The 132,012-nt window shown below is 30.1% G+C and overlaps 2 protein-coding genes and 1 long non-coding RNA gene across 14 annotated transcripts; 2 read left to right on the top strand and 1 right to left on the bottom strand.

The window, feature by feature from the left end:
* The first annotated feature begins 641 nt into the window (after nt 1-641).
* On the top strand, nt 642-76,434 carry LOC142330560 (alpha-tocopherol transfer protein-like). Of its 5 annotated transcripts, none has more exons than XM_075375920.1 (8): nt 642-846; nt 44,163-44,381; nt 59,673-59,816; nt 62,211-62,367; nt 63,932-64,184; nt 65,254-65,364; nt 70,537-70,639; nt 76,223-76,434. In XM_075375920.1, the coding sequence occupies exons 3-8, from the start codon at nt 59,678-59,680 to the stop codon at nt 76,321-76,323; spliced, it is 864 nt and encodes a 287-aa protein (XP_075232035.1). In that variant the 5' UTR covers nt 642-846; nt 44,163-44,381; nt 59,673-59,677; the 3' UTR covers nt 76,324-76,434. The 5 variants fall into 5 exon arrangements, with proteins under 5 accessions (XP_075232035.1, XP_075232034.1, XP_075232032.1 ...); XM_075375919.1 differs by having other exon boundaries at nt 643-846; nt 44,163-44,348; XM_075375917.1 differs by lacking the exon at nt 44,163-44,381 and having other exon boundaries at nt 644-846.
* On the bottom strand, nt 64,540-110,275 carry LOC142330559 (uncharacterized). 8 transcript variants are annotated; one of them, XR_012757807.1, is made up of 6 exons: nt 109,878-110,275; nt 105,778-105,985; nt 105,021-105,258; nt 98,903-99,070; nt 96,496-96,610; nt 78,407-78,917 (listed from the first exon to the last, which is right to left on the bottom strand). XR_012757807.1 is itself a non-coding variant. In XM_075375910.1 (6 exons), the coding sequence occupies exons 1-5, from the start codon at nt 110,089-110,091 to the stop codon at nt 78,876-78,878; spliced, it is 870 nt and encodes a 289-aa protein (XP_075232025.1). In that variant the 5' UTR covers nt 110,092-110,275; the 3' UTR covers nt 78,792-78,827; nt 78,858-78,875. The 8 variants fall into 8 exon arrangements, 6 of the variants coding, with proteins under 6 accessions (XP_075232030.1, XP_075232026.1, XP_075232029.1 ...); XR_012757806.1 differs by having other exon boundaries at nt 78,407-80,684; XM_075375910.1 differs by lacking the exon at nt 96,496-96,610 and having other exon boundaries at nt 78,792-78,827; nt 78,858-78,917.
* LOC142330561 (uncharacterized) lies at nt 89,056-94,369 on the top strand. Its single transcript, XR_012757808.1, has 2 exons — nt 89,056-89,628; nt 94,207-94,369. It is a non-coding gene; the product is annotated as an uncharacterized LOC142330561 (long non-coding RNA).
* Nucleotides 110,276-132,012: the final 21,737 nt, after the last annotated feature.

Genomic DNA, 132,012 nt, shown 5'->3' on the forward strand with positions numbered 1-132,012 from the left:
AACTACTTACTAATTGCATGACGCTTTTGAAATAAAAAAAAAATTACTATTTTTTAATTATTATTTACAGTTCCATATTTTGACACTTTTCAAACATACTTTAAGCATTCTTCATGCATATTTCAAGCGTTTTATGTTGCATATAATCCGATTTCTAATAATAATAAATTACTATTGGATTGTTAAGTCTTCATGATATATAGTCTAAAGTTATTCTAATATTCAAAACGTTTCCTCCCGAAAATTCAAGAAAATCTATTAGGAAGCTAGTACTTCTTGCTCTATTCAATTAAATTTAATTTATAACAGTATGACAACAGGTTTAATTGGGAGAACCGGTCTTATTTATTTTTTCTAATAATCAAGAACGAGTTTATTTATTTGTTACTAAGTCAACTATTTTTAAAGTAATATTATTCATAGATGAATATTAACACTATTACAAACAATTACCGGTGTAGTTTGTTTTTTTTTAAGCAATGCGAAAATTTAATTTCACTCCCACCTCTTCAAAACATACTAACCCCCTCCATTAAGAGAATTTTATTCTATACGACTACTCGTACTCGAAGGAAAAAAAAATGAATATTAAAAAAGTAACCTAACTTGACACTTGTATTTTGACGTCACGCTAATAAAGCCTATCTTGGTTACCTGGTTTTCTGCACATCATTAAAAAAGAAATAATACTGGACTGTTAAGCTGCCTTAACAATTACTATTTGTTAGATGTTAGTTTAAGTTACAAGTAACCTGTTCATTTCAATTCACGCAGTGATATTGTTAAAACTCAATAATAAAAGTTATAAGTTATTTTCACCTTATTTTATCTATCAAAGGCCTTTCAGTAAGTAAAATATAAATAAATAAATACTCGCATTAAAATATTCGTATTTTTAATACTTTCGTTATATATATATATCTATATATATATAGATATATATATTATTATTATTATTATTATTATTATTATTATTATTATACTTATTTTACATTTTAAAATAAGTAAACATTAAGAAAAATTTTTAATTCTATAATGATTCTTCATATTTTCTATTTTCCTTGTGTAATTTTTATTCTTTATATGTTAATAAATAGACATAAAGCACATAATTACAGTATATTTTGTATACATAAATTAATTTAAAAACATTGACGGAATGTAGTACCAAAGTATGCAGCATTGCAGCCGTGAACTTACAGAATTGAACACTACCTCGTAGTGTTCAAAACAGCCATTCTTAAATGAAATAAAATAGGAGTTAATTAAAAATGGGAGAAAATTAAAAAGTTATTCGACTAAATACACCTAAATTATTCATGAAAAATTATATAATTATACTGCCAGTTTTTTGAAAACAAATAACGATTTTTTATCATATTATTAGGCAAGTATTCAACCCACCGGGTTGGTCTAGTGGTGAACGCGTCTTCCCAAATCAGCTGATTTGGAAATCGAGAGTTTCAGCGTTCAAGTCCTAGTAAAGGCAGTTACTTTTATACGGATTTGAATACTAGAACGTGGATACCGGTATTCTTTGGTGGTTGGGTTTCAATTAACCACATATCTCAGGAATAGTCGAACTGAGACTGAACAAGACTGCATTTTACTTACATTCATATATCATTCTCTGAAGTAATAATATCTTACGGTTTGTCCAGAGGCTAAATAGAAAAAGAAAGAAAAAGAACCATTCTCGAGTATAAATAAAATGATGCAAATTAATAAAATCTGTTGCTTGTATTTATCTGTTTGTATTACGTGTTTTCAATGATACCATGAAATGATCTTAATTTTTAGGTACATAATACAATTTTTTTTTTTTTTGAGACGAGTTCGAGTCCCGGGCAGTTAGGCACAGAATTTTGGCACATAGTACATATTTCTACACCACAATCCCTCTTGCTGATTGTCATTAAGGACACTGGGTTTAAAAAATTCCATCTAATCTCACATGCCTTACTACAGGAAAAAATAAAAGCAAAATGGGTCTTATAGATAATTTTTTTTCTGCCGGTTTTCTTTTTTTTGGAATCAATTCAACGGGAAAAAATCTTAATCAATTAGGTTAATTATTGATGCTAATCTTCTAGAGGATTGGTAATAGCATATCGTTCAATTCGTATGCACTGAAATGTTTTCGTTTTTTTTTTTAGATATATATAAAATAATAGTATTTAATTGAGAGTATTAACATTGTTATCTTCATCACATAGACTTAATTAATAAACTTAAAATTTGAAAAAGTAAAATCTAAAAATTATTATTAAAATATCTCTTAGATTGGTAATTAATCATTACCGATATATATCATTAATAATTACAAACCGAATCGATTGCAAAAAAAATTGTATAACCTTAAGTTAACAGGAACGGAAATGTAACCTATTTAAATATTGATTTGCATGCGTAAATACAACCGGTTATTAATTACCATTGAATTAGTGGGTTATCGTTAATTCCTGGCATTATTATTTTTAGCATTTTTATAAAATTTTGAAAAAAAGGAAAAAGGTAATATTACCTTAAAATATGTTCATAAAGAACGAAAAATATTTTTTAAAGTAATAAAAACAAAAAAACGAATTGGCATTAATATATATACAGTACTTATAGGAGTTCCTTTTCACTGTAATGGTACAAATTTGTCCGTTTATGTACATGATTCGTTGTGTTCTTACAGGGAAACAAGTTGACCCTGTCAAATTTGTATGTAAAATTTATTTTTGTATCGGTTAATTAATGTTTTAAAAGTAATTTAGATGGTAGATACACTAATTACAATGTAATTACACTGAAGGTTATTGTTTTAAGAATCTTGTTTATTTGTTTTCTTTTTTTTATTAAAAAGGAAAGTTCAAAAGAATCATATATTTTTAAAAACATTATTTTTTTAATTGTGTTCTTTAATATTTAAACAATAAGTTTACTAATTAAATATATATGCAACGTACATTTTAGAAAAAGAAAAATAATATTAAAACTTCTACCACAGTGTTAAATTATTCTATTAAAAAAACCTTTCGTAAAAATTTTAAAGTTAATTTTTTCTTAAAATTGGAGGGAATGATTGGTAGAACATTTCTTTTTAATGTAAAAATAAAAATCAACATTACAATTTATCTTTACCAAATTATATTGTAGCATCTTCGTTCTTCATTCGGAAAGTGAATAAATCAGGCCATTTGGATCCCGGTTAGGCCTAAAATCTCATATAATGTGCTATAAATTTTCATATTTCATTTCTTTCCTATCAGGAAGATAATTCTCCCATAATAATCACGCCAAATGTATTCCGCTTAACCACACAAAAAAAAATAAGAAAAATGAGCACCAAAGGAAAAACTATTGAAAGAATTTAAAAACATTTAATATGAAGGTGATAGAAGTTATATGATCTCTGATAACGTGAGCTTTTAATCTGGGAACGGCTTTAGGTGTGTGACTTAAGAAATAATTGATTACATTCGTAAGCCGATCTCCTGAGCGGAGTGGTAGGATGCCTGCTTTTTATACGGTGTTATGGGTTCCAGTCAGGCATTTTACCTGGGACGTTTTTTTTACCTGCTACAAAAAAATATATTATCGTTCATTGGCAGCTATTATATAGAATGCCAGCCAGAAAAAACGGAATATAGAGGAATTATTAGGAGCTTTCTGTCCTTGAAGTCAATCATAAATATTCAACACATCTATTTTCATAGTTATGAAGTAATGAATTGTAGATATTAATTTGTGTAAAAAAAAAACTGTTAAGGTTTTTTAACTACTGTTTTAATCGTATACATCATTGTCATTCATAGGATGCAGCCGAAGAGTACGTAAATTTATTTTTGAAAATTTGAATTTTGATATGGAAATATGACTTTTTACTATTACATGCTTTTCTGTAACTTAGAATAGTTTAACCGTGTCCTCAAATCTTGCAACCTTAATTAAACTCATTTCCGACGTCATGCAATGGTGAAATGTTTTCACAGTGACAATATTCCATTGTTAATTTCATATATTTCTATATTTTATATATATATACGGAAATATACTAGCATTTAATGACGTTAAAGAATAATTTAGATCCGGAGTAACAGTGCAAGGAGAAAAGATAAAGATAGTACGATTTGCTGATGTTATAGAATTCTAGCTGAGAGTAAAAAAGATTTAGAAGAAACAATGAATGGCATGGATGAAGTCTTACGTAAGAACTACCGCATGAGAATAAACAAGAATAAAACGAAAGTAATGAAATGTAATAGAAATAATGTTGATGGACCACTGAATATGAAAATAGGAAGGGAAAAGATCACGGAGGTAGAAGAATCTTGTTATTTGGGAAGTAGAATTGCTAAAGATGGACGAATCAGGAGCGATATATAGTTTCGAATAGCAGTGGCGAAACGAGGTTTCAGTCAAAAATATCATTTTCTTACATCAAAAATTAATTTAAACGTCAGGAAAACAATTTTGAAAGTATATGTTTGGAACGTAGATTTATATGGAAGTGAAACTTGGACGATCGGAATACCTATGAACAAAAGATTAGAAGTTTTTGAAATGGAGTGCTATAGGAGAATGTTAAAAATCAGGTGGGTGGATAAAGTGACAAATGAAGAAATGTTGGGGCAAATAGATGAAGAAAGAAGCATTTGGAAAAATATAGTTAAAAGAAAATACAGACTTGCAGGCCACATATTAAGACATCCTAGAATAGTGGCTTTGTTTTTAGAGGAACAGATAGATGGGACAAATTGTGTGCAGGCAGACACAGTTTGGAATATGTAAAAAAAATTGTTACGGATGTACGGGGTGTACAGAAATGAAGTGACTGGCGCTAGATAGGGAATCTTTGAGAGCTGCATCAAACCCGTCAAATGACTGAAGACAAAAAAAAATATATATATATATATTTATATATAATACAAGGGGAACATCATATTGCTAGCTGCCCGGTGTGTGAAGTAGATGAGACGGAATTCCATGTGTTTTTTAAGTGTCCTCGCTTTGATGAAGCGAGGAGAAATATCATGCATTCTATAGGCCGTAAGGAAATATTTCTTCCTGAGGACCTGCAGCAAATTATGTTGGAAAGTCAGGAGAACTGGGTGGCTGTAGCCGGGTTGCCAAGGAGCATAATGGAAGATTTGTGCGCCTGGGAAGAGACCCACTTGAGTATGAGGCGTCGGAGGATAAGGGGGCGGACAGGCCCCCGGCGGAGCGCCTAGGGAATTCCCCGTGCGTGTGAGGATCGCTTGGGTGCGATGAGGCTGGATGCACTAAGCCCGTGTACTCGATGGCAGCCTCGGGTAAATAGTGTGTATGATTTGTGTGATTGAAGTGCATGATGTGTGTGTGTGTGTGTGTGTGTGTGTGTGTGTGTGTGTGTGTGTGTGTGTGTGACGATTGATCGTATGTGATGTGCAATATTGTATGTGATGAGAGTTGTATGATGTACTGTGTTCCTGTTCTCGTGCATGGCTGGTGCATGATTGTGTGTGAGAGCGTATTACCCCTCTCCGGATGAAATACTTCATTAGCAATAACAGGACGGGGTAGCCAGGGTGGAGGTTTAGTCGGTAGTGTGCAGGTATACATAAGCACCTAATAACACCTTGCGGAACCTGTTAGCGAGCCCGACACTGCCTAGAAGCCCGTAAATGGGGTTCCTCCACCTCGTAAAAAAGAGGGGGGAAACATCTTGAAGAAGGGAGCTGAATCTATAAAGTGCAACTATAGATCTGATTGATTTTGACTATCGATTTAGTATGAGTAGATCAGGTGGCTGTTACTTTACTTTTTTTGTTTATTCCTAATGTGTTCGTTGCAATCTCTTCATATAGTGAACGATAAGGCAATGAGATGCAGGTAATATGTGACGACATGTAAATGAGGTGTAGTCTTTTACAGACTCAGGCCGATCGTTATTAAGATGTTTGGTTAATTGAACCCCAACCACCAAAGTATACCGGTTCCCACAGTCTAGTATTCAAATTCGTATAAAAGCAGCTAACTTTTACAGGGATTTGAACCTCAAAATCTTCGATTTCAAAGATAAGTTTTAAACTGACTTGCTACGACGATTTAACCACTAGACCAGCCTGGTGGGTTAGGTAACTGTTGAAGCGGATTTTAATATAACTAGTAGGAAATTTACCTTTTCAAATTTATGTACACTAATCATCTGATTTAGCTGTAAATAACTTCTATTATATCATTTATAATGATGGAAACTAATTCTCCGTTATAGTATAGAATAAAACTGCATATAAATATTTTTTATAGCCTGAGGGTTACCTATATCGGAACTGATGAACAAACGTATACTTCCAATCAACTAGGAAAATAGCTGACCGCAGACTAAAATTGTATACCCGATGTAGAATAAGAGTAATTAAACAGGTAGATACTCCCTTAAAAATAAATGGTGGGACTCTGTCAATACCGGCTGCAGTGTGAGAACGCAGTGTCTGAATACAAGATTCAACATCTTCAGTCGTTATAATCGGAATATCAGCATTAGTGTCATCGAAAAACACCCAAAATCCATTCTCAAAATATCTTCTAGACAGGGCTTGTAAATCGACTGAAAATGCCTCCCGAATACTTAACGTAGATCTTCTGCGTCAACAATATCCAATTATCGACTTTAAGCGGACGAATTCCACCAGAGTACTTCAGTGCAGATTTTACGAATAAGTTTTTCGGCCTTCTCATGAGGTCACCCTCAGCCAACCTGGACCTTTTTAAGACATCATTTCTATAAAGAATTTTAGCATTTTCCTACAATTCCGAAAATTTATGATAATAGACCAGACGACCTGTTTTTTTTGGTTCAGTAAATAAACTGCTTTTTCTTCAGACAATTAATTAGGCTAAACGAAAACCATATAGGTAACTTTTTAGGTTCGGATCTACGTAAAGAAATATGCTTTCGTATACAAAAAGAAAGAATATTATTAAAAGCAGAAGCAGCTTCATTTGTATCAAATTACTGATAAACATTACTCCTTGATTTGAGTGTAGAACAAGATCATCGCCCTTACTATAGTTTAATGAATTAACAACACTATTACAAAGCGCAATTTCACTAAAGTAGAAATAAATTTCATATAATCTAACTGAATATCGACATTATTATTAGATAAAACGATATCTAGGTTGGATAACCTCCAACAGGTTAATTATACTGATCTACTTTAAGATCATCCATAAAATTAAACAATATCCCTTCTTCTTAGAGTAAAAGTGGACCCCACTACTTAAATGTTTACTATACCGTTTTATATTTTAGATATTAAAATCACTAATAACAACAACGTTATAAAAATTAATGTCTAACATATCGACTATCAGGCCCATCAGGATTTAAATAGTGGTTGATAAAAATATTACAACCTATCAAACTGTAATCCTCAATAGACATGTAATTACGATGCAAAAAAATTACAGCGAAGTTATATTATTTATCTATCCTGTAAACAACTTATTTTATAAAAAACTAGCCGGCCCGTCTACCCAGAACCTGAACCTAGGAGCTCAAGTTATCCCAGGCGAATCCCGAGCCAATTCAGTGGCTCCTCGGGGCCTCCCGTGGCCTAGGGGCTTACCCCATGCCAGCAGAACTACCCGTGGCGGGTAGAACTAGTATATTTATATTTTTAGAGATTTTTCAAGATGAAATTTATCTAAAAACCTTCTCAGTTATGTCAAGAAACATGGGTAAAAATTTGATTGCAATTGATCGACTAGTTTTTTTGTATATCCCGAACAAACAAAAACCCTCATCCTCTTTATTTAAAAGTATAGATTAATTGTTCTTACAACAGAGTGATTTTTACAACAGAGTCCTGTTACCCAATTTTAAATGTAATTTAAGAAAGAGAAATTTAGGTGGAATAAAAAAATGTATTTTTTACTAACAAAAGAGATTTAATAAAAAGCTATTACTTACATAATTATTAAAGAATATGCTCAAAATGCCTACCCCTTGCGGTTATACACGCACTGACTCTTTTCAGCATATTAGCAGAAACCTTTTTAAGAGTTGTATTGGAAATATTCGTGATTAAGTGTGTAATATTGACTTTAAGTTCATCAAGAGTGTGAGGATTGTTTGAGGATTGAAGGCCGCAATATAGCCTCACAAAAAGTTGTCAGGAGATGTGAGGTCTAGGGACCGTTATCGTTTACGAGAGACCTAAACCGACGGCAATATTGCAATCGCTTGTTTAAATCTGGAGGCTGAAGCTCTTGGACTAATCGTACGCGATACGGATACAATTTCAATTTTTTAGCGGCTTTCTGAACCCTTGAATATGACAAACCGACTTGCGTAGAAAGTTTTCGTAAACTTTTGCGTGGAGAATGGAGCAATCTTGTTTTCACTTTCTCTAAAACGTCATCTGTCAAGCGAGTTGGTCGATCGCTACGTTTTCTTTTGCAAACACTACCTGTCTCTCGAAATCGGTTTGCTAGCCTAGAAATTGACATTTTTTCTGACGGAGGAACACCAACAAATTTAATTTGAAATGATTCTTTTACACTCGCGTACGATTTCGTAGCAAAATATTGTTCAAGAGTGAAAAAACTCGTTGTTTTATGGCAAAAGACATTCTGTTCGTAACACGACCGGAAACGGCACAAAAGTTTACACAGCTCAAGGAGAATCAACTCACACTGCCGTATCTATACCGGTTGAGTAGCGCTACCAACTTCGTATCACAAAACAAAATTTCCCTTTCTTAGAAAAAAATTACCAGAAATTAATAATTGTGTAACAGGACTAAAAAACCACCCTACCTTTATTTATTATCTTCATTAAATACCTCCGTGGAAATTTCAGCTGTTTCAGACTGTTGTTTATAAAATGTTATTGTAAGCATAATTTTAAAAATTTAAATTATGTAGCTAGTATATTTACTCTATAAGCCATTGAAATAAATTTACGAGATTGATGGACTGAGAATCTGATACTGTTTTATTTATTAAAAGCTCCAAAGTACTTCGAAAAATATATAACATGTATTAAAGACTTCAAAAAGAAAGAAAGACAGAAGCATTAAAGTAAGCTATGTATAAATTTTTTACGAACTTGCAACGATGAGCTGCAAAGCTTTGAATTCCTGTTTTCTTTTGTTATAAGCAATACTTTATATATGTAATCAACCAGTTTTAATGACGTAAGTCAATCCATTAATTTGCTTCACCAGAATTTAAACGACCTATAATTAGTCAACCTTGTTTTTTTTTTGTTTCGTTTATTTAAAATTTCCCTTGCACTTTGCTTTTCAATAGTGGATTTTTAAACCTTTTTTTATTAACAAAATTACCATCTAAACGAAAAATGCGCCTAATTACTAATTAAAGCCAAGTAATCCTTCTAACTCCTGTTTAAGTAAAAAATGTTAAAAATAATTATCAGATGCCTTATTAATTAGATCTAATCAATGTCACTGTTACAAAAACTAGATCTATGTACAAAAACAAGTAAAATTCTTATCTCAGTTTTAGTACTTAAAATAACTACGCAGGGTTTCATAGTTTAAAATAACCAGGATTTGATTATATATAAACTTGTCTTTTTTTTATTTTTAATATTATAAATACTAATAAAATAAAAGTATGGAACAGATATTTTGATGAAGTTTTGCTAATGTATTACAAACAAATCCATTTAGAACACGATATACTGCTTTAAAATAAAATATTTATAATAAAAATATCGTATACACTTCAGATGTAAATTTGATTTTTTTTTTGTAAGTGGAACCGACGATATCAAGACCATGTAATGTGATGCACGTATATAGAATTATAAGATTCTCACTGTCCCTACCGATGCAGTATATTATATGTAATGTATATTGGGTTTGAAAGGTTTAAGACGAGATAGCTCAATGTTTGTTGATTTTATTAACGGTCCTTACATATCTTATGCAGAAACTCACATTACCTGCGCTATAGAAGACCATATAACGCGACGCATACATATCAGGATTTACTCTGTTCCTGCTTACCCGCCGAAAATTTTTTTTTAATTTTCAAACCGATGTATTCTGTCTAAAAAAATTTTTACCACTGCGAAAAGCAGCTGCGCCGATTGCAACAATGTTTATTTTAATCGGATTAATAGGAAAAAAGTTATGCGCGAACAAAAATTTTAAAAAATATACCGGTGGAATATATAACCTCCTTTTTTGAAGTCGGTTAAAGAAAAAACATAATAAAGACATATATGTAAAAATGTTGGAGATTGGAATGCAAGCATTGGAAAAGGCAGGGAAGGAAATATAGTGGGTGAATACGGGCTGGGCAAAAGGAATGAAAGAGGGGACCGACTTATAGAGTTTTGCACGATGTATAATTTAGTAATTGCCAACACCCAATTTAAAAATCATAATAGAAGAATATACACTTGGAAAAAGCCAGGCGATACTGCAAGGTATCAGATAGATTATATCATGGTTAAGCAAAGATTTAGAAATCAACTCGTGGACTGCAAAACTTACCCTGGAGCAGACATTGATAGCGACCATAATTTGGTGATAATGAAATGTAGATTGGGGTTTAAAAACCTGAAGAAAAGGTGTCAGATGAATCGGTGGAATTTAGAGAAGCTTGAGGAAGAGGAGGTAAAGAAGATTTTTGAGGAGGACATCGCAAGAGGTCTGAGTAAAAAAGATAAGATAGAAAATGTAGAAGAAGAATGGGAGAATGTTAAAAAGGAAATTCTTAAATCAGCAGAAGCAAACTTAGGCGGAATAAAGAGAACTGGTAGAAAACCTTGGGTTTCAGACGATATATTGCAGCTGATGGATGAACGTAGAAAATATAAGAATGCTAGTGATGAAGAAAGTAAAAGGAACTATCGGCAATTAAGAAATGCTATAAACAGGAAGTGTAAACTGGCGAAAGAGTGGATTAAAGAAAAGTGTTCAGAAGTGGAAAGAGAAATGAACATTGGTAAAATAGACGGAGCATACAGGAAAGTTAAGGAAAATTTTGGGGTACATAAATTAAAATCTAATAATGTGTTAAACAAAGATGGTACACCTATATATAATACAAAAGGTAAAGTCGATAGATGGGTGGAATATATTGAAGAGTTATACGGAGGAAATGAATTAGAAAATGGTTTTATAATGGAAGAAGAGGAAGTTGAGGAGGATGAAATGGGAGAAACAATACTGAGATCTGAATTTAAGAGAGCATTAAAAGATTTAAATGGCAGAAAGGCTCCTGGAATAGACGGAATACCTGTAGAATTACTGCGCAGTGCAGGGGAGGAGGCGATTGATAGATTATACAAACTGGTGTGTAATATTTATGAAAAAGGGGAATTTCCGTCAGACTTCAAAAAAAGTGTTATAGTAATGATACCAAAGAAATCAGGGGCAGATAAGTGTGAAGAATACAGAACAATTAGTTTAACTAGTCATGCATCAAAAATCTTAACTAGAATTCTATACAGAAGAATTGAGAGGAGAGTGGAGGAAGTGTTAGGAGAAGACCAATTTGGTTTCAGGAAAAGTATAGGGACAAGGGAAGCAATTTTAGGCCTCAGATTAATAGTAGAAGGAAGATTAAAGAAAAACAAACCAACATACTTGGCGTTTATAGACCTAGAAAAGGCATTCGATAACGTAGACTGGAATAAAATGTTCAGCATTTTTAAAAAATTAGGGTTCAAATACAGAGATAGAAGAACAATTGCTAACATGTACAGGAACCAAACAGCAACAGTAGCAATTGAAGAACATAAGAAAGAAGCCATAATAAGAAAGGGAGTCCGACAAGGATGTTCTCTATCTCCGTTACTTTTTAATCTTTACATGGAACTAGCAGTTAATGATGTTAAAGAACAATTTAGATTCGGAGTAACAGTACAAGGTGAAAAGATAAAGATGCTACGATTTGCTGATGATATAGTAATTCTAGCCGAGAATAAAAAGGATTTAGAAGAAACAATGAACGGCATAGATGAAGTCCTACGCAAGAACTATCGCATGAAAATAAACAAGAACAAAACAAAAGTAATGAAATGTAGTAGAAATAACAAAGATGGACCACTGAATGTGAAAATAGGAGGAGAAAAGATTATGGAGGTAGAAGAATTTTGTTATTTGGGAAGTAGAATTACTAAAGATGGACGAAGCAGGAGCGATATAAAATGCCGAATAGCACAAGCTAAACGAGCCTTCAGTAAGAAATATAAGTTGTTTACATCAAAAATTAATTTAAATGTCAGGAAAAGATTTTTGAAAGTGTATGTTTGGAGTGTCACTTTATATGGAAGTGAAACTTGGACAATCAGAGTATCTGAGAAGAAAAGGTTAGAAGCTTTTGAAATGTGGTGCTATAGGAGAATGTTAAAAATCAGATGGGTGGATAAAGTGACAAATGAGGAGGTATTGCGGCAAATAGATGAAGAAAGAAGCATTTGGAAAAATATAGTTAAAAGAAGAGACAGACTTATAGGCCACATACTAAGGCATCCTGGAATAGTCGCTTTAATATTGGAAGGACACGTAGAAGGGAAAAACTGTGTAGGCAGGCCACGTTTGGAATATGTAAAACAAATTGTTAGGGATGTAGGATGTAGAGGGTATACTGAAATGAAACGACTAGCACTAGATAGGGAATCTTGGAGAGCTGCATCAAACCAGTCAAATGACTGAAGACAAAAAAAAAAATGTAAAAAAACATAATAAATTCAACTTTTTTAATATCAACATAAAAAAGCTGGCAAAATATTGCATTATAATAGACTGGAAAGTCAATTATAACTTGATAAAAGTATAACATTTTTATAATAAAGGACAACTTTTATGAAAGTAATGAAAAAATTGCTTCTCATTTTGTGTCCGAATAAAATATATAGCTGCCAAAGCTACTTTAATTTTAGTAGCCCTTTAAGTAATAAAGAAACAACGAAAAACGTTTTAATAATAAAAATTAAAAGAGTTGGCGCCAAAAAACCAAATATATATATATTTAGTAGAGGAGAATAAATTTTAAGAAACTTTTTTTTTAATATTTATATATAGTTTAATAATTTTCCGTAAGTAGAATTTTTTCTAAATATAACATCGCCTTCAATAAAAACTAAAACACAAAAAAGAAAACTTTCAAAAACCTTTTTCTGCAGTTTAAGTACGGGGTCTATAATTTAAAAATTTGTAGAAATTTCTTGATAGATCTACGTATGAAATATAACTTCAAAATAATTTTTAAAAAATATTTAAGGGAGCTAGAACAAAAGAACAAAAACATATACTTAAATTTTAAGATTTGTGATGAATTTTTTGAAATTCTTTTTTTTTTTGTATTATTTATACATGCATTGTAGGTAATAAATTTGCTTTAATAAAATTGTCTCTAAAATAGCTCTGTCTTGAAAATAGCTCTTGTCTAAAATAGCTCTTCGAAATTGATTTTTTCACTCCTTTAATGAATTTCTAAAAAAGTAATATGATCAATGCTCATATACAGAAATATTTGAGCCAAATTTGAAGAAAATCGGTGTAGTCAATCCTGAAGTATAAAACTAGCAGTGCGACACACATACTTTTTTTTTTGCATTTACGGACGCCTAAGCAATGTCGGGCCCGCTCCAACAGGTGCCGCAAGATGTTATTAATATGCGTATGTAAACCTGCGCACTACCGACTAAACCGCCACCCTTCCTGGAACCGCTAACGAAGTATTCCTTCTAGAAGGGGGGTTACACGCCCACTCACACACTCATACGCCATAGTGCAATCGCAACATAATAGGAAAATCAATTGAAACACATCAGTTACAGCAAACAGGATACGTCACCGTACATCAAGATACAGAAAACAGATTATGAAACTATATACAAAGAAAAAAGTCACACAATATATACAAATACAAAACAAGAAAAACTCAAGAAAACAAGTCTCACAACAATATAAAAATAGAAAAATCATAAAAAAAAAACAGCTAGAACATAAAAAAAAAGCCTGAAAAGAGACATTCATTAATATTACACGATCAGTGCAACAGAACAATACTAAAAATGCATAGATCGGACAGAAAAAAAAACTCTGCAGCTGAACAGCAAAACCTCACAGAATGCAGAAGATACAAAATACTACATACTACAATAAGGCCCCAAGAAAAAGGGAATTAGCCCGAGATCAGAAAGACAGTATACATCAAAAGCAAAATACTCAAATATATACGTAAAAAAAAAATTACAGCAAACTTTCATCATAAACTAACTAGGGATATATACGTACCCCTGCGGACACGCCATCAGATACGGGAGCGGAGTGTCCGGGGCCTTTTCACGTCAAGGCGACCCCCACATGTACGGGGGACCCCCTAGTCGCTCATTCGCGAACCTGTCCGCCCCCGTATTCTCCGACACCGCCTATTGTTTTATGATTCCTCCCATGCTTGGAGGTCTCTCATCATGATTTTCAAATACGTAGTGATCGCCTTCCAGTTTCTTTCTTTTCTATCATTATGTCCATCAGCTCTTCAAGCTGGAACATCACTTCCCTGCCTAGTATGTCAAGTAGTTCTGTCCTAGGTCCTTCGTATCTCGGACAGTGGAAGAACACGTGGTATGGCGTTTCCTCCTCCTCGCATACCGGGAAGTTCTGTTCATCGTCGAGGCCGTACTTATGAAGGTATGCTCTGTATCCCCCATAGCCCGCCATAAATTGGGTAATCCAGGGAACCATGAGCTCTCCCTCGCCAGCATCTTACATCTCTCACCAGGCGCTGTGTCCGTCTGCCTTTTGTGCTGCCGTCCCACCGTTCCTGCCACTTGTTCTCCATCTCCGCCGTCAGTGTGCGTGTCCATCTTCTTCTGTCTGCGGGAGAGAGGGCCCCAAGCTCACGTAATCTTATACGTATTTCGATTACCAGATCTATCGGAAGGATTCCCGCAAATACTTTTATCACATCCTTCGACACGGTCCTGTATGCTGCCGTGATTGTTAGGCAGCGCCTCCTGTGTAAGGACTCCATCATGCCTTTGTACTTTTGGTACTTCTTTACTGCCCCCCCCCCATACTACTGCTCCGTAGAGTAGCGTTAAATAAACTACGCTTACAAGTAGTTTCCTCGTTTGCTGCCTCGGGCCATGGCAGTTCGGGAGAAGGGTAGCAACTAACTTCCTTGTTCTTTCTGCTTTTTCACATGCCTCCTTTACAGTGACACGCATACCTACATACTTCTATACGTATCCACGCACACACATACAAGTTTTTTTTTTTGTCTAAATGAACTAGTTAAGACCTTAAAACGTAAAAATATGCAAAAATTCCGATATCCCATTTTTGACACTATCACTGTAGTTTCCCCTTTAATAGCTATTTTGACTACATTCACCTTGAAAGTAAATAGTAATTTGCTGTATTAATCCATAAGATTATAGCTTAAAGAGTGATTAAATGAATAATTTAACAAAATAACTTCAAAAAATGTTATAATATATAAGCTTTACTTATTAAAGATACAAATAGATAATTTAAATACAAAAATAAAATTAATAAATTCGCAACATTAAAAAAGACAAAAATAATTTCCATATTCCTTTAAATTAAAATTTTTACCAACAATTCTCTAACCAATAGACCGGGTTAGTGTAGCGGTTAAACTCGCCATCACAAAATCAGCTGATTTTTTAAGTCGAGAGTTCTAAGGTTCAAGTCCTTGTAAAGGAAGATGCTTTTATATGGATTTGAATACAAGACTGTGGATATCGGTGTTCTTTGGTGGTTGGGTTTCAATTAACCACACTTCTTAGCAGTGGTCGACCTGAGTCTGTTCAGGACTACATGTTTAGCGTTATATTTAGACTTATATTTACAGCTGAAGGCCTAGCAAACCGATAGCAGTAATTGCATTTGCCTATACATCACACCCAGATCTAGCAGCAAGCTGGAAAAACTGGTTGAAATATATATCAACAATTTTCTTTGAATTTATGTCGAAAAATAGATAAAAAGAAAAAAATAAATCTTTTTATAATAAAGCGGTTTTTATAAAATAAAATTCAAGGGAAAAAATATAAAAAGTTTTACTTAGATAAAAACGTTTTCATAAAACATTTACCATTATATAAACGTGAGAAAAATATCTTATTCTACTGTATAATATTACAAAAGAATGAACACATGTATTACATTTAAATATAAAAAATGTGTCAATATTATAAATCAATAGCAACAAATCTTTTACGCTTGGAAAGAAGTCCATGAATAAAAATCAATGAAAATATTATAAATTAACAAATAAAATTTGAATATGGTAATTAGCCAAGGGAAATAATATTGTATATGTAATTAAAATGATTAGAAAGTGTATATTTTTTATTTTTAAATTCAAATTATGTTGCCAAAAATAACTCATCTGCAATACTAGCAGAACGGTTCATTTATTTCAGTGGCTTCGTAAGTAAATATACGTACTACTTACGTAATTCTATTTTTTTTAAATTATGCATTTAATAACATTTTATAAACAATCTGAAAAAGTTGTAACTTCCACGGAAGTACTTAATAAATAAAATGTGATAAATATTAATTTTTAATAAAATATGTTGTTTACAGGAAAGATAAATAATGTAATTTTAATTGATGTAGTTTTTTTGCATTGTAATTAATTACATATACACCAAGGATTCAGTTGGTTATGTAATGTTTTCTGCTTTATTTTTTATTTATCAATATTTACTTTTTTTCTTCAGCTCTGAATTTAATATTTTTTTCAGACATTAAATTATCCTTATCTAAACTCTGCTGTCAAATGTTACGCGTGATCAAACCAGTTTTCCTTGTATGTTTTTACCTATAAAAAGAGTATTAAATATTCATATCATTAGTAAACATTTTTTTTATTATATTGAAGATAATTTGATCACGTGTCATAATTATATGGATCTGTTTTTTTTATGAATCGAACAAAATACAACCCACCAAAAAAAAAGCATATTATTCGTTGTTCTAATTAAAATAGAAAGAAAGTAACGAAGATAATTTAATAAATACGAAAAGTTTTATCATAAACTGAAATTTATAACATAGTAAATCAATTTTTTTCTTTTCTTTTTTTTGGCACTGAAAATATACCTTAAACTATTTTTCACCTTTCAATGACCTTTAAATCTAAGCATTTCTGAGAACGGGACACAAGTTTGACGATTTCTTCGTTGAAGAACGGTTCCTTGAACCAGTCGGTTTGATCGACGTCTACATCGTTTGCATACGTTCCGTTAATAAATTCCTTTAATTTATACAAATGATCGCGGAATGTGCAGAGGATGGTCGTAAATCTCTCATCAAAACTTTTTAAAATTATTTTCAGTGTTTTGAGGATACGCGTTATCGTGGAGCCCAGGTATAATGAGCAGATTAAAAGTTCAAACCTTGTTTGAACTTTTTTGGTTCGGTCAGGGATTGCGATATAATTTCCGCACATTTTCCTCGTCACCCCAATTTCTTCGATACGTTTCAACTAGCTGTCGATGAAATTAAGCCAAGTGAATGTTTTTTTTTTTATTTTTTGCATTTAAAAAACGAATCAACGATTGTATCTCGGATTGACGGTTGGAATGGTTAATGAAATTCTACACAAAAATAACATTAAACGGCTTAAAATTGATTGCGACGTGAGACAAGTTAAGACATGTTTCCGACCAGAATACATTCCAAAGCGTCAATATTAATACAAGTAAAAACTTTTCCTCGTATAAACTAATTATTAACCCGCTGGGCCATTTTCAATTATACAGGAATGTAAAAAGAGGAGAAAAATCCCCTTCCGCATGCCGGAAGGCGGATGTAAATTTCACCGGTTCTAAGTAAGGGATAAAAAAGATTTCCACTTAAAAGTTAAGAAAAACTTCAAATTTACTCAGTACGACAATGGTTGCATGTTAAAAAAGTTTTATATGTTTAGCATATGACAACCCCCATCTTCTTACAATTCCTTCAACATTTTGGTCATCCTTTGCCGTAAGGGTTGGTCATATTAAAAATTGTTTCAGACAAAAGTTTTAGGTAATGTTTAGAGGACTAACGACCACTTTAAACCGACTCATACTGTGCCTGTTAAGGGAGGTATGAGTTTTTTTTGTCTTTAAAATCCAATTTTATCCACCCCCTGGGCCAATGGTTGGTGATATCAAAACACATTAGTTGTATAAGTTTTAGGCCCTTATCCAAAGAATAGTAGGAACTTTAAACGAATTCGATATTTTACTTACTAAGAAATTTATAGCCATATTTCGTTTTTTCAAAAAATCCCCCCCCCCCATTCCAACCCTCATGGTCTGATTTTGCCCATTAACGAATTCGACCGAGATTTTGAGTCATTATATTTTAGGTATCAATTTGAGAGTGATTGGCGCAAAATTACGGCATTTACCACGTTCACAAGAAAGTGAAATATATATATATATATATATATATATAAACTTTTGGACTGACGGTGGTTTTGGGGTCTGGGTGATGTGAAATTTTCCGAAAGTCCAATCACGGTACCCAATACAATAGGTAGCTCTCTTATGAAATCTACCTAAAAGGTATATGGTTTTTTTTTATATTTTCTAGCGAACGTCCAAATAACAACAATCTAACTCAGTAATAACACAAATACTTATATATTTTCACTTAAAACCAATGCATCATATACAGAATCATACAAAGAAACGGGAAATTTTAAAAATTAAATAACTTTATGAAACATTTTTTTTATATTTATTTTATTTTTTAAAGATGACATTTTCCAGGTGACTTCCTCGTAAACACTCGTAATACGTAAACACTCACGAAGTCTCTTCGTTAAATTGTTCATGGTTTGACGTAACATCTCAACTGGAATTTCCGCAATTGCTTCTCGGATCTTTGCCTTCAGTTCTTCCGATGTAGCAGGTCTACTGTGGAACACTTTGCTTTTAAGGTGACCACACAAAAAGTAATCGCAAGCTGAGAGATCAGGCGATCTGGGAGGCCATCTACTGTCACCATTTCATGAAATGACACGTTGTCCAAACAATCGGCGTACAGCTGCCATCGATATTCGTGCAGTATGTGACGTTGCTCCGTCTTGTTGAAACCAGGCTGTGTTAAGAATCGGTGGAAGTCTCTTTTGTTGTTCCACAACAAAGGTTTCAAGCACGGCAACGTAACGAGCCGACGTCACTGTAATCGCAAGACCGTTGCCATCCTCAAAAAACATAAGGGCCTATAACACCGTAAGATGACATAGCACACCACACGGTCACTTTCTGGCTGTGCAACGGACGCTGGTATAGCTGCGTAGGATTTTCTTGTGCCCAGTATCTGAAATTTTGCTTGTTAACAAATCCACTGAGGTGGAAATGCGCTTCGTCTGCCATCCACAGTTCGTGAACAAACTCTTCGTTATCGTTTATCTTCTGAAGGATTACATTACAGAATTGTGCTCGCACAACTGCATGGTTCGGTTTCAGTTCCTGGACGATCTGCAACTTGTATGGATGGTATTGCAAGTCCTTCACTAACATTCTTCGAACACTTGAACTACGAAATTGTAAAGATGGTGAGAGACGACGGATTGACCGATGTGAACTTCGTGTGACAGCATCTTATAAAGCTTGATCATTCTGTAGTGTATGGGCGGTTCGCTCACGGCCTGGAGGTTTCTTTTTCATTGCCGAACCAGTTTCCTCAAAATTAGATATCCATGTTTTAATTGCATGTGCTGATGGAACACGGTCGTGCCGTCCCAGATTAAAATGACGGCGAAATTCTCTACGCGCTCCCTCCACACTGTCATTGTTTTTGTAAAACGCTTTGATAGCAAATGCACGTTGCGCACCACTCCAAGGATCGATGACAACTAAATGGCAGGTTAGGTTAGAGAGGCTAGCGCCACTTATCAAGTGGTACCAATCGCCCACGGCTACCAACATATTATTTTTCTATATATTATATAGTTTGTTTGTTGCTTAGGTCAAGGCCTAGCAGAAAAGAGTGGTTTGCTCACTGTTGCCAAAGGTTTAAACAAATTAAGAAATCACTGCAATTCGAATCGAAATCATTCACCCGCTCCGAATGAAATCACTCATTAAAAAATTTGAAAATACGTCATGGCTCCCGCTAAATAACAACTTTTTCTCCTCCCTCCCCCCAAACAAAAGCGCCAAATAGAATTCAATAATTCTTTCCCCCCTTGCAATGCACACATGTCTTCTTTCTCCCTCCCCCTCTAATCATGTGACACGCATCAGCCAATTACGACGAACAGAGAAAGGGAGAAAAATATTTTCCTAGGAGCATTACAAACATGCTTAACGCTGGTAATTTTTAAAACTTATGGCTTCGGAAACAGCTATTTTTAACCAACGTCGGATTTGAATAACTTTTCTTTTATTTGAAAGCCAGCGTTGAGGGTATTTTCTGAAAAAATTAGTTTTTGTACGACAGGTAGTAAAGGTTTTACCGCGATTTACAAAAAAACCTTTCGGGAAAATAACGTTTCGTCCGAAAATGTGACCTTATTTTAATTAATTACCGACACGCGTCTAATTATCGTACAGATTTGAAATTGGTCTCGTTGTGGAGGGTATTAAATAACGTTTCTGTAGTAAAAAAAAATTTTTCTGTACCTGTTCAACTTCCGGACTTTCAACAATTTTAGTACGGAACTTAGAAAATCGAGAAACTCGCTTCGAGGTGTTTCGGCTCCTGTCCTGAGCCACCTTCGTGTTTAACCTGTAGGTGCAGCGGTCTCTGCGCTGTACCGCACGCGCGCATACACACACATACCGTTTTATATACATTGCCTTTTATATTTATACTGGAGTAGTGTCTTGAAAGTTTTGTGGTCATTAGAACATAAAATTAGATTGTTTTATTTTTTTTTTTCTAATTAATTCAGAAACTCTGTTGCGATTTTTTCTCATTTTCTTTTGGCAGTTTACGCTCCTCGATTTTTTTACTCCGGAGAACGGACTAACGGAGTGTTGATCTGACCCTGCTGAGAGATTTCATTTGCGAAATCTAAAACGAAATTTAAATCTAAAACTTCAAAGATCATCCTAGATCCTTGTATTCTCGACATTTTAGGATCCCATACTTCAAAAATAGTAAAATCTAAGTTACACAATTCTTTATGATTTGTTGTGTGTGTGTGTGTATGTGTGTGTGTGTGTGTGTGTGTGTGTGTGTGTGTGTGTGTGTGTGTGTGTGTGTGTGTGTGTGTGTGTGTACATATGTTTTTTATCGAGCTGGATAAAATGGTCTGCTGTTTTATTTTCTTAAAATTGATATAACCTAGTATCACTTATGCGACTAAAATACTTTAATGAGTGTTTCAAGAAAATCGATGCAATTTTTGTGAATTTATATGGTACGTTCATAAGGTATAAGGTTATAAGGTACGTTCATTTATAAGGTTCATTCATCTATCATTACGTCATTACCAAATTTATAATTGTACTCTCCTCTAGTATTCGCGAAATAATTTTATCTTCTCAACAATATAAAACGTACTCGTGTAGTATTTAAACAATTTCTTTTTACCGACTTTTCGAAGAAAAAACGGTATTATATTCGTCAACACGGTGGGATTGGGGGTAAGATTGAATTTTCTTTACGTTTCGATTTCATTGAAATTTAGATATGTGTATCTGAAGTTGTGTATGGAAAAGGATGATGAAGATTGGTTGAGGGGTTCTTAAATTACGTTCAATTTAATGACGACTACAGACAACATAACCTCAATTTGAGGTTACGTTGACTTTGTATTGGTGTATTTTTAATACGCGTTTATGCAGTGAGACAGAGTGGTGAGTAAGTTTAAACTTGTTCTTATGTATAGGATCTACTTGTTATTTTTAATTATCAAATAATTTTACTCGTTATTTTTAATTTTCATCAAATGTTTATTATAATAACTTCATTTGCTTATAAACTGAAAATATATTTAATATTAAATAATAAAAAATTATACCTCTCTTAGTTTTTTCATTAAATTTATGTTTTGCAGATTTCTTATGCAAAAAAATTATACAAAATAAAATAAAATAACGAAAAGACGGTCTTCTTACGCAGAACTGCACAAGAATTCTTTTTACGTTTTTTAGGAAATATCTTTTTTGTAGACATTTTAAGATATTTTTGTATTACTAATATTCATATTTTTTATTTAAATTCCTAATTTCTAAATATAAATGAATTATTTATTTATGTGTATGGTTTTGTAAAACTGTGATATAACTATTAGTTGAGAACTATTGAAATATACAAAGAAATAAATTTGAACATCTGAATAGAATATTAAAAACTTAACATGTAATATTAGTAAGTAATCTAATTGTAATGAAAACAGCATAAACATATACGATATAATTTTGCTTTAAAACAATGGAAAGGAAACGGACGTTCAATTTGTCGTTAGTAATTTCTATTAAGCTATCATCTTTCATATTTTTTTTTTTAAATGTGTATATTAAATATATTAATTAGTATAAACTAATAAATAGTAATAAGTACTAAGTATTAAGTCGTTAGTAACTAATTAAAGTTATTAAATAAAACAATTAGGTATGACTTTATAAAGCAACTACATTTCTCATCTCGGTTTTCTACTTTCAGAATGGTGTGTAACAGAAGGTAAAAAATATCTGTATAAAATAACACCCTTAAATGTTTGTATTCTAGACTTTTTATGATTCTATAATTTCAAAAATAGTAAAGTTTAACTTACAAAATTGTTTGTCTGTGAGTGTGTGCGCGCGCGCACCCGCGTATATTCTTTTGTCTATTTATCTGCAAGTATTAGACTTGTATCTAACTTTCCATCTCAGAAACAATTTAAATTACAAATGATATTTAATGAGGTAACCTGTATGGGGAGAGAAATTCGATAATTTTTTTTTAAATAGGATGCGTTAACGAGGAGATATTGAGGAGATGCTTTGAACTTAATGAAAATTTTCACGTAAATTTATTTTTTTACCTTATCAAATTCTATACATATCCATTAATACAGTAGATAGTATTAAACGATATTTTACAACAAAAAAATTCATATGTTGATTTATGTTTTTAAATTACATCTCAAAGTGAACTGGTGTTAAGATTTTGAAACAGATTTTAAAAACCTTATGAAAGAGTTAGCCGTAATTAATTCCCTGTCCCCTAAAATTAAGAACTATTTAAGTAATCTGTAAAAACAGAGAGTTTTCTATAATAACATACTGATTAGAAATCTTTTCTTTATTAATCATTTGTTTTTTATAAAAGTAGTTTTATTTGGATAAACAAAGGTTTTCAGACTGTATCATATAAGTTGAAGGTAAAAAATGAAATGTCTTTCAAATTATTTTTTTTAATTATGCCAAACAGCTGCCATTTTAAATGTTTTTAAATAGATTTAATACTTTAAAACAGTGTACGTTTTATATGTATTAATAAACAAATTATTGAAATACATTTAACAGGTAAATATAGACAAATAATAATTATTAAACAGATATTATACTTAGGCTACTTTTTTGTGTTTTTTAAGATTTTTTCTTTTTCCTTTAAACACTTTAAAACTCGTTTTGAAAACGCTTTTCGAAAGCGTTTTCGCAGCAGCGCGCAATGGTATGGAAGAAGAATTTTAATTTTTTGTCTATTTTTAAAATATTGTCGTCTGTTATCGGTTCAACCAAGGAAGAATATTGAAAGGTTACATACGTTAAAATAATTACAAATTCAATTTATTAACCCTAGTATCTTATTATATACAAATTAAGTAAATTGATATGTTACAGACAATAATTCTGAATCTGCTACAAAACTTACAGTAACTAAAGAAAAAAATTAATAAAATTAAGAATTGAAGATCGCAGTGAGATTACGATTACTAAATTAATAATAAACTTTACATAAGGATTATTTACGTCTACTATTTACAAAGAAAACTAGCTTATATTTTATCACTGAATATTGACATCTATAGTAGTCGCCATCTTTCATGGCGATCACTACGCTTGTGTTTAAACTGTTGTTATCTCAGTTAAAAAAAATCGCACAATAAAATTGAAGATATCGTCGGTATTGCAATTATTTTTGCGCTAATTGGATTCGGACGATTTTAGTTACCCTTATTCGTTTGAAAATTAGGAACGTGAAAAGCAGAAAACTCTAGATTTTTTGCAATTTTTTTTTTAGAATGTTAATTTTGAATTACTATAAAATCAAAACCGATCGAGATAAAAATTCTCTATAAACATTCACGTATTATGGTGAACATCATTTACAGGATCATAAAAATCAAAACGTGGTAGTATATGAAGGACTGAAGAAGATGTCTCAGAGAGCGATAATTTTCTCAACAATTATGAAATACCTTCTTTGTGTTTCATTCATGAATCCTTTACACCACTATATGTGCTAATCAGTATTTATGTTAATTAATTATATTATACATAAATAAATATACTATTACAATTATGTGTAATTTCAAGTCGTGCATGAAATAAAAAGGAGGCCTTACTTTAGTTCATAGAACAAATAATAAAATGATAAATAACTAATAAAAATAATGATATTGTTAAGAAATACGGTTGTCTTTAACCGTTGTTTTCTTTGTTTGTTTTATTATTCTAATTTCTTTGTTTTAATTTCAGTGTTATAGTAAACTGTATAATATTTACTGACATGATTTTAATGGTTTTTTTGTAATCTATTATTCTTTTTATACAGTTCAGTCTTTAACAGAAATATTGTGAGTAGTTGTAAAAATAAAACTACATAAAAATAGCAATATCAACAGTAGTATTTATATCTGTACTAGTACTTATAAAAATTTATAAAATTAACGAAGTATAAAGTAATCTGATAAAACCGTGTGAGAGGTATATTAAACTATGCTCGCCTATCGCTGGTCTGTATTGCAACGAATAGGATGCACCCTCAACTACTAGTTGCTACTGTACTTTTTCAATGATCGTTTCATATCTTTCCTACTTCAATTAAAAACTTAATATTAAATACTTTATTTTCAAGATACCGTGATCTTATTCAAATTATTTCAAGGAATGCAACGATGTGTTTATCCCCGTAAAATATTCATTGAAATTAAAGGTACGGTTGAATTAAAGGAACTCTGCACGTTTAAATAACAGTAGTGTTTGGCTAAATTTTAATTATAATTATTGTGAAACAATTTTTTAATCCACCTCAAAAGTTGAAATTTTTATCTCAATCGGTTTTGATTTTATTGTAATTCAAAGTTGACGTTTTCAACATAAAAAAGTACAAAAAATTGTAAGTTTTCCAGTTTTCATGCCGCTAATATTTAAATGAATGACGGTAACTAAAATCAGCCGAATCCATTTAGCGCAGAAATAATTACAGTTTCCGACGATACCTTAATTTTTATTGTGCGATTTTTTTAACTGATATACAATATAAATACAGGCCCCCATCTTTCATGGCGACTACTACAGTCCCCTGTTCACAATAAGCTCACTGAACACCTACTCGTACTTGTCCGCAGAACGAAATATTGTAACACTTTTATCGCAAATCGGGATATGCTAATATCCCACAATACTGTTATAACAAATTCATATTAAATGTTACAGTACACACTCTCCCACTCGGATCGGTACTGAACTCAAATGTGTCGAGGAATGTTTTATCTTTCCACGCATAGCAGATATTTGTCCTTTGCTACATGCTCTTTATAAATTAATAACGGGTACGTTATTTTGTTGATGGATATAGATCTGGTTTCGTGTATTTTATTTATTACTTTATTTTATTTGGACGGAGTTTGGAATTGCGTTCCGATTTTTTTCTAGATTATGAATTTTTAAAATTTCTGGAATTATTCTTTGGGAGACTTGAAATATTATGGATCCTTCTTCCAGCGCGATATCCTTTCATACCATTCTTGAAAGCCTTTCGGTGCTTCCTTCTTTCGGTCTAGCAGGAATGCACCTGATTGGAGCCCTAGTTTTACGGTACCTCTAATAAACTCTTTTTTTGCTTAGCCTCCGAAACCACCGTAAGGTATTACTACAGAGGATGATTAAGGATATATATGAATGTAAATGAAATGTAGTCTTGTACAGTCTCAAGTTGACCATTCCTGAGATGTATGGTTAAATTGAAACCCAATCCACCAATTAACACCGGTATCCACGATCTAGTATTTAAATCGTATGAAAGTAACTGTCTTTACTAGGATTTGAACCTTAAAACTCTCAACTTGGGAATCAGCTGATTTTCGATGACAGGTTCACCACTAAACCAACCCGGTAAGTTAGATATAATAAACTCTCTTTGCGGAGATAATTGCTTTTTTCATTCGCTGGTCCTCTGCAGTACTTATACCCCGAACCTAGGATTTTCCTGACATAACAGTAGATGAACCATCTCTCTTGTTCATTCAAGTGTTCAATGATTTCAAAACATCTTTTACACGAACCTTCTACACCATTCTAGAATACATTCCGTTGTTCCTCTATGTTGTCGTTTCTGGACTTTTCTCTTTAAAAATTTATTTATCGGTTTACATTCTTCATTTTTCTATCTTTTTTATTCAAATACTTTCCATTATTAGAAAATTCTGTAAACGACTCGATATTTTATTAACATGATGAAACAGTAACTGTAGCAAAAACGCTTCTGGATAGAAAACAAATCTGTAAAACATTAAAAAAAAGTAGTTTGAGATGTGAAACTCGATAAAAAATGAAAACAATTTTTTAATAACTGATAATTAACAAACTGCAATAACCGATTAGTAAATTAGCATATGTTTATGAATTTATGTTAGATATCATAGCCAAACGATTTAACGACCTGACGTGATACACCGTACGCGAGATATTCAAACTCACAAGTGACATCTTCACTCAGTTCACCACAGAGACGTACTCGTATTGTTGCTCACCATTCACCAAAGAATATACTGAAAATTACTGCTCACAGAAAATACAGCTTTGAATAGAAACGCTTGTTTCTTAAGGCGACATGAGCATGACTGGTTCAGATAAAGTTAAAAATTAATGTACCCCAAATTGAGTAGTGTAATGTAACCTATTCGATTACACATTGCGTATAGTCTCCATACAATGAGGGCACAGGAAGGGGTTTTTGGTTAAAAATCATTATATACTATTTATTATTATTTTTCTTTAGTTAAGAAAATATTTAAAGCCATAATAATAATAATTTTCTTCATTACTATTAAGGAAAGAGTCAAATTTTAAACGTTAAAAATTCCAGGAAAGTTTAATATTATTGACATCAACTTTAGTATTATTGACCTCAAGGTCATCAAGGACCTCCATATTTTATATACAGAGTGATTCACAAAGAATGTAACAAACTTTTAGGGTATGTTCTACTGGTGAAAATAAAGAAGAAACTTCATATAAACGTAGATTCGGAAACGCTTCTTTAGCGAGTATCGGCTGACGAAAGATTTCCTCTTGATTTCCGCGCCTTCGGTTAAATTAAACCAGACTGAAATTCTTAAGATCCAAGTTAAGGAGTAAATTTAACTGTTTTATATAAAATCTGACTTGAAAAAAAAATAAGTTTCAGAACTGTATTTTTAATAGATTTCGAAATATCTGAGATAAAAAACAAAAGATTAGGATTGAAAAACACACTATTTTTTTGTTTAATATAAAATAACTTTGTTAAATTGGTAATAAACGGTTAAAGGTTTTTAAAAAACTTGTAAGGAATTTGATTCCAAGTAAAATGGTACGAATATAGTCTGAAGAAACAAAATACAAACGTTAAGAATTTCCAAGTTTATTAAAGAACATAAGTTCGAAGCGTTTCTGAATCTACGTTTATTCTTTTTTATTTTCACGAGTCGAATACGTTCTGAAAGTTTGTACATTCTTCGAAAAATACTCTGTGTATATACTACTAACAATACGAAGTAGTACTTACTCAGCCAAAGCGATGCAACGTTTATTAATAACATACATTTTAACATTCGGTTTCTATTAAATATGACTTAGTCCATTTTAAAATATTTTTACTTTTATTTTTGTTATGTTGAATCCAACAACGAAACTTATCAAACTGTAAAGTTTTACCATTTTTCTTAGAACACAATTTCATTATTATTTTTTTATTTAGATATACGAGTTACATTATTTAAAGCAATCTATAATCAAGAATAAAATATTTATTGCACGCATCGATCAGAAAATGCATATAATAAACAAGTTTTAATTTTATGTTGACGTATAATATTACTATTACTTTTTTTTTATTGTCAAGGAAAACTACCAGTCTGCTTTGTATATATAATTATTTAATTATATCTACAATAAGTTACATTTCATCGGCAACATTTTATAGTAGGCATTACATATTAAACATTTAATTTCAATGTCAATGATTTATTTTTATGTAACTTCAATTGCTGTGTATCATCTTACTAGTAATATTTTATTTCAACTATTTTAATTGAATTTTATAACTAGTTTTAAAATCATTAAATGATAATAAAATTCTATGACGTAAAAACTGAGGTCACTTATATAAAAATAAAAATTATAGTAATCCAATATTCTTGAATTGTACATCCAGAAGAAAATAACTTGTTTTCCAAACCGGTTAAAAGAATTTTGATGTATTTTATTAAAGCATATATCCATATAATTTTCTTACGTAAATGTAAATTAGATTATGCAGAAATTATTTTTTTTTTTGTACTTTATGACTTTTTAAAGAAGATAAATAACGTAAAATAAATATCATATTAATCCTGACAAGACGTAATTTTTTTAATTAATTATTTTATTAATAATAAAACATTTTTATATCGTAAATAATATAATATTTCTATTTCTCTATTAGTTAATAGAATTTTTGTTTCCTAATGAGTTCGTTGCAATCTGTTCAGTTAGTGAACAATAAGCAATCCCCCCCCCCCCACGGCCAGTGACATGAAGATGATTGTATGACATGTAAATGAGTTGTAGTCTTGTTCAGAATCAGGCCGACCATTCCTGAGACGTATGGTTAACATCAACTGTCTAGTATTAAAATCCGTATAAGAGCAGCTAACATTTACTGGGATTCGAACCTCAGAACCTTTGACTTCGAAAATCAGCTGTTTCGACAACTAATTTGCGACGACGAATTAACCACTTGACCGGGCCCGGTGAGATCTAGTTAATAATACAAAAATAATTTTATTTCAGAATTTATAAAGTTAATTTAACAACATAAAGTAACAAAAAAATTATTTCGAAAATAAAAAACTATTAGATACGATTAAAAAAAAAAAGAGAAATATTTTATAGATATTTAAACCGGATATGTGAGAACAGATCAACTAAGAATATATTTGAATATTGCAACTTTAATCCCAAAACAGTAAACAGATAGATAAAAATAATTAAAAAGTAAGAAATTATCGAAATTTTTTAGATAATAGATAAACAAATTTAAGGGTTTCCAGGACGTAGAAAAGAAAAAGACAAGAAAACCTCATCAAAAGAAAGAAAGAAGCAATTTAATGAAAAAATACTGGAGGAACAAAAAAGAAGAGAAAAAGAAATCATAAAGTTATTTCAGGAGATCCAAAGATGGTCAAAATCAACAATAATAATAATCGATATTAAAATAATAATACTTTATAATGTTTAAAAATAATAATATTATTAAAGTTTTTACTAATAATTTTAATAAAATTACTTAAAAAGTTAAGTTATTACATCTTCAAACATATACGCATGTCGCTCTTTAAAAGGCATCTTCAGTAAATTATTATTTATTTTTAAAGATTTTTAATAACTTCTATATATAACTTACTAAAAATTACATATGCATGTATACATTACCGTGAAAGACCAAAATTAGAAAATGTCAATATTCTCCGGAGAAATGTCGACTCATACCAAATACGTCGGTGAAAGACCGAAATATTTGCTTATTCAGACCTTCGCGGTATGTGTTGATAAACACAGATAAGCTCTGCTGAGAGTCGAAAGATGATAACTAGAGATTAAAACAAAAATCACCCGATACTAATCTCTTAGGTAAATATATTACGAGAAACCCTCGTAGAAAAAATGAAGTTTAAATTTAAGTCGAACATAACCTACGCTCGCTTCGCTCGCTAACCTTGTCTAATTAACGTAAAATATACAAACTATAATGTTATTTTCCAACATTGGAGATGATTAATCAAATTCAACGCATTCGGCATGCACTGATGGTGAAAGTTGAATAAAAATATTTTTATAAAAAAAATTGAACACCATCTGACCATTTATTTGTATCGTTATCGTTCATCCGTGCAGTTAACCTTACCTTATCCTGTAAGCCTTACCTTATATAAGGATAAGGTAAGCCTTACCTTATCCTGTAAGGTCCTTTCAATTTATAAAATGCTAAAAATTTGATTAAATTTTTTACTAAATGCGGTGAATTTGATTAGCCGCCTTATTATTGGAGAATAATATATATATATATATATATATATATATATATATATATATAAAATATATATTTAACGTTAATTAGATTAGGTTAGCGAGTGAAGCGAGCGTAGGTTACATTTGGCTGAAATTTAAAATTCCTTTCTTTTACGAGGGTTTCTCGTAATTTATTTACCATAGAGATTGGAATCGGGTGAAATTTTTTAATTTCTAGTTACCGTTTCGACTTCCACCAGAGCATATTTGTGTTTATCGACACATACCGGCGAAGGTCCGGATAAGCAAATATATCGGTCTTTCACCAACGTATTTGTTATGTGTCGACATTCAGCGGAGAATATCGACATTTGCAAGATATCGGTCTTTCACGATAATATATACATATATGACCGTGAAAGACCGATATATATATATATATATATATATATATATGTGTGTGTGTGTGTGTGTGTGTGTGTGTGTGTGTGTGTGTGTGTGTGTGTGTGTGTGTGTGTGTGTGTGTGTGTGTGTGTGTGTGTGTGTGTGTGTGTGTGTGTGTGTGTGTGTGTGTGTGTGTGTGTGTGTGTGTGTGTGTGTGTGTGTGTGTGTGTGTGTGTGTGTGTGTGTGTGTGTGTGTGTGTGTGTGTGTGTGTGTGTGTGTGTGTGTGTGTGTGTGTGTGTGTGTGTGTGAGGGGAGGTAAACGGTGTTACCATGTGCATCACGATTTAAAATAAAAATATAATTTAGCATGCGAAATTAAGAAATTATTTTAAAACAATTAACAGCAAATTCCTTGCTATTAGGTTTTTATGTCTTTTTTTGATTCTGTTTTTTTTTTTATTTCATTAGCCAATAGCAATTTAAAAAAGCAATAATTAAGATAAAGATTATTTTTAAATTACTCTTTACACTAAATAACTACTTTACTTTGTACTCGGAAAATAAGGTTAACATATCCCGCTACTTTTTTTTTATGAAATGGAACTGTTTATTAGTAACAGTACCAATTGCTTATTTCTGTTTTCTAAAATCGCGTAAATGTGTAATTTTAATTATTTTTTTAAAATTATAATTATTTTTTGTTATTTATTTAAAATATTTAAATTTTGATACCATTTTTTTTTTTTTTTTCACTTTATATACTAGGTAGATTTGATAAGAAAGCTACCTATTGTAATGGGTACCATGATTCGACTTCCGGAAAATTTCGACATATCTTCGCGTTTCACATTCCCTAGACCCCAAAACTACCGTCAGCTCAAAAGTTTATATAGACATATAAATTTCACGTTCTTGTGGACACGATAATGCCGTAATTTTGCGCCAATCACTTTTAAATTGTTCCTTGAAAATAACTCGTCCCAAACTCTCGGTCGCGCTTGTTAACGGCCGAAATCGGATCATGAGGGTGGAAATGGGGGGGAGCTTTGTCAAAAAAAACAAAATATCGCTATAACTCTCTTAGTAAGTAAAATATCGAATTCGTTTAAAGTTCCTACTATTCTTTGGATAGTATATTTGGACTTTGGATACTACATTAGTACTTTGTACATTAGTACTTTGGATACTATTTTTTGGATAAGGGCCTAAAATTTCTGTAACTAAAGTGTTTTGAAATCACCAACCATTGGCCCAGGAGGTGGAAAAAATTGTGTTTTAAAGACAAAAAACCATATCTCCCTTAACAATTACAGTATCGAATCGGTTTAAAGTGGTCGTTAGTCCTCTAAACATTACCTAAAACTTTTGTCTGAAACAATTTTTGATATGACCAACCCTTATGGCACGGGATGACCAAAATGTTGCTGGAATTGTAAGAAGATGGGGCTTGTCGTATGCTAAACATGTGAAACTTTTTTCACGTGCAACCATTCATTGTCGTATTGAGTAAATTTGAAGTTTTTCTTAACTTTAAGGTGGAAATCTTTTTTGTCCCCTACTTCTTTCTTTCTTTTCTGTTTAGCCTCCAGGAATTACCATTCAGGTATTACTTAGGATGAATGAGGATGATATGTATGAGTGTAAATGAAATGTACAGTCTCAGTTCGACCGTTCCTGAGATGTGTGGTTAATTGTAACCCAACTACCAAAGAATACCGGTATCCACGATCTAGTAATCAAATCCGTATAAAAGTAACTGCCTTTACTAGAACTTTAACGCTGGAACTCTCGACTTGCAAATCAGCTGATTTGGGAAGACGCGTTCACCACCAGTCCAATCCGGTGGGTTTTTTGTCACCGGTGAAATCTACCTCCGCCTTCCAGCGTGCCGAAAGGGATTTTTCATTGGATTTTTCTTTTTTTTCTGTTTACTTATTGACGTTTGATACAAAATTAAATTTTGCGTGGATAAAATCATGTTAATCATTATTTTTTTTTTATTTCTCGGTTTAAAAATAGAAACAGGTTTTTATAACTTTTTTTTTCAATGTCATTTTTGCATAATAAAATAAAAATTAATAACATAAACTAATTATAAAAATTTTAACAAGTTGGGCTAATTTTTTTTTTTTAGTTGTTACGTTATGAAGGTTGTAAAGTAATACATTTAATGTTGTTAGTATTGAACATTCGTCCTACAGCTAGCTTGTAGTAATAAAAGCTAAATTATTTTTGTAGAATCGTATTAATTGAACTAGTAATTAAATTTAAATATTAGTAATATAAAACTTTCGAAATGTGATTATGAAAGTATCGTTTTAAAACTTTTTTTAAGGATAAATTTATATCAGAAAATTTTAATAGATAATTTTTTCTTCGGGAAACCCTTTTGAGAGATGAAGCACGATCCTGTAAAACTTAGTATAAAATTCGTAGTATTAAATTATTGTAATTGAAAGATTTTTTCGATCGAACTCCTAAGAATTTCTTTTGCATAGCCCTGAATTCTTTCTTTACCAAAATTCTTTCATTCTTTCTTTAACTTATCTCTTCTTTTTTCGATTCATTCGCTGTGTTTTCTTTTCTATTTCTCTGAAACTTTAGATTTATGCTTCAGTTTTCTAAAAGATTGCCAAACGAAAATTATTTGCTCTGAAAATATTTAATAATTTTACACATTTTTTACTTTCAACCAGCTTATTTTAGTTTTCTTTTTTTTCGACAAAATTAAATTTTTGTTTCTTTTAAGTAATTTCATTCATTCTATATAAGTGATCAAAATTTGAGTCTTCCTTTTCCTGTTATTATAGTCTACTGGTTTTTTTTTTTTTAATTTTGGTAAATTTCTTCTGATTTTCTTAAATTATAAATATTATCTTTCTAGTTTTAAGCAGTGGACTTTTTCTAGAATTTTTTCTTAACTTTTCAACATTTTTTCTATGAGAAATTATGTAGTCCTTCTGCACTATGTAACACTTCTGGTAAAATACGGTTTTAGTGTCTTAATTTCGCGTTATTGGAAAAGGATATTTTATTGTAAATGTTTCTTGTCAGATGATAAGCCCCTTCCAATTTTACTTTCCCGCCTAGCGCTATAGAAGGGAAAGTATGATAATCGATCCAACTTGGAAATACGCGGTTTTCACCGGATCTTTACGTTTTGACAGCTAAGGAACCCAAAAACCGTATGGAAATTTTCCGGATGTTCGTATGTACGTTTGTGCTCGGTATTAGGTATCGCACTCTAAATCACCTTATATATTCAGAACTACTGGATCGATTTTGACCAAACTTGGTTAGATTACTTCTATATACGGGGCATCGATCCCATTAAATTTTCAACTTAAAAAGTTAAGGGGATTAGGCTATCACTCTCAGCCTCTCTCTAGGCAAGGTTACTCTCAGTATATCGAGATTTCGCCTAATTAAGGTATTATTTTTCTTAGACATATTTGTTAGCAATTAAAAAATAATATTTCCAAAAAAAGATTTTTGCAAAATCACCCCCCAAAAAATGCTCTAAATAAACTAGTGGCTACGTGGGTATAGTATGTCATTAGTACCGCCTCTCACCACAAGAAGTGCTAGTGTAGCACTGACGTACAGCTGCAGTAGTCGTATTCACACAATTTATATACATTCATTTCTTGAGATAGAATGTTAAATATACGGTTTTGGTCTTTGTTTATAAGAGTGGATTTGCATCCAGTTTGTCCAATACAATATTTGATGTAGGCACTCCGATATATTTGTATACTTTTCTGTTTTTCCTGTTTAGCCTCCGGAACTTCCGTAAAGTATTACTTCATGAGATGAATAAGGATGATGCGTATGAATGTAAATGAAGTGTAGTCTTTACAGTCTCAGGTCGACCATTGTTGAGATGTGTGGTTAATTGAAACCCAATCACCAAAGAACACCGGTATCCACGATCTTCTATTCAAATTCATATAAAGGTAGCCTTTACTAGGATTTGAACCTTAGAACTCTTGACGTCGAAATCAGCTGATTTGCGATGATGAGTTAACCACTATACCAGCCCGGTAGGTTGTAGTTGTCTGCTATATTGTAAACAGATGAGCGATAGAATTAAATAAATGAATAATATTTAAAGTGTAAAAAAGTATTTAAAGTGACCGCTAGAATCGCCACACCCGTACGAATGAAATACTGTATGCGCGCGCTATAGTTAGAATCATTCAATTAAAATATTAAATAAACAAAAAAAAAGATTTAAATGAAATTATGTGTTGTGTGTGTAAGCCGTGTATCAGAAAAAAGTCGCGTGGCGGGAAAGTCCTACAACTGTGTTGTCAGCTTTTTTTCTATTCTGACTTTTATTACTTTCTTTTCGGAACCATTTGAGTTAATTATTTCCCCTAAATATTTAAATTTTTGGACTGTTGATTTTTCTCAAAAATTTTTATTATTGGATTCTACTTTTATTACTGGAAAACCATTTTGTTTTTTCGAATAAAATTTGTACAGTTTCACATCTTTACTAATTTAGTTTACATATTTTACTAATTCTATTTATCTGATCATCAGTAAATGGTAAAAAATTTATATTTAAATATATAGATTTTGTCCCCATTTTTATATTTTTGTTGGTACTTCTGTGTTAACGGGGGAGGCCGTTCGATTTTCGCTGTTTTTTCTTGGTATTTTTTATGTTAATTATTGTATTTTTGTTATTATTAAGTTGTATATAATTTATACATTTAATATTAATTTGATGAGGTAAGCGAGAAAAGTGAGCGTTAGGTTACGTTGATACCTACGAAGTTCAGTACACGTTATTTTCAGTTACGTTACCTGACCTAACGCTCGCTTCAGTCGGTAACCTCGTCTAATTAACATTAAATATAAAAATTATATATAACTTATTAAAAACAAAAATTATATTTAAACTAAACACAATAGTTATATAAGACTACTTCAGCGCAGAAGTAATTATTGTAATAAATAGAAATATTTTTTCCACTTCCGTTAACACAGAAGTATCGTTTCGTTTATTTTATGTATTTAAATTACTTAAATTATTCGCATTTCATTCTCTGAAGATAATGATGTTCATTATACAGCGAGTCCCTGTGTTTAACACCGAATTAAGGTAATACTAGCAGTGTTAAATATCATTAAAGCTCATTTTGATGAGCTTTACATATATGCGACATTACATTTTCTCACTGGAAAAAGAAATGTATCTATTTTTTTACGGTTCTCCATGTATAACACAATTATCATCTGCATGTTACAGTAAATCTGTTTAAGCCATCTTAGTTAAGTATTTTCCCTTAATGACTTCCTGTTTTTTACCGCTTTGATAACGGATATTATTTTAAGTATATTCATTTTCTATTTTTTATATAATGGTTTTACTGTTTTCCCTTGTACCCTTTGATTGAATTTTTTGTTCGGATTGTTTTATTCTAAACTTAGACTTAACATCAAAGTCAAATTTATTTTTAAGTTTATCTTCCAAACTGATCTTTTAAACTCATTATTTAATAGATTAAAAAAAGTGTATGTCCGATGATTAAATCGGTTTACCATATAAAAGAATATAAAATACAAACCGAACATCTAAAAAAAAAAAAACATTAACTTATTTGTTTAAAAAAATTTTATTTATGAGTATAAACAATATGACAATAAAACAATAGGAGTAAAAACAATTTAAATAGTTAATTTTGAAATTTTGACTAAAATTCTGTAAAGCCGAATCATAAATTAGCGTAATAACTTAAATATTATTCATTTACGAAATTAACTAAAATTTATGTCCTTTTAATAGCAAGATGTGAAATCTTTATATGGAAGCCAAGCCACTGAACTGTTGTTAAAAGTGCAAATGTGAACAAAAAAGATCCTTGAAAACATCAAACATTGACAGAATGAACCCAAGGATAGAGTAGAATTCATGAAAGAGATCTAGCAGGAGGGGGGGAATGAGGAAAGACCTTCAAAATTACACGAAAATAATGAAGAAATTACTTGTGATAGTTAATGAATATTCTTCTTTTTTTTGTTTTAAATAATTGTAGTTTAGTTTATGCGCTGTCAAGCAGTATGTACTGCTTTTTTAAAAGCTACATCAAAAAGAAAAACTTTGAAGCTGCCGTACAAGCCATACAATATAAGATAAAGGTAGTATGCAGTAAAAGCTTATGCTTCAGAAAACGGTTCAACCTGGTTAGATTAACAGATTAAAAACTTGTATCGTAAACTGAATACCACGAAAATAATGCTGAAATATTATATTAATTGATATTCTGTATATATTAAATCGTTAAACAAAATATTGCCTTTTTAACTTAGCTTAATTTTAAAGTTTTAATCGTGCAAAACCTTTTTGCTTATACATAATTAATTACCGATTCAAAATACAGGAATAAAACTTACAATATTTGATACATCAATACGTTGCTGAACCAAATGACTGGCAAGATTAAATTTTTAATTTTTTTTCAACATGATTGTTTACAATTTTTGTTTATTATTGCTTCATTGAGTATACATTATCAATTTACTACACACATTTATATGGCATAGGAAGCAGAAATATATGAAGCAGAAGTATATATTACGTATGTAACATACTTTGATTTGGTGAATGAAACAATATATTAATTTTTTTCTTTTACTTTATTACTTAACTGTCATCTTTTGTCAATTAAATTTTTAATAACTGATTTTCTATTTGAATGAAATTCTTTTTTATTCTTAGAACCGTATAAAAAAATACTTTAAATAAAAATATAATTTACTGTCTAATATTATTCTACGGATTTTCTTCTAATCACAAACCAGACTGACAATGTTTGTTAGTTATAACAGTCAAGATATATAATTAAAATATATCCTATTTTTAATCTAAACACTTCAAATACGTTTAAATTCTGGGTTAGTCGTAAATGATATTATTCCTACAAAAATATTTTTCAACTTTTAACGAAAACCGGTGCCAGTGATTATTTGTTAAAATACCCAATTTATTTCTTTTTAACAATATAAGAATGCTTAAGGACTAAACGTCTCGAGCAGTAAGGATAAAATAAGAGTAAGTTTCCTGATCATAATTACTTAAATTCAACTCTGTATGTATACAATGTATTACAGCCTTTTACCTAGAGTCGGTTCTGTGCATTTATCATGAAAACAGTTTAATTTCGCCACCGACGTTTAACATGAATGTTAGGAATTTCCCGGGTGACGAACACGATTCCAATGAGTTCCTGGAATTCCGTGACATTCTGCGAGAACTAGAACATGTCGCAACTGACACGCTGTGCGTCTTTATGAAACTGATGTTGTATAGCCTTGCAATAAACCTACTTTATGACAGACACGTGACCGTCAGCCACGTGAAAAATTCGAATCCCAGTTTCGTTACCATTGTAGGTTTTCTATATAACTGGGAATTCGAACTATCAAGTCATTGTGAATCGGGTACGGTTCTGAGTATAGTGGTCGACTAGAATAATTTCATTAGAGAAATGTGTGTCAACTATATTGAACCGCAAAGACGAGGTAAAATCAGGGGAAACTGATAAACTGATCGTCGAAATCGATGAAACGCTGTTCTCGAGGCGGAAAATCATGCTGGTCGCGTCTATCCACAACAGTGGGTTTTCATCGGCATTTTACGTCAAAACGGCGAGTGTTTCGTTGTGAAAGTTGCTGACAGATCGATTCAAACCCTACTGAATGCTATCAAACACAGTGTTAATGACGGGAGCAAATTGTACTCGGATTTCTGGTGTGCGTACCAAACCGATGCACTGGAAACAGAAGGGTTCCGCCATTATGTTGTGAATAATCGGTATAATTTCATAATCCTCACAGCGGTACTTATACTCAAACCACTGAACCCTCGTTGGGATCGTTGAAATGATAGAATAAAAACTACAGGGGAACTGCATGCATCACGTGGAGTCTTCGCTGAATTCTTGTGGCGTCGCATAATAGGGGACGAAAATGCGTTCCAGAAAATATCCGATGCAATAAGGGATTGCTGGCCGCCAGTAGTTGATAGGTAGCAGTCATTAAGTAAAATCCATCGGGTTGGTCTAGTGGTGAAATCATCATCGTAAATCAGCTGATTTCGAAGTCGAGAGTTCTAAGGTTGAAATCGTAGTAAAGGCAGTTCCTTTTATACGGATTTGAATACTAAATCGTGGATAACGATGTACTTTGGTAGTTGGGTTTCAATTAACCACACATCTCAGGAATGGTCGAACTGAGAATTTACAAGACTACACTTCATTTACACTCACACATATCATCCTCATTCATCCTCTGAAGAATTATCTACACTTCATTCATTCATTCTTCCTCATACATTCATATCATCCATTCATCCTCTGAAGTAATAGCTTACGGTGATTTTCGAAGCCAAACAGAAAAAAACAGTGTCAGTAAGTAACTTTTCCTGATATTTAAGTTGAAATAATGCAGAAATACGTAAATTTACAATAAATAAAAAAATTCGTTCGAAAAAGCCACCGATTTGAAGGAAACGGTGGCGCCGGTATTCGAATAAAGTACCCATTTATTTTTATGTTCATATAAAAATAAATCTTTATGGTCTCATGTAAAACATAATTTTTTTTTAAATCGGCTGTACATTTAATTAAACTGTAGAAAAATAAACTCGCATTACTGAACCTGGTAATAAAATATTTTTATCATACTTTTATTTGTTTGATAGACTTTAAATTTAATATTAAAAAAAAAAAAAGGTGATATTTTTTCTTCCCGTACTAGCAATCACTGAAATAAGGATGTTAAAAGAAAATAATATTTACTAGAGCAATATTTACTATAACTGCATATATCGATATGTTTTCATTGTTATTAAACAACATTTTTTTTATAGGAAAATTATACGTTAGCATTCCAAAAGTATTCACTGAATGAACTGGAACTATTTAATTTTAAATTTAGATAAAAGTGATGTATTGTGTTCTCAGATAAATATAACACTGCTAGTCGCTTGGATGGGATTCCAGTTAATAATGACTATCTCGTCTTAAATGCTAAGATTGTCATTACTGTGAAATATCTTTTAAGTCTATTCCCATTTATTGATGGGGCTTCTTCAGAAACACACAAAAATGTGCTGTCAGATGTCCATTTTGGATCCATAAATATTATATACTCGTGTGTGTATATATATATATATATATATTTGTGTGTGTGTGTGTGTGTGTGTGTGTGTGTGTGTGTGTGTGTGTGTGTTCATTTTCTGAATAATGAAGTGGGTTACTTGGTCGATTCCATTTTTTAATACAAAACATATTGTTTTTATCCTACAACGAATCCTACAGGATAAATTTAGTATGATACGAAACACTTAAGAATACTATTTAAAAATAATCTGTAATATAGTTTGTTCATCACATCTCTTTCATTGAGATCTAGTATTTAAATGGTTTGCAAAAAGTGTGGTTGTATGCATAAACAGAGTTCAATATAAATAATCACAAATATAAGTAAATCACAAAAACTACTTGTCAGGATGTGTTATATATATATATATTATATGCCAAAATATAAAATTTTGAGGCTCAAAAATCTCCAAACCACTACATCAGTTTCACTGAAATTTAAATATGCATGTTAAAATTTGATTAAATTGGTTGAATCGTTCTTGACTGATCAGTATCAGATGATCTCAGTCAGACCACTTCTGAAGTCTGAATATTTTTATAGAAATTACTGTGGGACTTTCATGAGTTCCAATAAGAAAACAAGAATGCTAATTGAAACACTGTTTTACGCATAAGATTAAATTTTTATTTAGGATTCTTAAACATAATCATTCATAAACACATCATTCTTATTTATTTATACAATGAATTTGAAGATACGGAAGGAGTCAAAATACCCTATTTTAAAGATTACAGAGGTAGAGTTACCGCCTCTCTGTCAAGTCATTATACTAGCCAGAGGGGGTGCTAATGACACCCCTCGATATATATGTACATGTGCACTTATTTTTGAAAAATATCAATATCCTGCACTATCAAACCATACAGTAGATCTGTTTTTGTTTAATTCAGTACTTCAGTGTATGAGAAAGAATCTTATTATGGTTTTGATAAAAATTCTGATCCATTTAAAAGATTTTCTTTTATACAAACAATATTAGTCTGTCAGCAAGTTTTTAAATAACAAATAAAAAAAATTTAATGTGGACACCATATGACTTCCTTGTACGTCTATTAAATTATATACAACATTTTTTTCTACACTTCATTTAAGCTTATTTCATTTGAAAGTGAGATACAATCCTCCAATTATTTAATAAATGGACAGTTACACAATTGCTGAAATATTAGTTTTTATTAACATCAAATATTTATATAATTATTAATTCAACAATCTTACCTGAAATATTAGTATAGAGTAAAAGTCCCTTTACTACTCTTTAAATAAATGTAAGTCATATATCTATCTAATACTACGTATGTTTTTTTTAAAAATTATGATGTAACCATCAACAAAATGAAAACAAAAACCAGACAGGGGAAGGTTACTAAATTTTATAGCAATATTTATCAAGTAGACTGAAACAAATGCATAAATTTAAAAAAAATTACGTATTTACACTGAAGAAATGAAGAACCAAGTAAGTTCAAATCGATTTGAACCATATTGTGTCTGTGAATAGTACACTGTTTACATGTCTTCACCGTAAAATACTTACACGCAATATTCAATTATACTCAAGAATAATCAGATGTTTCACCAAATCTGATGTGGACATCACATGACTTCCTTGTACGCCTATTAAATTACATATACACACTTTTAAAAGTACAAATAATTTTATTTCACTAATAATTTCTGATTTTTTTCATATTTTTTATTTATTTTTTTTTATTGTTATCATTGAATTGTTATTTAATGTAAAAAGTTTTATCTATTTATACAAATGATTATTTTTAGTCATTGCACTTAAATCACTTCTTTTTTATTACTTCGTAATTATGATTTTATCTTCTACTTTAATCAAGATTTACGTGGTTCCTTTAGTCCTTCCATCCCTATAAATATCAGAGAAGATTCATTTTTTAACTGTACAGGTAAGAACATTTTCTTTAAGTAAATACAAAAAAAGTTAATTTTAAAAGTGAAATGAATTATGAGTCACCTTAAATGATGTAATGTAGTACCCGCACCTACTTTAAATTACTGTAATTTTGCAGGATATTAATATGCATTTTCCATTAACATGCTAATCCTTTCTGCTGATTACACATCCTTTAATTTAGCCTCCCATTTCTGTTTTTAAAAATACACAGTAACATTTTTCACTGCTCTATTATTTATAATAGCATAAGTAACCAATATATTCTCAAGGTTCCAAAGCCAAAGCTTCTGGAAAAATGTACAAGATGCATTAAATGATATTTATTAAAGAATGGATGAAGAGTGAATTGCAAGCTGTTGATGGATCATTTTTTGAAGAATTAGAGAAATCTAACTTGATAGATTAGATAGAATAAATACATGGTGATTTCAGAATTATTATGCATTCAAAATATATAACTATTAAACAAGGCAGAAATAAAATATAAATCTAAGAAATGATAAATAAGCAGACGATACAGCCTGCAGGATCATGGACGATTTATACACCTACAGGTTAACAAGAAAGAGAAGACTCAAGAGTGATAATAATAAAATTAATAAACCACTTGATAAACTTATGTATTGTCGCATGTTCGTGACTTGACCAGGATATTGAGAGACTAACAGTTAAAAATATTTATATAAATACAATTTATTAGTTTAAGAACATAGAAAATAAGACAAATCAATAATAATAACAATAAAAATAATCAATTACATACAAAATAGTATTTCAAATAAGGACAGGATTTATTTAAAAATAGTTAAATCATAAAAACAGAATACAGTCCAATTGACTAAAGACATTACAATGACCACTAGTATTAACACCTAATATTGCATTAATAACAAGATAAGATTTGACAAGTCTAAAGTTCATACAATTCCTTTCACTGTAAATACCTTTCCTGTTTTCACTAAGACTAGCATACTATTTATGAATGAATTTAATATTGTCACTTTCACTTACTTTCTACCCATAACTCACCAAACAACTTACTGCACTCACGCACTGTCCACACTGGAATGCTTGTGACATAGTATTTACACATTTTTACTGCACGCTAACTAATAACGCTCTCTCACAATCGCAGCAGTCACTTATACTCACTTCATACTGACTGTCCCACTGGTTCGAGCAGTATTTATATACTCTGTTGAAATGTTAAAGTTCTCATCATCCCTTATATTTTTCCATGAATTTCTACTACGGTCCGGTAACCCTTCTAGTCAAACAACAGTTGTTGGAGGTGTGGCATTGACAGTATTACAAAGAACGATTGTTAAACGGATCTGTTAGCCTGAGAAAAGGATCCCTTTTAGTACCCTTCTGGATTCCTTCATAAATATTTTTTCATAATTGGAATGAATCGGTTAGGTCCGTTACACTGGTCTTGTTACAGTATGTTTATTTTCATCTATTTTTGATTAATATAAACACATTGTATATACAATGAAAAGTAGTGTGAATTCATTCTACATAACTCATAAGCATGTTGTTAAACAAGCTTCTATGAGTATGTAAAAAATGACATATGATGACATATAAATATGATGTTTATTATATTAAAAATTATTTTATTTACATTGTAAAATCAAAAATAAATCTTATTGTGTAGTAGTTTATTTTGCCTCATGTATGTTAATTAATAAAATTAGTACTACTCAAAATAAATTAGTTATTTAATTATTATTATTAACCTTCTATATCTTACACTTCTTGATATTGATTCTTCCATCATCAAATTTTTTTTTTTGTTAATGGCATCTCTCTTAAAAATAACTTAGGAAATCCCTCTATTACTAAATCTAATAATACATTGTATACACATTGTGTTTGTTTAATGTTTTTTGTCATTTTGTTTGGTTTTTTTTTTTGTTTATAAATATCATATTTTTAAAGTATGTTAAGATTTTCCCTTTTATGTGCTATTTTAAAATTTGAATGTTATAGCTAATTTTTTTTGTACATATTTCCTGTTATTATACTGGACAGGCTGTATAATTACCATGTGCTGTGATATACTTTGATCATTTAATTAATTAAATGGTGCACCTGGGGCAGTTGTAGTCCCAATTTATGATCAGTTGCAGTCAACAATTTATGAGGTATGAAAGTAAGACCTTTGATATTGTCAGACTCAATTTAAAGTTTTTGTCACTGCAGTCTAGTTTTTTTAAAGTTTGTTTGATGAGTAATTAATTAGTATTCTTTGGTGTTAGAGCGGGGCGCAGAGATCACACTTCTGTAAACTCAGTTAAATGGTTGTGAGGGTTTGATCTACAAAGTAGGACAGAAGAGCAAACATATCCAAAGAAGTCTACAGCTAAGGCAAAAGCTGAGTCAAAACACTTTGAGGAAAATGTTTACCGCGGCAATTCATCACTAGCATCCTGACAAAGATCTAGGTGACAACTGTGATATGTAATCAGTGTTTGAGGGTAAGACAACCTCTGGTTTATCAACACTGAGGTAGTGTGGCAAACAAAATCATTATAAGAAAGGCTGTCTTTCCCTTAGGGGGTCAGGATGGACAGGCTGTATGCACCATACAGGTTAAATGCTGAATGTACATACTTTGCAAAACGTTTAAAGGAAAATTTTTCATAGATATTACCAAAACATGAAAATTGTGTACATAATGCATAAAAATCAAGATTTCAACATACTTGAACAATATGAAATTTGCAAGCTAACAAAATCACATAAAAAAACATATTGCTCTCAAAAATAAGATGATAAAATATTTTATCATGTTAATTTTTTTATTTTATTAATATTAATAAAATAATTAATAATATTAATATTAAATATTTTATATTATTTGATTATATATTTAAGGGGTTTCCTATCTATACGACAACAACATACATAAATATTCTAATGGACCTAGCACCAAGGATACAGCTGATAATTAGCTCCAAAGACCTTAAGAAGATGAAGTTCTATTAATTTTAAATTTAATCATTTAGTAATTTTAAAAATATGTTCTATTTTATGATTCTGTTTAATGAACATATCTTTTTAAATAAATTCATAAGAGATATTGGGTCCATTCAGTTCTATTTAATTATAAAAGAAGTTGTGAAATTCTATCTTCCTTCTATTTAAATGAACATATATAATGTATTTATATTCATTTAAAATCATTTAAAATCAGTAGAAAAAATTATGAGAAACATAACTATTTGTATCTAAGTACTGACAAATGCATTATTTTACAAAAACATATTTTTTGTTGATAAATTATACCTGCAGCAAAAAAAGAAATTAAAACGTTAATAAAATTAAATGTTAATAAAAGAAAAAACATGAACTGATCTGATACTTGATATAAAAAGAAGCCTGAGCATATCTCTTCTTGACCTCATATCTAAAGTAGCAACAATTAGAGATGTTTAATTTGCTTTTTAATATATATTAAATTGTAATCATTATGCTGGCATTTAAATCAACTAAATTATTTATTTTATATTAACATGTATCAAGTTACATTACTGTTTGGTTTTTTTCTTATGATAGTAGATGTCCTTGTAAAACACGTATATAGCTCACTACCGTGTAATCTTACTGACAGTTAAAATAATTACCTGCTGGTTCTCTTCAGCAGCAGATAGGTATTATAGGAGTGTGATGTTATTGTTGTGTGACATTTATTGATATTGTTAATTTATTTTAATGTAAGACAAGTCATTTTGTTGTTACATCTTGAGGTATTGATCTTTCTTGGTACTGATACAAAAGTTTTTATCTATTTATTTTTTTCAATAATATATTTTACTTTAAATTAATAACAGTTTATATAAACTAAAACTTATATACGTTTTTATTAATAATTAGTTTTTGTTAAAGTTTTTGATCTGTAGAAGAGTCAACTTAAAAATATATTATACATTTACAGCAAGAATCATGTTGGATTTAATCTCATCTTTCTAATTTATTTTTTAATATTTAAAAAGAAATTACATTTCCATATTACCACGTACAACCTTCTCTGTAAATTTTTGTGGTGAGTCATCAGGAATAAAAGGTAAATATTATGAATCCTCTTTTGTATTTTAATAATTACTAAACAAAGTAAACAATTAGTAAGCAAAGTTTACTACCGGCCTTCGTGGCACGAGTGGTAGCTTCTCAGCCTTTCATTCGGAGGTCCTGGGTTCGAATCCCAGTCAGGCATGGCATTTTCACACACTACAAAAACTGTCATTCATCTCATTCTCTGAAGTAATACCTAATTGTAGTCCTGGAGGTTAAAAAAAAAATAGCCAATTACTTTAAATATTAAACTAGATTAACAAAATAATAAAAACAGATACAAAATATAAATCCAAAAATTTAAATAATGAGATAAAGTTTAAAAAAATAATTCTTTTACTTATAAAGTAAAAACATTATAAATAAGCAAATTTTACTTACAAAGTAAACAATTGTACTGTTTGATTTTTCTTTCAATCACACATTAAAAAACCTGTCAAAAAATGTATTAACCCTTAATTAGCACCAACTTAAAAAGGCTGAAATTTAAAGAATAATTGAAAATACTATAATGTTCTACTTTTTACAACAGTTGCTTTAAAAGTATGTTTTATTTATTTTTCACAGTATATTTTATTTTTAGATTTAATTTACTTAAAATATGGATTACGGCTATAAAAAAATATGCTTAATGAAAATGAGCAGTTCACAAAAAAGCAACTGCAAAAACAACTTGTTTCTTGATAAAAATAAAAGAATCAAAATGATATCAGACTTTTTATCACTTTCTATAACACTCAGTACCAAGCAACAATGACAAAAAATGACAAATATTTTCAAATCATCTATTTAAACAATATAATTTTTTCACTTAATTTATTAGAAATAATGGAATCATCACAGAAATTTCCTGTAAAAAATAAAAATTCAATTATCTAAATTAGTAAATTTAGTAGAATAAGGTTTTAAAATTTAAAAAAAAAAGCTGGCAAAGTATTGCATGACTTTCCCAGCTACACCAGCCAGGTCATGATTACCAAAAGAAGATTTAATATCAAAATTTTCAAATTTTGGATAAAAAATTATTGATTTTAGGGGCTTCCTTACTCTATAGGGAAAATTTAGGAAATATATATTTGTAAAGAAGTGATTCCTAACAAAAAAAATTAATTTAAAAGAGAATTTTTTTTAAATATTGAAAAAATATATTTTTTTATAATAAAAATTAAGTATTAGAAGCAAAAAATAAGATAACAGTATTTTTTTAGAGGTGGGGAATAAATTTTAAGAATGATTTTTCTAAAAACTTTCATACATGGGTTAAGCTTAATAAATTTGGTTAAAGTTCCTTTAGCTACTTTTTATTTTAAAAAAAGAAAATTTTCAAAAAACTTTTCTGCATTTTAGGTTTGGGGACTATAATTTTAAAAAATTGTAGACATTTCTTGATAGCTCTGTATATGATGCGTAAACTTTAAAAAAAGTTTTGAAAAATATTTAAACCAAAGAAAGATATAGCAAAGTAACATAAAAAAGCTCTGATGTGGACAACACATAACTTCATGTATGCCTATTAGATTACATTTACCCATTCTTTTAAATGAAAAGTACATAAAATTTTATTTCATTAAAAACTTCTGATATTTATTCTTTTTTTTTGTTATTGACTTTATTATTCATCGTATTTTTTTTTTTTTTTAATGAGAGGTTAATAATTATTAATAAATCAATATATTTAAATAAAAAAAAAGTTAAAAAAAGAGATGAAGTCTGATTCGAACCATTGTGCATTCCCTTGAATAATTAAAATTTTATTTGGCTATAACTCTGGAACCAATGAAAATAAATATAATCTATGATATATTGCTGAAAAGGTATCAATAGGGCTTATTACTGCAGTTAAGAAAAAGTCCAAAATCCAAATATTTTGGGTTTTGGGCTTTTTGAATGCTTTTGGTTCAGTCGATTGCAGTCAAAAGGAGAGCTGCACAATTAGATGTTACTGCAGCCCTAAATCCAAAACTTCAATAATCCTAAATAAAACTTCAGTCCAAAAATTGAATTATTTATATATGTATTATAACAAATTTCCTTTTAATAATATTTTTTCTAAAATGCCTCTAAATAAATCAGAATTGGTTTTTCACAATATCACCCAACCCCCTTAATAAACTTAATATGATTAAAATTTCTTATATGAAAATATTTAAGCCAAATTTAAAAAAATTGGTTTGATGAATCTGAGATATAAAGACAAAAGTAATTTGACACACAACATACATACAAATGCACATATGTAAAAATATTTTTTTTTTTTATCTAGATGAACTAACTGGATCCTTAAACATAAATATTTGCTATAAACCCGATAACCCATTTTTGACATGAATACAATACTTTCCACTTTAATACACCTCACTTGAAGTTCAAATCCCGTTGAACAAATTTCTGATTAAAATTCCTGATTTTGTTCATTTTTCTACTAATCACAAACAATTTTTAAGGGAAATTAAAAATAAATTTATTTATAAAACACTATAAAATATTAAATATCTTTTTTAATCATAATTCTTGTCATCATTTTTTTTTTTTTTTGTTTTTTATACATACTTTCTTTTCCTTTTTTTATTTTTTCTTAAAAAAAAACCTGTAATTTTTTTTAGTCATTGATTATTTAGCTGATTTGATATTTGCACTCCTTTCTATTCTGTAGAATTTTTTATCTTAGCATATTTATTACATCATAATTTACCTATTTCATGTATTCTAATTATTTCCTTCACTTAAAGTTTTATCCTCACATATCCCTCCAATACCAGACTTCCAATCTTAAAATATCAAATAGTTATGTTTCTCATAATTTTTTCTACTGATTTTAAATGATTTTAAATGAATATAAATACATTATATATGTTCATTTAAATAGAAGGAAGATAGAATTTCACAACTTCTTTTATAATTAAATAGAACTGAATGGACCCAATATCTCTTATGAATTTATTTAAAAAGATATGTTCATTAAACAGAATCATAAAATAGAACATATTTTTAAAATTACTAAATGATTAAATTTAAAATTAATAGAACTTCATCTTCTTAAGGTCTTTGGAGCTAATTATCAGCTGTATCCTTGGTGCTAGGTCCATTAGAATATTTATGTATGTTGTTGTCGTATAGATAGGAAACCCCTTAAATATATAATCAAATAATATAAAATATTTAATATTAATATTATTAATTAATAATTAATTTTTTTATTAATTATTAATTAATAATTAATAATATTAATATTAAATATTTTATATTATTTGATTATATATTTAAGGGGTTTCCTATCTATACGACAACAACATACATAAATATTCTAATGGACCTAGCACCAAGGATACAGCTGATAATTAGCTCCAAAGACCTTAAGAAGATGAAGTTCTATTAATTTTAAATTTAATCATTTAGTAATTTTAAAAATATGTTCTATTTTATGATTCTGTTTAATGAACATATCTTTTTAAATAAATTCATAAGAGATATTGGGTCCATTCAGTTCTATTTAATTATAAAAGAAGTTGTGAAATTCTATCTTCCTTCTATTTAAATGAACATATATAATGTATTTATATTCATTTAAAATCATTTAAAATCAGTAGAAAAAATTATGAGAAACATAACTATTTGTATCTAAGTACTGACAAATGCATTATTTTACAAAAACATATTTTTTGTTGATAAATTATACCTGCAGCAAAAAAAGAAATTAAAACGTTAATAAAATTAAATGTTAATAAAAGAAAAAACATGAACTGATCTGATACTTGATATAAAAAGAAGCCTGAGCATATCTCTTCTTGACCTCATATCTAAAGTAGCAACAATTAGAGATGTTTAATTTGCTTTTTAATATATATTAAATTGTAATCATTATGCTGGCATTTAAATCAACTAAATTATTTATTTTATATTAACATGTATCAAGTTACATTACTGTTTGGTTTTTTTCTTATGATAGTAGATGTCCTTGTAAAACACGTATATAGCTCACTACCGTGTAATCTTACTGACAGTTAAAATAATTACCTGCTGGTTCTCTTCAGCAGCAGATAGGTATTATAGGAGTGTGATGTTATTGTTGTGTGACATTTATTGATATTGTTAATTTATTTTAATGTAAGACAAGTCATTTTGTTGTTACATCTTGAGGTATTGATCTTTCTTGGTACTGATACAAAAGTTTTTATCTATTTATTTTTTTCAATAATATATTTTACTTTAAATTAATAACAGTTTATATAAACTAAAACTTATATACGTTTTTATTAATAATTAGTTTTTGTTAAAGTTTTTGATCTGTAGAAGAGTCAACTTAAAAATATATTATACATTTACAGCAAGAATCATGTTGGATTTAATCTCATCTTTCTAATTTATTTTTTAATATTTAAAAAGAAATTACATTTCCATATTACCACGTACAACCTTCTCTGTAAATTTTTGTGGTGAGTCATCAGGAATAAAAGGTAAATATTATGAATCCTCTTTTGTATTTTAATAATTACTAAACAAAGTAAACAATTAGTAAGCAAAGTTTACTACCGGCCTTCGTGGCACGAGTGGTAGCTTCTCAGCCTTTCATTCGGAGGTCCTGGGTTCGAATCCCAGTCAGGCATGGCATTTTCACACACTACAAAAACTGTCATTCATCTCATTCTCTGAAGTAATACCTAATTGTAGTCCTGGAGGTTAAAAAAAAAATAGCCAATTACTTTAAATATTAAACTAGATTAACAAAATAATAAAAACAGATACAAAATATAAATCCAAAAATTTAAATAATGAGATAAAGTTTAAAAAAATAATTCTTTTACTTATAAAGTAAAAACATTATAAATAAGCAAATTTTACTTACAAAGTAAACAATTGTACTGTTTGATTTTTCTTTCAATCACACATTAAAAAACCTGTCAAAAAATGTATTAACCCTTAATTAGCACCAACTTAAAAAGGCTGAAATTTAAAGAATAATTGAAAATACTATAATGTTCTACTTTTTACAACAGTTGCTTTAAAAGTATGTTTTATTTATTTTTCACAGTATATTTTATTTTTAGATTTAATTTACTTAAAATATGGATTACGGCTATAAAAAAATATGCTTAATGAAAATGAGCAGTTCACAAAAAAGCAACTGCAAAAACAACTTGTTTCTTGATAAAAATAAAAGAATCAAAATGATATCAGACTTTTTATCACTTTCTATAACACTCAGTACCAAGCAACAATGACAAAAAATGACAAATATTTTCAAATCATCTATTTAAACAATATAATTTTTTCACTTAATTTATTAGAAATAATGGAATCATCACAGAAATTTCCTGTAAAAAATAAAAATTCAATTATCTAAATTAGTAAATTTAGTAGAATAAGGTTTTAAAATTTAAAAAAAAAAGCTGGCAAAGTATTGCATGACTTTCCCAGCTACACCAGCCAGGTCATGATTACCAAAAGAAGATTTAATATCAAAATTTTCAAATTTTGGATAAAAAATTATTGATTTTAGGGGCTTCCTTACTCTATAGGGAAAATTTAGGAAATATATATTTGTAAAGAAGTGATTCCTAACAAAAAAAATTAATTTAAAAGAGAATTTTTTTTAAATATTGAAAAAATATATTTTTTTATAATAAAAATTAAGTATTAGAAGCAAAAAATAAGATAACAGTATTTTTTTAGAGGTGGGGAATAAATTTTAAGAATGATTTTTCTAAAAACTTTCATACATGGGTTAAGCTTAATAAATTTGGTTAAAGTTCCTTTAGCTACTTTTTATTTTAAAAAAAGAAAATTTTCAAAAAACTTTTCTGCATTTTAGGTTTGGGGACTATAATTTTAAAAAATTGTAGACATTTCTTGATAGCTCTGTATATGATGCGTAAACTTTAAAAAAAGTTTTGAAAAATATTTAAACCAAAGAAAGATATAGCAAAGTAACATAAAAAAGCTCTGATGTGGACAACACATAACTTCATGTATGCCTATTAGATTACATTTACCCATTCTTTTAAATGAAAAGTACATAAAATTTTATTTCATTAAAAACTTCTGATATTTATTCTTTTTTTTTGTTATTGACTTTATTATTCATCGTATTTTTTTTTTTTTTTAATGAGAGGTTAATAATTATTAATAAATCAATATATTTAAATAAAAAAAAAGTTAAAAAAAGAGATGAAGTCTGATTCGAACCATTGTGCATTCCCTTGAATAATTAAAATTTTATTTGGCTATAACTCTGGAACCAATGAAAATAAATATAATCTATGATATATTGCTGAAAAGGTATCAATAGGGCTTATTACTGCAGTTAAGAAAAAGTCCAAAATCCAAATATTTTGGGTTTTGGGCTTTTTGAATGCTTTTGGTTCAGTCGATTGCAGTCAAAAGGAGAGCTGCACAATTAGATGTTACTGCAGCCCTAAATCCAAAACTTCAATAATCCTAAATAAAACTTCAGTCCAAAAATTGAATTATTTATATATGTATTATAACAAATTTCCTTTTAATAATATTTTTTCTAAAATGCCTCTAAATAAATCAGAATTGGTTTTTCACAATATCACCCAACCCCCTTAATAAACTTAATATGATTAAAATTTCTTATATGAAAATATTTAAGCCAAATTTAAAAAAATTGGTTTGATGAATCTGAGATATAAAGACAAAAGTAATTTGACACACAACATACATACAAATGCACATATGTAAAAATATTTTTTTTTTTTATCTAGATGAACTAACTGGATCCTTAAACATAAATATTTGCTATAAACCCGATAACCCATTTTTGACATGAATACAATACTTTCCACTTTAATACACCTCACTTGAAGTTCAAATCCCGTTGAACAAATTTCTGATTAAAATTCCTGATTTTGTTCATTTTTCTACTAATCACAAACAATTTTTAAGGGAAATTAAAAATAAATTTATTTATAAAACACTATAAAATATTAAATATCTTTTTTAATCATAATTCTTGTCATCATTTTTTTTTTTTTTTGTTTTTTATACATACTTTCTTTTCCTTTTTTTATTTTTTCTTAAAAAAAAACCTGTAATTTTTTTTAGTCATTGATTATTTAGCTGATTTGATATTTGCACTCCTTTCTATTCTGTAGAATTTTTTATCTTAGCATATTTATTACATCATAATTTACCTATTTCATGTATTCTAATTATTTCCTTCACTTAAAGTTTTATCCTCACATATCCCTCCAATACCAGACTTCCAATCTTAAAATATCTAAACATAACGGCCGGCCATTAACTTAGTCTGACTATATGATACATCTTAATCTTTCTACTCTCCTGTTCATCAAACAATTCTTCATTTTGAACCTTACAACACCAAATTTCTGAAGATCTCTCTATTTTTTTCCTTTCTTATCTTTTGTCTATGTTTTATAACCATAAATTGATATACTGTACTCAAATATTTAATTTTTTAAAGTTCTTTATAATCTAAACATGATAGACAAGTGTTTTATGTTAACTGCCTTGTCTTTTCCACTCTGGTTTTGATTTTGTATCTTACTACATGTCATCACTCATTGCAATTTTACTACCTAAATCTGATGAATTTTTATACTTAAAAAAAGTCTTAATGTACAATAATTTTTAATATAACTATTTAAATGCTTTATTCCCCTTAGTAAAATTGAAATTTTGTTAATACCCTTTCAATTTTGTTTAAACTTTCAGTTAATTTTAATCAGTACCAAAACTTAGGTTTCATTATAAAAAAATTATTAAAGAGCAGTGCCATAAAAATAGACTTTTAGGCTTTCATTGTACACATATTGTAAAATATGAGTCTTTCATTATAAAATTAGAAAGAAAATAGAACAGTGATTAACCATTTTTATGCAAGATATGCTTGAAGGGATATTTCCCTTCAGTATATTCCACTTCCTTTTTAAACTTTACCCATAAAATAATAATACTAACTAAAAGTGAAAAAAATTAGGCTTCAGCAACTCATGTAGTTCATGTAACCTCAAGCAATTTTCTGCTGTTACAAAATATGACAATTTTCTTCATCATTTGTATCTCAGATGTACTTCTCATTAAATGTTAGGTTTTGAGGAGCTAATAGCTCTCACTTGATTAGTAATTTATTTATTTTTGAGAACCATTACTGATGTTAGTCAACATTTTAATACAGAGTGAGCAACATAAAACTGAACCCATAATGAAACTGCTACCAACAATATTTATGAAAGACTCTCACACAACTTCTAGTGGATGTATATATTACTACTGATTGTTGATGCCATTTGTCAGGTGGATAAGGGTCAGTGCAGTATAAATTTTGTTGCAGTGCAGTTATAGTGTGAGTGCAGTTGTGTTTGTGTAAAATGCCTTATTCAATCCAGAAGAGGATAGCTATAGTTGATTCATTCTATACCTATATTCATTCTGGATCGTTTGAATAATCATGTCAAGTATTCGTAGAAAAATTTCTGAATGCCTGTATCCCAGCAAATAGTAGCGTACACAAATTAATTAAAAAATGGCATACAACAGGTATTTTTTATATGTGTGGTTGTTTTTTGGGGGGTATTTTTTTTAAATTTTCGTTAATTATTTCATTACAATTTATGTATTTCCATGTATATGTAATTAAAATGATATTCTAATTATGCAAGGATATCAACAGCTGTAAATGCAGAAGTTGGAAAAATCTGTGTTATATAAAACACTTAATTTATTCATCCAATTATTTTTGTAATACCCAGAAGACAAACAGAATATCCTTAATAGATAGTATGCCATCATCATGATGTGGTATTCTGTCTGTTAGCAGGTCCCTGGCACAACTACTGTCTCCACTGTTTCTGCCTCATGCTTGCTTTTCTTTTTGTCTCATCATAATCTTCACTACACTTTATTAACTTCACCAGTTCCTATATAGTATGTACAAATCAAAAAATAAATGAAAAGTACAATTAAAATAAGGCAATTTACAATACAAAGATTAGTAATTCTCTAGGTAACACAGTACTCTTTTCATCAATAAACCATAATTTTTGTTATGTTACAAACTAATTTAATAGATTGTAAAAAATATTTAACAATAAATGGCAGACCAAATGAAAGCATTAGGGGAGTTAATTGTCCTAGATTGCTCTGTTGACTACATAGCTATCAGCTGACTATGTTTTATTAATCAGTTTGTTAGTAGATTCTAATCAGCTAGTCTATTAAAAGTACATGACAATTGTCCCTCTGTAGAATAGTCTGATCACATTGTTGGCCAAGTTCTTTGAGTTAAGATATAAAATTAAAACTTGATTTTAATTTTTTCTATCAATGAAACACCCACGATTTTGGGTTCATTGAACTATCACTGTTCTTAGAAATACATATAAGTGATGCACAATTTGGATAATTCATTTAAAAGATACCATATACAATCAATAAAAACTGTAGAATATTTAATAATAATAATAAAAAAATGTTTATTTTTACTCATAAGATTGATAATGTTTGTATATAGTAAAAGTATCTACACTATGTTCTTTTTTCCTCTACTGCTGCTCTACACAAGTCTAATTAAAAAGCAATGTTAATTATAAATAAACAGAAATCATACTATCCTGCTAATGTAATGCAAAAATAACATTACAAATAAAGTAATAAAAAATTATCTGCATTTTTAACACAATGCAAAATCTACTAGGAAGAAAATAATTCTGGATTAAAAACATTTCCCAAGAGTTGTTGAAATTTTGAGAAGTTGAATGGAGAATGTTGATAATTTTGTATTAGTTTTTTATGGGTAGACTTGACTACGCAATTTTTTGAATGCCAAGGAATAAACTGTGTGAGAACGATTCATTGTTATGTGAACAGGAACAGTAATAAATAATTGCTTTCATTGCAAATAAAGGTCATAGGTTTATTCCATCAAATAGTATGTTTTTTGTTTTCAATTTAATCGAGAGATTTATATCAATTAATTTAAACCTCTATCAACAAATAAATTTCCAGAAAATGCAAAAAATATTTTGTATTATTTAACCATCTTTTTGTGTTAAAACTTTTTTTAGTATTACTAAGTGGTTTGTTTGTAAAAATAAATCAGTTATGAATTTGTTACAATAAATAAATAAATAAATAAATAATATACAAGGAATGACTGAAATGTAATGCATAGTCAGTCATAACTTTCAAGTAAAAAAAATTAGTAAAATTAAATAAATAAGGTATGAAAATACATTTCATTTTCTACAAAAGGTTACATTTATTTTTCCATGTAGTTACCATTTACAGCTAAAGATTTTTCCCAATAGTGAACCAGTTTTCTTATTCTGTTAATGAAAAATGTTGGCGGTATTTCCTTGATCCAAACCACAGCGACCACAGTCCCATGGTGAAATAATACCTTCAATATCCCTTTTTAATTGAGAAAAGAAGTGAAAATCACCTGAACCAAGTCAGTTGAGTATGGAAAATCTGGAATTAAATTGTATTATAATAATATAACTGCAACTTCACAAGAGCCTTAGCAGTTGCATCCGATGGTATAACCAATCATTATCATTTTGTAGAATTATCGCTCTGTGGTTTTTCAAACACAACACACACACACACACACACACACACACACATATATATCTCCTAAGGTGTCTTACATCTCTTTGAATCGCACAAAATTACAGTCAACCAGACTTCCAGGTAGTTAGTCATGTACACTGTTTGGAATCTCAGAACACCATCAGGATTTTTTTTTACAGAAAATAATTAAAAATTTTTTTGATTATGGTATTCCATGCTCTGCCATTTTTCTTCTAGGTCATAATGATGCACCCAAGTTTTTTTTCCCATCACATTATTGAAAAGGAAATCATCTTCCTTGTTATGGTAACATTTCACGATATTCCTTTCTTTGTTTTTGTTCTTTTCTGTGAGCTTGCACGACACCCATTATGAACACATTTTGCGGTAGCCCAGTTTTCAATAATGTGTTCTACTTATTTCGATATGCCTATCCGGGTAGAGATGAATTGTGTGATGCAATGGCCATTTTGAACCAATTCATCCATCTCCTTTTGCTGCTACTCATAAGTTATAGAAATCGGTCAACCACTGTGAAATTCATCCTAGATCTTTGGTTTACTGGCCGGCTTTTCTGAAACCAAAATCTTTTCCCCACCAACTTCGATCATTACTACTTCGATCACTTTAGACTTCGCTTTTAGACAACGATGAATGACAGCTTTAATTTTTTCTCTACTAAAATTCAATCAATGCACATTGTTTAAGATGAGTCCCTATTGTAGGCGTACTGACTCAATAACAATGGCAACTAATAGAAAATGATTCGGCATGATTCAGTTAGTTTTGAAGTATCACTAATAAGAGTATTAAATTACAAGATGACAGCATCTGTTGATTTGTGGGATATTACGTTCTCCCATTACATTCCATTGTTCATTACACTTTAGTCACCCCTTTATATAAAGAGTATCCCAGCACATGAATTCTGCTAAACTTCATAGGCTTATTTCTCATTAAAATAATGAAAAAAAGTTCATAGTTCTTCTTATGGTTTTGACCCATGTAAAGCAGCTAAGTTTTTTCCATTCAGAGTCTTCCATTCCATTCAGAGTTGTTTTTTCTGAGAATAATGATGTTTATTATACAGCTAAACATTTGAGAATAATATGGAAAATTGTATAGGGCTGTCTTTTTCTTGATAGCAATTTTTCTTGATAAGATCAGTATGAGTAATTAATTAATTTAAAAAATTAGAATTAAATCAAATTAAAAATTAAATTAAAATGTACATTTTTGTACAGCTGCATTAGATTTTTTTTTATGATTAGTTCACCATAAGCTGGAAGCTTGTGCATGGGAATATGAAATGGAAATTTTGTATGAAAAATACCTTGCATGCCTGGGATTTGAATCTGGAAGCTCCATATAAAAGGAGACGCCGTTACCGCTCCATCATGGAGATTGACAGTTATTGTTTGCAATGTATATTGTTTAAAATATATGTTCTTTCTTCAACTCCTTGCATTTTCATTCAAATCATACTATTGTAGGGTAGGTAATAAGAAGGCTCGATATGAAAGGTTAAATTCAACCAGAAAGAATCCACAGGAGATTTATATTTGTCGTGGAAAGTTAGCGATAATTTGTGTAAAATATAAATGTATGTAGGCCTGTGAAGAAATTATAACCCCCGGGCAATGTCAGGTACATAGCTAGTGTTTTTTAGATTATTTTTTTAGATAAATTAAGCAAAGTTTGATTAAAGTTTAATTAAATGTTATTGGAATTTAATAATGACTAATGATCGCACCAGTTAATACAATATCACTTACAAAAAAATATCCTTTTCATGTAGCAATTTTTTTTCTCTATATTGTGTAATTATAATATTCACACTGAATAAATTTTAAACTAGCAGAATCCCAATTTCAAATCCCAGTATGAACAGATAATTTTCTAGTGGAAAAATATCCACTCACAACTGGTCTTCCAGACATTGCCCCCAGACAACACTTAGTATATGAACTCTTTTTATTTTATTACAACTTTGTACAGATACATAGAAATTATATTCTAGAAAAAAATTATTCTAAAAAAAGGACAGCAAAAAACAAAACATAAAAGATCAAATGAATTGTGTTAATTTCAATGAAAATTTTGGTTATATATTTATTGGAAAGACCAGTAATTTATTAAGACTATTAATCAGACTTTTTACCTAGCATAACAACAATAATATTTTTTATAGATCATATGACAAAGTGAAGTTTAAAATTTTAATGAATTATGATTAAAAAAATAATTTTACATCGGTTGCTATAGAAACCAGTCAAGGACAAACTTCAGACAATATCATTTAACAAACTACATCTGACAATGAAAAGGAAGATTATGTATTTGACAATATATTTATACTGTGGTGTAGAACTTAAACGAATTAAAAACATTTTAGTGGTCCTAAATGCTTCACAATTTTACTGTAAGCATTGCTTTCTGTACTTCAAGATTAGTAAGTCATGAATAAATATAGTAGAACAGTATATAGGAGTTTCTTAAAATTTTTAGTATCATAAATGATACAAAAAAATTTATTACCAGAACTGTTCTTTTACTTTCGGTTAATAAAAGAGGATAATATTTAATTCAAAAGTGATATGGTGTAATATTTATTATAGCAGTATGTCCTGGTTTGTTTATAATAATAGCATCAATTATAAGTGAATCAGCTGTTTTCATTGCATTGCATTGTTTTCATTAGTTTAGTGTGGTTACTAATTTGTTTTGATAAACAGAAATTACATTTTATAAATGTATATTGTAATGAAATTAGAGAAAATGCTCATATTTAATATTAAAACATTTGTTAATATTTGACTTTTAAATGATGTGACCAGTATGATACTTTCAATGGAAGTGAGTTTATTTGTTAAATTATTTACATTAATTTTTTTTATTGTTACCAGCATAAAAAATGTATAAATCACTAATAAATTAAAAAATCAAATAAAAATTGATTATGTATTTAAATTATACATTATCAATTTCCTTTTATTCTATCAGCAAACTATTTTTCAAATAAATTTAACCAGTCATTGTAACTACATGTATGATAATTTTATACGTGATATAGATACTATTATGTAAAAAGGTAAATATATTTTATATTAATTATAAATATTTTTATTTATTTAAAGGGAAGATGAATCTAAAAGATCTAACTACAAAACCAATAACTACTGAAGAGGAATATAAGAAAAATCCTGACTTAAAGAAAGAAGATATTGAAATATTAAGACAGTGGGTAAAATCACAATCACACCTTCCAAGTGATATTACAGGTTTGCATTTTAATTAATTAAATGTCTAAAACAATTAATAAATTAATTTCATAATTATTACATTGTTCACTACTGTAATGTTATAAAAAAACAACCTAAAAAGGTATGTCCTTACTGTTTTGTGTAATATCTTTATACCTAACCTTGGTTAGTCACATTACATATTTCAAGCATCAAAAATCATGGAAATAGATGACTGAATAGATAATATACCCACATAAGCAAATCTTTTTTACCTTAGTCAAATACATCCATGAACATCAGCTCAGGTAGGACAATCAAAGAGAAAAAATAAGAACAAAAAAAATAAATACTTTTTAAAATAAGAACAATAACATGACATTATGTTACTCATTTGAATGGTTTAATGCTGTTCTATATTTTTTAAATCTACATACTTACTACCTTTAAGAACTAGATATTTGGTTATCTATTAAACATATTTTAATGTTTGTCTTATTCTAAATTTTTTACCCTCTACATATCCTCCTTATAAACAGTGTTGCCATCAGATGGAAAAAAAGATGAACTCAGTCAAAAAGACCATGCAGAATTAAAAATTCATTATTTTATCCAGAGGTTCAGGGTTTAAATGCTGGTCAGGCATGCCAATTTTTTTCTATCTATCAGCACCCATTACAGGGTACTAGCCATAATAAATTGTAATGTAGAGTTAATTGCTGTTGGATTTCTCTCTTTCAAGTCAATTATAGTCATTAAAAAACACACCTATTCATTGTTCTGAGGGGACAGATTAATGATATTTATTTTGACATGATATGACACCCGCTGGGCAACCTCAGCCGCAGAAGAAAATCAAACTCCACCACCCATAACAAAGGACCCAACACACTGCCCCAGGCCACAACCCTGGGATAGCATCTTGCCTACCTTATGGCTGCCCTCACGGAGCAGCACATCCCAATTACTGAAGTAACTTTGCATGACCTGCAATTCACTCACAGTGCATTCTCTTCTTTGCAGTTGATAAATGGCAGAGAGCCACCACAAATTATTAAACACCTCAGAAATCTCCAGAAAGATTACCAGAACATATTCCATTTCATTAATTGTTACCACACTCATCACATGGCGTATGGAATCTTAGTGCCTTTTCCAAGGTGAAACCCGTACTGATTCTCCATCAATAAGTCTCACGAGGTTAACCGCCCATTTATACAAAGGTACAGAACCTTTTAAAAAACCTTACCAATCATCAGTGGCCTATATGAGGAACTAACAATAATCGCCACCTTTAAACAATAACTTTACAATTCTCTTCTTTTAACAAGCCAGGAAGCATCAACCAAACAACAATTTATTGAGAGCGCACATGATAATTCTCACACTCACCCCAACCGAGTGAAGAAGGAGCTCCACAATGCCATGAAGCCATGAAAGCCTTGCTCCTATTTAAACCACAGATAGCTTGGTGCACCTTGGCCTCGGTAATCTCCAAGGACAATGCACCCCTGTGAAATTGAGCAACCTCATGCTGCACCCGTAGATTGTATGTGGTTCATAGATTGAAAAGTATTTAATGAAATTTGTTTAAGGTAAGAAGTCTATTTTTTAGTGTGGAATTGATACTTGAACCAGCCACAATCAAAAAATATTTTATTATGAAATTTTTTCAACTGTAAGTTGAAATTGTGGTAATTTATTAAGAATTATTTACTCTTATTGTTAAGATGGTTGCTCAAGTTTTAATAATAATTTCATTTTTGGATAATTATACTCTGATGATGTAGTTAACGAGATTCAAATGGAAATTATCTGTTTTCTTTTGAATGAAAATTATTTATTATCTTTCTATGACTTTCTTTCAAAATTAAAGTCTTTCCAGGTTTTTTTCTAATAGAAAATTTATGACAAGTTTACAATTACCTCTTTTCCCTAATTACTTAAATTAATTGACTTATTTTTTACATAAGAAAAACATTTTCCATGAAGTTTTTAATTTTGGTTAAGAGGTTTTTACTCCTTTTTTCTAAATGGTTTAGATTTACTAAATGTAATTTACTACAAAGCATAAATTTAACTTAAAACTTTTAATGAGTTGTTTCTACAGCCTATTTATTTTATTTTCTGATTTTAGTCGCACAAGTAATTATTAATAATTTTTGTTGGTTCTTTTTCGATGATTTTCTCAGCAACTTGTGTTTACATATTTTTTATAATTTAATGTAAAAGAACTCTAATGGATGTTAATTATTATTGATTTATTGAGTTATTATTATTGAGTTTTGTAAATGCACTCACAGAAAAAAGAAATTCAACTGAATTTTATAAATTACATCTCTATATTATTTGTTATTTTGTTATTGTTTTATTTTTTTTTGCTGTTATTTTAATTTTATTTTTTCATTTTATTTATCTACTATTAATTTTCAGAAAAACAGTTAATTTTATTCTATCACAGTTGTTACTATGATTTTGAAGCTACAAAAAGTTGTATTAATGTTTACTACAAACTACGTGCAAGTACACCTGAATTCTTTTCCTGCAGAAGAGTGGATACACCAGAGTCTAAACATTCATTAAAAGTGCTGTAAGTTAATTTAATTATTTAACTACAATACTTAATTGAATATTTACCTTGTGCAGAGTATTCAGTTCTTAAAAATTTTGAATAAACATTTTTCTTTCTTAGTATCCTTACAGGACCAAGAATAGAAAAGGAGCAGAGTTTTGTAAATGTAAAAAACAGGAAAATGTAATTTTTTGAAACATACACAATGTAAAAAAAATAAATTTCAGCCATTCAGTCGTATTCCTGGAATTTTCCTGGCCAGTTTACAGGTGCCATACAATTTGCCATTGCCAGAGTTTTTAATTGAAACCTAACCACCAAAGAACACTGGTATTCTGTCACAGTCTAGCATTCAAATCCATATAAAAGCAACTGCCTTTACAAGGACTTTAATCTTAGAATTCTCGACTTCGAACATCAGCTGTTTTGCAATGAGTTTTTAACCACTAGACTAACCCAGTCGGTGAGTTATTAATTGATCATTGACAAAAAATAGGAGGCTAGCATAAACAAAAAATAGATAGAAAAGGAAGAAGAGAGATTTGGGATACTTTCATATATGATGAAGAGAAGTTATAAAAATTGAAGGAAGATTCTCCAGGACTGACATTTTACTAACATTTTCAAAAATGCATAGGACCATATAGTATAGTAAAAAGTATAGTATAATCTAATCGTGCCTACCGTTGCTGTAACAGACGACTCATTTTTATATTTTGTTAATCAGTAAAAGTAGAGTGAATATTATAAGGAGTTGCATAAAATAATTTGTATTTTAAAACGCACATATATTCTTGTATGTATATTTATCATCATTAGTATATTAGTACACATTAATTATAATTAGTATATTGGCTGGCCTCTATGGTGTGAGTTATAGTGTATTAGCCTTTCATCTGAAGGTCCTGGGTTCAAATCCCAGTCAGGCATATCATTTTCACACACTACAAAATTGCCATTTCATCTCAGCCTCTAAAGGAACCTAATTGTTGGTTCCAGAGGCTAAAAAAAAATATTATTATATTAGAGAGAAGGTTAAAATGGAATTTTAACCAAGGGTTATTATGTTATGACATTAGAAACAATGTTATTTTAAAGTATAAAAAGAGTCAATAATCAATCCGATCTCTTTTATAATTTTTAATAACATTGTGACCAGTGGAATTAATTCACTTTCTTTACTGAAAATAGATCAAATCCATGTTGCCACTTTCAGATAATTTGCAATATTTTGAATGAAATGTTTGTTAAATGTTAAGGAAAGTGAGTTATTGAAAGTAACTATAAATAAATAAATATAAGTAATATTTTATATCTATATAATATCAAAAATAGTATTTGTGACAGAATTTAGAGCAGATTAAATTGATACTTGATTGAAGTATAATCTACAAATACATAATTTTCTTACAATTTTTGTTTTATTAAAATTTATTATTTGCTGCATGAAAAAGATTTAAGAGAAATCGTCTTTTATCAAAAAGATTACTGGTCCATTAAAATTTTATTTTAATGAGAAATTTTCTACATGTTTTAAAAATGATATAGTATTATTTCTGATATCAATATTGCTTTTTTTCAGTGATTTTGGATGTTTACCAGAAAAGGACCCAAATGGAAATCAAATAATATTCCATAGACTTCATGAATATGAATCAGGAAAATATGTACTGGATGATGGAATAAGACTATTAATTATGGCATTTGAAGCATGTTTATATGTAGAAGGAACAGTCCCTGGTTATACTATTTTGTTTGACATGAAAGGAGTTGGATTAGGCCATTTGATGAAAATAAAAATAAGTTCATTGAAGAAGCTTCTTGTCTATGTTCAGGTAAAAAAATTAATTTTTGTATGAATTTTACAGGGGCGTTTTTGTTTGAATACTAAATTGTGGATACCAGTGTTCTTCGGGTGGGTTTCAATTATCCACACATCTCAAAAATGATCGACCTGAGACTGCTCAAGACCACACTTCAGTTGCATTCATACATATCATCCTCACACATATACTGAACTAATACCTTACAGTGGTTTCGGAGGCTGAACAGAAAAAAAAAACAAAAAACAAGTTTTGATGATTACATTATATATTTTTAAGTATAAATTCTACTTAAATTCTATTATTTCAGCAGAAAAGTTAAGATTCCGTGTTTCTACTGTTTAAATGGGACATAAAATTGTGAATACATTAATTTTATTATTTTTTAGGTTAAACAGAGAAATATATATAGTATATATCTAAAATTAATACAATGCACATTTAATCAGCTCTCAAAGATCAGCAAATTTAAATAATACTGTTCAAATTTCAAGCTATATTCTTCGCATTTAAATAGCTGATGACAAATCACTTGATGCTAAAAGAAAGTATATTCAAAGTCATAAACAATATTCACTTCACATTACATCTTCTAAACACTTCTTGAAATTTTCTATGACTGTTGTATAATTTTTTTGGCAACCAATTTTTTTACAACTGATAAATTTTTAACATATTTGTTGGTATTTGCTTTTCCATCACTCAACTCCTTGTTTCTGTCTCTCAGCCCTGTAACAAAGTACTACATAAAACACATTGCACCTGCACTATGCAGCTATTGCAGATCCCACCTAAATAAGGCTCTGTACCAAATACCTAGAAATTTCTGGATTACATGTTAATTCATTCATTCACTGCTAGATTCAAGCCGACATTGATGAAATAGAAAGAAAATTAATGAGAGTCATTATTTTACTAGTCACTAAATTATAAAAATGATCAATACACTAAAAATTGAAATACAATATTTAAAAATTATTATTAATATTATTTGATAATTATTTCACACAAAAATTTTTATAAGATTATGTGCATTTGTTATTATTTCATTCTAAATGTGTTTTTATGATTCTTGTTTTAGGAGGGATTACCGATAAGGTTAAAAGCAATACATGTTATGAATTCAACATACCTTGTCAGTAAAATTATGATGATACTTAAACCATTTATGAAGCCTGAACTTATTGAATTGGTAAAGAAATCTTAAAGATTACTAATAATAGCTATGTGGTCTATAAATAAAGTAATGAGACTGGTTCAGAAAAACTTTTTATTTACAATCCAATTATACATTGACTCTTATCACCTTTGAAATAGTTCCGTTGGGAAGCACCAATACTTCAAACGGTTTTTCCCAGTCTTCATAGCAATGTTGTAACTCAGAAACCGGAATATCCTTTAGATGATCGGTTACATTTTTTTATGTTTTTTACTGTTCAAAAATTGGGAACAGGAAAACAGTCACAGGAACTCACCACCTTATTCACCTGACTCATTCACCGGACTCAAGTCAGGTGAATAAGGTGGTTGAGGAACTGCAGGAATGTTTTTCTTTGCCAAAAAGTCATTGAGAGTGCAGTGTGACAAGGTGCATTGTCATGATGCAGCATCCAGTTGTCTTTGATGGCTGGTCTCACACAGGCAACTCTTTCCAAGAATTTCTCTGCAAACATATTGATTTATAATCTGTCCTGTAGGTAAACACTCCTTATGAACAAAGCCATTATTACTGAAGAAACAAATTAGCACGGTTTTGATTTGCTCATTTTTGCTTTTTTGGGACATGGTGAGTTTGAAGTGTGCCACTCCTTGCTTAGGCGTTTTGTTTCTGGGTTGTACTCAAATATCCAAGATTCATCACCAGTAATAACATTTTTTAGAAATCAGGATCAGTTTCAATTCGCCCTAGAAGATCGCGGCAACAGGTTTTTTCTGACCAACTTTACACAAACTTTTTTCATGTCTGTACGGTTCAATAACGTGTCTTACTGTATCAAGTCACTGATTCGCTCAACACTGTCGTAACTTTTTGACATTAATGGTCTTCCAGAGCGTGGATCGTCCGGCCATCTGAAAATTTCAGTTTCAATTTTGAAAAATTATAAGTAGCATTCTCAGAGTTTAACACAATACTTGACTGCACAATGTTGCTCATAATTAGTATCGCTCATTTTTGTAACGCACAACAAAACTCGTTTTACGAAAATTTGTTTACGTCTCACGTGGCAACAATAGACTAAAAATATTACGTAATATAAATCAGCTATTCATATAGGGTCATTCACGGGAACCGGATGTTTTTGAAGTGGGTTGTACTCGGGCGTTCGTGGTGGGAGGGGCACGTGGCTGGTGTCTGACGTTTACTTTGTTCATAGCATTTACATTTTAGTCGTTGAGATGGAGCCGTGGACGCTAGACCAACGCCTGTACGCGTACGACAGTTTTGTGCGAAATGACGAATCCGTAACTGCTGTTCAGCGAGATTTCCGCCGTCAGTTTAATATCCATCGTAATGCAAGTGTTCCTTCTCGTAACACAATATTGCGATGGGTAAACAACCTTCAAACAAGTGGTTCAATATTGAAGAAAAAACCACCGGGTCCCCGACTAACTGCTAGCACTCCGGAGAACATCGAACGAGTAAGGGAAGCCATTGTCAGAACCCCACGCCGCTCTATTCAGAGGCATTCAGCAGCGCCTCAAATGAGCACAAGTACGGTAAGACAAATTCTGAATACAGACCTGCAGTTAAACGAGCAAGATTTCACGCAGCGATTACAATTTTGTGTGACAAATGCTTACCGTTTTTGAAGAAAATGAAAATTTGTTATTGTTAATGAGTGACGAAGCCCATTTTCATCTGAATGGCTTCAACAAACAGAATTGCCGGTACTGGGCAGAAAGAAACCCACATCAGCTTCACGAGAGACCACTTCATAGCCCAAAGGTGACTGTCTGGTGTGCAATAGGAAAGGTCGGTGTTATTGGACCATATTTTTTTGAAGAAAATGACGCTGCCGTAACTGTAACAGCTGATCGTTACATTGCGATGTTGAATACGTTTTTCATCCCTGAGTTTCGAAACCGGGGAATCGATTTTCAAAATGTGTTATTCCAGCAGGATGGAGCTACAGCGCACACAGCGAGGGCAACGATGGCTGTCCTCCGTTAACTTGTTTCCGGGACGGATCGTTTCCAGATTCGGTTACATTTCTTGGCCCCCTCGGTCCCCCGACTTGAGTAGTTGTGATTTTTTTCTGAGGGGGTTTCTGAAATCGCGTGTGTACGGCAATAAACCGCGTACATTGGAGAACCTAATGATCGCAATTCGTCATCGTCAGATTGATGTAGACATGCTGCAAAGAATTGAGGCCAGTTACCGTGAAAGGCTACAACAATGTATTGCCCAAAATGGACATCACTTGCCGGACATAATTTTTCGTTCATGAGTAAGTAACAAATGCTTTGATTTAACAAGTGTTTCAGTACCAATAAAACTTTTTTCAATTTTTTATGATTATTTTAAAAACATCCGGTTCCCGTGAATGACTCTGTATAACCATATGTTTACTAGTAACTTTACATTGTTGCCAGTTTGGCTGCCAAAAAACGTATCATTACTATATTTAAAGACCTCATATATTAGATTTACTACTTTATTTCTAAAATTAATATTTAAGGAGAACTTAGCTTTTATGTTTTGACTATTAATTTTAGTACTAAGTTTAGATGTTTTTTTTTTTTATGATAATTTTTCATATTCGTCAATGACACTTTCTTTTAGCAGAAACCGAAAATGGTTTGGAAAATATTTTTGAACGTTACAGATTTATTATTATTGGACCAAAAATTGGTTTAAAAATATAAGAATAGAAAAAAGGTGATGACTGACAAAGAGAAGGATAATAAGTAATTAATTGTGTAAGTTTAGGTAAGAATAATTAATATACTAGTAGTTTGTTATTTAAGGAGTGAAATTATAAAAAGTGGATAAAAAAGAATATTGAGATCAAAATCAGATTGTTTCAAAAAGGAAGGTTTTGTATTGAAAATAAGGTTTTGTGGAGTGTAGTAATCTGATAAAATATGATGTGAGAAGATATTTACAAAAATAGAAAAGGAAAGAAGTTTGTGACATAATCTTGAAATAAGATGAATTGACTGGTGGATTATATTACATTCATTAAAAGATAGATGAATTCATCGTTTAATATTCTCTACTGAGGAAAACAAAATTGATATACATGGTTCAAGGTTATAAGGATGTAGTAACTATGTCAAAATTAAAAGATACTAAAGACTGGAAAAGAATAACCCCTGATTAATTAAAGTGACTGATAACTTTAAAAAACCTGTATTGTAGAGATGAAGTAAACGACTGATAATTTCATGACTTCTTTTTTTAACATAACTTAAAATTTGAAAATCATTAATGTTTTTTCTGTAGAAATAATACAGCATATTGCTAATTGCATAAACTGTAGACAATTCATTTGTTCCATATGATGTTAAAGAAAAAAATATTTTCATTTGGAAAGATTCCAATGTTTCTAGTAGTACATTCCTCCATGCAGTTCATTATTTTTAACGTTTAATACCATGTAATGTTAAATGCCATAGAAGCTGATCTCTTTTTTTTCTTTTTCTGTTTAGCCTCCGGAAACTTTGCCAGGTATTACTTCAGAGGATGAATGAGAATTATATGTATGAGTATAAATGAAGTGTAGTCTTGTACAGTCTCAGGTTGACCATGATGTGTAGTTACTAGTACCCACAATGTTTTTTTTTGTCTTCAGTCATTTGACTGGTTTGATGCAGCTCTCAAAGATTCCCTATCTAGTGCTAGTCGTTTCATTTCAGTATACCCTCCACATCCTATACCCTAACAATTTGTTTTACATATTCCAAACGTGGCCTGCCTACACAATTTTTTCCTTCTACCTGTCCTTCCAATATTAAAGCGACTATTCCAGGATGCCTTAGTATGTGGCCTATAAGTCTGTCTCTTCTTTTAACTATATTTTTCCAAATGCTTCTTTCTTCATCTATTTGCCGCAATACCTCTTCGTCACTTTATCCACCCATCTGATTAACATTCTCTCCTAGCACCACATTTCAAAAGCTTCTGACATTTAAATTAATTTTTGATGTAAATAAATTATATTTCTTACTGAAGGCTCGTTTAGCTTGTGCTATTCGGCATTTTATATTGCTCCTGCTTCGTCCATCTTTAGTAATTCTACTTCCCAAATAACAAAATTCTTCTACCTCCATAATCTTTTCTCCTCCTATTTTCACATTCAGCTGTCCGTCTTTGTTATTTCTACTACATTTCATTACTTTTGTTTTGTTCTTGTTTATTTTCATGCGATAGTTCTTGTGTAGGACTTCATCTATGCTGTTCATTGTTTCTTCTAAATCCTTTTTACTCTCGGCTAGAATTACTATATCATCAGCAAATCGTAGCATCTTTATTTTTTCACCGTGTACTGTTACTCCGAATCTAAATTGTTCTTTAACATCATTAACTGCTAGTTCCATGTAAAGATTAAAAAGTAACTGAGATAGGGAACATCCTTGTCGGACTCCCTTTCTTATTACGGCTTCTTTCTTATGTTCTTCAATTGTTACTGTTGCTGTTTGGTTCCTGTACATGTTAGTAATTGTTCTTCTATCTCTGTATTTGAACCCTATTTTTTTAAAATGCTGAACCCACAATGTAGTATTCAAATCTGTATAAAAGTAACTGCCTTTAAAGTGAGGAAAGTAGAATGTAAAAATTGATCATAAATAAGGGTTTGAATGGATTTTTATAAAGGACAAAACAAGATTTTTAGCAGATTTAATTATGCAGAAATTCCTTGTAAATTTCTTTTTTTCAATCATCCATATTAAAATGGGTTGAGAAATAAGTAGTGAATAAAAGTTTTAAGTCACTTTTGCTAAGCAAATAATATTTTTGAGAAGAGTAAGGTTATAAATATGTTAAAAAGGTTGTGTGTAGAAGTATGTAAAGGTGTTTCTAGGAAATAAAAGAAATGAATAAAAACTATTAAAAATATACTCAACTTGTCAGATAATCAACAGATAATCTGAATATAAGAAGCATATTTATACAAGTTATTAACTTATATTAAATGTTGAGCTTTCTTCCATATGACAACTTTTTAATTAGCATCCAACCAACTTACATGCAGCTAAAACTTACTTTGCTAACTTAACTTTGATATAACTTTTCAATTATGATGTAAAACTAAAATGAATTTCCATTAATACAAGGAAGTAGTTTGAAAAAGTAATATTACATTTTTTACTTCTAAGCAAAAAATTATTATTAAATATTTGTAAATATTTATTTTTTCAGATACATTTTCATACAGATATGGAACCTGTTTATGAGATATTGACTAAAAAATGTTTACCAAAAGACTATGGTGGAGATCTTCCCCCAGTCAGTGATATACATGGTAAATAAATATTTTTATATTTTTTCCTAAATCTTCTTTTTTTTTAATTAAAAAAAATACTTGTATATCTATGACAAACTTTGTGCTAAGCAAACATAACTACTCTAGTAGCTTTGTGATTCTACATAAAAATATGTAATATGAAAATTGCATCAAATTTTACATACATAGTATGAGGATTGTTCATCAAGTACTTAGAAAAACATGCTTAAATGTTTTATTTACATAACTAATTTAATTAGTTTTATCAACACAATCCTTCAGAAATACATACTTCTCTAGAGTTCTTTTTTGCTTTTTATGTCAATAGCAAGGATAACTGTTTTTTTTTTTTTTTGACCCAATTGTGTGGAAGTTTGTTTTCACTTATTTGTAAATTTTAAACTCAACTTTCAGAAACGATTTCTTGACTTAACAAAGCAGAAGAAAAGTTGAAGCTGAATCCTTAACTGATGATTCACACATTAGTTTGTCAGTAACAATGAATTATTATATCACATCTAAATGTATCAGCTTTCTTTTAAAATATATATAATTCATGTAACTATTAGTATATCACATGTGAACTTTATCATTTTAATTAATGTCTTACAGTTTCAACCTCTGAAATAAGAAAACTTATAACTTTCTTTCAAGTGTTTTTTTTTTTTTTTTAGATGACTTCATCATTAATAAAGCAGCTGTTTATTAAAGACAACTTTGAAAAATGAGGCTTTAAAGTTTTATTAATAATTGTGCTAATAATACTGTATGCCATGACAACTAAAGTAATTATGCTATGATGTCTATTAACATAAAAAAATATATATATATTTTAATGTTTCTAAAATTGTGAACTGGCTATACTTTTTCAGATTTCTACTACAAAAACTACAAAAAATATCCTTTGGAAAAATTACAATTTCTCCTTCGTTTTCCCCCTGTCTGACAATTTGTTTTTAATGTAAAAATTTATATCTTGAGTAGAGGAATCAGATTAATATTTGTTAAGCATCTTTGTAATAAAGTTTTAAAATTAGCAACAAATCAGGACTTAAATACCTTCATAAATTACAAAATGACGGCCATATTTATTTTTCAATCCATTATAGCTCCATAATTATTAGTTTTATCAAAATGTGTTATAGCTGAAATATTAAGACTTTTATTTTGAATAAAATGACATTTTATTTTTTTAAATCGGCTTACAAATAGCCGAATTATAGCAGAAAATTGATGTAATTTTGTCTGTTTTCATGTCCACTTTACATTCAATTCGATTAAATATAGTTTTTATTTATTGTTAATTCTAGTATTGTAAACTAGTACTGCCAATGATTTTTCATGTAGTTAGGCATTCCGTAACTGATTTCGAAGAACATTAATTAAAGACCTTTATTTTTGGCAAGGATTCTGTACACAATGTAGCTTTTTTCAATAGGAATGGTGTTCACAACCAGCATTTCTGGAGCAACAAGAATCCTCATGGTACCTTTCAAAGTAACCATAACAAAGATTTTCCCTGAACATATGGGCAGGTATTTTTATTGAATCTTTTAAATGGAGAAATTATCTTGCTAATCTGACTGAAAATCTTAGACCTACCTCTACAGTTAAGAGGAAATATGTGGTTTCACAATGATGGAGTTCCAGCACATTTCAGTCAGTTTGTATCAGATTTCCTGCATGAAACTTTCCATGAAAAAATAGAAATGGCCGCAGAGGGCCAGTGCCCTGCCTGTGGGCCCATTTGAAACATCTTGTTTATTCAACTCCAGTACTCAACATTGATGATCTTCAACAAAAGATCCAAAATGGATTTCAATAAATTATGAATACGCCCAGAATTTTTGAAGAGTTAAGACCAATTTCTTGGAAAAAGACTGGAGACTTTGTAATTCCTAATGGTGTGGACACTTATAACTTTATAACACCTCTTATAACTTTTTAACAATTACTGTTTATTAAAAACAAAATGCACCTAATGTTCTACAACAATTAACGTTAGATTACCACAGGTAGTTTTATTTTTTTAATTATTAGGTCTATTATTGTGAGAAAATTATTAATTTGATACTAATTTACAATACTGGAATTAACAATAAATAAAAACAACTAATATTTGATCGAATTGAACGTAAAGTGGAGGACATGAAGAGACACAAAATTACAACATCAATTTTCTACCATAACTTGGCTATTTGTTAACCGATTTTTAAAAATTAAATGTAATTTTATTTGAAATAAAAGGCTTAATATTTTAGCCATATACATTTTTTTTGATAAATTAATATTTATGGAGATAAAATGAGAAAAATAAATATGGCCGTCATTTAGTAATTTGTGAAGGTATCTAAAATCTAATTTTTTGCTAATTTTAAAACTTTATTACAAAGATACTTACCAAATATTAATCTGATTCCTATATCCGAACTTGAGATACAAATTTTTACGTAAAAATAACAAAATGGCGACAGGTAGAAAACGAAGGAGAAATTATCATTTTTACTACTTTTTTTGTTTAGTTTTACAAGTAAAATCCAAAAGAGTATAGCCAGCCCATAATTTTAGAAAAAAGTCTGCTGATTTTACAGTAATAAATTATTTCTACTTCCCCATGAAGTATAATTTTCAGAATAGAATTATGAAATTTCATATATTCAGAATGAAAGAATGGTTTTCCCACGCTACCAAAATGAAACTTATATTAAAAAATATTATGTTTGTAAAAGGAAGATTATCTTATTAAAAGGTGTGTAATTTCATGATAAAGGTACTGTTACCTGTAGCTGTTCTCGGGAGATGAATCTATAGCCCAATAAAAAGAAAAAGGTTCATACAAACATAGGTCAGAAAACAGTTAGGGAGTTTCGGCTCGCTAAACATTTAGCCGTGCTTCTACTTCCTCTGTGAAATTAAACCGTACCAAAATTCTTTGCGTACAAATCGAGTGGTAAATTTGGTGCTTCCTTATAGTTTTTTATGCGTGTTTTGATTCTAATTGAACTTCTGAAATTTGAGTTTAGTTTTAAAAAACGTTATTTACATCAGTTCTTAGAATTAATTCTCTGCAATTGATTGGTAAATTAACAAAGTTATTTAAGTGTACTTTCGGTCAAAATGTTTTCATGTTTTACCCTGTTTTTCTTAAAACCTAGCAAGATAGAAGTCTGGGACCAGTTTTATTCAATTTCTTAGAAGAAAAACAATAAAGAAGCCCCAAATTTACTCCTTGATTTGTAGGCCAAGAATTTTAGTACGGTTTAGTACGGCCAAGAATTTCACAGAGAGAGAGCAGAAAGCAGGGCTAAGTGTTTCGCTAGCCGAAATTCTCTAATGAAATGTTTTCTGACCTTTATTTATATGAACTTTCTTTCTTATTTTTAGCTATAGAATCGTCTCCCGAGAAATGCTGTGCAATTTGGAATCCCTCTGTATATATGAAATTATAAAAGTTTTAAATGTATACAGAAGAATCTAAAAAAATGTACTCACTGTTTGTAATTAAATATCTAAACAAAAAAAAAAAGACTTACACTCACTAATTTAATGTGTAGTGTAGTGTAAGATTATTAAATTTGTCGTGGTAGGCGGAGCTGGCAATTTATGCCGTGTGAAAACAGTCGAGGAGCAACAATGGCTGAAGATTGCTTATCGATTTTTTTAATACAAGACTGTCCTGAAATTGTAATGGAAGTATGAGAACAGTTACGAGGTGCAACAGCAGTGGCAGAGAGAGTTTGGTACAAGGAAAGATCCGGCCGAACACAAACAGCTAGAAGTCCGGCATCCAGTGCTGCGGTGTTGCAACATTTCACCCGATCACTGCAAAAGTCAGTGAACCAGGGAGAATGCGAAAGTGGGGTGAGCTGGTTAAGTGTAAGACGCATTCTGAAGACTGTAAAGTGGACATGTAAAGTATACATTCCAAAACCGCTAAACGTGATGATTGAAGATGACCCAGATCGAAGCATGGAGAATGGTTTCTCCATGTGGTTTCAAAGCATGTGAGTAGTTTCTGCGCATGGTTGGCGAGGATGAGTAATTTGCAGGGAAGTTAGTGTGCTGACAAGGCACAATTCAAACTTAACGGTACTGTGAACTGCCATAATTGTGTCCACTGGGCTCCTGAAAATAGTCACGCTCATGTGGACAGGGCAGTGAATCTACCAGCGGTTGCCGTATGGTGTGGTCTATCAGTGCATGGTTTGATTGGTCCCTTCTTCTTCGATGATACTGTAACTGGTGAGGCGTATCTTGATATGCTTCAGACAAGGATTTTGCCTGCCATCGAAAGCGTGTATGGCGAAAACCTTTTTACATGCAACGAGATGGAGCCCTGGCCTCACTACCATTGAGATGTCAGATTGTACCTCAATAAAACTCTACCTGGATGGTGGGTGGGTCAAAGAGGTGCTGTTGAGTGCCCACCTCGGTCTCCTGATTTGACACCTCTGGACTTCTACCTCTGAGGGACCATCAAGAATGATGTGTATCGACAAGAACCAGCGACAATTGACAAGTTATGTGAAAAAATTATAATGTCATGTGTTGCCATTACACAACATACACTAACAGCCATAGTTCAGTGCCATGGGTGTTTTGTAGAAGCTGCTGGTGGTCATTTCACACATGAACCCTCTTTGTGCCAAAAATTGTCACGAGATATGGACTAGCAAACAGCGAGTACATTTTTTTAGGCCCCTCTGTATATATAATAAAATTAAGGGATCCAGAACTAGATTTTCATACAGAACTTGCCAGCTTTTATATTGGTGATTTGAAAAGACAAAATCATAGCTTTCCTTTTTGAAAAGCACAACTTTTGACTTGTACTTATAAACTGTTGTAAACATTTTATAGAAATTAATCATACCTAACAACAAAACACATCATAAACAATTTCTTTACAACAGTCTATATACAAACATTCTAATAACAGAAATTGTTTATAATTCTAAGAAAAAAAGATAGATTCATTCTAAAGTTCCAGAAATACACATTTAAAATAAATGGGATTCGTTAAACAAGGCAATAGCAAATATATTGGCAAATACAATGCTATTTTGATCCTATGAGTTCATATTACTTTTCATCAACCAGTATAACACTCAACACAGAAAAGACAAACAAGCATTCTCAAAATAATTTATTAACATAGATGTATTTTTTATTAAAACAACTCAAAACATGTAGTGAACTCTTTTTCTCGCTGTATCTGACAATTTTTCTATTTTATTTTATTTTACTTTTTTTTTGTATAGGGTTCTGTTTTTGATGTGGATTAACTTGTTTTGAAATTTGGGGCCTAGGAGTATTTTAATATTTTTATTTCTTTGATCTCTTTTGATTTTAGTTGTTGATTGACAATGTTTTGGCTGTATATAGAGCTTCCAGTTTGATTATAGTGTTGTAGTGGTGTTTTAGCATTCCAGGATAAAGATATTGTTGAGATTTTTGGTGAGTTGAAAGGCTAGTTCAAGTACGTTTCTCTGGTTTCCATTGCCTTTTTCTCAAGAGCATTCCAGTTAATCTCCATGTGTTAAATTTTATAAAATAATTTTTATATTTTATTAAAACTAATTTAATTTTCCTTGATTTCAGAACATTACTGCTGTTGGATGAAATCACTTCAAGATTATTTTGAAGAGCAATCAATACCTAAACCTGAAGAAAATAAAAGTAGTTGGAGTTTTTTCTCTTAAAAAGCAATAAGGGTTATTTTAATAATAAAAAGAATTATGATACTTGTATTTATATTTAATTATTTATAATGTAAAATAATAAAAAAATAAAAATGTTTTGTTAATTATTCATATTATCAACATATCGTGACATGATCCTACTTCTGAAATTCAGCAAAGAATGACCAACCAAAGAAGAAGTAATCTTTGCCCCTTACCTACAAGGTAATAATTACCATTTAGGATTGGCATATTTTTTTACTCCTTATTTCCAATATTCTATTTCCTTAAACCACCTTTTCTATATCCATTGGATATGTAAGAATGATCAGTTCCTTAACTGATCATTCTTTGCTGAGTGAATGAAAGGTCATTCACTGCAATGGAATATCAGTTCTCAAATTTGACATAACCTAGACAACAATTTGTAAAAGTCTTTAGTAGACAGTATTGCTAGACACAACCTTTTTATGCAACTATCAGGTTACTGTGCTTTGTCCTGATCATGTAAAGAAATTTGATTTTCTACATTGATGTTTAAAAGTGCAACATTTTGCAATAAAAAGATTTGCCCTAATATCAATAGACCACCACCCATTTTTATGAGTGGCCTACTTCAAACAATAAATTGCATTCCTTTGCACCTTTGCAAAGGAATTGCATTCCTCCATGACCTTTGAATACCAAGAAGCTCGAGGAAAGATTAAATAAGATATATTTCTCTCCGTAGTAAAACCACAGGTTTTTTGTGTAATTTCTGTTTCTCAATGTATATGGAGAACCCATTATGTATAAACAATAGTGGAACATTAGTTTTTTTTTTTTCACTTGTTAATTTAAAATTCATTTTGTTAGTTAAACCATTTTACATTTGTTGAAAAAAAAAAAGTTTTTGAATGTTCTGTTGTGTTGTAACTCTCGTGTCTTCATACATATTTGGTTGGTAGAAGATTGCTGATTATTTGCTGTGCTTGGGTCAATTTTTTCAGTCTCTGAATATGTTGATGGGGGGGATATCAAGTCAGTCTGGGGTTGGTTTAGTTGTCAATATTTCAGACATGCAAAAACTGCAAGCAAAAGACCTTGAAGTTACAGTTATAGTGCTCAGTCTGAAAGTGTTGAGTAGAATATAGTAAGCAGTCAGAAGAAAAGACAACATTGAAACTAAAATTTAATAAAAATTCTGTTTCCAAATGCTATAAAAAATACAAAAATTTATTATAAGCGGAAGCATTATATGCTCCTTTGTGTCTGATTAAAGTGCAACCAACTTATTCGGTATTCTTCAATCAGCATGTTAATTGATACCAGGATCAGCAGAGATCTGCTGCTCTGCTAGACATCAGAGTTCAGCTCCTTTTCTCAGTGTTAGATATACAATTGGATGCAGTCCTTACTGTTGCTCCATGTTATTACCTACCTTGGCGGCCTTCTCTCTTTTAATTATTGCTTTGATCTACGTCAGTGTAATAAAAATAACAAATCTGGTTTTTCTGCAGAACAAATTTTATGGTATAAATAGCTTGATTCCAGATGCTACAGTTTATACAAGTGGCTCTAGAACCGATGATTCTGTTGGGTGTGCTTTTGTGGTTGACAACAGCCTATTACCAACTGCGTTGCTTCTAATCTTTTGGAGAGTTCATCTTTAATCATCTTTCCTGGAGAGTTCATGACGCAAACACAAATCCTTAGGTTATCTTATGATGCAAACTGATGCACCACACATCCTTGTGAATTGTATCTCTTATGCGGCATTGCATTGTAAAGTTAACCTATGGCCTAACATACAAACCATTTCAGGGTATAATCTTTAAAAGTCAGCTATTCATGTAATTTGCCATAAAGGAGACATGTTTTAACCATTTTGACTTCATTTTCATTTGTAGACCATTTTAACTTGGATTCTCTTTTCCTTCACCAGGGTAAAGTAAACAAAGCAACAAAGGTTTATTTAAAATACAACAGAGGTTTAAACCTCTGTTATTAACCGTTAAAAAAACATATAGAAATTGTAGTTTTTTATTTTGTAAATGACAATTAATATAGTGAGCAGTTTACTCAAACTGCCTTATAAATAACAAGCACAATAAATTATAAAGAATATACACAATATCATCAAATAAATTTTACTTTATATTACTTAGTAGTAATAAATGACAATTAATATAGTGAGTAGTTTACTCATAGAAATTGTAGTTTTTTATTTTGTAAATGACAATTAATATAGTGAATATAGTGAGCAGTTTACTCAAACTGCCTTATAAATATAACAAGCACAATAAATTATAATGAATATACATAATATCATCATCAAATAAATTTTACTTATTACTTTATAATAATTAAACTTTTACACTATAAAAAAATTACTTTTGTTTTTCTCAATTAACTAGTATAAATTCCTAAAATAGGTTGCATCCAAGGCACTGAGAGTAACACTGATTTCAATTAAGGAACAGCTGATATGTTTTAACTAAATTTTGTATTAAAGTATGTAGTGTGTATGAGTGAGTGTAGTGTACTTGAGTTCTGAAAATCTAAAGGTTTTGAGTTCTGAAAATCTTAAGTATTTATGGGAGCTGCAAACTCCGGGTGCTTGATATAGCTAAGAACTGAAATGTTAAGAAAGTAAAATTAGTTTTTAAAATATACGACTGTTTATTTTAAAATTTCAGATAACCTAGTATTTAAAAATCAAATTCTAAATAAGTGATGTGTTCATATATAACACTTTCAGTCCCAACCACAAAGGAAACTTGTTTACTACCAACCCACAGTGTTTTTATTAGCAAGTGCTGAGCCTTAACATATTAGGTACAGCCTTAACACACCAAGTTAGGTATTCATCCCCATGACTTAAAATAGTTCTTCAAAGCATGAGCCTTTGAAATGGCATAGTGTCTACAAGACAGGTCGTACGTAGTTCAAATATTGATAACACTGCATTTTTTCACCTCTAATTGTGTTGTTTTAATATAGTCTTTGTTCTTTGATTGAGAAACATAAATACTGATCAACATAAAAGATGAATTGGAAAATTATTCTAATATTAGTAATAATGAACTAAGTATTTAGAAATTTAAGTGACTGAGAAGATCCATCAGTGCAATTGTCAGACATTGATTACTATGGTAGTGATAGTGAGAATATTAAAATTTTAACCTCAACAATATGGAAAAAGGCATTCAACAAGAGGATTAAGGCATATTACCAGAAAATGATAATGACTTAATATTGATAACAAAAGAAGGTAACATCATAATTTGGCAGAGTAATTTGAATAACTTTGATTTCACTTATAGACAGCCTCCAGGTGTATCCAAGACTGCTTATTATTATAAGCTAGCAAATAACAACAAAGCTTACAAAAAATAACTAATTTACCTTTTGAATTTTTTCTTTGTTTACTGATGATGAGATTTTAAATATGTTCATAAATGTATGCTTAGCAGTGTACCATTGATGCCATAATGAAAGGAAAAACTGTAGAAAAATGGGTAGATGTTACAAGAGATGACATTTTAACTTTAGTTTTATTGATGGACCTTAATAAAAAACCCAAACTAAGAAACTATTGATCCACAAATTCAATTACAGTTCATACCAAAATTTAAATTCGTACTGAAAGTATGTATCACATTGATTCAAATGGGCTACGTGTATCTTATTGGCTCACACTTCAAAAACTGAGAATATTCAAAAAATGAGAATATTTGTTATTTGTATTAAAACATTTTTAGGCTAACAAGTTCATGCAAAAGTAACCCTTGTGATGGGGGTAAAAATTTACCAACGTTTTAACTGGGTTTTACAGTGTTTCAATTTTCTGCACTTGAGGCTGAATTTATAATTCAGCCTCATGTCACACATGGGGCTAAAAGTGTTACATATATAATCATTTTATCTGAACATTCAAATAATTCATCAACAAATGTTGTTTTTTATCATATATATATATATATATATATATATATATATATATATATATATATTGAAAACAGATATCAGTTGTTGCTTCAAATAAATAAATACATAACATAAAACATAATTTCTGTATTTTTTAGCATTTTTTAACTCCACTAGATAGTTCTCACAGCTCTTTTTAATAAGATAAATAATAAATATTCTTTACCAAATAATAAATATTCTTTACTAACAGTTATTATAAAACAACTATAAGTTACAAGTACTCTTGATGGAGAACCCAAAGTAATGAAGATCATAACTTAAAATCAAAGATTTCAATTTTACGATAGTTACAAATAATAATATTTTTAGAAAAGGAAAACGTTCTAGGATAAGTAAATATGGGTAAGTGAGATAAAGAATTTAGCATTATGCTAAAATACTCTCTATCTTCACTTTTGATTCAACCAAACCTGAAACACAAGATTTTAACCAGACATTAAGATATGTTTACAAATTAATGGTTTTCTAAAAATAGAAGTATTATAGTGAACTAATTGGACTAAACAGGAACTTTAAAATTATATGTTCTATTACGGCTCAAATTTTAAAACAAAATGTAATATTATTTACTAATCAAAAAACTGTATATTAATAAGAATTAAATATTGGTAGAATTTATGAAAAATTCTCCTCTTGTTTTTTAAATATCAAAATACTAATGAATTTTGATCAATTCTCCAGTAACAGAGTTGTAAGACATGTTAAAATTAATAAATAATTTAATAAATCACTGCTTTAATTTAATTAATCATTACTTTTACTTTTTTATGCCAATCAAATAATACTAAGAACACAGCTTCTTCAAATGAATTTTTTAACAAGTAAAAAAAAAGGTGTAAATAAAATATATAGTAATCACAGAATTAATACAGTGAAATTCATATATGTTTATTAGAAGCCAGATGAAATGCGGAGGTTAATCAGTTTCTATAGAAAATTTAATGAAAACATTAAAATTTAATGTAGTTGTATGTGTATATGTATAAATATATATAAAGAAACTTGTCCTGACTGACTGATTGATCAACACCCAAAAAAAACTACTGAAGATAAATTGATGACAAATTGTATACACGTTCCTCTAGTGTAAGTGAACACGTCACTTACAGGATTTTTTTTTTTGAAATTCCAAAATAAAAGGGTTAAAATGAATAACAAAGAAATTAACTATTTTTCTAACTTCTCTGTAACAAAGACATCAACTTTATTTTAGGTGTGTGTTATCTTCAGATGAATATGTAGAAACTAATTTCTAGATTTTTTGAAATTATCAATTTAAAGGGTTAAAATGAATTTTGAATTTTTTGAAACCCAGCTATTTTTTTTTAATTTCTCAGTAGCAAGTGAAGATATCAACTTGATTTTTGGTGTATGGAATTTTCATGTAAATATTTAAAAATCAATTTCTAGATTTTTCAAAATTTGACAATTAACAGTGGTGAATAGGTAAAAAAATTTAAACAATGATTGTAAATTTTCTCCATTTCCAACTATACAAAACAAGATATTCACCAGATTGAGGCTTGCAAATATTCTTCAAATAAATATCTAAACCATTTCCAGGTTTTTTTAATTTTGATTTTTTAAGGGGTGCAATGGCATATAACACAGTGGCTCAACCAACACAGCCACTGTTACTGTTATGTGCAACACAACTGACTGCACCTGCCTCTAGTTACTTGACTAAATAACAAAATAAACATAATTAAAAAACATAAAAAAAAAAGAAAAGATAAATGAAGTATGGTCACCTCCTAGGGGTGTTTGTCAAATAACACTAAGAACAGGACAAAATATATTTTTACCTGTACACCATACAAGGTAACCATCTATAACTAATATTGTTAAGATGGAGACTGACTGTTTTGAAACCCGCATTCTTAGACCATTCAAAGTTTGGGTTCTGTACTGACTAAACTGTTGCTCTGAAGAAATTACAATAGAGTTGAATTTAATGAACACAGCAGGGTTCAAGAGGCAAAGCCCTCTAACTAGATAGGAAGGGGGAGCAAAGTGAGCTATGACCTGCTAAATATCTCTTGAGGGAAACGCAAATGACCATGTAGATGGGGATGCTATGTATATATAAATTTATCCTCTAATTTAATTATATAAATATATATAATTATATAACTGTTTACACGTAATAAAAATAAATATAAAATTGAATAAAACTAAAATACTAAAAAGGTTTAAAAATCAACTGTTTGGCCTTTTTTTTAGTCAGCATCATCTCTTTTTACTAAACTAGTTTAATCAATACTAATCAACCACTAGTTTAATGAATACTAATCAACCTCCTTATATATGAGCACACCAATCAATACATAATTAAGAATTTGATTTGAAGTGTACCAGAGTGTTGGTTACAGACATCTTGGTAAGTATATGGATTAAATCCAAGCTTGCTTCAAGCACTGCTTTTATGATATATCATTAGTAAAAATAAAAATGTTTATTCCACCTCAAGTTTGATTACAATTCTCTCGGTTAGTTAGTATTATTTTGGATAACATTATCTTATAGTTTTTGTTCTAGTGATCAAAAAAATAATTTTTAAAACAACTAATGTAATAGTTTCATTTCATTTCAAAGGAAATGAAAACATATGCAAACTATCACATTAATTTTGAATAGTTTACCTGTTCAAATGTTCATGTTGTATTTGTGTGTGTGTGTGTGTGTGTATGTATATATATATATATATATATATATATATATGTGTGTGTGTGTGTGTGTGTGTGTATGTGTGTGTGTGTGTGTGTATGTGTGTGTGTGTGTGTGTGTGTGTATGTGTGTGTGTGTGTGTGTGTATGTGTGTGTGTGTGTGTGTGTGTGTGTGTGTGTAGGGGGTCATGTCTAGTATTATTTAAAAATTGTGATTCATGAAATTCATCAGAAAATTATTGTATATTTATTGAATATTAGAAAATGCCTTTCGTCTATCATATTTATATAGTAATGAATTATTTCAAATCTCTCATCATAATTCATTTTAAAGTAAAGAAAAAATGTTCATTATAAATATTACAGAATCATGTCATAATACTAATATATCAAAAAATTATTAAATTACTCATTCATTAATAATTCCTGGGTAAAGACAATAAACTACATCTCTTACAACCTGATGGTTCTGTAATTATTAGAAAGCAATAACAATTGGCAATGGTCACTTTAATAAACCAGTCTCTAAACATCATCAAGGTTTAGTTTTACTGTGCGTTGTTGCCATTAGTGGCTAATGAGCTTAGCAGTTTATCTCACTTACCACTTATGTTTGTACTCAAGTTGAGATCAAACATACATGGTATTAACATCATTACTGGTGTCTCATGACTTATTCAGAATTTAAATCTCTATCAGTTCATTGTTTATATTTTACTCATTAACAAAAAAACAGTTAATTAAAAATTTAAATCACAATAATTTACAGTTGGTAGAATAAAGCAGAAACATAACATTTTCACATCTAATATATCTTTGTGGTTATTATCATGAAGAAGGTCATGCGTTCAGTTTATGAAAAATTAAATAAAAAGCTTTCAGGAAAATTATCATATCATACAAACAATACTGATAATTATTAAAATCCGTGATAATCAATAGATTTAATAACTTTAATTTTTTTAAATCTGATAAATGCATCTCCACAAAATAGTTCCGAGGAATTTTTTTCATCATAAAATTACATTATTTGATTTTACATTATACATGAACTTCAATATTAGCATTTTACATATCAAAAATTTTTTTTAAAAATCTAGCAGTCTTACTAGTAAATCTTTTGTTGATAGAAAATGATTTTTATTTTCCAAATAAAAATTATTTAATAGTTAAAAATACATTTTTTACTGCAAGAACAAATGGCTAATTAAAAAATAATCTATACAAGTAAGCAAACACAAACTGATGAGCAAACAATTGACAACTGATTATTTTTACCTTACAGGCTACATACTTTTATTAATAATAAACTTAAATTAAATTTTAATAATAACAATAAACGATCAAAAACATCACTAAAAACTTTCCACACATTAAAAAAACAAAATGTAATAACATTTTGAATATTACTTTAAAATATTAAATAATATTTAATAACAAATATTAAATAATGGGTTTTATTACTAAAACATTTACGTATTTAAATAATTTATAATTATATACATTTAATTAAACAATAATTATTAAGTAATACTGTATTATTAATAAAATAATTTAGAAAATAAACTTGTTATAAACACAACAGACAATATTATAAAACAGATTAAAATGAGACAAAACTACAGAAGAATTTAAATCTAAATTCAGTTTCAAAAAACCAGGCACTCTTTTTCTAAACTTTTTTATAATAAACCTTTAAGAACTACTGTATAGTTGCCAGTGCTTTTTCATTCATATTGGTGGATCTTAGGGTTGTCTCTTGAGATAATAGAATGGTCTATGTACCCCATATCTACAGGTGAAGAAGAATGGATCTGTATGAAAGTTCTAAAATATCTACAAAAACTAGTCATAAAATTTTCACTTATTTTTCAAATTAATTATTTACTTTGTTTTATCATGGATAACAGTAATTTAAATTAGGGAATGGAAAAAACCAGTAATATATACATATTTTATATCTAATATATATTTTGGGGAATGAGGAACTTGGAATGTGGGATAATCTAATACTGTTATAATAAACACCACAGTAAATTATTAAGGACAAAGGTTTACATTCAATAACAACAAATAAAAGAAATTATGTACCAACAAGATAACACTACTTTCAACTCACTTGATAAAACAATAATATGATAAAATAGCTAATTACAGGAATGAAAGATTAATATATAGAGGAAATCATTAAAATAATCATTAAAGCATTTAAAATAATATAAATTAATATAGATTTAACATAAAATGGAATTCACTTTAAAGGCACTTATTGCACTGGTTAACATGATTTTTGTCTCAAAAGTACCAATACGTGTACTTAATGCAGTTTTTTATACTGTTTTCAAATGTGTATTTGGAATTTCTCAATCACCCAAATTTTTTTGTCATTTTAATTTTTCTAAATATCTTATAACATTTTTTCGTCCATTTTTCCATTGTTAAGTAAAAGTTCCTAGAGCATTGTAAATAGGATGGAACTAAATGAGTTAACTCAAGGGGTAACGTTGCTACTGTTGTGCAGGTTCAGACATGTATAGACATTTACAAGCATGATCTAGTGTAACACATATTCATCAGAACGATGCCAGTTGTGAGATTAATAGTGACCCAGTAAACACATTCATTGCAATTGCTTTGTGTGTCTATTGTGTATTACATATTTACAACTTTATTTCTTTTAATTAGTCATTAGTTACAAAATGCTTAGAGTTAATGTAAATCATCCTAACAATTTTGATATGTGGTGAAGTGATGCTCAAGACCCAAAGACGAAATCTTACTCAATTAGTAAAAGTGTTATGAACTTTATTTTGGGAGTAAAGTCAGGGACCAAACAAGATCCTGGACCCCAAATATCTGTTCTTTATCGTGTTCTTGGCTTCTCATTACATGGAAAAATGGCATTTGCTATCCCTATGATTTGGAGGGAACCCAAAAATCACTCTTCTGTTATTTCTGCTTAACACATTAAAGGGATTACGTTAAAATCAAAACATACAGTGGTGTACCCTTACTTGCAACCTGCAATGAGATCAGTTCCACACTGTGAAGAATTGCACATACCAAAGCCTCCAGAACATGTGACACTTTAGATGAAGAGAGCTCAGAGTCTGATGGAAGTAAGGAAGAAAAAGAAACAGATTCTGGTGATACAACTTTGAACAAATAGCCAACGATCTCATCCAAGATTTAAAGTTATCCAAAAAAAAACAGTCTGAATTGCTTGCTTCCTGGCTAAATGGATGGAATCATCTTCAAAAGAATACAAAGATATGTACTTATCGTAATCGTCATTCTGAATTTAAAGACTATCTTCTGAATAAAATGGCTTAGTGTTTTGTAATGACAGTTCTTCTCTTATGGAGACACTTTGTAATGAACATACCCCAACAGGGAATGATGCTTGTTCATTGATTCCTCTAAAGTTAGTTTAAAAGCTGTGCTTCTGCATAATGGCAATAAATTCCCATCAGTACCTGTGGCTCACTCTGCTAGTATCAAAGAAACACATGAAAACTTAATTAACTTAAATTTATATTAGGAATCTTAAATTTTTATTGGAAAAGCTTCAATATGCAGTGTATGAATGGAATATGCGGTGATTTGAAGGTAATTGCACTTACTGTTGGTCTGCAGCTTGGTTACACAAAGTACTGTTGTTTTTTTGTGTGAATGGGAGGGACAGAAAAAACAATTTCATTACAAAAGAATCACTCATCCTGAACAGAAAAATGTGAAACATGACCTATTATGCAATTCTAAAAATGTGTATATCTGTTACATATCAAACTAGAATTAATGAAGAATTTTGTCAAGGCCATGAACAATACTTAAAGGTTTCATGTACTTAAAACAGAAGTTTCCCAAAAATTAGTGATGGAAAAATTAAAGAAGGAATATTTGTGGGTCCCCAAATACAACCACTAATGCACGATGAAAAGTTTGAGGAACTATTGAATCCACTGGAGAAAGCAGCTTGGCAAGCATTCACAAATGTTACTTGGGTTTTTTGGGGAAATCAAAAAGCAGAAAATTACCATGATACTGTCGACAATCTTATAACATCTTATAAAAATTTGGGTTGTAATGTCCTTAAAACTAGACTTCCTACACTCACACCTAGATTTCTTCCCAGAAAATCTTGGAGCAGTGAGCGATGAGTACAGGGAACATTTTAACACTTTCATCAGGAGATTTCAGCTATGGAAAGGAGGTATCCTTTTTAAAAGTTTAAGGGAAGTGGAATCCTAGAGGATTCAACTTGCCTTGAACTTTTCTTGATTGGCATCAAGAGGGATGCTCCATAGGCGAAATATAGCAGAAAATCATCATTCCTTACTTTCTAGGCGAGGTCAAATGTTTTAATATTGTGTAATTAAGAATGCAGAAAGTATTAAAATGTTTGAAATTACATATGCCTATCTCTCAGAACCTTGCATGATGGGGAAAACCGATATTATATTTGAATTCAGGAGAAAATATCTTATCAGAATCACATATTTTTCTTCCAGAGACAAAAATTATTATTTTTTGTTCCCTAGTGTTATTGCTGATTTACTATCACCAACATTCATAAGCCTCTTATTTTCATATTCATAAGCCTCTCTTATTTTAATATTTTACAAAAAGTACCATTTCTAACATGTAAAAATCCAAACATTCTCAATAACTTTTCAATGCAGAAAATGAAAGTGAGATAACTTATTTAGTCTCTCTGAAATTCAATTCATAGCAATATGGTTGGTGTTCAGATCTGCTTGAATGTCCAGATCAGATTACTTGAATGGATTTTTTTTATTACATTTATACTTCATGTTAACTGAAAATACTTTTACTAGTCTCTTTTAGAATTTGTAATTATACCTCTCTGATAAAATTTGGCAAGAAATTCCAGTAAACCTGATACTTTATAATATTATTGAAAATACTAAGTGACAAAACCTGAGCAAAAAACCTTTATAATACAAAAGGTTTGAAAATGAAGTACATGTCCTGACATCAAATACTTATTGCAGCAAAAAGTCATATTACTTTGATTGTTGTAATATCATTGTCTTACAGCTTCATAATTATTTATCTGTTACTGTTTTTATTACACCATTTAAAGAATGTTAACCAGTAATTAAAATAAATTTCTTTGCAAATTTGAAAGTAGAATCTTAGGGCTAGTACAAATTTATAGAGATAATGCAATGCGAAGAAACACATCACCTTACAAATGTGTAACTGCTTTCTAAGAATAGGAAGTGACGCTTAACCATGTAAAATTTTGCTAAGTATTGTTGTACCATTCCTAGGAACACAGAAAATTAAATGAATACAAAAAACATTTGTAAATTTTATCTTACAGACATTCACTTTCACCACATAAACATTTTCACATAATTAATTTTCGTCCAAATGAGTAAGGAAAATAAAAATTTTAACAAGGTTTTTAAGGCTGATGAAATTTTATCAGTATCATCAAAGTTTAATGAAGTATTCACAAAAATCATCTTGAAATAAAACAAATCAATCAAGTCAAAGCTATTTTGATATTAAATGAACGTACATCTACTGGCACACAGTCAACCAAAGTTGCTAATTAAAATGATTACATGAAAATTGGTCTAAAAACAACCCCAAACGTTTCACTTTGTGTCATGCTGCTCAAATGGCATAGTCCACTTTAGTATGATGTTTGTGTGGTGATGCAATACAACCCTATGTTTATCTTTGTCATTATTTCACTGCGTGTAAAACTAAAATAAATAATCTAAATTAAGTTATATTAAAAAAAAATAATAATTAAAATGATATTAACTTATTTTGATTAAGTGTCTTAAAACATATTTCTTCTATTCTAGTTCAAAAAATAAATGTGAAATTGATTACTAAGTTAACTAACGCCGATAAATAAATTAAATATATACATACATTAGTGATATTCATATCATTATGGCATAATAATGAAACCATTTTATCAAGGTCTAAAACTGGATAACATTAATTTACTGCCTAACTTGAGTAGTCTAATTCCAAAACCGGCCAGCTCTAAAAATTTGAGAAACCTGTTTTTTATGTGTTCTTTGACAGTAGTCAAATACGCATCTACCACAAATGAATTTGCTCCAAAACCAGCCTTTATAAACTAGTTATTGCATTTATAAAAATACGGTACATTCCAGAACCGTCCATCTTCATCAGTTGGAACTTTCACCAATGGTGGTGGAACTTTAACGCAGAGGATGAGTGAGGATGTATGTATGTATATTTGTGAATGTAGTCTTCTACAGTCTAAATTTAAAACTCTTCAACCACAAAAAAACACCGGCATCCACGATCTAATATTCAAACCCGTATAGAAATAACTGCCTTTACTAGGATTTGAACGTTGGAACTCTCGACTTCGAAATCAGCTGATTTGCGAAGCCTCAATCACCAATACAACAGCCATTGGGTTTGGTAGTGCTACATCAGCTTTACTCACCCAGACGTTTATAACCTGCACAAGTTGTGTGTCGATCATACCGTGGTCGTCTGTATTTTGTGTACATGTTATTTAGCAGTATTCTGCATTTAAGTTCGTGCTTTGAACTAGTATTTAATAACTTTTAAAAGTTAGTTTTACTTTTTATTTCTATATTCAGTTACATACGTGACAAATGTATTGTGTTTTAACTGTGTAATCACATGGAATCGTTTAAGGTATATTTGTTATTTTATTTATTAAATAAATATTTATCCAATTCCTGTTAGTAGAAAGTTAGGAATACGAAAAAGTGGGGGAAAAAATATATTTCCAAATTGTAGCAATATTCTGCTGCAGAGCCTGCAAAGTTGCCTAACTGAACATATTACGGTAGCATTCAAATATAATTCATTGAAAAAGCTGACATTATCGATTCATTTAATTTTAATTTCCATCGGTCAAGAGATAAACAGGTAATACGGAGTGTACTCAACAGATTTATAAGACTGGCTGTATGCCTGTCAAAAACCGTGCAGGTAAATTACCTACCCCACAGTCTTCGACGTCTGACTGAGGTTTACAAACCCAAATTAGAAGCAGTCAAATCTTTCATAAGCAGTTTTAAAGCAGTTGAAACTCATTACTCTAGGAAGAGTATTTAAGTTAAAAGTTGAACATTAGAAAAATGTGGCGAATGTATCCAGCAGCAGGTTACTGACAAAAATTTAAGTGTAAAAGAAAGATATTTTAAAAACGTTTCACATGGTTCAATATTGGATTTGGATCACCCCAAATAGATGTTTGTTCAAATCATTTTTCAGAAAAAATTAAGTTAGAAAATGATGAGGGTAAAAGGAACGAGCTAACTGCTACAAAGATCCATGTATGTACAACAGTTTAAACAATAATTTCAAAAGTTATGTTAAAAAAACCAATCAAGTTGTAATATTTTACTTTTGCAGAAAAATCAAGTTGTTCCCAAACTGCCTGAACAAATCACCTTATTGTATATGCCAACTATATTAATAGATTAATATAATTTGACAGTTGTAATTGGTTGCTTAAAGTGCCATCAAATCAAGGAAAACATTAATTTATGAATGGAATGAGGCAAATTACACAAAAGGTTGGAATGAGGTTGCTTCGGCTATTTACAACTGTTTCAGTTTGTATAATTTTCCTGCTGCTGCTGCTGCTACAGCAGTTTGATTTATGTTGTGGTGGACAAAATAAGAATTCAGTTCTTATGGCAATGCTCTTTAAGTGGTTTACTGATGAAGCTCCAGAACAGATTAAAGTAATACAGTTCATTTTTGCAGTGGTTAAACATTCTTATCTCCCTTCTAATCATGTTTTCATGAGGATAGAAAATCATGTTAAAAGTAGACACAATAGTAAACCCCTCTGACTACAAAAATATACTTTCAGAACACAGAACTGTCATTTCAGTGGTTGGTCTTGTTTATGACTGGAATCACTTTGCCTGGCATTATTAATTCAGCCCAGCCAAAAGGATCATCATTAACAACAAAGCAGGAATCCCAAGGATAAGGTGGAAGTTGATTACAATCACAATACCATATTAAGTTTTCAAAAAAAGTAAGAAATTTTAATTTTTCATTGAATATGGTTTAAATTTTAATAAAGCAAGGGCATTAATTTTAATAAACAATGTAACTTATTAAAAATCTAGAATTTCTATGTTTTTAAAATTTATTTTAATTTAAACAGTTTTTTCAGGTATAGATATTTCACTTATAAGTCCTGAGAGTGTTGCTGAAGGAAAAAATGTTGTTAAGGTTGTGAAGTTGAAAGACATTAATGAACTTCTGTCAAAATATAGATCAATCAGACAGGAAATTTAATGATGTCATATTTTTTGTGCTTGTTTTAATTATGAAAAGTAACACTGCTATGGTACTGATGAATGTCAATTAGAAGGAAAAGAGTGTGCTTAAATTTTGAAAACTTTTCCCTAAAATTACTTTCCATTGCTGTTCGTTTTCTTTTGTAAAAAATGTGTTTTATCACTGATATTTACATTTGTATTGAAAATATTATTAATGCATTATAAAGAAGATTTTCTAAGATCATTCTATTTTTTTAGTTTTATTATTAAATAATAATTCAATTCATCTGATTCATATTCATTCCAAAACCGGCCAAATCAAAATTTTATTTCAAAACCAATCATCTCCAAACAAAAATTTGAGATAAAAAAATCCTTTCATTTTATCAAATAAAAATTTTAGTACTGAAAACCGATGATTTTGGTGTATTAAGTGAATTTATTACATTATATCATGTAAAATTAATTGGTAAAACAGTTTTTTCATCTCCTGAAAAATTTTCCGAATTGGAGATTGCCAGTTTTGGAATTAGATAACTCACGTATTGTGCTTTCATCTTTTAAGCCAGTATAACCTCAAAAATTAAAAAAAAAAATGTTTTATAAATAAGTATCCGTGGTTTAATAGTAATGCACTATTATTCTCAGTTATGAATTACTATAAATTATACCTACAACACAAAAAAAAATTATAAATTCATTTACTGGCTAAAATACAATTTTTGTTACATTTTGAACAAATATTTCTAAATGTAGTATTCACTAGTAGTATTCTACATGATTCTAGGCACACGATTTTGTTTTCACTCCAAAAAAATAAATTATTTATGTCATATATTTAAGTACTACATATTAAAACTGATATTTCTAATTTTTTTTTTATTATTTTGTTATTTCTTGTAAAACAATGGTTACAACAGCCATTGGTGGATCCAAAAGATCACAGTGAGCATCTCTTAGTTAAAAAAAGTAAGAAAAATAAGTATTGTATTTTCTTGCTTAATAATAGTATATATTAATTGTAACTACTTTACCTACTGTCATGGCCACTAATATTTTAATTAATCAACATGTCATCTCAATGTGTTGATTTTATCTTTCACAATGTTTTTCATCTGGACTTTCACTTTTTGACCTTCTAATGCCCTGCACATGATTCATATGGTCATACTTTTTTTTACATTAAACAAGATTCAATTACATTTCCTTAAAATGTGTCATTTCATTTCTATTTTATTCTCCACTACCCTTTTTCGTTTGTTTTTGCTTTGCTTTTTAATTTGTTGGACTACAAATCCGGTATCAACACATTACTGTTTAAAAAAATTAAGTACACAAATCAACTTATACTTAAGAGCCTTATCAGCATTAATAATTTGTCAGAAACTTAAAAATTTTACTATTTTTAAGCCCAACTACAAGTAATGTCATTTAATGTTGTGATCATCAAACCTGTAACTTTATTGCAAACATTCAATTTTCAACAAAAAAAGTGTTAAAATGTTTTATTTGCTCAAAAAAATATCCCATTGCTAAAAACTATTTTTTTTTTTTTTAATTACATTTAAGTAGGCTTTGCAGCCTACAGAAATTTACTGTATAATTTAATTTTTTCCTATCATGATACCATTAGTGAAACATTATATTTAGGTTATCTGTAGATTCTCAAAATGATTACTTCTGTTGATAACTCTTCACTCTGTTTTAACTCTTGATTCAGGTTATACATATTTAATTTTATTTAAATTTCTGTACCATCTATTTCTTATAATACTTACAAAAATATAAAATAATTTTGGATTTTCTAAAACTGATTTTCCATGGTTCATTCATTTACAGTATTCATACATTCATTCATGTTTCATACTATTTGACTTTACAAAAAAGGGCCTTGTAACATTTAGAATGCTCGTAATCTGAGAATTTGGTATTGAGACAAGCATGAAACTAAATACAAACAAAACAAAAATGAATATTATTTTTTTTAATTTAAAGTAGATCCTTTCCGGACCAAAACAGTGATGTCATTATCTAGCAAGGACTAAGATGACCTCTGAGCATTTTTTTCTCTTGAGAAACATTCTTTCAACAGCAACTTTAATTTTTATAATAGGAAATAACCATGCAGAAATAAATCCAGAGAATGAATTACAATTGAACAAACATATTTTTCAGAGTAAATATTGTTTAAAAACTATTTCCTGGTGGTTAGGTCCATTATCATGAAGAAGAAAACTGAGGCCAAATAAGTGAATCCTCTCTCTATAAGCACTCCAGAACACTTAAATAAAAATGTCGGCAGTTTATTTTTTAGGTAAATTCATAAGTTTAAGAGAAGTGAATAACTTCTGAATAGCTAACAGCTATTAATTATTCAACTCTTACTATTGTAAAAACACACTAGCATTGTCTTTATATTCAACTTCTGAAGATAATTTTTCTCGCTGTTTGATCATAATTATTTCCATTAACACTGATGTTTAGTTGTGGATAGCAGTGAAAACAGTTTCAGACTCTTGTCACAATCAGATTTAGCATTTTTTTATTTTGTCACTTAGTAGGATATTTTTTGCATCTGTTCAGACATGTTTATAATGACCTGATAAGGAAAGCATTATAAAATATAAAGTAAATCTTTTTCTTGACAAATCTTCAACTAAGTTTTTGAACTGTCTCTATGCAGTCAATCATTCTCACAATCACATGATTGTCTTTAATTTATATTTTATTAGTAAAACAGTTTGGAAAATTAAATTAAAAGCTTTTAATTTTAAACATATTGAATTAAAGATGCAAATCTATTGTGTTTTCACAATTGATCAAAAAGAAGCATTTTTCTAAAACCTAAACATTTTTAATAAGCATCCATTTATTTCATTTAAACAAAAAATTAGTTGAATATAATACAGTTTTAGCAAAATGTACAATTATTAAGTGAGCTTAATGTGATTATTTGTCTTTTTAGGATGGCAACACTGATTCACCATTCAATCCAGCGTTCAGCGTCAAACCACATTTACAGTATTGAGATTATGTTTCTACCTCATGTAAAATTAATTAAGTATTCTGTTCAGTAGTAAGTTTTGGTGTGCTCTGTGTTTACTTTATTTTAATAATACGTTTAAGAATGAAGAGTGTTCTGAGAGGATCTGATGGTCTGGATTGAGTAGTGATTACGAATAAAAAAAAAAAAAACAAATAAAACAGCACTTCAGCATTATTTGAAGTTTGTTTAATTTATAATTATACTAGAAACACAAGAAGAGAAGACTTAACTGAGAATAATTATTACATTCACAAAATTAAAAAAAAACAAGAATTCAGACATATAATTTTAACTCACAGTACGAAAACACATAGCACGACGAGCCTTACCGAGCAAACATTTCACTTAAAAAAATAATCTAATTCTAGCTTTTCCGACAATACAGAAACAGCCGTGAACAGAAAGTAAAACATTAAATAAAGTCTTTAGAACACTAAAATCTTGTAAAGAGTTTGATGCGACGATATATTGACAACAAAAGAACTATGCACACAGCACCGAAGCTAACACACCCAACGCACACAGAGAGCAGACTGACGACAGCTGGTAACGGCATTTGCACACAGGTCAGAATTGTAATAATAAACAACTTTGGGTTATCTTGTTTATAACACCATTCACTGATTTGTTGGCAAACCCTAGTCTGTTTAATGCGAAATCAGCATAACTGGTTTCTCTAACAATGTTGTGTCTGCGACCTTGACCAAAAACTGAACAAAGAGACTTTTGATGAGTGGTCAAAGTAGTAGTACATGTACATAAAGCAGCCATAATAAAATTCGAGAATTGATATCAGTAGTGTGAACACCAAGGAAGCAGCTGCAAGCACTTCAAATTCAGTGCGGAACGCAAAACAAAGAAGGCATGATTGACAATTATTTGTCTCTAGGATTCACTAAATTACTATCAGTGGTGAAGAATGGTCTCAATGTGTAGTTTGCTTGACTGTATTAGCATCTGATAGCATGAAACCTATCAAATTAAGGAGGCGTTTAGAAAAAAACATGCAGAACTAGTAAACAAGCCTTTTCTTTTTCCTGTTTAGCCTCCGGTAACTACCGTTTAAATAATTCTTCAGAGGATGATATGTATGAGTGTAAATGAAGTTTAGTCTTGTACATTCTCAGTTCGACCATTCCTGAGATGTGTGGTTAATTGAAACCCAACCACCAAAGAACACCGGTTTCCACGATCTAGTATTCAAATCCGTGTAAAAATAACTGGCTTTACTAGGACTTGAACGCTGTAACTCTCGACTTCCAAATCAGCTGATTTGGGAAGACGCGTTAATCACTAGACCAACCTGGTGGGTTAGTAAACAAGCCTAAAGAATACATTTCTCACAAGCTGAATAGCTTTAAATCTACTCAGCAAACATTTACAAAAATGACAACAGTGGCTTCCAAAGTTCTTTTGGTGTCTTTTAAGATTTCTCATAAAATTGCCAAATGTAAAAAGCCACACACAATAGGCAAATTTCTTCCTATTATCAGCTGTTGATATTATTTCCACAATGTTCAGAAATGGAATGCACAGCAAGAAAAAATTCATCCATCTTTCGAATGACATTGTGTCACAGCGAATATCAAATATTTGTGAAAATATGAATGAGCAATTAATGGAAAAACTAAAAAAAAACCTATTTTTGGCCTTCAAATTGATGAAGCAACTGATAAACACAAGACATTCTCACTTATTGGCTTAGTGTCAGATTTATTGATGACAGACATTCAAGAAGAAATGATTTTGTGAGCCATTTTCCACCATCACTACTGAGAGATTATTGACAACTTTTTTAAGGAAAATAATATGCAGTGGGAGAAATGGCATTGGGTTATGCATGGATGGTGCCAGGGCTATGGCAGGACAATACACTAGACTTCAAGGTTTGGTAAAGCTGTTGCCCCAAACATCAAATGGAACCATTGCATTGTTCACAAAGAGGCACTAGCCTTGAAAGACCGGAGTCCAAACTTAAATGAAGTTCTTCAAGTTGTTGATAAAACAATTCGTGCACAGCCACAAAAACAATCAAAGCACAGCCACTCCAGTCAAGGTTGTTTACTCTTTTGTGTGAAGGATGTGGGTTCAGAACACACAGTATTACTGTTTCACACTGAAGCTTAATGGCTGTCAAGGGGAAATGTTTTAAATAGAATATTTACACTTATAAATGTAGTGTATATGTTGTAAGAGATTGCAACCAACCTTCAGCAGAATTATTCCATGGAGTTCCTCTTGAAGCTAGCGTACCTTGCAGATATTTTTGGAAAACCCTATATTTTGAATAAGTCTTTCAGAACGGAAATGCCAATATTCTTACCTGTAACGAAAAAGTGCAATGTTTCGTTAAGAAGCTGTCGCTATGGGAAGCTGCTGTGAAAAAACTTGACTTGAACTTTCCTACATTGCTGAACATGCTGTAAGAAGTTGGGTGTGAACAGCTTCCTCAAGAGCTTACAACTTTTTGGTGAAACATCTTTCGATTCTACAAAAAAAAATTCATGAGTATTTTTAAGATGACCTTCAATCATTTTATTGGATGAAATACTCATTTCAAGAGGTGAAGGAAACTAGTTCATCAAGTTTGACAGAACAAGAAGAGCTCACTGATTTTTATTGTGATGACTCATTAAAAGTAGGATTTGAAAAAGAAAACTCATTGTCAGGTTTCTGGATAAGTATAACAAAAGAGTACCCCAGTTTGTACGAAAAGGGTTTGAGAATGCAACTTTATGTGAAACAAGATTTTCTGCTCTTGCATCTAAGAAGTCCAAGTATCATGGAAAACTAGATATCGGCAAAGAACTAAGAGTTGCTCTGTCAGACATCTCACCCCGTTTTATAAAACTTTGTGAAGAAAAAAAACAAACCCTCCCATCACATTAAAAGTGTTTACTAAAACTTTCATGAATACATTTTGATTAATTTTTAAAAACAGTTTATGAGCATGTTATATTTCTTTGTAATTTGTTTTTTATTTCATTTTAATGTTCTTTAAAGTTCAAACTGTAAAAATAAAAAAATTGTAATATCTCTGTTTGCTTTTATTTTTTTTTTTAGTCTAAACATGATTATTGTATATGCTTTTTATGAAAAAAATTGGAAATAGGCCAGTGTAAAAAAAATATGTGTATATACATTATTTACAATACATTATAAAGGGGGCTGCCATCTTACGGTACACCTTGAGGGGGCCTGAAAAACTTTAGAATCTTGCTCATTATCAATAGAATTTAGATAGCCAGGCCTATCTTTCTCTTCTAGGGTTTCCTTATTTTGAATTGTACAAACCTGAATGTCTAAAAACAAGATAAAACATATATCCCCATATAATTTCTCATAAACTATCTTTAATATATTTAAGAAACTTTTTAAAACAAGATTTGCTATTGAATGTTCCAAAGTATTTAAATGATTTTTAGTAAAAAAAATTTCATTATGAAATGTATTATCAACAAAATTAACAGAAAAGAAATTAATTTCAGAATTTAATTCAGTTAACCATCATAAAGTGACAGTGGTTTCAACTGTCACAACATGCTGCTCACTCCTTAGATACGTTGTATGGAGCCATGCAGTTATACTAAACTGTAGATTAGAAATCGCCCTATGAATTACTTGTACTATGCATTAAATAGTGTTTGCATCTATCAGAGTGATATCTGCCTCGCTGTTTATTTGATAGTATTAAAATTATAAAAATATATTCTAATGTTCTCAATTTCCACAAAAAATAATCCTGAATCTACCAGTGGCTGTTATCACCTTTAGAAAATTGATCTTCAACACCTTAAATGAACCAATTTAAATTAATGATTATCAAAAGTGTATACAATTTTTTTTTCATATTTAATAAAAAGTCTCTAAATGTTTTTTTTTTATTTGTATTTACTTTCTTTTAACAGATTTCAAAAAGTTTAACCTACTCTACTTCATATAAATAAAAAATGCTTTAGATTTTTCATTTTAATTGTTACTAGACTATTTTGAAATCCATCAAACTTTTCCGCAATTTTAAATTTTGAGATAATGATGTACATAGTTACTTTTGTAATAAATGTCGTAGTGTATTTACTAGAAAAAGGAACAATCTTTACATAATAATACATTCACAAAAGTAGATTCCTCAATTGTTCTACTTCACATTAGATATGTCTATAAATTACAACACATCAATTATTTAACTATTAACTTTCAGATACAGCTCTATTAAACCTCTCTCTAGAATCACCATAATTAGACATTTCAGTATAATTATAATCAAAAATTTGGGTTATCAAAATATTTTCCTATCCTATGAAAATTAGACATTTAAATTGCTATCATTCTACAAAGCTCAACTTTCCATCAATATCCGTTGTTTTACATATTATGCTACTTGTACTAATTATGAATATCCAATATGATACTAACATTACGCTAATGCTAATAGTACCTATTCTATCTATGTATTTTTTTAGTTTCAATCATTTTTTATCGAAAAGTATGTATCATGTAAATATAACCTCTGTTTAGGGTTTTTAATTTTTTAAATAAATACTGTAAAGAAATGATAATATAATAATTATAGATGTAAACAAACAATAAAACAAATAAACAAACATGTTGTTACCATTAGATATTCTTTCTTCAGATTTGGTTGTGATTGTAATGAACATAACATCACCCTAGAACATTTACTTCCTTTGTGATTACAATAACCTAAATTCATACGAAGCTGTAATAAAGGTAGTATTATGTGTAAGAAATCTGGTATCATCAAATTAATATCTCTTATTATCTGAAAAAAAAATGAAAAAGTTATTTCAAATTGACCTGTTCGGAAGCTAGCATAACAGGGCAATCAGCAATTTTCCTTCAAAATTACAGAATGCAGTAAAAGTGATGTGGCAGCCAAAGTGGCTGCCACATTTTTTTGGCAGACACAGTGACAACACTGTAAAGTTACTAGTAAGCATATGGTTATATGAACAGCTGATTTATATTCAGTATTAATATTTTTAGTTTTGTGTTAAACTCTGTGAGAATGCTATTGAAACTTTTTCAAAATTCAAAAAGGGCATATGGAGATGACACTCAAGTTTTCAGGTGTTTTAAAGCATTTTCAGATGGCTGGGAATCAGTTGTGAATGATCCATGCTCTGGAAGACTGTAAATTTCAAAAAGTGACGACAATGTTCAGCAAATCAGACTTGATACAGTCCGATCAGCGATTAACTGTCAGAATGATTGCAGAACAATTGAATTTGAACCCTACCACAGTCCATCAAATTTTGGCAAATGAATTGGATGTGAAAAGAGTGTGTAAAATTGGTCCCAAAAAACCTTACTGTTGAACAGAAAAAGAGCAGGGTGGAAGTGTGCTACAATCTTCTAAGGCAAATTGAAACTGCTCCTGATTTCTAAAAAAATGTTATTACTGGTGATAAATCTTGGATATTTGAGAATGACCCAGAAACAAAATGCCAAAGCAAGGAGTGGCACACTTTAAACTCACCACGTCCCCAAAAATCATGCTAATTTGTTTATTCGATAGTAAAGGCATTGTCCGTAAGGAATTTTTCCTACAGGACAGACTAAATCAATATGTTTACCAAGAAATTCTTGAAAGACTGTGGAAAAGAGTTGCCCACGTGAGATCAGCCATTAAAGACAACTGGATGCTGTATCATGACAGTCCACCTTGTCACCTACATTCTCAATTGATGAGTTTTTGGCAAACATTCCTGTAGTTCCTCAACCACCTTATTCACCTGACTTGAGTCCCTGCAACTTTTTCCTGTTCTTAACTTTAAAAAACACTTCAAAAGACAACATTTTGGAACAGTAGAAAACATTTTTAAAAATGCAACTGACCATGTGAAGAGTATTACAGTTTCTGAATTCAAACACTGCTATGAAGACTGGGAACACTATTTGAAGCATTGCATGGCTTCCCAAGGGAACTATTTCGCAGGTGATAGAGTCCATTTATATATGGATTGTAAATAAAAGTTTTTCTGAACCAGTCTCATAACTTTATTTCAGATATTTCATGTGTGTGTATATATATATATGGGTGGATCACGTTGAATCATACATATACATGTATATATATATATATATTACAGAAATTAAATAAGATAAAATGGCACTCACCTTTGTCATATGATTTCTACTTATGTACTTTCGCAGTAACCCGCATCTTCAGTATGGCCAGCCAACACTATAGTATTGGCTGGCCATATACATGTACTATGTTTTTATTTTAATTGAAGTCATATAATTTTATGTAATTTTAATTTTTATGTTTAATTTGTAAATTTATACAAAGTATTTTACAAAAAATATCTACAAATGAAGATGCGGGTTACCGCAAAAGTACTTTTGTAGTAAACATACGAAAAAATAAGGTGAGTGTCATTTTATTTTATTTATTTTCTGTACTTGGGTGGATCGTGTTAAATCACACATATTTGATTTATTCAAATAGAGGTGATATGAATGTTGAAAGGATCGATTTTACAAAATTATATACATAAATGTATCAAAAGGTCTGCTCAAAAAATAATCAGATTTTTTATTGTATATTTTCACCATTAATCTCCTCAATGTATTGTTATATAAATTTTCCCTACATTCCTTCCTGCTGTGAGACAGATTTTTCAAAATAGCTTTCAGGGCCTTCTGCGGATAATTTTTACTTCCTATTGTCTCATATTGTTTTTTAACACCACTTTTAATCTTGGAAATCAATAAAGTTAGCAGGGACCTAGGGCAGGTGAAGGATGACACCTTAAATTATTAGCTTGCGTCATGGTGAAGGACTACGAATTATGCCCAGTTCAAGTCTATTCTTCCTCACATTTCTGCAGAGTAATACGAATTTTGTGCAGTGCCAAGACTTCTAGGTAGTAGTGGCAATTGACTTTGGAATGGCTGAACCACTCATAACATTGTGTGTGGCTCAAAGAATTTTGAACATTTTTGTGGGTTTCAGTAAAATGTTTACACAACTTAACACAAAATTTCACTGCAGTTCTTTGTCCATGTCACACATTGCAAAAATTGCCCTAGGCATCAAAACCTCATCTAAATGAACGCTACTCAAAAACTAATGGATGTAGACATACGTGAAAAGTAGGGGTCATTCATTAGTTCCTATACTACACAGTGATGCCAACTCAAGTCTAAAAATTATCTATAAGTACAAAAGAAAAAAGTTTATTTTTTGAACAAGTTGTTCAAAGATGAAGTCAAGTCTACATATGAACAAGTGTGTATGTTTTTGTTATTAATGAAACGTATGGCATGAATTGTTCTTAATTTCGGATTCGAACTTAGTTTACAAAGCTCAAAAATATACATAAAACACAATCCTTCATTCAAAAACAATATTCTGTTATTTTAATAAAAAAATTATTAAGTATAATAATAATTTTTAAACCCTTTAACAAACTTTTATTTTTTTTCTAAATTATATTTATTAAATAGTTTTACAACTTGAGAAGGTTTTATGGCCATAAATGATGGTAATTATGCACATAAATATTTGGAATTAACCACATTATCATTAATTATAAATATAAAGGTTTCACAACTTCAAAAAAACTACCAATTGTAGGTTAATTTTTTTTAACAAATTTCAAACTCTAACCATCAAGAATCATATTTGTTTTTAACTGGAAAGTCCCTGTAAATATGATAAGAATGATGGGAAAGTAGATATTTTAAATATGTTTTTATTAATAAATGGTTCTTATATTATAATTTTTATCCAGTTAATATGTACCTGATTGTAAATGTATTGTAATATTTTCTTGGTTCTTCCGGTGAGATAATAGCAATGGCAACACCGTAGATGCTAAATTGACATAAAAAGATATTTTCATATCGTTACTTTATTGATTAAATGGAATTTTTTAGTTTTTGTAATTTTTATTCTTGTATATTATATATTTTTGTTTTATTTGTGTCTGATTAATGGCATAATTTATTTTATATTAGTTTTTTATTGTTTCAATAATTTTTGGAACATTTACCTATAAATTAAGTTAAAACATGTAAGTGTACATAAACACATATTTTAAGTATGCACAGACATTCCAAGAGTATTCAATTATTTATAAATTTACTTAAAGAATTCTAATTTTTTTCAACTATATTTACAATTTTGTAAGAATAAAACTACTACCCTGGACATGCAGAAAAGATGAGTCAGAAAAAAAAATGTTACAAAGAGATGAATTTTTGTCTAATGCATTAAAATATATATGAAGATATAATTTCCATAAAGATTTAGAAATCAATTAACTGCAGAGTATATTCAAGAGCAGACATTGATTTCAGCCGTAATTTAGTGATAATGAAATGTAGATTGGGATTTAAAACCCTGAAGAAAAGTTGTCAGATGAATCTGTGGAATTCAAGCGTGAGGAAAAGGAAGTAAAGAAGATTTTAGAGGAGGACATCGAAGAGGTCTAAATAAAAAAGATAAGGCAGAAAATATAGCAGAAGAACGGGAGAATGTTAAAAGGAAATTCTTAAATCAGCAGAAACAAACTTAGGCAGAACAAAGAGAACTGGTAGAAAACCTTGGACATCAGAGAATATATTGCAGCTGATGGATGAGCATAGAAAGTATAAGAATGCTAGTGATAAAGAAGGTAAAAGAACCTGTCGACAATTAAGAAATACTATAAACAAGAAGTGAAAATTAGCGAAAGAAGAGTAGATTAAAGAAAAGTTTCAAAATGGAAAGAGAAATGATCATTAGTAAAATAGACCAAGCATACCGGAAAATTAAGGAGAATTTTGTGGCACATCTATTAAAATCTAATAATGTGTTAAATAAAGATGGTATACCGATTTATAATATGAAAGAAAAGGTTGATAGGTAGATGGAATATATTGAACAGTTATACGGAGGAAATGAATTAGAAACTGGTGTTATAGAGGAAGAAGAGCATGAAAAAGGAGATACAATACTGATATCTGAATTTAATAGATCATTAAAGGATTTTAATGGAAGAAAGGCTCCTGGGTTAGATGGGATACCTACAGAATTTCTGTGCAGTGCTGGGGTGGAAGCAAAGATGATTATACAAACTGGTGTGTAATATTTATGAAAAAGCGGAAGTTCCATCAGACTTCAAAAAGAATGTTATTGTCAGGATACCAAAGAAAGCAAGAGCAGATAAATGTGAAGAATACAGAACTATTAGCTTAACTACTTATGCATCAAAAATTTTAACTAGAATTCTGTACAGAAGAATTGAGAGGAAAGTGGAAGTGTTAGAAGACCAATTCAGTTTCAGGAAATTATAGGGACAAGGGAAGCAATTTTAGCACTCAGATTAATAGTAGAAGGAAGATTAAAGAAAAACAAAACAACATACATGGCATTTATAGACTTAGAAAAGGCATTTGATAACGTAGACTGGAATAAAATGTTCAGCTTTTAAAAATGTAAAGTTCAAGTATAGATATAGAGAAACAATTTCTAACATTCACAGGATGCAAACTGCAACAGTAATTGATGATCATTAGAAAGAACCAGTAATAAAGGGAGTCAGATAAGGATGTTCCTTATCCCCATTGCTTTTCAATCTTTACATTGAACTAGCAGTTAATGTTAAAGAACAGTTTAGTCCAGAGTAACAGTGCAAGATGAAGATAAAGGTACTACGATTTGCTGATGATATAGTAATTCTAGCCAAGAGTAAAAAAAAGATTTAGAAGAAATGATGAACGGCATGGATGAAATCCTATGCAAGAACTACTGCATGAAAATAATCATGAACAAAATGAAAGTAATGAAATGTAGTAGAAATAATGTTGATGGACCACTAAATATAAATGTAGGACAAGAAAAGACTATGGAGGTAGAAAAATTTTGTTATTTGGGATGTAGAATCACTTAAGATGGACAAATCAGGTGCGATATAGAATGCCAAACAGCACAGGCAAAAGAGCTTTCAATCAAAAATATAATTTGCTTGCATTAAAAAAGTCAGGAAAACATTTTTGAAAGTATATGTTTGGAGCGCACCTTTATATAGAAATGAAACTTGGACAATCAGAGTACCTGAAAGAAAAAATTAGAAGCTTTTGAAATGTGATGCTATAGAAGAATGTTAAAAATGAGATGGGTGGATAAAGTGACAAATGAAGAGGTGTTGCAACAATTGATGAAGAAAGAAGCATTTGAAAAAATATAGCTATAAGAAGAGACAGGCGTATAGGTCATATATTAGGCATCCTGGAAGAGTTGTTTTGATATTGGAGGGACAGGTAGATGGGAAAAATTGTGCAGACAGGCAACGCTTGTAATATGTAAAATAAATTTTTAGGGATGTAGGGGGTATATCGAGATGAAATGACTGGCACTATAGGGAATCTTCAGGAGCTGCATCACACCAGTAAAATGACCGAAGACAAAAAAATAAAAAAGAATTTCCATTCGCTATTCTGTTTCTTATTGCACATCCACAGTTACCATTCTGTTGCCTTCCTACCTATTTTCCAAAATCATTTTGATTTTTTTTTAACCATAATTTACTAGCAAAATGATAAATCAAATTAATTGAATAATTCCTAATTACACTTTGTTTTTGTTCTGTAAACGAACTCGTGTATTATGATAAGAGTAAGTAAAGTAATGTGATATTATAGAATAGATTATAATTCCTTTTAAAAACTTACCAAATACTTTAAGTAATTGTTAATTAATAAAAATAATAAAAACTAACCTGATGTAAATTGCCTTCACCCATTACTACATTCATTACAAACTGATCCATGCCACCAGCGATAACATGTATAGTTGCGATGATAACAATGCATAACGCTTTAAATGAGCTAAATGATACATCCTTGTTGGCAAGATATAAAACAAAGCCGGTCGATAACAATTCAGTACATGAAAAGAACAGCTGATGATTCCATTGCGAGTAAAAATCATCGTTCAAATAATTAAAATATGACCACCTATAAATAAAGTAAAATAAATTGCACTAAATAATAATCAAACCATAAAATATTTACAAAACTTGACTTTTTATTGTCATATCTTAGTAAGAAAATATTTTGTAACATCTTGCACAGTATTAATTTATATTTTCACAGTACATGAGGGGTTCAAAATTCCCTTTGCTAATATTTTCACACAGAATTTTATGAAGATTGTTTAGAAATTTTGTATAAGCAAGTTCTAAATGTACAAATCAAATATAAAGTGATTATGAAAAACTTGCACATTCCAAAGAGCTTGCGCTTTTTGGAATCTGGAAATCCCTTTAATAAATTTCTATTATTATTTTTACAAAGATTTTTTTCATATGAGCTATGGTTTTTTGGACCTTTCCATATTTTAAATAAAACAAAAAATATTTAAAAATTCAACCATGCCTTTGGTGGTTAATAAAATCATATAATTTAAAAAGGCGAGGATGTTTGACTTTTATAAACAGTTAAGTAATTTTGTCTTAAAAAAATAATATATCTTACCATGAATAATAATGTGAAAATATAGCTGATAGAAATAAGATAAGCATAGAATAACGAAGTCGCCTCTTAACTGCTAGTAGTGTTAAATATGAACACGATTCATAAAATGCAATAATAAATATTACTGTTAATATCCATATTTTTGCTGTATTTGTAGTTGCATTAAAATATATATGTTTATAAGATGCAACACCACTTTCATATGATCCTGAAAATAATCAGAAATTTCATATTTGATTAATATTATGGTATTTCATAATAAATGATGGTTTGTAAATTAAATTGAATAATTTTTTCAGATTATTTATTAACCCATTCCAAGAATATTTAACTGAAAACATTCAAAATTATTAAAAAATGGTCACAGCAGTAACTAATCTATTTTTTACATTTTTATGTAGTCTTCAGAATTAGAGAAAAAAGAATGTGTTTGGTTTTATTTTTATGGCTACTTTTTAAAAGAAGAAAATTAATTGTTTCAAAATGAGAATTAAAACATGTTATTAGGTTGGATAAACAAACATTTTTAAAAATATGTCTGTCTTAATAAAATAGATCCCTAAATGCAACAGCACATAATGGTTTTTTTTTAATCAAATTTACAATTTATCTTTTTGAATTGTAAACCATTATCCTGTATCTTAATAGTTTTGAAATTACATACAAAGCTATTTGCATATATAGGAGATAGTTGATTACTTTTTTATACTAATTCTATAATTACCAAGGTAAGATGTTATCAACATTACTTTCTCATTTGGTACAAATGCTAAGCATATCTGCATCTTTCTAAATTTCAAGACTTACAGTTTATCAAATGTGTTATAATTTTAAGTAGACTATAATTATACCCATTTTAACAATATCAAAAATGTTAAAGAACAAGATTAATTATTCTACCGATAAAATGTGTAATTTGGCTTTCAGATATTAATATTAGATAAAAGTAGTAAAAATAGATATGAAGTTATCAAAATTAATCATTCTACTAATAAAATTAATATCGTTTTCATCTTTATGTCATTAACTGATATTGCATTTAATATTGTGATCCTCAACCTATCATTGTTATCTGCAAAAAAGAATTTTCTCTACAGTTACTGTACTTTTAAATTTGTTTAATGAGTACTCAGTTACTGAAACAACAGTATTGATTAGTATTAGTTTTTATCCAGCTTATTATGAATAGTGTAGTGGAATTTGATAGTGAATATAAGTCTGCTAGTGATTCTCAAGTAAAAACGATTGACCAAAACCTAGTACAAAAAAATTAGAATTTTAAACTGCAGAGCAGCTGAAAATCATATGAAAGCTGTATAATTGTGGAAAAAGTTTACATCTACTGTCACGTGTTCACGGCTTGATCAGCATATTGACAGATTGACAAATGAAAATGTTTGTATAATTACAATTTATTGGTTTAAAAACATAAGTAAAACAAGACAAATCAACAATAATGACAATAGTAATAATAATAAGCAACAATAATAGAACAAATAATAAAAATATTAATCACAACCACAATAATAATCAGAATAATAGTAATAACAAGCAATAAAAAAAATCTAACATTTAATAATAATATTAAATGTCAATAACAAACTACAAATAATAATACTAATCAGAGATTGCATAAAAAAACACTGGGATTGCATAAAAGTACTTGTTGGGATTTATTCACAAGTAGATAAATAATGAAAACCAAAATTCAGTCCTATTGACAAAAGACATAACATGACTGCTAGTCTTAACACTTTTAACCACTAGTCTTGTATTAAAAACAATAGATAAGACGAGTATAAAGTTCTTCTACTGCAAATACATTTGCTGTTCACAAATAAAACTACCCTAACAGTTTATGAATGAAATTTAGTACATAATCTCTTTCACTTGTAGTACAGTAACTCCCCACCCATTTCTTGTCTTCGTGTACTTAAGTTACTAGTGGCATCACTTTAGTTCCATCGAAACTGCATTCGAAGTTCGCTCCTTCACTGACCTCCTCGCAGAATATTCTCCTTAACTGAGGTCTCGCAGACTGATTTGCAGAACACATCTGTATACTCTCCTCGCGGAGCTAACTTTTAACTTGTCTTCCCCGTAATATTTATATTCCTGTGTTCTTTACCTGCCGGACCGGACCAAACTCGAAGCGTTATAACGATCGACCGAGCCCTTGCGTTCCAATGCATTGCTAATCTTGGTCCGGTAACTCTTCTCTCAGTACGAACATCTATTTAATGTATCGGTGGGCATTATTACAAAAGACAATTGTTAAACGGACCTGTTACCTTTACTAAAAGTGTTTCTTTTACTCCCATTATTATATTTTCTACTACTTTTTTCTTAAAAGGCAGGAATTCGTTACTCAGGTCCGTTATACCAGACTTGTTACAATATAAATATGATTTGTAGGTATAAAAACACCTACTTCTAAATGATATTACCCCATTTTTTAAAAATAATATATTCTCAAGCATACCTTGGGCATTTTAATAATTTTAGGTATTAAAGGGAGTGAACCAATTATGGTTAAAAGTCTTTATTAATTTAAGATTTCCATTTTAAATACTCTATTAAATTACATACAACGTGTTTTATGTTTTACTTTTTTAATTGTTTATAAAGTGTAAATTATTCATTAATCCAGTTTTCTATTATCTCTTTCCAGTTTCATAATTTCAAGTTGAAACAAACTTTAGGTTCAAATTATTCATTGTAAAGCTGTTAATGCAATATTGAAGTTATTTATTTTAAGGTTATGCCATATATTTCTCAAATAAAAACAAATAAGTTAACATTTAAATCTGGTTTAATCTGTAACAAAAATTACAGAAATTAATTTTATAAAATTATTATCTGATCTCTAGATTTTAATTAAATATACTTTCTGATATTGTTTACGACACAGTGGCAAAGATAGAGTAAAATAATTCATTTTTAAAATAACATTTGCTAACAATGATTGTAAAAGTACATGTATATAAGTAAGAGAGAAAACTAAATAAAAATATAATTCAACACATACAACTTAAAAGGATAATTATTTGCAAATAATATTAATGGCAAATCTTAAATTTATTGTTTAAGAAACAAAAATCAGCAAAAATAATTTAATTATGATGTTTGTTTCAACAAAATAAAAAAGATATTACTCGTATGTAAGATTAAAAAAAATTATCATCTATATTCCAGTGCATTTATATTTTATTAATGCACTGTTAAATACGACGTTATTTATTTAATTATGAGCAAAGATTAAAAATATTCATTTCCCTGAACAATACAAAATGAATTCTAGATCAGCTAATCTTGATTTGGCGTACGTAATCATTTGGATTTTCATCTATCATTTCATCCCTCCTAAACATATATATATATATATATATATACATACATACACATGTCCAATCATAATAACCTAGAAAATAATGCAATAAATATAGATTTAAATAATAAAATGTAGTAAATTTTATCTAAATCTATTTTTTTTTAATTCTGTTGAAGTTTTATTTTGTTAACTGAAAAAAAAAATCAAAATAACCAAAAATTGAAATACTAATCAAAATCAAAACAATATTTTGGTAATATTTATATTTAGTAAGATTTTAGTAATTTCGATTTTAGTAATTTCAATTTTTTATTTTATCTCGGCAGTGTTATTATATCTGCTGTATAACTCAGATTATACTCTGCTGTATTTTTTCAGATTATCTCCTGGTTTAAAAAAAATTAAGCCTTCATTCAATCAATTTAAAAATCGATAAAAAATATTTACACATATATACCAAATTATTCGTATATGTACATGCATCATCACTTAAATGGTGAACAGAGAAAAACACAACTTAGCATATATTACTTGAAAAAACTTGAGATTACTAAAGTTCAATATAGATACATAGCTCCTAAATATATTAAATCATTCGAATATTATTTTTTTGTCTTCGTGTTAGAAATTTACACGCTACCGTGAAAATTCTAAGTTGATCACAAAAGAGCTCATTAGAAATAAATCATAAATCACGTATGTAATAAGTTAACATTAAAGAAAACAAAAATCAAAAGCCAAAGTTAATAGTAGTACTAAACACACCCACCTTTAAAAACCGTGTCCCAACACGAACAAGAACAATAACGTTTGTCAACACGCCTTGAGAACTGTCTCCAAAAATAATACAAAGCGGCTATGTGAAACGGTGGAATTAATGCCGGTCCTAAAATACCAACGAGCTGAGCGAAAACTAAGTATAGTAATTTTGGTATTTTGTAACCTGTAAGTCTCGTAAAACTACAATTAATAAACTTAACCATAACTGGTATTAAAAACTTATTTCTATATTTTAAAAGTGAGCTAGTTCACCAACGCAGAATTCTTGGAAATCTGCCCTTTTCTAATAAGATACCCATGCATAAATAGCTTGACTGATAATAGATGTACAGTAACAGATTCATTTACGTGTCGATGTTTTTTGTAACCAAGCAACAGAAACTAACTTATAACCTCATTCGTAACTGTTTGAAATGCAAAGAAACAGAACGATGTCTTACTTTTAAATTACTGTAATTACGAATATTTACTGTAATTACGAAAAATTACTGTAATTACGAATATTTACTGCAATTACGAAAAATTACTGTAATTAAAAGATTTTTACTATTTTTTCCGGTACTTTAATCATTAATTTCGATTTCTTATTTCTATTTCATAATTTTAAAGTTAGCCCTTGTACTGCTATAAAATACGCTGTTCGAATTTTTAAAAGTGGTCATACCGTTCCGGAAATAGATAAATTTCGGAAAAATAACGGATAACCAAATAACCGAATGATCCAGTGTACATCTTTTTTATGCAAACGTTAGCATTCAACATGGTAAAACATAAGCCGTTTGAATTTTTAAAATTGGTCGTACCTAGTCGTAGATATAACTGAATTTCGGAATAAAATAATGTCCGGATAATGGAGAATGTAAAAGAAAAACCACCCTTGCAATAAATATAAACTTTTTGCCGAATTAGATTTTTACTTCCTAGTACGAAGTAAAGGAATTATTGTGATGGCGAAAAATTTCGGTTTTCAAAATTCAACGGTAATATCCATTTTGACAGGTTTCCGCGTGACGTCTGCACGTGCTTATGTATGTACGTACGGTATGTATCTCACATAACTCAAAAACGATTAGCCATAGGATGTTGAAATTTTGGATTTAGGACATCTAGTTGTGCACCTCTCCTCTTTTGATTGAAATTGACTTGACCAAAAATGTCTAAAAAAGAGAAATAATAATTAATCAATCGATTTATTAGTGAAATAAAATCTTGTGCACTTTTCATTTTAATTCAAACATTTTTAAAAAGGTTAATAATATATTAAATAAATAATATAAATAAATCAATATATTTAAATAAAAAAATAAAAAAGTTAAAAAAAATATGTATATGAAGCCGGGATTCGAACCGATGCGTGCGTGGTTACGGATCCGAAACGTTCTGACTTACACCAACTACTAGAGCAACAAGCACCAAAATTAATACATAAACTAATATAAAATATTGATACGGACACTACAAAAAAATGTAATGCAATGTGGTGTCCACCACAATGCAATTGTATAACTGTTCACTTTATTATAGCATTGCAGGATCGTATCTCACTTTAATGAAATAAGTTTAAATAAAGTGCAGCAAAAAATGTGTATTTGTAATTTAATAGGCGTACAAGGAACTCATGTAGTGTCCAAATCAGATTTTTTAAAGAAAAGATTTAGAAAGCAAGTATGACTTTTATGTTCGTTGAACTCTATGGACGATTTTATCTTCTAAAAACTTTCGTTCGATCATTTTCCATTACATGAAGTTTCTTTTATCCTACACTACTAAAGGCCGTGTGTGTGTGTGTGTGTGTGTGTGTGTGTGTGTGTCCCTTAGGTTAGCACTGGTATGTACCGATCACTAGCGGAAAATACTGATTCGTTAGAACATATCTCATGGTCGTCAGGTGAAACCATATATATAAGTGTGTATAGTGATCGGTACATTCCAGTACAAAATATAATTTTGTCCGTCCCCCTTAAAATTAAATGTAAAAAATATAATTTTTTTTTACTTTTAAGACCATAATGGATCACTTTAGTTCATTTTTTTGGCAAGTTCTTTCTTTCTTGCTGATTTGTTGTTTTTCAGCTTTTCTTTTTTGTCAGTAATTTCTAAGGGTTTCAGATCTTCTTGCCCTTTCTTGTTCAGAGTACACCCGGCATATTGTTTTCTTGGGTTTTGATAGGAATCTTGGTTCTTTATTTTTTAATTTCTCATAGTTTTCGTTTTTAGGTTTTCACGGGTCATGTCTAATTCCTCCATGTCTTTCTGTAATTCGTATAACCAGTTCGGTCTGCTTTTTGAAAGTCTGGTCTCTTCCATTCTGAAAATATGTCCTAGAAAGGAAATTCTCTTCTAAATTTATTAGTTATCGGGATGATCGTTTTGTAAATCTTTTCGTTTGGAATAATTCTCCAAATCCCGTCTTTTTTAATGTTTTTCCCGATGCATCGTCGTAGAATCTGTCTTTCAATCTTTTCCAGTTTGTCGGTAAACCTTGTCTGGTACGGTCCAAATATGGTTTCGCATCCGTAAAGTATTTCTGGTTGGATAACTGAGTTATAATGTCTTATTTTTTTTGTTTATGGACATGCATTTTTATTGTGGCTTTGATGAGTTTACTTATTCTTTCATTCCATGTCAATATTGTTTATTTTTACCTTGCTTATGCATAGTGGGTCTCTCACCATAATTTTGATTTTTTCGTATGAAATTTTTAAACCAATTTTTTTCCTGCAATCTCTTCCAGTGTTGACAGTTGGTATGTGTATCTTTTCCTATTTTAACTTTTCTTTACTTATTTTTTTCCAATCCCGTATTATAAATTCAAGGGCACAGTTGAATAAAAGCGGTGACAGCCCATCTCCTTGTCTCAGTCCTGTTTTGATGTCGAATGGATCAGACATGGAGGAATTAGACATAACCCGTGAAAACCTAAAAACGAAAACCGGAAACTATGAGAAATTCAAAAATAAAGAAACAAGATTCCTATCAAAACCCAAGAAAACGATAAGCCGAGTGTACTATGAACAAGAAAGGGCAAGAAGATCTGAAGCCCTTAAAAATTACTGGCAAAAAAGAAAAGCTGAAAAACAACAAATCAGCAAGAAAAGTCAGAACTTGCCAAAAAATGAACTAAAATGATACATTATGGTCTTAAAAGTAAAAAAAATATATATATATATTTTTTTTATGTATGTGATTGTTTTTCTTCATAAAATAATGAAACTATAACCAAAAGTAGGCACCGGAATGTACCGATTACTAGCCGAAATCCCGATTCGTTAATAAAGTTAAATGAAAATTTAACTCTCGTTATATCAATTTTAATCATTCAAAAAAAAAATTATTTTTAAACGAGTCCACTTTTGGACAGCTAATAATTCCAATCAGAGACACGCCGTCCGCCAGGGCAACCCGCCCAAAGGGCCTAGTTGCGGAGGGCGTGTTTATGGCACGCCTCTGCAGCTAAATCAGTATAAGACATTATTTTCTACATACAACAATATGCCTAAACATATTTATATTGAGCTTACGTTTTTTGCAAATCATTTATATATTAGATATCAACGAAAGAGATGCAGTATTCTTAACAGTGTTTTGTATCTTACTGAATTCATCCTGTAGAGTTTGTTGTAGGATAAAATCAGTATGTCTCGTATTGATATGGGTTTCCAATAGAAAAAATCTGATGTGGACACCACATGACTTCCTTGTACGCCTATTAATTACGTACACATTTTTTTTTTTAATTAAATGATATTTTTTCATTTTTTTACTGTTATTATTGAATTATTTATTGTAAAATTTTTGTTGCAATCAGAGGTTAATAATTATTAATAAATCAATACATTAAAATTAAAAAAAAGGAGATGAAGTTGATTCGAACAGAAGTGAAAAAAATTTTCGTACGTATTTATATATAGTCGAAAAGCTCTGAATGAAGACTTATACTTCAGTAAAAAGTCTAAAATCCTATTTTTTTTGGATTTTGGGCTTTTTTGGACATTTGGTCAAGTCGATTTCAAAAGGAGGTACACAACTTCGAGTAGATGATACAACAGTACTAAATCAAAAATTTAAACATCCTGCGGCTAATCGTTTTTGAGTTATGCGAGATACGTACATACAGCCCACCGGGTTGGTCTAGTGGTCAACGCGTCTTCCCAAATCAGCTGATTTGAAAGTCGAGAGTTCCAGCGTTCAAGTCCTAGTAAAGCCAGCTATTTTTACACGGACTTGAATACCAGATCGTGGATACTGGTGTTCTTTGGTGGTTGGGTTTTAATTAACCACACATCTCAGGTATGGTCGCGAACTGAGAATGTACAAGACTACACTTCATTTACACTCATACATATCATCCTCATTCATCCTCTGAAGTATTATCTACACGGTAGTTACCGGAGGCTAAACAGGAAAAAGAAAGAAAGACATCACGCCGAAACTAGTAAAAATTGATATTTCCGTTGATATCTGAAAACCGACATTTTTCGCGATCACAATACTTCCTTTACTTCTTAAAAGGAAGTAAAAAGGAATCGATCAGGTAACCCACTTCCTTAATCGATTTAGTTTCAATCAAACACACGGGACTTTGACCATACTTGACCGGTACTTCTTTTTTAGTTTAACCTCTGAGACCACCGTTAAGTTGAACGATTTGTAGCGTGTGTGAAAATTTCATGCCAGACCGGGATTCGAAGCCGGGAACTCCGAATGAAAGACCGAGACGCTACCACTCGCACCACGGAGGCCGGTAGACCGGTCTTATAACAAATATACACCTTAGCACCACAAGACATCTACTAACTAAATGGGATTTTCCGCTAGTGATTGGTACTTTCCGGTGCCTTCTAACGGGGAGGGACACATACAGACAGACAGACAGACAGACACAAATACAAATGCCCTTTAGTAGGATAGCATAACTTTATAATTATAGTTATAATTTTTCCGATTATATGAATAACGTGATACTTATACAATGTTTCAACCCATAAAATAAGGCTTCTGTTGGTTTATTCTGAAACATAGACTTTATATCGCATTCGACCATAGTTTTATAAACTTAAGTTTCACCGAATTCGACAACTTCGGGAATTATTACACACAAGTTGCACTGTGAAGATTTTCATTAATTTAATTTTTACAAAGCCAATATTGATGGCATTTGCGGGTCCTGGAGCCGGACCCGCAGCTAAGCATTTACACAGCTCCAGGTGTGCTGTGTAATCAAAACGTGGAACAACACCTAAGCGGCCCACCTCTGCTAGACAGGGCTGTCCCAACCCTAGGCCCTCCACAAGCAAAGGCAATGAAACTCATTTTTTGCAGCTGGCCCTACAGCCACAGCCCCCAAGTGAATAGCCACAGCCCCCAAGTGAATAGCCACAGCCCCCAAGTGAATAGCCACAGCCCCCAAGTGAATAGCCACAGCCCCCAAGTGAATAGCCACAGCCCCCAAGTGAATAGCCACAGCCCCCAAGTGAATAGCCACAGCCCCCAAGTGAATAGCCACAGCCCCCAAGTGAATAGCCACAGCCCCCAAGTGAATAGCCACAGCAATTTCAGTCATAGTGAACATTTAGCCTCCATTGGACAGTTTACAGAAATGCACTTCAACCCCACAATTAAAACAATGCTCCTTTTGTCAGGGCCACTGCAGGACCCTGCTCAGTACCCTGTTTCCTCGGCAGACCTCCTTGAGACCCAGCAAAACATCTACCAAACACAAATTTGGACAACGTTTAGCAGTACCTCAGCCATGCAAATTGTTCAGATGAGTTGTAACATCAAATTTGTTATTTGTTATATCAAAATTTATGCTGAAATTTAAACAAATTAAATTAACAATTATAATAAATTAATATTTCAAAAACTAAGAAAATCATAATCTTATGTTTAGGTATGGGGTAGTAAATGCTCTGTCCAATTTCAAAATTTTCCATGTTTACCTACTACCTACTAGTAGTATATCCCCTCCTTCTTGACGGGTTTATATTGCACGCTTTGAGATTCAGTTCTAAATATACCACCCATTTTTTTAATGCTCAATACTAGTTCCATTCATCTGACAAGGCATGGTTATTAGACTAACAAATTAAAGGTCATGCTTTTTACCTATTTTTCGATTTTTTTTTTTTTTAAATAAATTTGTATTGTCCAAAACTGTAATTCATTGTTGAACAAGAGTTAATTTTTCAATAATTCTCTTTCTTTCCATTGATCTGATCGGAGCAAAATCCTTTTTATACATGTGCTGAAAAAATTGCCAAGAACAGTTTCCCTAATTACAGTTGCCTAAACATATAAAAAGGAGAATACAGTCTTCCAAATTTTAATTGGCTAGACATTACAATACAAAGGGGGAAAACATATTTAATAAGAATTTTTAAGACACATAACTGAGCAAAATTTAAGTGTGTTACAGTACCTAAAATCAATTAAGTTTGTAGGAATAAGAAAATTTGTTCAAATTTGAATCAATTTGTTATAAAGAATTTCAGCTTCATAAAAAACATTTTGTTGCTTACAGATCAGTATGATCAATTTGAAATTCAATCTGAACAGAGTGTAAACATTGGTTATCTGATGTAAAGCCTTCCCATGGTATTAATATTTAAGTAAACCACTTTCTTCTATTTTATACTCATATTATTTAAAGGGATCAACCATTTAAATTGTTCATCAGGTTGTTTTTGACCCAGCATAACTTTTTGGTATAGTAATATAGTAGACAAAATACATGTGCTGTGACAAACTAGAATAAGGGATGTGGATTGAGTTACCTTCTTCAGTTATTGTCAGACAATACCAGTAATGTAACATTTTTTATGAATGATGCACTTGTAACCCATTTACAAGTGATATATTCATTAAAATTTTTCTCTCATGAAATCTTGTTTTAAGTAAATTAAAAATCAGTTCAAAAGACCCTGATACTATAAACATTACCCAAAAAACCACGATTGTAGTTTATGGTTATTACCAAATACATTATTTTATTCTGGTTATGTAATTTTCTAATTACATCCATCCCATTTTTACCTATTACTAGTTTCAAATTAACCTATGGATTATGGCATATGGACATCATACGCCCACTTTTTTGTCAATCTTACTCATTCCATTTCTGTGTTGCTTCCTCTTACATCTTTCTTTGTGGCTCCTTTATGTACAGAAAGACAAAATTCAAACTACCCTCTTCTATAACATTACACAGTGATCCACCCTGTATCATTTTAGGGATGGTTTGAAGTAGACATGTGTTTCATCGAATTATGGGATTATACAAATGCTGAATTTATCAAAAGTTATTAAAATCAAAAGTAATTAAAATCCATTGTAATAAATATATCAAATTCCATAATGTGAAACATCAAATTCCATAATGTGAAACATCAAATGTTTCACATATTTAAAGGTGTAATTAAACCTTAATTACAAATATGGTAACTTCAAATTTCAGATAGTAGGAATTCTTGCTTTTGTTACTTGAATTTAAGCATATGGAAATTGAATTTTTTAGCATATGAAATATTCTATACTTATCCTGGGACTCAAATCATAGATCCTGAATGAAAGGCCAAGACATTACCACTCCATCACAGAGGTCAGCAATTTATATATTGTTCAGTAATATTTATGTTTTTGCAGTAAAACATGTTTTTATTTTATTGGAATGGAGAGTAGATTCTTGATTTGACTTAATGAGACATTTCATTTTAACTTTCTGGTTTGATCAATATTATTCCTTGAAGAGGAATTTACAGAAAAAGAAAAAAAACATTTTTCTAAGCAACTGCTACATTACTTTGCATTACCAAAGTACACATTGTACTTTTTGCAAAAAAAATTGAAATTGCTTATCAAACCCAGATTTTAAAACAGTTAAGGGGGTGATGATATATACATCACTAGAGCCAATAAACTATATGGACTATTAAATCATTCACTTAAAACTTATTAATGAAAACCTCAAAAAAAGTATGTTGAATTTTTGCTAGTTTTACAGTCCAAAATGTGGTTGGTATTGAGGAAAAGGGGTTGCACATTTTTTTAGTAAAAATGTGTATTTTTGTTTGTCTAATTTTCGATGTTTGACCCAGCCACTTAATATACCAAATGTTTTACATTGCAAAATTTATTTTTTAACGATATAGAAATGAAAAGTGTTCTCTGACTGATGAAATTCATTCTCAGCACCTTTAGTGAAGTGAAAGTAACTTATCAGAGTTGTAGAATTAAAAAGGAAAGTCTGCAAAATAGGCATGTTACTTACAAAACCAACCTAATTAGCAATGATAATCTCAGTTATGAAGAAAAAATTACTTTCTAGCTAAATTTATTACATTACTTTATTATAAATTTCAAAATATTTTACCTAGACATTTAATATGAAAGTAAGTATGAAAGATTTTTTTGTAAATTTGATTAAAATTATATATGGAAAAAAGTCACTTTACACAGCACAGCACACCACATCACAGTTTTATATTTAAATTTAATTAAAGACACTGAATATAACCTGCAGGATCTTCACAATTAGTTTAATTAAAGAATTATCTTACTCAACTAATTCTTTAGGTGGTTCACCAAAATTCTGTATCTTCCACATAATTCTAAAAATTTTTTTAAACTTTTCACTTTGCGTTTTCTTATTTTCATTAATACTTTTATCCTCGTACAATTGGCATAGTTCAGTCATTAGTTTATATTGATTTTGATAATAAATATAATCCTCTTTGGATAGATTATTGTTCTTTTCAAAAAATGATGGATACTTTTCACATAATTCTTTAAGTGGTGGAAAAATGAATTTGTGCACAAATGATAAAAAATTATTTGTAAAATGCATTTCAATGTCATCAATAAAATCATTGTCATTTACTGTATTATTAGATAATAAATTCTTAAATCCTTCAAAGTTGTTCAAAAAACTACCATTCAAATCTTTTATATTCTCATAAAGGCTGTTTATAGTTTTTAATATAGTGTCATGAAATTTACGGCTATCATTTTTTAAATCAGTATTTTTACACTCTAATGATTTTGTTGCATCATTTTCATGACAATCAGTACATTCATTGACTAATTCTTCTGTATCAAAATTAAACATATTTTCAGCCATTTTCAGTAAATGTTCTGGAAACTTATTCATATATTCCTTACTTTCATCTGAATTGTCTTGACTGTTATTTCTATTAATATTTTCAGAAGCATTTACATTATCATTCAGTACAATAGAAAACAATGATTTCATACATTTTTCAATATCGGTTATTACCTCATTCATAGAAGATTCATCCCATATGTTCCCAAATACTGAATAATCAAATTCATTCTCCTTCACTGAATGCGTTTCAGTCTCTTTTTTGGTATCTGATGTTTTATGAACATATGAATTATCAAAGTCTTGCAGAGCATCATTTAATAAACCATCTAATTCATCATCTTTTACTGTCGTTGAATCATGTTTCTCATCTTTAACATTAATAGTTGACATTTTTGTTCATCTATAAACAAAAATTAATGAAAGTAAAAATTTACAATAAACTAGCAATCTTGGTAAAGCCAGAAAAGTACTGGAGAGCAAGGTCCTCAGTCATCAGCAGACTACATCAGGAGAAAACTAATAATGCTGTATTTACTACAAATATTAGAAAGTTCAGCATATATATTGTGACTTTTATAAATAATTTTAATATAATTAAAATATTATAATAATTTTATAAATATAATGGTTATAAAAATGGTAATATAAACAACTTAGTAAATTCAGTAATTGGGGTTAAGTTTGGCTAGATTGTATTTTTAATAAGCAATAATGCTTTTTTAACAACTATAAGTGTGAGGTTATTGGTTTATTTCTCCAACCTGGTTATAAATATCAATAGTTCCCCTGCTATTTTTTGCTATTTGGAGTTTAGTCAGGTTATTGGGTTATTTCTCAAACCTGATTAATGTTAATATCAATATTTCCCCTTCTATTTTGATTTCTAGGTGAAAAAGACATTTGGGGGAGAAATGAAAAAGTACCCAAAATTAAATGGCTACACATAACTTTCATCAAAATAAATTCAGGATGAAGATATCACGCAAAACAGTAGTAAAACAAGTCAAAAAAATTCCCCCACCCTTGAATGAAATTAGTACATAATTTTTAGAAAAAATCTCCCTCCTTGACAAATTGTGACCATTAAATTGTAATGTCCCACACAAATATTGTACTAAAGTTCATCCATATAAATCCATCCAGAGATATCGTGCAAAAAACAAGCCAGCATACATCCTTCCAGAATTTTTTTTTTTGTTTGAGAGGTTTGTTATAAAAGCCAAAATTTCTCCAATTAGCATACTTTCCTTTAGTATAATGTATAAATTATGCCAGGTAAATTAAGAGAAAGATTTTGTTAAAATTTCACTTATTCACCATAATTCACTTATGCAGCCTACACTAATGCCCAAATTTTTTTAAAAATGATTTTGGGTTCACAATGTTATTGCAAATTTTAAATTATTGAAAATAAATTAAGGAGATATACTTCTTTCTATTAGTAGACTATATATACTACTAGTACTAGTAGACTACTCTAGTACACAATCAAATGTGTACTACTCTAGTACACAATCATAAATTTAGTAACTTACTAAATTCATTTAGTTCAGTGTGTTGAGCTATGCTATTTGTAAAATCCTCATGTGCGGTTTACTTCAATGTATTTTGTTTACACAAAATGTGACTTGTGAGTGTTGATTCTGTTATAATTAGTAATATGTTCAGTCGTGAACATATCACTATATTATTTATACTTTTTTTATATGCAATATTTACATACAGGTACATTATAGCTCCCTACATAAAAACTAAAGTCAAATTTTTCAAATTCCCAAAGTATTTGTTTCTTCCCATGTTCTCAGTATCAAACTGATTTACCTGTTTAGCAATTTTTTTAAATACAGAATATTGTTATATTTTTTATATTAAAGCAAGCATCTTAAATTTAGATTATTTTTCACAACTTTATTCAGTAGATAAGCTATTTTTAATTTTAAACAAAAGATAAAAAAATAATAAAAACCTGCAGTTTCTTCCAATAGGTATATTTAACAGATTTCTATTTTATAATATAACAACCTCTGTTTAGTTAAATAAGTAACATTATTTTGTTAGTTGTGTAAAAAATATGTAACCATTCATAAAAAAAAAAAACTCTTTCACCTTTCAATTAACTCAATCCAGTGTAATTATTTATTCTATTAACAATGCAAATTTTGTTTTACAGAAGAAGAAAATCAAGTAATCCCATAGAGAATAGTATGAATACAAATTACGACTATTTCCTCTTATTTTTTTCCAATTCAACACAATTAACTAATTTGTAAAAAATTAACTTTTCATTTACAGATTTAATTACTTTCAAAATAATTATTAAAGTTTACTTCTTTTTTTTTTTTTTAATATATGATCAATTATTTTTGTCGTTATTTATTTATGACACTTGTAAAATTTTAAACTTTTTGGTTTACTATTGATTTTCAGAAATTGGCTGTCAGCTGAATTATAATACAGCAAGAGAGGATAACTACATTCCACTGTTACATTATCAATTTTTTAAGATAATTTACTACTAATCATGGAATCTCAAGGCTTGTGTGTGGGAATATTATATGTATAATACTTATAGCATATAAAAAAATGCCAAGCCTAACTGGAATTCAAACTAAGAAACTTACATACAGAAAACGGAAACATCATTCTGTCACATTTATTATTCACTTAAGAATAATTATTCCAATCTAAAACATAGTTATATACCAGGTCTTCAAAAAAGAGCTCTACAATTTTAAAATTAAATTTACATTATTACATTTAGAATTACAAATGTACATATTTTATTACGTGTAAGTTCAAATCCTTGAGTCTTTTTACCATTAATGTAACTTAATATAAGAACTGTTTACAACCCTGTTGATTTCAAACCAATAATCCATCTTATTACAGACTCGGGCAAGGTTGTCGGCTGAGAAAGAGTCGCTTCCTGCAGAACATGGATGCCAGAGCATATCTGCAGGTATTATTTTTATTCTATTTGTATTCTACATCTGCATGCTGTTGTTATTTTTTGGCACATGTGGTCAAGTGATTGGATTTTTCTTGGTATATGAAGTCTTTTATGTATCCACAAAAGAAGAAATCCATCAGCATCAAATCAGGACTTCACTGTGGCCAAGCAATGGGAGACTCCTGCCTAAACAACCTAAGAATATGTTGTTGAGTGCAGTCCTCCCAACTTCTGCTAAATGTGGACGAGCTGCGCCCTCTTGGAAAATCAGGCCCTCCATATCTTCAATCTGTGGAAACACGTAGTTCTTTCATGTCTGAGTACATTATGCCCATAATAGCTGCTAATGGAAAAAAATTGCCCAAAAATACAATTATAAATGATACCACACTATACATTCGCTTTCGAACAGCTGCAGATGAATTCTGCCAAATCATGAAAATTTCTTAACTCCATAGCTCGACAAGTATGGTGATTCATGACTCCTTGAACATAAAATGTTGCTTTATCTGAAAATAAAATGCACTGCAAGTAGTTTTCAACAACAGAAAAATCATGGACAGTGCTTTTAGAAATGCTTAGTAAATGACTAACCCTAAAAACGAAACATTTTGGCTTTTGTTGGAAAGACAGTCAAATTATTTCTGTGTTTTCGGATTTTGTTTTAGGCTTATCTGGTGAGTGTCGTTTCAAAATGCTTCCAGTCTCCAAAATCTTTTCATGCCACTTGTGTATGCTTTGTCACTCAAAGAATTTTGCAAAAGACATAAACTATGTATTAATAACGTAACTTTATATAACTTCATAAATTACAATTCTCCTATCCTCTTTGCTTTTAAACTGACTGCCAGGAGAAATAAAAATGTGTTAAATGTGGAATTCACATTCAGCTCACTCATGAGATTGCTCAACTTTTGAAGAGAAGGCAAATCTCAAAATTTGTACAAAGCAGAAGCTATCATTTCCAGTCACAAGATGAGATATAAAAAGACTCTGAACTCCCAGAACCTGGTTTCAACTGACATCTCTTTTGTCATTGCTACATCAAGGCAAGCCCTGCAAATGCAAGTAATCAACAGTGTGGATCATGCAGTGAATTAAAACAGCTCGTTTAGATGTTATCTGATCATGGCAGTTGCCTTGGTCACAGCCACCATTTTAAAGCTAAGAGCATAGGCAAGAAGAAACGTATTATTATTTAAGTATTATTATTAGCAGAAAGATTGATACCATTTTACCAAAAACCCTTTTAATAGCTATACCACCAAATAAAATTACCATTGCCCCACCTATGCAGCAAACTACAAAGATCCCTTTGAAGGGATCTATCAAATCCGGTATTTGCCGGTTCAGTATCTCTGGCCTCCCAGGCTTTCATATCCCCTCCATCATCTCGAGGTCTCTTCGAAGATATGGTAGCAGATGAAGTGCTTGAAGAATCAAAGCATTTCCTAAAAGTTATAAACACAAAAAAGTAAAATCGGATAGTATTTGAAAAATAATCTGCATGCAGAATTTTGTAAAACAGGAAAAGAGTATTTTTATGGGGACAAATATTATTGATTGGAATGTGGTCTCCGTTCTTACTGTGAGGATATTGAAATTCTACTAAAGGAAGAAAACCCGTTAATACTGTCTGCAGGAGATTCACCTTCGTCCCCAGAATGATGTGTCCTTTTCCGGTTACCTCTGCAAATGATGCGACCATCAAACTGAGGACAGAGTAGTGAAGACGTGGTTGTTTTTCTGAAGGAAATCATATTGGCCAGTGTGTTTTGCTAGTGACAAACATCCCTGCAGTCTCAGTGATGATATTGGCACCATTTAAAATGAATATCTGCAACTTATATCTTCCACCAAATTTTGATATCAGTGAAAATGATCTGTTCAGCCTGTTTCACAGATTCCTTTACTCTGCCTAATAATTGGCGATTTCAATGCCCTTCAATATTCACAGGGCTCATCATAATGTTCTTCCCAAGGCATTATAGTTGATCAACTACGGCAGAACTTAGACCTCTGCTTATTGAATGATGTGTTATACACATTTATATCATATTCATCAGGTACATTTTCATTACCCATCGGGTTGGTCTAGTGGTGAACTCGTCATCACAAATCAGCTGATTATGAAGTCAAGAATTCTATTACTTTTATATGGCAGATACTTTTACATGGGTATTGGTTTTACATGGATAATGGTGTTTTTTGGTGGTTGGGTTTCAATTAACCATACATCTCAGGAATGGCTGACCTGAAATTGTACAAGACTACACTTCATTTACATTCATACTCAGAAGTAATGCCTTATAATGGTTTCAGAGACTAAAAAGAAAGAGAGAGAGAGAGGTACACTTTCATGCATCGACCTGTCCTTGTATTCAGTATCCCTACTCCCACATCTTACCTGGTGCGTGGTTTCCACAAACTTCCTTAGAAGCGATTCCAGACGGTTGTTTTCTTAGTTGGTAATAGTGATTTGCCTCAGAGTCAGCCACATATATGTGTGGTTTGAAAAGCGGACTGGATCGGGTGCAAGGATCCCTTTGGCCAATACAACAAGAGTGGTAGCACGATCCACCAACTTGCCAAGTTTACATAATTGATAGCACAAATGAATTCATTCCTTTAATGTCTGGAAAGCCAAGGCGGCCTGCTGTTCCTTGGTGAAATGAAGACTGTAGGAATGCACTAAGGGATCGTCACAGGGCTTTAAAATTTTAATCGAAAACCTACGACTGAATTGCTCTGCACCGCCTTTCGCAATGAGAGGGCTGTTTCCATCGATTATTTCGATGTGTTAAACGGAAATCATGATTAATTACGTCGATACCATTTCTCAGACAACTCCATCATCGGTTGCGTGGATCTGGACAAGTACCAAGCCAACTTGACTGGAAAGCAACGCCATCCTTATCACTGTGCCAAGTGATGTGGCAAACACGTTTGGAAACTCGTTTAAGACAGTTTCACTTACATCATCTTTCTACTCAGAGTTTATGAGGTATAAGTTACAGGTAGAAAATATCCCATTTATGATTGGATACCCACGAAATGAGATTGGAGATTCACGAAATGAATTAAACATATCTTTCTCTTTTGATGAACTAAGATATGCCTTGAATAATTCGCATGACACTTTCCATGGAAATTATAATATCAGGTCAGTATGCTATCACACCTCCCAGATACTGTATTAAAACATTTTTGTGTATCTATAATAGAATATCTTCAGATCAGGTTTATCCAGATTCTTGTTTCAGAAGCATTGATGATACCCGTACTGAAACTTGGTAAAGATAAATCGTGCCCCTCAAGTTATCGTCCTATTTCCTTAACCACCTTTTGCAGGTTGATGGAACGAATGGTAATCCATTGCAAAGTGTGGTACCTTGACAGAAACGCTCTAATTGCTTCCGAACAATGCGGTTTCCATCAAGGTAGATAGTCTATCGATCATGTAGTTGCTCTTGAATCCGTCATTCAAAACGCTTTCCTACTTCGTCAACGCCTCGTTGCTGTATTTTTCAGTATGCAAAAGGCGTGTGACACGGCTTGGAGAAGAGAAATAAAATGCATGAATGCGGTCACAAGGGAATCTCTTTGCATTTATCAGGGAGTTTTCTTAGTAGTCGTTTCTTTCGAGTTCGAGTTGGAACAGAGTCCGAAAATTTTACACTAGAGAACGGAAAAGTGTCGTAAGTATTACTTTGTCGTTGCCATGTATAATAAAACAAACTGCGTGCGAAAAATCGTCATGTGTTCTATATTCATAGATGTTTTTTTTTTATTTACGTATCATCTAGAACTTTAGCTACTGGCAAGAGGCTGCCCCAAAACACAATAACCAATTTAGAATCTTTTTCTCTGAAGAAAACAAAATTCATCTGCTTTTCACGCTTGAAGGAACATATTGACCTCTGCTATTTTTACTCGGTGAACCAGTTGAACCATCCACATGGGTTATATTTTTAGGATTATGGTTTGATCAACGACTGACTTGGGTAACATATTTAAAGGGGCTGAAAGTAAATTGTTAGACATGCTGAGAGTTTTTTCTAATATTCGTTAGGGAGCTGATCGAGACACCCTGTTGCCTATGATTTACATTCTGCTATCTCTGAAATAACTCAATGTAACAACAATGAGATTCTTTTTCCTTCCCCTTTCTGAAACCGCTCTTGAAACATTACCTCTGACAGAGGAAGTTCACAGCCATCAGATGCCGATATGCGGAGCGCCCGCGACCTCATCGCACAAAGACGACCTCCGCGCTCTCGGGGGGCCCTCTAAGCTCTCAGCCACGGGGCTGTCCGGCCCGGCACCCTCCGGGGTCGAATTCCCTGGCGAGCTTCTTCCGAGACATGTAATCTGTCATTCACTTTCTTAACGTAGTCCTCTATAGCCTTCCACTCTAGAGGTCCTCTCATCAGAATTATCTGAGTATTTTCTGGATTAACATGACCTCTGTTCCCAAGGATTCCAGCATCTCTTGGTGTTCATTCTCAAACTGTGTATAACTAAAATAAACATGTAAAGGGGTCTCCTCCTCAGCACACACGGGACAAAGGTCCGAATGGTCCAAACAGAATTTGTAGAAGAAAACTCTATATTCTCCATGGCTTGCCAGGAATTGCATTATAGAGTAACCCAGCAAGCCATGAGTCCTTCAATACCAGTTTCTAATATCTCAGACAATGCGGGCGTGCATTGACCTTTTGTCTTCTTGTCGCACCTGCTTTGCCAGATTCCTAACAACTCCTCTTCTATATCAGCAGAGCTTCTGCTTGATCTCTAATCTTATTGGAATTTCAGGCAATGATCATGCAGCAAAAGAGGCCTGTTTGCAGCCTCCTTTTATTAATCACACTGTTTTGAGCAATCTTTCTATTTTCTGAAGAAGGTAATCATGATAAGTGAGTTAAGAACAATCTGTTGCCATGGAGCTCCTCATACAGGAATAACCGTCGAGAAGAGGTTATTATTTGCCGTTTGCAAATAGGACATACTAAACCTAGTCGTGGATACCTCATGAATCAGACCACTGCACCCATCTGTATTTACTGCAACTGCCCACTTATGGTGTACCACATCCCTCTGGACTGTGTGTCTTAAGTGGCATTCCATTGGAAGTTTAAATCAGGGCTAACGTAAAAATATTTTAGGAAACAATGTATCGATGTTGTTTAATATCTGACGATTTCTTAAGACCATGCATCTGGAATTAAATATTTTAAACAATTTTATTGTTTTATGTTAGGTTTTTAACATTATTTTTATTTCATATTTAGCATGCCACAGAGGTATTTTACTTCATTTTAATTTGTAAGGTAAATTTTGATTGTTAATTTTTAATCATTTACTACAGTAATTTTGTGTGTGGGCACTAATAACACCTCATTTTATGCTCAGAGAAAAAGGATAATTCTTTATAATTCTTATTTAGTTACACAACCATGACTAAATAAAAATTGTATTACTAATTGTTTTGTTAATTTAAATTTAAGAAAAACATTTTTAATTTAAACCAGACTAAATCAATCTCAGTAACTGTATTGAAAATTTTATAATAATTTTGATGACAGACAAGCTTGATGTTAAAATTAAGTATTACATAAAAGAATATTTCACTGCAGTTGATTTTTTTTTTTTTTTTAAACGCTTGAATAGATAATCAATTTATTTTTTTAATGAAATAAGAAAACCCATAGTCGGATTCTCTAAACCAAAAACTGATATTTGTATTTCTTAATTTAAATTACATTTAAGTTTTTTTTTTTAATTGATTTACTTTTATCAGCAAGTACAAAAGTAGAACACACAGGGTTTGATACCTTACTGAAAATTACAAATTTTTTTTTGTAAGTAAATTGTCTTACTGTCGTTTTTTTTTTTGTAAATTGTCTTACTAAGTTTTTTTCAGATAAGTAGTATATTTTTTAAATAAAAAAAAAATGTATATTTATCATAGGCAATTTGAAGGTACTTACATTTTTTTATTATTACCATTAACATCATCATTGCTTGTAATTGAATTGTTGGAGAATAATGGCCAACATTTGTAAAACCTTCTTTCTATGATACACAGTAAAAAAAAGGTTTCTAACATCCAAAAAAATAAATATTCCAGCATTCCAAACTATAGTTTTTACTCTAATTTTCTAGCTAATGCTAGAAAATTATAGTAGAGATAAAATACAAATAAAAAATATATACATAGTTATATTTTGTAAAAATATAAGAACAAACAATCAGAATTACACTATATTATATAATATGTAATTTATGCACAAATGGGTAGCACCAAACACATAGAAAGATGCCACTCAGTTGGTTTCCATATATCTATTCTTAATTTGTATTGCTTTAATTTAGGCTAGTATGCTTTGCTAGTATTTTGTTGGAAATTTAATTTTGAAATACATGACACTGACACTAACATTATAATATGGTTAAGTTCCACTATTATACTCGTAATTAATATTTGAATTTTGGAATACATGATACATCACTTCTAAAAAATATTAAATAGTTTTTAAATTGATTATAACACACTTTTAAGTGAAAATTTTATAACTTTCACATTAATAAAGTTTACAATAACCAATTTAAAAAATAAAATGTAATTTTTTTTTTCTTGTAAAATATCACTTTTAAATTAAATGAAGAACATATTAATCAATTAAAAATGTACAGTTATCATTATTATATAAGTCATATAATTATTAAAAGAGATCTAATGATAAAATTAGCTTTCCCAGTGGTAATCAGTTTTCTAAGTTGATGCTAGAATTGACACCTTCATAGAAATTTACAGAGTGCCCCAGGAGCTGTTAGCCAAACTTAAAAGGACTGGTTCAGGACATCAAATACACAAAATATTTCATGTGGATAAATACCCATTTATGGTGAATCTGATTTCATTTTCTCTCTCTCTCCTTAAGTTTTGTTTTTTCAATCAGAATTTATATCTTAAGAACAGATTGAGATATTTTATTTGGTTTACATACGTCCACAATATCTTCAAAATAAATAAGTTTGAAAATTTAACTTTAAAAATTCTAAAATAGTATCATTAAAATCTTTTATTTCGCTGAAATTAATCTTTTTTAAAATTCATTGTATATTATAATTCATATTATTTTTAAGCTAAAACCTTTTAATCACTTTTAGCCCTGTAAATATTAGTTTTATAAAATTATAAGAAAAAAGGATTTGTTCACATCAGTTGATAACAGCTGAGATATTAGTGAAAAGAGGATCACAAAAAAATTAAGCTGTTTGATATTTTGTGCCTATTTTCACTTCCTTTACTTATGAATTAAAAATAAATTGTAAGTGAAGTTCTATTATTCCATGTTAACTTATACTGAATGATCCGCCAAGAAAAGAAAATATTTTCGGAAGTGATTCTAGAACAAAAAATAAGAACAGTCAGATAATTAGCTGAGTTACAGCTGCCAAAAGAATTCACTCTACTATTGGTCCATAGCTAATATAATGCAGTACTAAAACTGTTGGGCCATTTATTATGGAAAAAAGATTAGTATAAATGTTTGTTATTGATCTGATTTTTTTTTTTTTTCTAATAATGGTTATATATATATATACTTTTTTTTTTAATCACTTACAATTCAACAAATTCAAATCAGAAAACATATTTTTTTAGATTAAAAGGTGTAAAATAATTTCATAAAATTGGTTGTTCACAAATAAAACTTTATAACATATTTTGGAAAGAATTTAATTTTGATAATTTGATGAAAATACATCAATAAAAATAAATTCTGGTTAGAGAAATTGTACTTCAATTAAAAAGCAAAAAAAAGGTAATAAAGAAAAGTGAAAATGCAATTTAATACAGTTACTTTATTTACAAATCAGCTGGCTGTTATAAAATATTTTCAATTTGATTTTGATTACTTTGACAACTAATTGGCATCACTAAATTAACTGAAATTTAATTTGAAAGTTATCCATTGTCCATACAGTATTACATAGTGCTAGACACTTAGCTGTTTATTTTTGTATAGAACTATAATTTAAATGTGTAATGATAAATCTATAATTATAACTATTTAATTTTGAATTGTGTTTATTTATGTTTAAAATTTAAATTCATGAACTTTAGTTGTTAGTTTTAATCTCAACAGTATCATCAAGGTAAATAAGTTAAAATTTTTATAAGCCTGAATACTGATATCCCTGATTTTTTATTTAGTAATAAAATTTAGCACAAATGAGCTGATTTTGAAATCAAGAGTTCCAAGGTTCAATTGCTAATAAAGGCAGTTACTTTTATACGGATTTGAATACTAAATCATGGATACTGATGCTCTTTGGTGGTTGGGTTTCAATTAACCACACATCTCAAGAATGGTCGACCTGAGACTTTACAAGACTAACTTCATTTACATTCATATATATCATCCTCATTCATCGTCTGAAGTATTGCCTTACAGTGGTTCCAGAGGATAAACAGAAAAAGAAAAAGTAAAGTAATAAAATTTAGAACCATAAAAATGCCTACCTTGTTTTACTTTTATCAAGTTTCTCAAACTAGCATTTGTGTTTTGACTATTTACCATCAGTATTCTCAGAATTAGATTCTTTATAAAACTTGTTTCAAAGTTTTATTTGTGAGTTGGCAATTTAACAAAGTTATTTTATGCATTTTAATCTAAAAAGTTGGCTTGAATTTTTTGAGTTTTTTACTTTTCTCAAAATGAATAATTTTTGTGGTACAGATCTGGAAACTTTTTTTTAGATTTATTTTTCAGATCAAACAACATAAGAGAACATAATTTTTACCATAATTAATGATAAAAAAATTTTAGTACTGCATTATATCATCTACAGAGAAAAAACCAGAGTGAACTCTTTCAGAAACTAAAAACGAAAAATAAAGCATTTCTGTATCCATGTTTAAATAAATTCCTTTTTTTATTTTTAGCTCTAAAATCACCTCCCTAAATAGAGTGACCTTGCCTGACTGAATAATATGCTTTGGGATTTCAGCATAATTATGGTTAATTATCCTAATTTAATTAGGATTAAATTTTAATGGCATATGTTGATGGCATTAAAATTTGCATTTAAAAAAATGAAATATTTATGAATTTATTTTTGAAATTCAAATAAAAATATAATCTTTCTAGACAAACAGAACCATATTTTATTTTAAAAATTGTTTGTGATGGCTTAATTCAAAACATTCTGTCATTTTTGTTAGATCTCTAGTGACTGATGCTGCATTAAAGCAAGACATCAGCTGGTAAACATTTTAAATAAGTCACACACATATTTAGAAGGTAGTCTAAGAGTAAGTATTTAAGTTGGGTCTGTTCATTTAGTATACTATTTTTATGTGCTTATATATTTAATAATTTTTATGTATATTTAGATATGGTCCTTTTCTGTACAAATGTAGAATATTATTAAACATTATTAATATTATTATTAAAAACAACCTTCACAAATCCTCATCATTTTACTTTATTATCTGAAAATTAAACTGAGATTCCAAGTTATGTATAGCTGGTGAAATAGTTCAATTCGGCTCTATTTTTTTTCTTCCTTTTTTCTAAACGCTTGATTATAATCATTTTAATATTTTAAGTACATATATTAAAACCCTTTGATTAATATTTAAATTGCTTTTTCATTCAGTGTTGTTTCACAGTGGTTTTACAATTCATAACTAGAGAAATATTTTATAGTACTAGCAACACCATATTATATTTACTTAAAGTTATAAACACTCCATGTCAATTTTTATTTTCCAGACCTTATAGCTAAACTCTATAGCAATATAGTACAATATACAAATGAAATTTTGCACATCAAGATGCAAAATATATAAACAAGAATCTAATTTTGGTCATACAGAAATAAAAGTCTTACAGGTCCCAAAGCTCAAAATTTTACACAAAGGCTAGGAAACGTTTTTCACATAATTTATCACACCGTAAGTAGGTAAGATACTTTCTAACACTGTTCCTTCTTTACAAACCTCCATAAAGAGCAATAAAATCTCTTATTTAAGTACCTTTATCAATTTTAAGTACCTAT

The sequence above is a fragment of the Lycorma delicatula genome, chromosome 9, assembly GCF_047948215.1.
Source record: "Lycorma delicatula isolate Av1 chromosome 9, ASM4794821v1, whole genome shotgun sequence".
Lineage (NCBI taxonomy): Eukaryota > Metazoa > Arthropoda > Insecta > Hemiptera > Fulgoridae > Lycorma > Lycorma delicatula.

What these genes read in the sequence shown, in the direction of transcription:
- LOC142330560 (XM_075375920.1), top strand. Translation starts at nt 59,678, where the DNA reads ATGAATCTAAAAGATCTAACTACAAAACCAATAACTACTGAAGAGGAA. An exon ending in CCTTCCAAGTGATATTACAG is followed by an intron (nt 59,817 to 62,210) that starts GTTTGCATTTTA and finishes ATTAATTTTCAG; the next exon opens with AAAAACAGTTAATTTTATTC. An exon ending in AAACATTCATTAAAAGTGCT is followed by an intron (nt 62,368 to 63,931) that starts GTAAGTTAATTT and finishes GCTTTTTTTCAG; the next exon opens with TGATTTTGGATGTTTACCAG.
- LOC142330559 (XM_075375911.1), bottom strand. Translation starts at nt 110,091, where the DNA reads ATGGTTAAGTTTATTAATTGTAGTTTTACGAGACTTACAGGTTACAAA. An exon ending in TTGGGACACGGTTTTTAAAG is followed by an intron (nt 105,986 to 109,877) that starts GTGGGTGTGTTT and finishes GATTATTTTCAG; the next exon opens with GATCATATGAAAGTGGTGTT. An exon ending in TTTTCACATTATTATTCATG is followed by an intron (nt 105,259 to 105,777) that starts GTAAGATATATT and finishes CTTTATTTATAG; the next exon opens with GTGGTCATATTTTAATTATT.